The sequence below is a fragment of the Eleutherodactylus coqui genome, chromosome 7 (genome assembly GCF_035609145.1).
Source record: "Eleutherodactylus coqui strain aEleCoq1 chromosome 7, aEleCoq1.hap1, whole genome shotgun sequence".
Lineage (NCBI taxonomy): Eukaryota > Metazoa > Chordata > Amphibia > Anura > Eleutherodactylidae > Eleutherodactylus > Eleutherodactylus coqui.
The window spans coordinates 50,660,985-50,805,163 of record NC_089843.1 but is presented as its reverse complement, the minus strand read 5'-3'; the positions used below and the strand labels follow the sequence as shown (position 1 = coordinate 50,805,163).

General features: G+C 44.5%; 1 protein-coding gene and 1 long non-coding RNA gene across 2 annotated transcripts; one reads left to right on the top strand and one right to left on the bottom strand.

The window, feature by feature from the left end:
* The first annotated feature begins 64,743 nt into the window (after positions 1–64,743).
* Positions 64,744–109,866, top strand: ATOH8 (atonal bHLH transcription factor 8). Its single transcript, XM_066572996.1, has 3 exons — positions 64,744–65,525; positions 85,360–85,551; positions 109,247–109,866. Exons 1-3 carry the CDS (start codon positions 64,983–64,985, stop codon positions 109,250–109,252), a joined length of 741 nt encoding a protein of 246 aa, XP_066429093.1. The 5' UTR covers positions 64,744–64,982; the 3' UTR covers positions 109,253–109,866.
* A 28,236-nt stretch (positions 109,867–138,102) lies between these two features.
* On the bottom strand, positions 138,103–140,790 carry LOC136573317 (uncharacterized). The gene is made up of 2 exons (XR_010785867.1): positions 140,613–140,790; positions 138,103–138,241 (listed from the first exon to the last, which is right to left on the bottom strand). It is a non-coding gene; the product is annotated as an uncharacterized lncRNA (long non-coding RNA).
* Positions 140,791–144,179: the final 3,389 nt, after the last annotated feature.

Sequence of the window (144,179 nt, the reverse complement as noted above, 5' to 3'; positions counted from 1 at the left end):
AGGAGTAGGTGCTCTTCTCTCCCCGAAGTGTACCTTCCAGGTCATCCCCCCTGTACCCTTACTCACTTTTCCATCATTGGAGGTACATATGCTACGGCTTTTCCGTCCGCTGTCCATGCGAGTAGCAGTTATCTACCGCCCCCCCCCAGGCGCTCCTCGCCTGTTTTTGGACCACTTTGCTGCCTGGCTCCCCCACTTCCTATCCTGCGAGATACATTTCTCAGACATAACCCAGACATTAACCCATTCAGTGCTGCAGAGATGCAATACACATCACAGATGCACACACATAGAAGACACTGACAATACAAATGCGCAAGACAAACACTTAACATTATAGAGGGGCCTCATTAACTCTGGGCAACTACAGCCCCCTCTACTTAAAACATGCTGACCCCAGTGCCTCTTCAAAACAGAGTAAATATCCTGAGTTGGTTAGTCTCAGTGTTCTACCCATAAATAATTTTGGAGAACCATCTGCGCAGTCTTGGAGGGTGCAAGGCAAAACCTTAACATTTACTCACTCTCTGTTTAGTACTCAGAGCTTACCCATCCTGGTATACTCAGACTACCTAAGACATCACTTTCTTTGAAAAGACTTAATACATGATAGCATGTATGAAAAGTGGTATGGCCATAATCTTTGGAAAATACTGTTAGGCTGGATGGAATCCAGTATTCACTAACATTGCTATGGGGCACTTACATAATTCTTCTCCCCAAAGACTACAGAAGACAAAAAGAGAAATACATCACTGTAGCTAGATGAAATAATAGAAGAGGGTGACTAGCAGGTTTAAAGAACAAGGAGTAAGTGGAATGACCATCACTTCCCCTGAAAAAATTATGTGAAGGGTGGTAGCTAAAAGTCAATACCCCCAACCAAGTTGACTAGTGAAAAATAATAGTGAGGCTGTATCTTCTGAGATAGACAAAATAACAGACCAACACTGGCACACTTTAAGTGGATTAGTAGGGTGTAGCATACAAACCTCCTAACTTCTTTACACATTTATCACACAAACTTACACACAGTCAGTAGAAATGCAAACTTTTATTTTAAATTCCTGCCACACTCCTGCACAATACCTTAAACACTTAAAAATGTTGCATTGAACATTTGGTAAGGCAATTATGCAATAAACATTAGGAAAACAATATACAGTATAAAGCTATGCAATGGGGGTATAATAACTTTTTTAGCCCTTGTGGGCATAACAGGGGAAACAGTCTCTGAAAAAGAGTCCAAAAAGAAACACGGAAGTCTCTCAACAACACGTCACTTTGGTATAGTGAACAGTGGACTCCTCAGCTTCAGATCCATTACTGAATCCTGTGGGGGTAGGGTTAGGGCTCCATGTCTCTATGCCGTAGGATGAGAGCACAGGGAAGGACTTTTGCACAGGAAGGCTCTAACCTCCAAGTCCCCTGGGGTACTGTCCTCTGGGTCTGCCGCTGGCTCAGTACAGTTAGGTTCTCGACTGCCGCCATGATGCAAATAAGTCCTCCAGACTAGCATACCTCTCACTGTCACTTTAGGGCATTCTAGAGTCCAACCCCGGGGTATCCCAGCCTGGACAAAGTAGGTCCCTCCGTTCGTCAACAAAAACAAAATTAAAGTTGGAATCCCTATGCTCCCGGATGAAGGGTAGGAGGTGTGCGGGCAATCTGAAGGATTCTTTTAGACGATCCTCTGGAGGAGGTAAAACAGTTGAAGGTGGGGATACCAATTCCATTAATTCAGGCTCATCGCCCCAGTAGAAATGGGATCTGGGTGGACGGTATCCTGCTGGAACTCCCATAAGAACTTTTGACGCTATTTCACCTGGAGGGATGCTCATGATGGTCTGTTGAGAAAGATTTAGAGGCTCATTTACCAGCAGTGGCAACTCCTCCCCTGGACGGTCCTCTGCACTCTGCTGTTGTTCCCCTGAAGGGGCAACCCTCCTACTTTTTCCTTAGCCACGGCAGGAAACTGGCGGCGGGAGGTTTTTGCGGGCTCCAAAGTACAGGAAGATGAAGAAGCTTGGGCGCCATTTTGTGTAATATATAATGAAAAAGTTAGCTCACCTTTCCTCTTCTTGTAACATTCAATTAGTCTCAACAAAGTCTCTCTCCATCCCAACTTAACTGCCCAGTCCCGGCGACATTTGTATATAAAACATCTACAAAGAAGAAAAGCTGGTCGATCGTGAAAAATTCTTTGCCATTATTAAAGCTAGTGCCAATACATCAAGATAAAATTTGAACGCGTTTCGATCCTCTACGGGATCTTGATCAAGATCCCGTGGGGGATTGAAACGGATTTGAATTTTATCCTGATGTATTGGCACTAACTTTAATAATGGCAAAGAATTTTTCACAATCAACCAGCTTTTCTTCTCTATGGCCATTTTGTGTGTCCATATTATCTTCTTCACTTACAGACATAAATCACCACATCCGTGCCTCAGGATATAGCGCATCCTGGACACATATGAATGAGATTCAGATGAAGAGTCATTATTTTCTCGCTGCATTTTTTTTCTGCAGGTAGCTCAGCCTTGTCTTTCTGGTGACTTTTTCAGAGAGCTCAGAGGACTGGAAGACCAGAAAACTGCTTGGTAATCCATAGAAACCCAGACGCGGGTACACAACTTTTTCTCTGGGTCTGAAAAGATGGAGGAGGCACTTCTTCATATTTTAGAAGCAGGCGCAGAGGAATTATCCTGTTCATGATGCCATAAGCTCCGCCCTGCAGTGTCCAAGGAGAGGGCCCGCAGCTGAGAAGATAGCAGGGTAGATAAGGCCTTGTCAAGGGGCTCTACCATCTCCTCCCCTAAGGTTAGCACAGGACCCGACCAAGTTACTGCTGGGGCAGTTTCACAGGGAAAACCCAATTCGCGGTTTACCTTTAAGTCCTTGTCACTTGTGACGCCACCGTTCCGTCCTCTGTGGTGAATCCAGTAGTTGAAAGAAAATAGTCCACACACAGGGATAACTTTCTGAGCAAAACTGTGAACGGTCGGTAAAGCTCGTTTACATGAATAAAGTATATTACAACAGTCCATAACGTTACATCCGCTAGTGTAACACAGGTGCCAACACAGGGTAGTGGTGTGACAGGGATTCATGGGATGACAGAAGAAGCCACAGTCTCAGATATCTGTGGGGTTCCGCTCCCGGCAACTCTCTTTCTCTCTATCTCTCTACCGGTCAACACTCACATTTATAAATAGCACTCAGCGCTGCCTGGCAGTTCCCCGCCCTCTCTATCTCTCACTCCTCCATATTAACAACAAGGAGGCCTTTGTGAATTGGACTCAGGGCACACATCAGACCATCGCTCAACCTCTTCCATCCTGGGGCACAACAGGGTACTAGAGCCTCCATGCCAACAGTATCACATCTTGTATCCAAGCTAGAGGCAGTACTACAGGGTACTAGAGCCTCCATGCCTGCCTGTATCACATCTCGTATCCAAGCTAGAGGTGGTACACTAGGGTACTAGAGCCTTCAGGCCCACCCATATCACACCTTGTATCCAAGCTAGTGGCTGCACAACAGGATACTAGAGCCTGCATGCCCGCCCATATTGCTTCTTGCATCCAAGCTAGAGGCGGTACAACAGGATACTAGAGCCTGCATGCCCGCCCATATCACATCTTGCATCCAAGCTAGAGGCAGCTCAACAGGGTACTAGAGCCTCCATGCCCACCCGTATTACATTGTGTATCCAAGCTAGAGTCCGTACAGCAGGATACTGGAGCATGCATGCCCGCCCATATCGCATCTTGTATCCAAGCTAAAGGCGGCTCATCAGGGTACTAGAGCCTCCATGCCTGCCCGTATCACATCTTGTATCCAAGCTAGAAGCGGTACAACAGAGTACAAGAGCCTCCATGCCCCCCCCCCCTATCACATCTTGTATCCAAGCTGAAGGCGGTACAACAGGGTACTAGAGCCTGCATGCCCTGCTATATCACATCTTGTATCCAATCTAGAGGTGGTACAACAGGGCACTAGAGCCTTCATGCTTGCCCATATCACATCTTGTATCCAAGCTAGAAGCGGTACAACAGAGTACAAGAGCCTCCATGCCCCCTTCCCCCTCGTATCACATCTTGTATCCAAGCTAGAAGCGGTACAACAGAGTACAAGAGCCTCCATCCCCCCTCCCCCCGTATCACATCTTGTATCCAAGCAAGAGGTGGTACAACAGGGTACTGGAGCCTCCATGCCCGCCCGTATCACATTTTGCTTCCAAGCTAGAGGCACCAAGGTACTAGAGGCTGCATGCCCCAATATATCACATCTTTCATCCAATCTAGAGGTGGTGCAACAGAGTACTAGAGCCTCCATGCTCGCCCGTATCACATCTTGTATTCAAGCTAGAAGCGGTACAACAGAGTACAAGAGCCTCCATGCCCCCCCCCCCCCCCCCCCCCCATATCACATCTTGTATCCAAGCTAGAGGCGGTACAACAGGCTACTAGAGCCTGTATGCCCTGATATATCACATCTTGTATCCAATCTAGAGGTGGTACCACAGCCTCCATGCCCGCCGGTATCACATCTTGTATCCAAGCTAGAGGTGGTACAACGGGGTACTAGAGCCTCCCTACAAGGGATTAGTTTTCCACAATAAATCTCCTTTTTCTCTGATATTGTAATTACTCACTTATTTCCACGTTACAATCACACAGAGAAAGTTTAATTCCACTCTGACAACTTCTAGGGGAAAGATTGCTGTGACAATGAGTGTATAATGAATTGGAAAACTTTTAAAAAATTTAACCTGGGTGTTTTAATGGAGGGTCGCTTTTACAGCATTCATGTTGCAATAGGAACCATTATAATGACACTGTGTCTGGAAGGTGGGGTGCTGGTGAAGGTCTTGGTGCAGCAGCTCCTGGATGATGTGGGCCTTCCAGGAAGCTTTCCCCCTGTGTTCCAAATCGGACATCCAGCACTCCACAGCAGTGATACTACTGGAGGAGCAGAGCCCCATGTCACCAGATCTGCAGTGTAGTAGCTCCCTTGTCACTTTCCCGTCAACACACCTCCCCGCCCAGCTGCCCCCCCCCCCCCCCCACCGAGAATGAACGAGTCCCAGCGTCAGTTCAGATGATCCTACCTTCAGACTAGAGGCAGGAGGCTTCAGAGTTTCCTAACTTTCCATGAGATTCATAATGTTAAAGGGAACCCATCCAAATCTGATGCAACTACTGAGCGGCACTTGGGCACATCATCTCACCCTGTTCTGGGCAGACTCGACTGACTCTTCTGCACATGTATAGGGATAGACAGGGTAAAGGCTGAGGCAGGCCGCTGTCTACCTTAGGGGTTGGGGCCAATTCGGTCGATGGTAAAATATGTACATCTGTCTGAGACTGGGACCATAATGGGAGTCATGGTGCTCTTGTCCAAGTTACATTGACGACAACGCCATGCTTAGTCGAGACAACACTAGGAGTGATGGCTCCTGGGCATAGCTACCCACTGTAGTCGTCAAGGGAAACTCATAGGATGACGTTGTGATGCTTGCATAACTCTATTAATCATAACTTTATTAAACATTGCAAATATACCGATCGGTTTCTTTTAAACTCCTATATATTGGGAAAGTGGAGTTCTTTTAAAGAGTATGTCTTTCAGTCCCTGTCATTGGGTATTAAAAAGCAAATAGGTAGGTCTTTGAGGCATTTCAAATCAAGTCCACAAACCAAGACATAATTAAACAGAGAGGTCTACTGGTTCAATACACAAGTGAGGCAGGATGGCCCAGGGTAACAGCAGGCTTCTACTGTGCATCAGTAAAGCAAGACGGGATTTCACTTAATAACCAAATAAGAAACCCACAACAATCCCCCCTTAGACCGCATGCAGATGGAGAATAAATTGGTTTGGGTGCAATCTACAGTCTGAACACTAGATGTCAGTAAAAGTCAGGACATCATTTTGCATGGAAGATGAGGGGGGTGAGGGGGCTCTTAGGGGTTTCTGACTTTACGACACACTAAAAATCTCATCAGTCTCATCCAATGGCTGAGATTCCAACCAATCCAAAAAAATAAGGGTGCAGGTCCCCTTCTCAGTAGAAAGGTGCCCATCCATGTACTGACTCTACTGAAATCAATGGGAGTTACAGAAAATGACGCAAATAAATCAGGCTGTGTAGAGCCAAATAATTTACCATAATTAGCCAGGGACGTTAATAGGTTTATGTTAACATCCCTGGGGTCTACGGCAGAGAAGTAATTTATGTTTGCAACCCTGGTGTTTTAGAGCAATGAATGAAGGTAATATCTGCTACCCTCCAGATCTGAGGCAGAAAAAGGGATATTGTCAGCAGATGAAAGTGTTCATACCAGTGTCCCTGCTGGCCTAGGGCAGATAAATGGCAACTGTCGGTATCTCTGGTAGTCAGGGGTAGTGATGAGGTTAATGTCTGCAACCCTGCAGGTCCAGGGCAGAGAATGGGGTTAATGTTAAAGCATCCCCAGTGGTTTAGGCTAGTGAAAAGAGTTAATGTCAATGTCTCTGGAGGCCTAGGGCAGAAAGGGTTAATATCATTATCCCTGCTAGTCTAGAGCAATGATGGGGATAATGTCTGCATCCCTGGTGGTCTGGGGCAGAGAAAGGGTTAATGTCTGATTCCTAGGTGGTCTAGGGCAGCAGAAGGGGTCTCTAGTGGTCCAAAGTAGAGAAAGGGTTCATGTAAACATCCTTGGTTACTTTGGACAGAGAAGGGGTTAAAGGGGTTGTCCAGCTATAAAAGATTGGTAATCAATAGCTAGTCAGCAGTGGTCCACAGCCCAGATCCCTGTCAATCAACTGTTCGCCAGACCGCTGTTTTAGTATGCAGAGCAGAAGCAGATAGATCTGTACACTTTGCAGTGGCCCCATATGGTATTGCCAGGACAGCTCCCATTCAAATTAATAGGTCATGCATGATAAAGAGAAAGAGATAACACATACACATAACATCAGTGCGTGTTTCTGCAGATTTAGGAGATCGTACAAGGGCTGCATCATGAGGGAAAACAGCACAGAAATGAGAGCTGTTGAAGACAGCAGCATCCTAGACGGAGCACAGCTGGGAAAGGGAGAGGGGTTGGTGGGGCATGCGCCCTGGGCACACTACTATACTGTAGCAGACATGATCACAGCACAGGAGAGCCCCATGGCTGCACGGCTTATTCTCCCTCCCAAACATTAAACAGCTGATCGCCGACTCAGTGATAAGTGATATCCAGAAGGGGTCCCAGAGAGAGCAGCCAGCCCTGAGGGTCTCCCTAGGTAAAGCACAATGTAGTGCAGGATATGCCATGGTGTTACCACTGAAGAATATAGCTTATTGCCTGCAGCTCAGTACTCCTAACAAGCAGCCTGATCCACAGAGCCGAACAATTAGGCCTTCCTCACACAGGCACTTTTTACCGCAATTAGCGTGGCATTCTGAGTGATGCGCTAATCATGGTATAATGCTCCCATTGTTCTCAATGGAGGCTAGCAGACATGATGAGGTGTGCTAACCCCGCTGTTACTAGTGCATCTTGTCTCAGAGTTATGGGTGGAGACATGGGTTGGCTAGAAGGAATGTTCACAGCTCATGACTGCCTGCCGGATACACACCTGCACTAAGCTGAGCGGCGGAGATTCAGAAGGCACTTTTCTCTTCCCCGCTCTTCTAACCTGTGACAAGTATGTTCCTTCTTCTCCTCCTGCTCCGCTCGACTGCGCTGTCGGACAAAAACGAAAATAAAATCGTGGCAAAGCTCAGTGATTAAAATCGTGGCTCTTTGCAGAACTTCTGTGTAAAAGAGGCCTTAGGTCTGAGAAACCCCATTAAAAACAATTGTAGTGATTGACAGCGTTTAGCGTTGCACTGAAAACGCAGAAAAAACGCCTGTGTGAGAGTGGCGTAAGGGCGCATCAGTCACTGAAGTAAACTGCTATTTTCTTTATTATAAGAACAATCAAAGATAATGATATTCAAGTTCCCTAGTAGGGCAAAAATTAAAAATGTTAAAAAGTGTAAAAAAAATTGTAGAAAATATTGAATCATAAACTGGTAGAGTTGGAAGGGACCTCCAGGGTCATCAGGTCCAACCCGCTGCTCAGTGCAGGATCACTAAATCATCCCAGACAGATGTCTGTCCAGCCTTTGTTTGAAGACTTCCATTGAAGGAGAACTCGCCACCTCCTGCGGTAACCTGTTCCACTCATTGATCACCCTCACTGTCTAATATCTAATCTGTGTCTCCTCCCTTTCAGTTTCATCCCATTGCTTCTAGTCTTTCCTTGCACAAATGAGAACAGGGCTGATCCCTCAGCACTGGGACAGCCCTTCAGATATTTGTAGACAGCTATTAAGTCTCTTCTCAGCCTTCTTTTTTGCAAGCTAAACATTCCCAGATCCTTTAACGGTTCCTCATAGAACATGATTTTTTAAAGTGGGGTGCCCAGAACTGCACACAGTATTCCAGATGAGGTCTGACTAAGGAAGAGTAGAGGGGGATAATGACCTCACGTGATCTAGACTCTATGCTTCTCTTAATACATCCCAGAATTGTGTTTGCCTTTTTGGCTGCTGCATCACATTGTTGACTCATGCTCAGTCTATTATCTATTAGTATACCCAAAACTTTTTTACATGTGCTGCTGCTTAGCCCAAATTCCCCAATTCTGTATGTTCTTTGCCCAGATGTAGGACTTTGCATTCCTCCTTGCTAAATTCTATTCTGTTAGACGCCACCCACTGTTCAAGCTTTTCTAGATCTTTTTGAAACCTCTCCCTTTCGTCCCTAGTGTTAGCTACCCCTCCCCGCTTTGTGTCATCGGCAAATTTGATCAGTTTCCCATCAATTTCCTCCTCCAGATCATTTATAAAAATGTTGAACTACACTGGGCCTAGGACAGAGCCTTGTGGTATCCCACTTGATGTACAGCCGTTTATGACCACTCTGAGTACAGTCGCTCAGCCAATTGATTTTATATAGAAAATAAAAGTAAAAACATCAAAACTCCACCATTCGTATTTTAAAGAAAAATCACGAAAAAATCATCAGTTAGAACAGTTAAGCAACAGTTAGAAGATTATTTTAAAAAAAATATTGAAAAAAAATACAAAAATAGGTATTTCTGCATATCTTTGCAAAAACTGAATAGAACATGATCAAAAATGTATGTAGACCATCAAATTGTACCATTAAAACGGATGTGTTCTGCCAAGAAAACCCCTCATACAGCACTGTTGACGTTAAAAAAAAAATGGTCCTTGAATATGGTGATAGAAAAAAATGCATGAAAAAAAAGTGGCAAGAAAGAAAAACTATATACATTTTGCATCAACATAATTATACTGACCTGCAGAATTAATTTAGATATTATTTATATTTTATTTATATCCCCCAGTGAACTTAAAAAAAAAATGACATAATTGCAGATTTTTCTAATATTGCAAAAAAAAACCTGTTCCACTCATTGATCACCCTCACTGTCAGAAAGTTTTTTCTAAATCTAATTTGTGTCTCCTCCTTTTCAGTTTCATCCCATTACTTTTAATCTTTCTTTGTGTAAATGAGAATAGAGCAGATCTATTTCTATTACTAGTGATTAGCACTAGATGGCAGCATACTACTATGAATCTCAGTGATTGCTCAGGGAAATGAACCTTTGATTTGCTGGACTAAAGCTGACCGTACATGTAGAGCAGGTTCACATAGAATTCTCGCAGCGGGACCCGACCCAAGCCCCTGCAGGGACCAGCACGGCACTCACCTCTCCAGCGGCTCTGCACAGAAATAGAGCATGCGCGATTTGTTTTCTGCGCGTGATTTCGCTCGGACAAATCGTGGCCGTCTGCATAGCCTATGACAGCTTCCATGGGCGGAAATTCTGCGTGAAATCCTGCTGCGGAATTTCCACCCGTGTGCAGGGGGCCTATGACAGAATTACAGATTTCTGTTCCGTCCTAAGAACAGAAAAATGGGGGGGGAAATGATCCAGTAAAATCTCCATTGATTTCAGTTGGACTGAGGGCCCTTTTGCACGGCACAACCTGTCAAGCACAGATATCCGACAGGTCGCCCTAGTGACAATCATTCCTGGGCTTTTACACAGGAGCCATCGTCACCTAGTAAATGCAGGTGGCGCAGTGATCATTTCAGCCCACCGACCTCCATTCACAGTAAACAGGCAGTCATTCATAAGTGATAACTGCCTGTTCACATTGGCCAATCCATGTAGAAAACTGAACGAGAAACGAAAACCAAATGAATTCTCGTTCGCCGTTCAGTCGGCGCATGCATTTAGACTGGTCAATAATCACTCAGACCCTCGCTGGATGCCAGAATCTGAATAATTTACTATATTAGGGCTTCTTCACACTTCAGTATTTTTCATGCGTATTTTGTGAGCCAAAACCAGCAGTGGGTCCAAATACGGAGGAATTGCTAATACAACCATTATACTTTCTCTCTGTGCGTTCCACTCCGGGTTTTGGCTTACAAAATACTGACGAAAAATACTAACATGTGAATAAGCCCTAAGGGCGGCTTCACACGGGCGTATTTATGTGCAGTGTTTTGCACACAGTATGCAAAGTATCGAACCCATTGATGTCACACTTCTGTATTTTGCACAGGAATTTCACACACACAAAGCATAGCGCAGTATGCTCTGCTTTTGTGCACATTTGCGTACCAAAGTAAAGTCTATGGGGGGTCCGCATATGCACACGCAATACGGAAGAGGATGCGTGAAACACTGCGCAATTCCACAAGAAAAGGAACATATCTGGAACTTATTAGACTAAATAACCACTAAAATCTGCGAATAAATGAACATGTCCCGCAGGCGCAAAAAGTGCAGTAAAATATGCGAATATGCGTGCAAAAAAGCCTCGTTCACAGCGCAAATATGCTGCACTGAGGCATGTACAATTGTGCATACGCACATGTGTAGCCGTCCGTAAAGAGCCCTAAGGGCTTAAACAGATGGGCGCATACGCTAATACGCTTGGCAATATGGAAGCATACTGTAATGTGAAGCCCTTGGACACCAAAGTAAAATCAGTAATAGCGCACCTATCACATGTCATTTACATTACTGGTCTCCTCATATGGGGCACTGTGACCTTTTGTGCCCCTAGACTGCAGGGTTCAGGTGCAGCAGCAACCTATGTACCCTGTTACTGTTTAATAGAACTTGACACCAACAAAGTAGAGCCTTTTTGTTATTTCAGCCAACATAATACTGCCATATAGTGCCTCTATAATGCCCCCTTATTGTACTAAGATAATACTGCCATATAGTGCCAGAATGATACCACCAAATAGTACCAAAATAATGCTGCCATGTAGTGCCAATATAATACTGCCGTATAGTGCCTCTATAATACCCCCATGTAGTATTAAGATAATACTGCCATATAGTGCTAGAATGATACCACCAAATAGTACCAAAATAATGCTGCCATGTAGTGCCAATATAATACTGCCGTATAGTGCCTCTATAATACCCCCATGTAGTATTAAGATAATACTGCCATATAGTGCCAGAATGATACCACCAAATAGTATCAAAATAATGCTGCCATGTAGTGAAAATGCAATACTGCCATATAGTGTTAAAGTAATGCTGCAATAATATGCCAATATACCATTGTAAAGTGCAAAAATAATATTGCCAAATAGTTCTAAAATAATGCTGCCATATAGCACTAAATTAATACCACCATAGGATGCCAAAATAATACTGCCATACAGTGCTAAAGTAATACTGTTAAATATAGTGCCAAAATAATGCCACTGTATAGTGCCAAATATCGCCATATAGTTCTTAAATAATACTGCCATATGGTGCCAAATTAATACTGCCCTATACTGGCAAACTCATATTGCAATAAAATGCTAAAATAATACTGTCATAGACAGCCCACATTATATTCCCATATGGAGCCCAAATAATATGTAGTATGCAAACAATACTCCTTTACGGTATGTTCATAAAGGGGGGAAATTGCACAAATTTTTCAGATTTCCATAACGTGTGAAATTTGTGGCGAATCAGCATCAAATTCTGCAGATTTTGCTGCTGTGGACTCAGTGCAGATTTTTCTCTGCATAACATCTGCAGTGATTATGGCCCATGTGACCCATAAAGAGTTTCTATAATAATGCAGTACGTTACTTCGCACACTATACCGCCATACACTGCTGAACTATATTGAGTGGCTTTAGTTGTCTCCTGAGGTTACAATCCCCAGTAAAGGATGCTCTGGGTAATTAATAATAATAATAATAATCTTTATTTGTATAGCGCCAACATATTCCGCAGCGCTTACATAGACAGGGGGAATACAGAAAGACAAAATACAAACATTACAGAACCACGGTTACATATAGTAATCAGTTGATGGAAACAATACGGGTGAGGGTCCTGCTCCAACGAGCTTACATACTACAAGTAATGGGGTGATACAGAGGGTAAAGGGGCTGGAGATATGCACTGTATGGCGGGGTGGAGAGTGAGCGATGCTATACACATAGACAATGGTCAGACATTTAGCCGTGTGACGGCAGAAACGGTGTGACTGCAGGAGCGGTTTATGATGGCTAGCAGGGATTGCAGTCAGTAGGTCAGGGAGCATGTTATCAGGGGGGGGTACAGAGAGGTTTGTTTAGGGAATGCGGTATGCCTCCCTGAAGAGGTGCGTTTTTAGAGCACGCCTGAAGTTCTGCGAGTCCTGGATTGCTCTGGTAGCTTTTGGTAGTGCGTTCCAGAGGACCGGTGCTGCTCTGGAGAAGTCTTGGAGGCGGGAATGAGAAGTTCGAATTAAAGGGGCGCTCAGTCTGGTTTCATTAGCAGAGCGGAGAGCCCGGGCTGGTTGATGGATTGAGATGAGGGAGGCGATATAGGGTGGCGCTGTACTGTGGAGGGCTTTGTGGATGAAGGTAGCGAGTTTGAATTGAATTCTGTATTTAACGGGCAGCAGTGCAGTGACCGGCACAGGGCAGAGGCATCCGAATAGCGGCTGGTCAGGAAGATGAGCCTGGCTGCCGCATTCAGGATGGACTGGAGAGGGTAGAGTCTGGTGCAGGGGAGGCCGATCAGCAACGAGTTGCAATAATCGAGCCGGGAGTGGATGAGGGCGACAATAAGCGTTTTTAACGTCTCCACAGTGAGAAAAGAGCGGATTCTTGCGATGTTCTTGAGGTGCAGCTGACATGTTCGGGCCAAAGATTGGATGTAGGGGGCAAAAGAGAGATCAGAGTCAAATATGACCCCAAGGCAGCGGGCATGTTGTCTAGGAGTTATGGTGGCGCCACACACTGAGATGGAGATGTCAGGATGAGGTCGGTTAGTGGAGGGTGGAAACACCAGTAAGTCAGTTTTAGAGAGGTTTAGTTTTAGGTAGAGAGAGGACATGGTGTTAGAGACAGCGGACAGACAGTCGGTGATGTTTTGGAGGAAGGGTGCAGAGATGTCACGGGCAGAGGTGTATAGCTGGGTGTCATCAGCGTACAGGTGGTATTTGAGGCCAAAACTCCTGATGGTTTGTCCAATAGGGGCTAATTATCGAGTTTCATACTCCCTCCAGCTACTGTGGTACTACAAGTCTCAGCAGAGGCCTGATGGCAGACAAGCTGCATTATGTATTAGGTTAATTGCTGTAATTCCATTCCTCGTGTCGTTCTTGTGGTCGGGGAGAAGGCGTTTCCCCAAGGTTACAAGGCTTTGGCATTGCCACATACACAGATCCAAGGTTAATGACACGACCGCAAGTTTACTTTCAGTAATCTCTGTCTGCGAGTAATTTGTTTATAGAATTGAAGATTCTGCTGTTGGCCCCCGAGCAGCTGATGTCACCACAAAGCCCTCCGAGCCGCCATAACACCGCACTTGGCTCCAGGGACTGCGGCACTAAATGCGAATGTTAAATAAATAAGAGCGAGCACATTGTGTCACAGCGCAGACGTCGCCTCCATTATCATCTCATTTATTTAAAGATGTTCTGGGAAAGAGTTTGCAAATGTGATGTCAGGAATGTGTCGCATGCTGCGCAGCCCGGGCACCTCTCTCACATGGCAGAGAGACTCTGTCCCCCGGGTTATGTCATGTAGGAGCTATGCTGAACGTCTGCCAGGGGGTCATTACAGAGCCCCTCACAGCTGCTCGTCTCTACATATCACCCAGGTGCAGCCCTCACACTGCCTCTAGAATACAGTTGGTAGAGAAGATGATAGATAGATAGATAGATAGATAGATAGATAGATAGATAGATAGATAGATAGATAGATAGATAGATAGATAGATAGATAGATAGATAGATAGATAGATAGATAGATATGAGATAGATAGATATGAGATAGATAGATAGATATGAGATAGATAGATAGATAGATAGATATGAGATAGATAGATATGAGATAGATAGATAGATATGAGATAGATAGATATGATAGATAGATAGATAGATAGATAGATAGATAGATAGATAGATAGATAGATAGATAGATAGATAGATAGATAGATATGATAGAGATATATAGATAGATATGGATAGATAGATAGATGATAGATAGATTGATAGATAGATATGAGATAGATAGATGGATATGAGATAGATAGATAGATAGATAGATAGATAGATAGATAGATAGATAGATAGATAGATAGATAGATAGATAGATAGATAGATAGATATAGATAGATAGATAGATATGATAGAGATATATAGATAGATATGGATAGATAGATAGATAGATATGAGATAGATAGATATGATAGAGATATATAGATAGATATGAAGATAGATAGATAGATAGATATAGATAGATATGAGATAGATAGATATGATAGAGATATATAGATAGATATGGATAAATAGATATGATAGAGATATACAGATAGATATGGATAGATAGATAGATAGATAGATAGATAGATAGATAGATAGATATAGATAGATATGAGATAGATAGATATGATAGAGATATATAGATAGATATGGATAGATAGATAGATAGATAGATATGAGATAGATAGATATGAGATAGATAGATATGAGATAGATAGATAGATAGATATGAGATAGATAGATAGATAGATAGATAGATAGAATAGAGTGGAAATAAAAAGAAAGGAAGAAAGAAAAAAAGAAAGGTAGGAAAAAAAGAAATGAAGGAGAGAAAAGAAATAAAGAAAGAAAAGTAAAAAGTTTTTTTTTCTGCTAGAAAAGCTCTTTAATGAGCCCGAGTCAAGATGCTATGAAAAATTAGCTGTAAGGGTTGTCCATGATGAAAAAAAAACTGTTTTTTTTTTTTACTTAAAAGACAATTTTTAAGCCATAAAACCCATCTCCAGCTCCAAATGATTATACAGGGTTATTAAAAAAGAAGGGGCAGATTTGGGGACTTATTTACGAACAAACTACAAAAGACAGCTACACAATCCTCACTGAGAAGAGGAAGGTTCAAAGTTTTTTATGACACCAGTAAGCTCAATTTTCTGCCACATCGCAGCGCTGGATGTCTCGCTTACATTTTTATGGTCCCTGAGGTGTGTGGGATTGTAGTTAGAGATGAGCGAGCACGCTCGGTAAAGGCAGACACTCGAGCGAGCATCGCTCTTCTCGAGTATTTGCCCACTCGTCCGAGCAAATGCGGGGGGGGGGGGGGATAAGCAGGGGTAAGCAGAGATGAGCAGGGGGGAGAGAGAGATCTCTCTCACTCCCCCCCCCCCCCCCCCGCTCTCCCCAACCGCTCCCTGCATTTGCTCGGACGAGTAGGCAGATACTCGAGAAGAGCGGTGCTCGCTCGCGTATCTGCCTTTACCGAGCGAGCGAGCTCATCTCTAATTGTAGTCATTAAAAATGGGCACTTGTAAACTTGACGAGGTGGCTGTTTTTGGAATCTATGCCGGAATTCATGTTGTACTTGATCAATGGATTCTAACTCAGCAAACTCAACCACACAAAACAATTTTTCCTGTGCTGTGACCATTTTCTTATAAACTGTAAACAAAAAAAGGTGCTGCGATGGGGCAAAAAATGGAACTTACTGATATGTCATAAAAAACATTGAACCTTCCTCTTTTCAGTGATGTGAGGATTGTGTACTTGTTTTTTGTAGTTTTAATTAAATCCCCAAATCTGCTCCAACTTTTTGAATATCCCTTTATATATGAAGCCGTAGTGGCAGCACACCCACAGTGAGGTCACTATGCTTTATTTCTAGGGTTTTCATTTTCTATGTGCTAATTTCCCTAATTATTCAATCCGCTGGTTGGATCCATCATCCAAGCAATCCTGGATTTGGTATCAGTGATGGATCAGAGTTTGGTACACGGTACAGAATCAGTGGTCGGGGCAGTAGTCTGGTAATCCAGTAATCCAGAGTTCGGTAATGGGGATGTAGTTGATTCAAGTATGTGGTGTACAGAAGTATCCATGAGAACAGTTAAGGACAGATCCAGTCACAGAAATAAGGTTCAAGGTCAGGGTCAGGGAAATAGTACAGATGCAGCAAACCTTAGGCTGAATGCACACGGCTGGGTCAGATTCCGACTGCGAGATCTTGCAGCGGAATCAGACCCTGTGCCCCGGCAGTGACCCCGCGTACCTGTCATGTTATCTTCTCTCTGCTCTGCGGATATGTCGGCTGTCGCGCTGCTGTACATGCGCAGTGCAGAGAATGAGACGCTGTCGATGATGCAGACCCGCGGCGACTCACCACGGGATGGACGGCTTCCATTGACTGCAATGCAAGCTGTCTGTGCCAGACTCGCAGTAGAATAGGACATGCTGCAATTTTTTCCCCCGCAAGCGGAAAATCGCAGTTGATTTCTGCTCATGGGCACGGAAAAACATTTTGCAAAGCATGTCTATGGGCCATATTTGCTGCGGGATCCGGAGGTGAACGCTCGCTCTGGATCCCGCAGTGCAAATACGCCCGTGTGCATTGGGCCTGAAGTTTGACAATTCATTGAGAAAAGGTTCTGTGCTGCAGTTTATTTGCTGTTTTAATATTCAATGTTTGTTGTGTTATGATAAGATCATGTGCTGCAGCAAGTTAGCACAGTAAAGTTAAACTTTTGCTACATCTCTAGAACCAGTTTAGGGGGAAACAAACACCTAAAGCGTCAGTGTGGCCGGCCTGCTGGCATAAAGGAAATCTCTTACTGATATTTTACTCTAAACACTAATTCCAACCATAGGTGGATGACATTATGTCTACAAGTATTAACCCCTTCTCAGTGAGCGCCGTATATGACTTTGACAACTAAGACTCACCCGCAAAACTCAGATCGTGGCTATTAACCCTTTAAATGCTGCAGCAATATTTTAAGGTAGTGATTGGGATTGTGATGTCCCAAACAGCCCCACTCCGATTGCATGCTGCTGCCTGGGTCTCATGGTAGCCTGAGGCCGTCTGAAGGCCAACAAGACTGCCATGAATGATTGCCTAGTGGCACGTCCTAATAGGATACCTGTCAGAATATAGTGCAATGTAATACTGTAGTATTACATTATACCGAATGAGCGATCAAATGATTCCAACTTCAAGTTCCCCATGGGGACTAAAAAAAGAAGTAAAAGATATTTAAATTGTTACAAAAAAATTATTACAAAGTGAACCCCCCCCCCCCTCCTTTCCCCAGTCATTGCATCCAAAAAACAAATTTAAAAAATGTAAACTTGGTATTGCTGTATCCATAGAATCCAATTCATTAAAATGTCACTTTATTAATCCAACTCAACGAACATCACCCCTGCAAAAAATAAAAATAGAACACAGTGACTGAATTGTGCTTTTTTTTAGGCATCTTGTCTCCAAGAAAAATGAATAAAAACGATCCAAAAAGTCTAATGTTTGGTACCAGTAAAAACTAAAAGTCACCATGCAAAAAACAAGCCCTCACACAGGTGTATCGGCTGAAAAATAAAACAGTTAAGCAGGTCGAAGAACGGTGACAGAAAGTAATTTTTTTTTAAAGTAGTACTACATTAAAAAAAACTCTATAAATTTGGTATTGCTGTAATCATACTGACCCACAAAATAAAGAGAACATTTCATTTTTACTGTATGATGTACACTGTTACAACAAAACTTCCCCCAAAACTAGTGCAAAAGCATTTCCTTCTATTCTGCCCCATTTAAAAACTTTTAAAAGTTTTACAATACATTATATGAAACATTGAATAGTTCCACTGAAAAATACAACTCGTCCCTCAAAAAACAAGCCCTCATGTAGCTGTGTCAGCAGAAATATTAACCCTTTCCAATCCACTGTCTGACCTCTGAAGACATTATGATTTAAGGCTGTACAGCTCTGATGCTGGAAGACATCCGTCGGGGTTCTCTTACTGTATATTGCCAGCCTCTCTGCTGTCAGAGCCTATTCAACGTGTCACCTCATGCAGTACTGGCTTTAGCCACCATATAGCGCTGTTGTATAACGACAGAAAAAGAGTAAGCCCCCTAGGGAAACCAGGATACAAATTGGATTGGAAAGGGTTAAAAAGTTATGACTTTTTGAAAATGAATACAATATAGTACAAGCAGAATGAACCTCTACTATTCAAAACGACTTCACATTATAAATTCAATAAAACATAAATTTTAATAAATATCTGTTAAAAAACAAGATTCATATGTATTACTCACAAGAGGATTGCAGCAATACGCATATAAACCCACAGCTAGATGAATCCAAAAATCTCATGGACAATTTGCAGGGCCAATAAACAAGGGAAATGGAAATGTCTTAACACAATGTGGTCATGGTTACCATGTGTTCCTTAAGAGGGGTTGGCATCGAAATAGTCTCATCACATAGAGAAATCCACTTCCTATTCCATGAATTCATCACAGCACAAAGGGAATATATAGGAAATGCCAATGCAACTATACTAACCCTATTGATCCCTAGCATCTACATTGCCCTGAGATGTAATAGAGACAACACCTTAAAAAGGGCAACCCCATCTAGGATCTGTGCCTAACATCCAGACCCTAACGGACCCTATATGTAAAGAAATACCTGTCCATACCTATGTGTTTCTCGAAAAAAACTTGGCTCATCAAAGAAATAGATTTGACCACTATAGGGATATATCTCAGCTGGGGTCGCCCCTTTCGAGGCAGGGTCTCCATTAAATCTCAGGGCCGTATAGATGGTAAGGATCAATTGGGTTAGTATAGTTGCATTGGCATTTCCTATATAGTCCCTTTGTGCTGTGGTAAATTTACGGAACAGAAAGTGGATTTCTCCATGTATTACTACCAGCGAGATAAGAGGACACTTTTACTGTGGGAGGGGTACTAAGAGCAGCACGTGCTGTATGGGGCCTTCAGGGGCAATAAAAAGAGGGATACTATTATTGTTTGGAGGACTATGGATTGCATTATTCCTATCAGGGGTAATATGGATGGGAAGTTTGTGTAGAGGTGTGGAAAACGTAGGGAGGAAGGTGTAAAAGTAATGAACCAAATATGTCTGCATGTCAAATTCTGCATTGAAAAGTTGTGGCCAGGAGAAGTCATCATTCTTGGGTGGACTGGACAAAAAAGATGGGAAAAGTGAATAACTCTAGTCAAAGCGGACGTGACCTGTGATCACTGGATATAACGGTACTGTAATCACTTACATGGTCTGCCAAATGGGTATAGTCAGTATCTACCACTATATGATCAATGTTTATGCTGTTTTATTATATTAGTTGTCTTATAGACCTACCAACTCTAATGTTTTTTTTTTTCAGAGGGGGAGAGCCTACGCCCCTATATGTTAAAGTACCTGGCAAATGACCCTGGCTCACTTTAGAAACACATCAACGTGACTGAAAGATACTAAATGGCCATGGCCACAAACTGTGAATTGAAGTTGAGTGAAGGTGGGTGGCCTAAGCCAAACTTTTGCACCAGGGCTTGTGAGTCTTTAGCTATGCTCCTGCTGCTGCTCTACTCATTTCAATGGGATTGCCAGAGACAGCCCAATGCTTGAACCCATTAAAAATCCTATTGAAATGAATGGTACACATGTGTAAACACCACTGTCCTGGGAATGGGGAGTGGGTCTTTGAGTGGGGACTGCGGGGAAGCTGTAACTGCCCTATGGGCATGGACTTTGTTGGGCTAAGTTTCCGAGACTGCTGCCTCCTCATTCTCCTATGGTCCATGACTGTAAATCTAAATGAGACGTTTTTTTCCCCGGAAACCAGGTAAGGACTCTACTTGGTCATGGTAGTGACTTTGGAAATGCACAATGACAATATAGATTCACTGGATTTGTTCAGTTACACCAACATTTATACAACCCAGGAACGGGTTTAGACAATTAATAAAAGTTATCAATGCAAGCCTACATATTGGCTCCAGGCTTTGTTCAATGGCCACTAATATGGCCTATTTCCAACTCTCTCCTGAACCGGTATGGTCTAGAACCAGCACATGAGTCTTTGCTAGTACCTCTGCCCACGTATGAGGACAGGAGCACTATGGTGGTCCTAATGGAGTTGGCCTCGGTACTGCCTCTCGTGGAGCCTGGCCTGCCAGGTACCCACCACTCTGACTTCCACACCATTCTGTCTCCCCCGCCCACCTCCTCTAACTGACTTCTATCATGGCACAACCCCTTCAATTGGAGGTCCAGTCAAAATAATCTAATAGGTCATCTATGTGATATTGGGCCTCCAAGGATGGTCATATATCAATACGCATTAAATACATTATTACATTTCTCACCAAAACTGGCCAAGTCTTAAAGGAGCGGTACCACAGTTTTTCATAAAAGCCGTTCTGGTAACATTTTCCAGTTCTGCTACTTTAGAGACAAAATTGCAAAGTTTCAGCAAAAATCGGCAGTAATAGACAGAGCACACTGGGAGTTGTAGTTCCACAACAGTGGAGTCATCGTTGCAGATCCCTGGTATAAAGGACTCTACAGATGCTTTCGTTGGTTGTATGCAGCACATACACAGCCCTTTGTATGCCTCTATTAATCATGAATTATTTCCATCTATCAGCTGCAGCCTCGGAGGCACCACATGCAGGAAAAAAAGTGAAAACAAATGACATAGTGAAAACTTATTTTAAAAAACAGCTATGAATCGGCTCTTTAGACAAAAAATCCAAGCCTTGGTGCCAATTGGAAATGTTTGCTTTGGGGGTGAGTTATAAGGTTGGCGTCAGACAGGGCAAAAGGCATGCAAGCGGAATGCAATGTTGGGAGGAAGCGTCAGGTCACTCAATCACTGGCACGCTGCCCAGAAGCAACTGGATGCCTTCATTTTTTTCAAGGTAAACAGATCCCTCGCAGTTTAAAGAAATCTGAAAAAAAATGCAGAATAGGTTTTTCTGGACTCATTCAGCTTCCCACACAATGCTCTGTGTGGTCTTCTGTACCCTCCTCAGCACATAGGGGAGAAGATTCGCCTATCCCCTTTTCTATCCCACTATCTCTCTAGGGCTTTGCAAAACCATACACATAAAAGGTTGAAAAAATAAATGAAGGCATATGGATATCATAGAGGGAGGTCAGGGCCCCCTTTATGAGTCAGAGTGGCCCCCTATGTAGAAATAGGGTAAACATAGGAGAGTTAGATTAAGGATATGGTAGAGCTTCTAATGAGATGTTTTTTTAGGGTACACTTAAAACGGTGGGAGTTGAGATCAACCTGATTGTCCAGGGTAGCTCATTCCAAAGAACTGGTGCATCTCTGGAAAAGTCTTGGAAACGGGAGTGGGGGTTCAGATTATAGAGGGACTTAATGTAAGGTCATTTGCAGAATGAAGAGCACTGGCAGGGTGGTAGATAGTAATGAGGGAGGAGATATAAGTTAGTGCAGCACTGTGGAGAGCGTTATGGATGAGAGTGATGAGTATACATTGTATTCTGTAGTGGACGGGCAACCAGTGCAGTGACTGGTACAGTGTGGAGTAATCAGTATAGTGATTGTCACAGGGTGGAGGCATCAGTATAATGATCGGCACAGGGTAGAGGCATCATTGCAGTGACTGGCACAGAGTGGATGCATCTGTGCAGTGACTGGCACAAGGTGAAGGAATCAGTGCAGTGAGTGGCACAGGGTGAAGGAATCAGTACAGTGACTGGCACAGGGTGGAGGCATTGGTGCAGTGACTGGCACAGGGTGGAGGAATCAGTGTAGTGACTGGCACAGGGTGGAGGTATCAGTGCAGTGACTAGCACAGTGTGGAGGAATCAATGTAGTGACTGGCACAGGGTGGAGGTATCAGTGCAGTGACTGGCACAGTGTGGAGGAATCAGTGTAGTGACTGGCACAGGGTGGAGGTATCAATACAGTGACTGGCACAGTTTAGAGGCATCAGTGTTGCCATTGGATAGAAAGATGAACCTGGTGGCTTCGTTAAGAATGGATTGGAAAGGGGAGAGTTGTTTAGTGATTGGAAGAACCGTCAGTAGGGAGTTACAATAGTCAAGATAGAAATGGATCAAGACAACAATAAGAGTTTTGCTGTCTTCCACTATAAAGAAACAGTAGATTCTGAAGATGTTTTTGAGGTGCAGATGACATGAGTGTGCAGGAGATTGAGTATAGGGAGTAAAGGAAAGATTGGAGGCAAATATGACCCGAAGACAGCAGGTGTGCTGCCGAGAAGTTCTGGTACTTCCACAGACTGAGATGGAAATATCAGGTTTTGGTAAATTAGTAGCTGGCAGGAATAAAAGAAGTTCAGTTTTTGATATACTCAATTTCAGGTAGAGAGAGTTTAATAAAAGCTAGTTTGTTAGTGTAAGTGTAAATTTATATGAATATGACTGATGTACTTTATTTCTGTTCCTGCCAGGATCTTCTAAGAGAGTTCACATGACTTCATTCATTTTTGTTGCTATGGACTGATGAGCCCTGAGCTGCACACAGATTGGCTGAACGTCTGGATATAAAAGAGACGTCCTGTTCCCGGGCTCTGTGTGACTCAGCAGTTTCTGAGAGTGCAGGAAAGAGGAAGACTCAGTCAGTGAGAGCTGCAGCAGAGCTGACCTAACACTGGACCTGTGCAGACCGATGTGGGAGAGCCTCAGCACGAATGACTCATCATCTACAAACGGGAGAGATGTGAGCTGGTAAAAGCAGTTGGTGCTGTCAACAGGTACCCTGTGAGAAACATGCCTTAGCATTCAAGTCTTAGAATCCAAGACCTGTCCAAGACCTACAGTTGAGAGACCTAAGCTTTCAAAAGCAAATTTTAGGGATGTACTCCTTGAGTAACATTGTGCCTCAACACCCCCAACTTCTCACCCAGAGGGTGATATTGAAAGACAGTCTTCAGCCAAAGATACTGTGATTTCCCACCACACTGACTATATGTCAGTTAAATGTGTATCGGAGCTTATGGGTGGCCAGGGTGGACTACATAATGGCTTCTGATTATCATAGAGTGTACACCTCCAGCATTGCCCTTAGCGAGTACCTCCCCGCTCGGAAGAAAAGGTTCTGCTGCTGGCGCAGGTGAGAGGTGAGTTGCGGCAGTGAGCAGGGGGGAGCGGGGGGAGAGAGAGGGAGAGAGAGATCTCCCCTCCGTTCCTCCCCGCTCTCCCCCGCCGCTCCCCGCCAGCAGCTGAATCTTTGCTCCCGAACGGGCAGGTACTCGCTAAGGGCAATGCTCGATCGAGCAATTGCCCTTAGCGAGTATGCTTGCTCATCTCTACCTGGTCACCCATTTCAATAGAGACAGCGGGCAGACAATCACTGGTGTTTTGTAGTAGCAAGAGTGTGATTTAATGGGAAGAGGTGTATAATTGGGTGCCATCAGTGAAGATGGTACTGAAAGTCAGATCTGCTGATAGTTTGTCCAATAGGGGCTGTGTAGATGGAAAGGAAGAGAGGATTGAAGACCGAACCCTGAGGAACTCCAACAGCAAAACGAAAAGGGAGAAGAAGAGCCGACAAATGATACACTGAACAAGCAGGAGGAAAACCAGGCGAGATCAGTAGCCTGAAGGTCAATAAAATATGGATGGAACAAATCATTCTGACTCATAGAAGTGTATCCTGAATGAGCCTTAATATGACATATGGACATGGGTTAATATATCCGTATGGGCCACGTTCAGACATGGTAGAGTCGCTGCAGATTAGTGGTGCGGATTCCTCCTTAGACATTTTCATTACAGCCCATACAGATGGGATTTTCTAAACCCTTTCCACATGTAGCAGAAAAATCTTGCTGCAGAAATCAGAGCATGCTGTGGGGTTTTCACATTTGCAGAATGCTTAAAATTTGTGGAAATGTTACAAATTTTCACAGCAGGTTTCACCTGTTGCAAGGCATGGAGCTGAAAGTGCAGCAAAGAGAGGAGAGAAGAAGGGTGCGTTAGTATATCCTTCATTGGAAGAGGCCGGACGTAAACCTGATAGGGTAGAAGATCTCCAAAAATGTGAATGTAGACTTATTCAGAATAAGGTAAAAGTGACTCAGCAGCTGAAAATCCATGAAGGTCGGCCCCTCTCAGCATCACAGGAGGTGGATGTGATGGTACAGATGTCCGTCAGCACTCAACAAGAGATTAACGCAATGAATGATGAGGGCAGGGTCAGACGTGCAGTCATCACTAACTGTAGACCATGGAGTACTGTCTTGGTTCTAATCCAGTTGTAGGTAAATGTCGTCTCCTGCGTCATCACTGGGCTTCTGTCTTCACGTACAAGTATATCATTGTGCTCAAAAACAGACTACAAAGGATAATCACTGAGATCAATGGCTCTTGAAAGGACTTCAGTGATTGGTAAGGACAAGCCGAAGAACTAGAAGACACTCTGAAGAGTAGCTGGTCCACTGGTATATAGAATCATAGAATGGTAGAGTTGGAAGGGACCTCCAGGGTCATCGGGTCCAACCCCCTGCTCACTGCAGGCGCACTAAATCATCCCAGACAGCCTTTGCTTGAACACTTCCATTATAGAATCATATGTAGTTCTTAATTGGGGGGGGGGGGGGGGGGGGAAATCAAGCAGTACTTTAGAAGGGACAAAAGTTGCAGTTGCTCATAGACCCAGGTGCCTGATGGGGCCTTAAGGGTTCTCTATCACATCAAATATGAATAGATTATATACTGGATGTGGGCATTTTTGCAATGACAATTATACCTCAAAGCAAGGTCCTTCTTTAAGAACACAGATGAGGGACTTCCTGCGAGGCTGTCCATGGTGACTGCTTCACCTGCATTACTCGCTTTTCCTGGGTACTAAGGGCACCTTCTCACATAGCGAGGTTGCTGTGGGCATTTCACACCTAAATGTTTGGATTTGACCATGGTTTTACTTGCAGAAAAGTAATGAGATTCAACCCTTACATTTCAAGGGTTTAATTCCACAGCGCGATTCCACGGCATAAATGGACATAATAATAATAATAATCTTTATTTGTATAGCGCCAACTTATTCCGCAGCGCTTTCAGGCATGGATAAATGCAAAACAATACAACAATTACAATGTGAGGTACATTGGGTTAGACACAAATGGGCTGGGGTGGTACAGGAGGTGCAGGGGTTGGGGAACACAGGCAGTAGGAAATTTTATGTACAGATCATTTATCAGAAGGCAAACAGGGTGGAGCACCATAGGGAGGGGCGAGGGACTAGGTCAGGAGATTTGGTATGCTTCCCTGAAGAGGTGCGGTTTTAAGGCACGTCTGAAATTTCGTGCATCGGGAATTGTCCGGATGCCTTGGGGTAGAGCGTTCCAGAGGATGGGTGCTGCTCTAGTGAAGTCCTGTAGGCGAGCATGTGAGGTTCGTATTACAGGGGTGTTTAGTCTGAGGGTGTTAGCCGATCGGAGTGAGCGGGCTGGGTGGTATACTGACAGTAGGGAGGCGATGTATGGTGGGGCAGCGCCATGCAGAGCTTTGTGAGTGAGGTAGAGGAGCTTAAATTTAGTTCTGCAGTGGATGGGCAGCCAATGCAGCGACTGGCATAATGCAGAGGCGTCTGAATAACGACTGGATAGAAAAATGAGCCTAGCTGCTGCATTTAGTATGGATTGGAGTGGAGCGAGTCTAGTGTGGGGGAGGCCAATGAGTAGCGAGTTGCAGTAGTCAAGCCGGGAGTGGATGAGTGCAACCACGAGCGTCTTTAGCGTGTCTGTGGTTAGGAACGGACGTATTTTAGCAATATTTCTGAGGTGCATGTGGCATGTTTGTGCCAGAGATTGGATATGGGGGGCAAAGGAGAGGTCAGAGTCCAGTGTGACCCCAAGGCATCGGGCATGCCGTCTGGGGGTTATGATGGTGCCAGACACTGGAATGGAGATGTTGAGGGGAGGTCGGTTAGAAGGTGGAAAGACAAGGAGGTCAGTTTTAGAGAGGTTTAGTTTGAGAAAAAGGGAGGACATAGTGTTAGAGACAGCGGACAGACAGTCGGTGATATTTTGGAGGAATGTTCCAGAGATCTCACGAGAGGAGGTGTATAGTTGGGTGTCGTCATGTTGCAGAATCAGAACCAAAAATGCTGCGGATTCGTTGCGAAAAATATCTGCACCATGTAGGAGGAATTTTTAAAATCACCTCCACGTGGCTTGTACCAACAGAAATCCTGCCTGTGTGAAGGCAGCCTAACAGGGTCTCCCAGTATTCAGACACCTCCACTACTTACAGTAGTGCAGAATAGCATAACAACATCGTAAGAAATACAACTATGAAGCATGTATCGACACTGAAAAACCAAATGCAACTAGGGACTTACTATTAGATGACAGGGATAGAGGGTTAGGGTAACTGGATGGTGATGAACATGAAGAAACTAGCAGTGGAGACTGAAACAGATGGTATGAAACCAAAATAACAACCAGAGAAATGCTTACCCTAACACAAACTCTCCCTAATCTCTCCATGACACTGTCCCTAAGCAGCCCTAAGTTGTACCTATGGATGACCATGTCAGAAACACTTTCCCTGAGAAAAGGAGGGTAATAGGCTAAAGAAGCCAATGCCGGAATGACCCCATTAGCAGTGTCAACAGTCTGCCTCCATTATCAGTACCTGCCCGAGGTCAGAGTATTGCTACTATATCCCGCAGAATTTCCACCCTTGCCCGCTGCCATAGGATTGCATGCATGCACGCAATCCTATGCACACAGCCGTGATTTGTCCGTGTAAAAACACACGCAGAAAACAAATCGCATCATATTCTATTTCTGTGCGGGTCTCGCAGAGGCCCACACCGAAATGTCAGTAGAGATCCGTCGGCTCCACTCTGTGCATGCGCCCACTGGGCAGCAGCCGGCACATCACAGAGAAGAGGACACGCCGGGATCCGACCCGGCCGTCTGCAGGCGGTCTATCTCAATACCAGTATTGTTACATTGTTAACATGGAGAATACTGGAATATATTTTTGCTGCTAGGGTTGGTGAGATCTTTGTCTCCAATAGACTTAATCACGTTTAAAAAAAAAATTGTCTGACTCTTGGTGACCTACAGGTTTGTATGGTTATGGATATCAATTCAAATGTCCGTTTAATCAAGATTAAGATAAGTTGGCAGAAATAACAAAATGGAGTACAAGAAATGGAGGAGGGTGATGTCTCATACTAGCTATAGAGGTCTATAGACAGAAGAGGGGAAGGAGAAAAAGCATCAGGATGGAGAGAGACTCACATAGATGATGCTGCACCTAACTGACAATTATACATACAGTCTTCAGATGGGAAAACTAGTGAAAAATATAAATCCTATAATGGCCAGAAATAATGTTATTCCTCATCTACACAGATGGCAGCTTATTCTGAAAAGTCATCTGAAAGTGCAGATACACTTTAAGTAATAAACCCAAAGCTGCTGGCATCTGCAGAGCAGGAGCAGTTTGTGTCACGGTGGCTTTTTACTCTGACTCCCACCCGGCTGAACTACAGTGGAAAATAGTGATAGGGGAACTTGGTGTTAAGTGCTGGTCTCTGCTCCTGGACGGTGGTGTAGCAGTGTAGCGTAATGCAGGTTCCCCCTCGTGGGAAGAAGAATCAGGAGTTAGGGAAAGGGTTAAACAGAAAAACTCACTTCTTATGGAAGCTTCAGGCAAACAAGGTGGTATTCCATACAGTTATTTCCATACATCTGGATACAGAGTTGGGTGACTGCAGATACTGCTTTTCTAAAAAAAAATTGTCATACTGCTCATCCAGATTTTTCACTAGGGCGCTGGCATCTCTCCTCTTCCTCAGACTCAGGGATGAAGCTGTATACTGCTGTCCTTTAACCCGCTGTCCATTCTTCTCGCTGGACCTGGTGTGCTTCCTTCACTGACAACTAACCCCAGCTGAACTTACTAGAATTGAACAGTTACTTTCATTGACTTTTGGGTCTTTCCAGCAGAATAAAGCTGAGGGCCTAGACAGGTGCTGAATAATGCGGAATCACTAATTTGTCCCCCTGCTCTAAACTCCTTGGTTCTCCAATCACCAACTGCATTTTAGACATTAATTTCACCAATTAAACAGAATCCTCACAGTAATAAATAGTTTAACACTACTTTCCCAGAATGGCATTAACATTTTAGTAGTGACAAGTTTGTATCCCTACACAACCATCACTAGGGGAGCTTACTGCATACTGTTTGTACATTGAGCTCTATAATAAACCTGTATACAATTAAGCTCCCCCTACTGGTGGATGAAGGTAGGCAGAAGTTTTGCACTGAACTCCATGTCTATATAGAGGATTTGGTGCTCCGTATTAATAAAACTCAAGTTACAGTTATGAGGAAATTAGTCACCACAGATTTTTGGACCTTAACGAGATGGCATTAAAAAGGTGGAGATTCATTTTAATAATTGAATAATGGAAAGTTTTGCAAATTTCTAATAAACCTTGTGCTGCAATCACAATTCTGTTTTCTTCTTTGAAAAATATGGAAAATAAAAAGAAAGAAGAAAAAGAATAAAAAAAGGAAAAAGAAGGAAAAGTAACATCTTGCCTTCTTTTTCCTTCTTTTTTTTCTTCTGTTCTTCTTTATTTTTTTTTCTTTATTTGTTTCTTCTTTTTCTTCATTAAAGGGATTGTACCAAGTTACAAGTTATCCCATTTCTACAGTTTAGGGAATAACTTGCTGATCGTGGGGGTCTCAGCAGCCCCTGCTGTGAGGAGAAGACTGAATGGAGTACTGGTCATGCAAGCGCACTGATGCTGCATCTACTTCCAGTCAGACGGCGTTTTAATGTGCACATGTTACTTGCCTTTGCGATCCGTATCTATTAAGAACCAATGCTTTTCAATGGCAGTGGTCATATACCCGATATTTACCTGCGCACAAAAATGCGCAGCGGTAGATAGAGGGCAGCAGATTTTAAAACGCAACAAACTGTGGCATCCGTCTTTATTGGATGTGAACCCCTGCATGCTGTCCCATGCAGGGGTTTCACCTTGTGCTCAATGGGGCCAGTGGCAGCAGCATTGACCCATTAAGAACATACAGTGAAGATCACAATCCTCTGGCACAGCTGTGGCACAGAAGTGCGATGTTCTCCCATTGAATTCAATGTAGCCGGCACTACAGCCAGCTCCATTGAAAGCAATGGGCTGCCGGCAAGACTTGCAGTGATTTTCGGGGAAGGGCTTTAAATATAAGCCCTTCCCTGGAAATAATCCCTAAAATGTGAAAAAAAAAATTAAAAAAATATATACCTCTCTGCAGCTTCCAGGGCTGCACCCAGCTGAGTCTTCTATTGAATGACAGCTGAGAGCTGCCTCTGATTGGTCACAGTGCTCAGCCAAGCAGAGGCAGCCCTTTCAGCAGGTGGGGATTTTAAATCCCCGGCTGCTGAAAGCACTTCAGAGCAGTGCTGGGAGAAGACCCGGCTGGATGTGCCTGAGCCCCGGCAGCTGCGGAGAGGTGAGTATATATATATTTTTTTCATTTTTTATTCATTCTAGGGATGATTTTCAGGGAAAGGCTTATATTTAAAGCTCTTCCTCAAAAAATCACGGCAGGGCTTGCCGGCAACCCATTACTTTCAGGGGAGCCGGCTGAAACGCCGGCTCCATTGAATTTAATAGGATAGCATTGCGGTCCTGTGCCGCAGCTGTCACAGCTGTGCCAGACGATTGTGATCTTCACTGTATGTTCTCAATGGGTCAACGCTGCTGCCGCCGGCCCCATTGAGGATCGCGATCTTCTCTGTATACCAGTGGGGTTGCCACTTGTGCCGCCGGCCCCATTGACCAAAGGTGAAACCCCTGGATGTGACAGCATCCAGGGGTTTCACATCCAAGGAATCCCCTGCTGCAGCTGTCACAGTCGCAGCAGGGAATAGTGGACAGTGCACTGTATGTGCGCTTAAACGCAGTCAAGTGCGTTTTTTTTCAGCGTGACGCCCACATCGGTCACGCAAATTTTTTGAAGCATGTGTTTTTGCGCACATAAATTCGCACATAAAAACACCTGCCTGACTGAGCCCTCAGTGGGACTCAGCCAATAGTTGAGAGGCAAGTGCTCAGGTATTTCTATCAGCCCCATTGAAATGCATGGAGCACCCGCCGCACATGCATAGCTAGTAGAGATGAGCGAACATACTCGGTTCGGGTGTTTTTGGACTCGAGCACCTCTATTTCCGAGTAACTGACTACTCGGACGAAAAGATTCAGGGGGCGCTGGGGATACGCGGGGGGTTGCAGAGGGGAGTGGAGGGGGGGGAGAGCTCCCCCCTGTTCCCCACTGCTACCCCCCGCTCCACCACGCCACCCCACGCCCCCCGAATCTTTTCGTCCGAGTAGTCAGTTACTCGGAAATAGCAGTGCTCGAGTGCAAAAACACCCGAACCGAGTACGTTCGCTCATCTCTAATAGCTAGCACTACAATCATTCTGACGTCACTGCCGGTTGGGAAGCGACCCCTGCAGTGACAGGTAAAGGGTGACACTGGACCCTAGTTCTCAAGATAAGCAGAAGATCCCCATACCGATCAGCAACTTATTCCCCATCCTGTGGATAGGGAATAACTTTTAATCTTGGTACAACCCCTTTAACTTTGCCTTAAAACAGCTCCAAAGTACTGAGATACACTCCTAGATCACCTACGAGTATTATACAGGGCTTTTAGGGCTCTTTGACAGTGTTTTACACCACGTTTAGGCGTATTGGTGAAGTTCTGGATTGGTTCAAACTAATTCAGACCGAACCAAACTTTTTGCCCATATCTGGCAAACTGCCTACAGGACTTTTGAAAAGTTTGCTCCTCACTATTTACCAGCATTGATACATTGTAGCAAACCATGAAGACAGGAGAGAGATTTGTGCCGCTGATGTATTTATCTCACAGTGGATTGTCTACACTGGATACAATTGTGGCCAAGGCTTTGCTGTGAGAAATATTAGATCTTCACAGGTTTTCAGTCTCTAGACAAAAAGAACAATGTTCCCATTCACTTGAGATATTTGAACTAGTGAGGAATGTTCAAAATTGCTTAAAAACTGCCTTGCAGAGGCAGCGTTTTACTCATATCAGACTTGTATTCTAGTTTTGGGCACCCATGTACTAAAAAATACGAGATGGGATTTGCTGTGAATGACCCAGTTTATTTATGTAATGTTAGATAATACATCTAACGGTGCTGGCGGGCTGGACAGACGGCCGCCGCGTCTCTCCCCGCGCTCAGGAAGGAAGAGAGATGAGAGTACACTTGAGCAAGTGAGGAAAGCAAGAGATGCCTTTATTTTGTCAGCTGTTGAGTCACATGGTGTATATCCTGCACCTGTGCGACTGTAAACCGTGGCGGCTATTAACAGCCACTAACACAGATATGATGTCATGTATCTGACCTCTCAGCCGCTCAACACTAAACCGGAGCCAGGGGCATTCCTTAAAATCTCCAAATGCCTCACCTGATGCAATATATCACATGTGCTTGGCTGCACCGGCTATTTCAGGGCTACTGGGAAACACGGAGAGACTATGTAACTTGTTCAATCAACTAAGTATTGAGAATCTATCATTAAAAATCAACTTTTGTAGTGTTTTCCATATCAACTTTTCTCTTAAGGCCCATTTAGACCCGATTCTTGCTCAAAATTCGTTCAAAGCCATCTTTTGAGCAATAACTGTTGCATCTAAATGCACGGACATTGTGCAGTTTTTGTGCACGAGTCGTCTGGCTCAATTCTAGTTTTCTAGAATTAATCGATGAACTCTTATCAGTGGTGCAGGCTGTTATCACAGTCGGCAGCGCTGATAAGATTCTTACAGCCCGTGTCCCGCTGGTAGTTCACAGCGGGACGCGAGCTGTAAGCGCGGAGAACAATGCAGCTGTTTGCTTATGCAAAACAGCTGTATTGTTCGCCCAGTGATAGCAGTGGTGTCTTGCTCCGCCTGCCTAGCTGTTTAGTAGCTAATTAGCTACTATAGACTATGCAAAGATGATCGCTCAAAACTGCCACTTAAACTGTCGTTTTTTGACCAATTACCTTTCAGTGTAAATGGGGTCTTAAACATATCGACAAATATGCCACACAACAGGCTTGCATGTTCTGTCCCTTTTTAGCTTGTGCTGTGTATACTGAGGCAGGGTCAGCAGTTATCTTATTATTAAAGGGCAGATTTGTGCTATTGACAATAGGTAATGGGGACACATCAGATCCTCCTCCCTCCTCCCTCTCCCTGCACAGTAAACACTGTATCGGATGAAGAGCATGCTCACTACATTCTTATAGAAGTTAAAGGGAGCAATTACACCTACTGAGGCTTGAGAAAAGCTCCAGATCGGAGCTAAAACATTGCCATTGCCAATTTGTGATTATCTTTGTCTATGGAGGAATAAACATTTCTTGCTTGATTGCTGTGCTGCCGGACATCCTTCTATTTTATCCTCAGGATAGGTCATCAGTAGTTGATCGGCTGGGGTCCACTGCTTGGAGTCCTCAGTGATCGGCTGATCCTCGACTCTGCTGTCAGTGTGAACAGTATTGGAAGAAGAAAGTGACGTCAATATGGCAGACGCCCAGGGTGGTACTGCAGGCACAGCACCCATTGAATTCAGTGGGAGCTGTGCCTACAGTACCAACAGAGCCATAAAGTGGAAAGTGTTAACTGCTCCCAGATAACCATACCGATAGTAGCCTGAGGATCAGCTGAATCCTGAGTGCTGGACACCAGCCAAACAACTATTCATGACCTATCCTGAAGATAGATCAATAGTAAAAGTCCCAGAGAATATCTTTAGGCCCAATGTCCACGGGCGGATTGGATTTGCGGAACCCATGCTGGAGTTTCGCAAATCAAGCCGCCCATAGGGATCCATTAGCATCCACAAAATAATTAAAAGCATGTGGATGTTATTTTTTTACTGGCATGGGGATTGCATGCACTGGAAAACATCGCAACATGCTCAATTTTTCTGCGGATCCCGCACTGACGGCTTCCATTGAAGTCAATGGAAGCAGTCCGATCCGCGGCACACCTGCAGCTGATACGGTGGACATGCCGCAGATCTGCGGGAAAGCAGGAGTTAAAAAAAAGTACTGCTCATGCTCGTGGCTTGCCGGCCGGCGCACTGAGCCTATCTGCAGTGGAGAACAAAGAAGATCCGTCTGAGGACGGGGAAGACCCGCACCGGTTCTGGACAAGTAAGCCTCATGGCTGCAGGCAGGGGTGGAAGCCGCTGCAGAATTCCACACTTGGAAACCGCGTGTGCCCGTGGACATGAGGCCTTGAAGTGTAACCGTCATTTACATTTTTTTATTAATATATTTTGAGCTGAAAAGACATATGTCCATTCGGTTCAGCCTATCAATGTACAAAATAGGCGATTCTAAGCATTTTTGCGATATGTTTTATTAGCCTATTCTGTAGAATGTTCCTTTAAAGCCCCTCTTCTGCTATGTAGCTAAGAGAAGATGTTAGGAAGTTGCTAAGGAAATCTGTATTCACCTCACATAGCAGTAGAGGGCGCTCCAGCTGTGCCTGCACTGTTCTCTATAGTGCAGCTGCAGACAGCTCTTCCTATTATAACACTTTATGAATAAAGGCTGCTTTAGACATTTACCATGTGCTGTCCGATGCAAGTTGTGCCTGACAATATTGGGCACAAGTCACACACGCATGTATGAATCCAGCCTAAAGGTGGCTTCACACAGGCGCATGCGCAGCTTTTTGCGCAGTGAAGGTCACACTATTGTGCGCATTTTACTGTACTTTTTGCGCTGCCGGGGACTGTTCACATCAGAGCGGGACACATTCTCACCGTGATTTTAAAGGCTGGGCAACCAAATTAGTCACCAGTGTTTTCGATTTCCCTAAAAAATTGTGTAGTTCATTGCGCAATTGCATGAGCATAGGGTGCACATTTGCACCCCCCCACACACTCCCATGGTGCCTTTGGTGTGTGCAAAGGCACACCAAAATAGAGCTTGTCACGATTTTTTTTTCACGTGTGAAACGTGCATAAAAGCAAATGAGAGGGTGAGCCCATTGAAAACAATAGGTTCTATTCTCTGCACAATGTGCGCACATATTTTGCACACACACGCACACTATACATGCCCCTGTGAAGTCGCCCATTAGTAGCGGGAAAAGTTACAGCCTGACACACATGGATTTCAGATCCACATGTAGAAAAAGAATTGCGCTGCATAGACCTCAAATCTGTGTAAAAAACACGCTATCTCAACCCTAACTTGTGGCCCTTCAAATGAAGGAGGCCAGGTGGGCTAGAGTGGGAGTAATTCTTTGACGGCTCCTTCCAAGCAAGGGACACTCTTTGTGAAGTCCAAATACCCTAATAATATGCCCTAGTGCCCCATTAGGGGATAATAAATGGGTTGCATTCATGAATCAAAGTTTATATTTAGGTAATAGCCAACATACGCGCCATTCCAGTTTTAATAAGAGTTATTATTCCAGCTTTATTAGACACCTAAATAGTAAATGTGCCTAGATATGCAGTGATATGGAAGCAGGAGATATATTACAATAAAAAGGCACGTCATTAAAGCAGTGGCATAGCTATAGGGGTCGCAGTGGTTGTAATTGCAAACGGGCCCATAAGCCTAGGGATTCCACAGGCCCGCTTGCCACACTCCACTATCGCTATAGTATGTATCATTGATTTGATCCCCTCATTGCGCAGTGAGGTATTGGTGCACAGCAGTGTGCAGGCTGTATCCTCTTCCCCTCTTTCCTCAAGTCTGGTGCTCTTCATGTCAGAGATGAGGAGACGGGGAAGAGGATATAGCTTGCACACTTTTTTGTGCCCTATGCTGTACTGTGCAATGAGGGAATACAATGAAGAGGCATGAGGTACACCGGGGATGATGGGAAAGAGGGGCCCCTATTATTTCTGGCAGGGTTGGGGAAAAGATGCACAGAGGGGCAGCACCTGGGTCCAGCTCTCTGGGGGTACCTGAGAAAGGCATTCTGGGATGCAGATGTGTGGTAGGTATTTGAGGAGTATCTATGCTGGCAAGGCTCCTGTGGTCAGTTCTCTGGGTGCACTCAAAAAAGGCATTCTGTGGCAGTCTTCATGGGGGCATTTCTGTGGCAAGCAATCTTAAGACATTTGCGGTCTTGCAGGCACTTATGGTGCACTTGTGTGCAGGTTGGCTCACACAAACTGTTGAGGAAGCCTTAGTGTTTTTATTCTGGAACTTAGAAACTAAAAAAAGGCCTAAGAGAAAAACTGTGCACTAAACTATGCCCTACATAAATCTTGCCATGGCACGCATATCATGGCTCATTACTTTTGCACTGTAATAGGGGATGCAGAGGTTGCAGTCTCACCATGACCTGGGGGGGGGGGGGGGGGGTATCTGTGGCTGTGCCTGATACTGCCCACATTCACTTTATTTTACTAATCAGGTGGGATCCCAGGAGACAGACCCACACAGACTTGGACTGCCCCACAGGTAAACAGGTGAATGCCTCGGAAGACCTTGAGCCAGGAGTTGGCCCATCACCCCCCTCATGAGCAGCACATGGCACAGTACACTCACTGCAGTACATACAGATAGGCAGCATATCAGCCAGCCTATATGTCCAAATAATAAATTGGCTAGTTTTGTATGAAGACACATAGGCTGGCTGAGATGACATCTAGGTGAATCGGAAGGCTGGCGACTATCTTCTCTTCCTGGGTGCTACCTTCCTTCCTTACAGAATGAATTTTACTGCTGGGCCGTAGGTAACTCAGTCCAACACTGGACCCACACCCTAGTGCATATCTACAGCTACAGTCCAACCTAGAGCAGGAGGGGGATCCAAATCTATAAGAAGACGGCAGTATTATAAATGGCATGTGGTAGCTGGGGACCGAGTTACGGATTTTGTATTGGACTCAGGAGAGCGTGGGGGTGTTGGGGTGGGATCAGGAAATTCCCCTCTTGCAAACATCTGTGTTGTAAATCACTCCTCTCATGTTTTTTTATGTTTTTGTTGACAACAAGTCCGGGTATTTCATCTCAGTTGTGCTCAAATATCAGAAAGCCGACATTCCAGTAATAACAGAGGAATCATGTAGAAGACTGTGTTTGGATTGATGGGAACGGGACAATCTGGCCGAGTTCTAGGAAGTAAACAACCCAGATTATAATTAGAAATTCCCAGATTAAAAAAAGAAACTAATACTGTTTGGACAGGAAGAAAATATGTGAAATGTTTATTTCCATCCAAATTTATTCTTCTCAGGAAGTCGTTAGGAAAAGAGAATTTTTCCAACTAGAACAGTTCATGTAAAGGAGAAGTCCAACTATAGTTCTAGAAATTGGAGGAAAGTTGCCAAAATTACACCTAGCATTTGTCAATCATCACATTACTTTCCATGGAGGAGAATGCCATAGAAAACAATACAGATCAACATGCAGGTTTGTAATGTGAGAAAAGTGACCGGGAGACCCGGCTGCTGCTACGATATTACATCAGACACATATTCTATTATTGAATCAACACACATTTATAGCCTAGAGTAGTGGTAAGTATATAACAACCGGCTCCTTGGTGCTCATGGTCTGCCTTCATCCATACTTCCCAACTGTCCTGGATTTGGCAGGACAGTCTCAAATTTTGGGTGGTGTCCCACCATCCCAGGGGGGCCTGCATCATGTCTTTATGGCACCGGCATACTGCTGGCAATGGATGGAGATTTGGGAGAAAGGGCTGGGCACTAGGGCCACAATTAGTAAATGTAGGCACAGATGGGGCTACGAGGGGGGCATTATACCTAAGCGGGGTCACAGCAGGGCATTATAATTTAATATGACTTGTATTTTACCCATTGACATATCTGTTCATTGTGTCCAGTGGGCAGTCCTGTCAGTGATTGTATATAACTATGTATGCAGAAATAGCTGTTAATTAGAGATGAGCGAGCATACTCGCTAAGGACAATTACTCGAGCGAGCATTGTCCTTAGCGAGTACCTGCCTGCTCTGAAGAAAAGATTTGGGTGCTGGCGGGGGGCGGGGAGCGGCGGTAGAGAGCAAGGGGGAATGAAGGGAAGATCTCTCTCTCCCTCTCTCCCCCCTGCTCACTCCCGCAACTCACTGTTCACCCGCACCGGCACCCGAATCTTTTCTTCCGAGCGGGCAGGTACTCGCTAAGGACAATGCTCGCTCGAGTAATTGTCCTTAGCGAGTCTGCTCGCTCATCTCTACTGTTAATCACTAACAGGACCGCCCACTGGACTTCTAAGGTCACAATGAACAAATATGTAAATGGATAAAATACAAATCATACTGAATCTTTTCCAACCAAGCCATATACCAATGCAGGAGACCATAAGAAATAAGAGGTTATTATTGTAAGGGGTTTACCCAACTAGTATGCCTGCTTCTACATGGTTAAAGGGAACCAACCACCAAAGAACGGCACCACTAACTAACTTATAGTGTTGTTCGAGGAGGTAATGGAGTGCTGGGGCATGTGTATTTTATACTCACCCTCTTCCCAATGCCCGTGGTGTCTGTTGGTGAAGTCCTCACTCAGTCTGAAAATCTGACTCTTTTCAAACTATAGGAGAGCACGCACAGTGGTATGAAAAGAGTCCGATTTTCACACTGCTTGTATATTTCACCAGCCGACGCCTCGGCTCCCCATCAAGGTCTGCGCAACACCAAAAATTAGTTTATGGTGCCGTTCGGAGGTGGCAGGTTTCCTTTAAAATGTATGCATGCACATGCAGGACCTTCCAGGGAGGTCACATGATTTAATTGAGCTCTGCTCGGATGCAGTGAGCTGTCTTGACTGCAAGCTCTCTGCTGATTGAGAGACTGAACTTTAAAAGGGAGTCTTCAGAACTTCCCAGGCTGCGAAACAGCAGGCAGCTTACTCTTTATTCACATAAACCCCCTTACGGTATGTTTACACGTAGAAAGAATGCTGCGGCTAAATCTGCAGCATGTATGCAAAACACAGAGTCAAAATTGGCACCATCTGTGCGGATTTCGAGTCGAAATCAGCTGTGCTTCCGCAGCTAATTTCAGAAGATACCACTCCCCCTCCACCCTCACCTCCGCAGTCTTTGTGCTCTTCGCGCTTCCCTTATTAGGCACCTGCCAGCCTCTAGTGAGTGCAACGCTGGCCACTTCCGCATTACTTGGCCACCTGAGCAGCGGCGCTGCGCTCACTAGAAGTCGTTGGGTGCACTGAAGGAAGTCCAAAGACTCCGGAGGTGAGAGGGAGCGTGGTATGCTCTGAAATCGGCTATGGAGGCGCAGCTGATTTAGAGTCAAATTCCGCACTGACAGTGTGGATTTTGACTCTGTATGTTTTGCGGAAATGCTGCAGATTTTGCAGCGGAATTTTCCAGTTTAAATAATCTTCAGCATTTCCGCTATGTGTAAACATTCCCTAAAAGAGCCTGACCCTACTCAAGAGTGAGACTGGAGACTGTGCATCGAACATACTGTAGGCAGTCAGCCCTGTCTAATGCACTTGGAAAAGTGGCGGTATGACCCACAGTGACCGGTTACCTTCCATCTATCATCTATAAAGTGTGAGATACAGTGCCGAATGAACCCCATTGACAATAATGGGGTCCATTTGGTTTCTGCTCAGCTGCCCGGCATTTCACCGGAAGAAAAAGCGCTGCATGCAGTATTTTGTGCTGGATCTGCGAATTTACTACAGGATTTTCCAACACAGATGTGAAGTCCGCCTAGTGAACACATGGCACGGCACTGTACTGCGCCCATCTGCTTTCTACTTTTTTAAAGAATTTCTGCTAATAAGAATTATCGGTCAGATTACTGGAGCCACATTTTCAAAGGTTGTTCGTGGTTAACAAAGCCAAGGCTTATAGCAAGCAGATGTACATACAGTCATTCAGATACAATGATACATGCATAGTACAATGTGTCAAAGAATGATCACTGAACTGAAGGATTTGGAGCGAGGATGCTGGGTAATATCACAAGGTATCAAGCTGTAGAATAACCCCCAAACAAGGGCTTATAACATATATCAGAGACAGACATGAAGGGGCCTAGAAAGAAGGAAGGACCCCTCTCAGTGTGATTGGAGTCTTCTACTGTGACATCACAATGTGCAATATTCTTGTGCGTTGACATCACTGTGTGCATTATCCCTGTATTGGGACATCACTGTATTATTCTTGTACAGTGACATCTCTGTATATATTATCCCTGTACTGTGACATGGCGGTGCTAATTATCCCTGTATTGTGACATCACTGTATTATTCCTGTACAGTGACATCACTGCATACATTATCCCTGTACTGTGACATCACTGTGTTTATTATCCCTGTATTGTGACATCACTGTATTATTCTTGTACAGTGACATCTCTGTATATATTATCCCTGTACTGTGACATGGCGGTGCTAATTATCCCTGTATTGTGACATTCCTGTATATATTATCCTTGTATTGTGACATAACTGTATATATTATCCCTGTATTGTGACATCACAGTATTATTCCTGTACTGTGACATCACTGTGTGTATTAATCCTGTACAATGACATCACTTTGTGCATTATCTCTGTACTATGACACTACTTTGTATATTATTACTATACTATGACATAATAGTATGCATTATCTCTCATTATTAAGACATCACTAGATACATTATCCCTGCATTGTGACATCCCTGTAGCATCTCTGTACTGTGACATCACAGTGTGCATTATCCATGTACTGCAGCACCACTGCGTGTATTATGTACAGGTACAGCACTTTTTAAATTAAATTTTGCAGCGTGCTGCATCTTCAACGTAGCACACCTATGCTTTTTACATAGCCTGATTCATTAAAGGGGTTGTCCCGCGCCGAAACGGGTTTTTTTTTTTTTTAACCCCCCCCCCCCCGTTCGGCGCGAGACAACCCCGATGCAGGGGTTAAAAAAACAAACCGGAGAGTGTTTACCTGAATCCCGGCGGTCCGGCGTCTTCATACTTACCTGCTGAAGATGGCCGCCGGGGTCTGCTCCCTCCGTGGACCGCAGCTCTTCTGTGCGGTCTATTGCCGATTCCAGCCTCCTGATTGGCTGGAATTGGCACGTGACGGGGCGGAGCTACACGGAGCCGGCATTCTGCACGAGCGGCCCCATTGAAGACAGCAGAAGACCCGGACTGCGCAAGCGCGGCTAATTTGGCCATCGGAGGCCGAAAATTAGTCGGCACCATGGAGACGAGGACGCCAGCAACGGAGCAGGTAAGTATAAAACTTTTGATAACTTCTGTATGGCTCATAATTAATGCACAATGTACATTACAAAGTGCATTAATATGGCCATACAGAAGTGTATAGACCCACTTGCTGCCGCGGGACAACCCCTAATGGCCGCACAAATAGTATAACGCTTTGAAGTATTGTTTGGCGTGTTAAATAAACAGATGTGATACACAAAACATTAGTTTGACACATGCTATATCTGTATATGCTGTGACATCACTGTGTACATTACCCCTGTACTGTGACATCGGGATAATGTACTCAGTGATGTCACAGTACATGGATACTGTGACATCACTGATGGTTTATCCCTGTACTATGACAGTGTGTGTATTCTTTCTGTGCTCTGACATCACTGTGTGCATTACCTAGTACTCTGACATCATTCTGCATTTTATCCCTGTAACGTCAGTAAGTTATAATGAAAACAACAATAAAATGTGATTGTTCTCAGTGAGAGAAACCAAGTAATATAGTAGATATGATAGCTTTTAATGGCTAACAAAAATACATGATGTTATAGCAAGCTTCCGAACCAAGGCAGGGTTCTTCTTCAGGCTTAAATGAAATGCATGTCTCTTCGGATCTATTTCATTTAAGCCTGAAGAAGAACCCTGCGTTGGTTCGGAAGCTCGCTATAACATCCTGTATTTTTGTTAGCCATTAAAAGGTATCATTTCTACAAGATTACATGGCTTCTCTTGCTGGGAACAGTCAATAAGTTAGTTATCCCTTTACTGTGACATTGCTTTGTGTATTATTTCTTTGCTGTGACATCACTGTGCACATCATTCCTGTACTTTATTGAAAGACACATAATATACACATTGATGTAAAGCTGTAAAAATGGTTTCACCGCTTTCGCACAATTTTTTTTTTTAAGTGCGCCTGGCTGAGTTTTAGGGGGCATGGTCTGTCAGACTCTCTACATTTTGCACCAAGACATGAATATACCCGGGTATGTTTTAAAGTATAACTAAAACCTATGCCAGCTCGTAGTGGGTGTAGATTTTATTTTTGGAGCAGAGGTGACCCTAAAATGCACCCAATGTATTAAGAGGCTTGTACCTTGTAATACATTTGGTGCACTTCACTTCAGTGCAGTCCTTACTTATGTGTAAAGGACACCAGTCTAAGTAAATCTGCCCCAGAGAATGGATCATATAGAAACTAAAGTAGTTCTTTCCTCTCCATTTCCTTCTGTTTCCTTCTTCTCTTTCTTCCATCTCTCTCCTTCTTCTCCATCATTGTTCGTTCTCTTTCTTCTGTTTCCTTCTCGTTCTTCTCTCCTCTTTCCCTTTTCTCATCTCTCTCTTCTCTTTCCTTATTTTCTCCTTCTCTTTCCTTCTACTTTCTCCTCTTTCTTTCTTCTCTCCTTCTCTTTCCTTCTTCTCTCCTTCTCTTTTCTTCACTCTTTCTCTTCTTTCCTTCTCTCTTTTATTCTTTTTTCCCCACTTTCCTTCCTCTTTTCTCTTCTTCACTTTCCTTTTTCCCTTTCCTCCTTCTCTTTTCTTCTCCATCTTTCTTCTTTTTTCTTCTCTTTCCTTCTCCTCCTTCATTTCTTTCCTTATCTTTCCTTCTCCATTCTTTTTTTCTTTCCTTCTTCTCTCTCATTCTTTTTTCCTTTTCTTTCTTCCTTTTTTATTCTTCTTTTTTCCTCCTTCTCCTTTCTTCTATTCTTTCCTTCTTCTTTCCTACTCCTTTACCCTTCTCTTTCTTTGCCATGTGGCTCTTGATGAATAGACATTTACAGCATAACATTTCTATAGGAAATTGAGTTATATACACATGGCATTTATAATAGCGCACCAAATAGACGTTTATGATGGCTTGAACCTGTTATGGTGGCAGAAGATTAGCAGACCCACTACTGACCGGACTATGCAATTACATCTAGGAATACATGTGGCTTTCAACTTTTTTATGATTCATGAAGTCCCACATGAAGACTACTTGCCAAATGCTAAAATTTCCGGTGCTTGGAAAAATAAAATATTCTCCAAAGACTTGTCCACAAGAAATGGTGCCACCACCCCTTGGGTTGCATCACATGAAGGGACATGAGCATACATGTGTTTTCTCTGGTCCTATGGAGGCCTTCATCGACCTTGGGACCCATTTAATAATTAGCATTTCATCAAGAACGCAGCTGTTCTTCTGCTTGGCCAGCGGTAATGTGGAATAACATGTTATATTATTTAAGGGTAATTAGGTGCAATTTATTTTGGGTGTGTAGTTCCTTCTCAGATGTGTTACTGTACTGTAATAGGATTTTGGGCCAAAGGTCCATGTGCCAGCAGCTCTACTGTGATTCATCATGACTTCCTTGCATTGAAATATTTTCTTGCTTCTAGTAATATCACGTAATCAGCATTTTACTGCTACATCCATAATATCCACTTTAAGGCGTATAAGATGGTTCATAGCAGACATCTTTCCACACTGCATATTCCATAATCTCAAGGCAGAGGGTGGATCTGCACTGAGACCTGTGGTGGCCTCTTGTGCGATCAGTGACATCATGTGTGACATCACTTAAGCCATTGGCTGCCCATTCCCTATGCTCTAGTAGCATTCCTGCACACTTTATGCTTCCCTCTCTATCACACGGGGGAAATGGGTGAGTGCTATCTGGGCCGGTCCGCCTGTTTAGACCCTGTGGCTTGCTCCTAAACCTTCGGCTTATGTTTGCCAACCACCTAGTCCCAGCTCCCAGCCATGACTACCAATAAGATAGATAGATAGATAGTAGAGATGAGAGAGTATACTCACTAAGGCACTACTCGCTCGAGTAATGTGCCTTAGCCGAGTATCTCCCGGCTCGTCCCTAAAGATTCGGGGGCCGCCGTGGCTGACAAGTGAGTTGCGGCGGGGAGCAGGGTGGAAGCGGGGGGGGAAAGAGGGAGAGAGAGATCTGCCCTCCATTCCTCCCTGCTCTCCCCCGCCGCTCCCCGCCCCCTGCCGGTCCCCGAATCTTTAGGGACGAGCGGGTAGATACTCGGCTAAGGCACATTACTCGAGCGAGTAGTGCCTTAGCGAGTGTACTGCGCATCCCATTGAATGCGCATTTACGCACTCCACATAGGCTTCTATTAGGACTTTAGGTGTACAAATGCGCACAAAAGTAGAGCATGCAGTGCTTTTTTACAGGCAAAAAGGGAAATGTAAATGAGCCCATTCACATCAATGAGGTCTAGTCTCTGCATATTTTGCGCACTCAAATACGCCTGTGTGAAGGAGCCCCAAGAGAATAGAGGTGCATGGCTGGGGTTGTAATGAAAAGTTTTGATCGGTGGGGTCAGGATGCTGAGACCCTCACTGACCCCTACAGTGAAACAGTAGAAGTGCTTAGCCGATTGCTGTCTCTGCCCTCCAGCTGAAAACGGGCTCATAGACTTCCTATTGGGCCTGTCTTCAGCTAGTGAGCAGTGATCGCGCACGGATGAGCACTTCAGCTGCTTTGTTCCATCATTTGCTGAGGGTCTCAGCACCTGGATTTATGACACCAATGATTTTCAATTATTTCCCTCCCATTAGCGATGTTTTCACTGATGTGATGTTGCCAGATCGCAGCATACTCTTTCTTTCTGCGATGTGTGATTTTTCATTTCCCATGGTTTCCTATGGAGCCTGTATTTTATGGCATTACAACACACAAACCTGCGTTGCGATGCAATTTTAACATTAGAAAGTCCTATTGACTTTTGCAATAAAAAATTGCACAATGTTATCACCAGTAACAGCGATGTGATGCAAGATTATTTTTTTTTTAAAAAGCACAGTTGACGCTCAAAGGTCACAGGAACAATGACGTGATTTTGCTGCAATTTTCATGCGGCAAAATCGCGATTGCCCGTGTGGAACTACCCTCATGGAGATGCCGCCATCTAGCCAGCATGTAAGAGTGCCATCTAATGGAAAGTTCCATCTTGAGTTTAGTTCAAGATAATATGAGCAGCAGGGGAACTCTTTGAATATGGAGGTCCCAGGACCTGCGAGGGGGGGGGGGGGGGGCAGTGTATTATGTGGAGTCGATCTCTGCTGTTCCGCAGGTTCTGGGCCCTGTTTTTATTTGTCTAAGATGGCTTTTGTGATCTTTAGATTACCTAATTACCCATACTGCATTGGTAGCATTGGACTATACCTACTCTCTGATTGGCAAACATATAGCAAATATCGTGCAAAGTGTGTTTGACAGTTTTCTGGCGCAATTTGCCTCAGAGTTAGGCAGGTAGAAAAAGGCAACAGCCATCCTCGTCACCCAAAAATGGGACCGTAAACTGGCAGAACAGAGAAGATCAACTAATATATCCTCGAACCTGTAGGACCGCTTTAACAGAGATATACAAGTGCAGTCGACTCATGATGAATCCTGATAACAAACTATTTTCATTTGTGCTTTTAAAAACTCTTCTTGCTGTCAGGGAACGGAAATATTCTTGTTAACACCAGAGGCTGAAAGCCCATAGAGACCTACTACTTCTCCCAGCCGAAGGAGACAATCGCAGTGCAGTCAATCCTCTGTGGTCTAAGCAAACCGAAACATGTCATCGGCTCTGATACATTGTTGTGAGATGTGCTGAGAAGACTCTCTAGGCTGGATACAATTGTAACAAACTCTCAGCTGTGATATGAACTAGATCTGTGCAAGTTTTCAACCTACAGTATATTTTCCCATAAGGGGAACAGTTATGGAAAAGAGCAAAAGCCAACCCTAGTAGTGTCTTCTCCAACAATCCATATGTTGTAGAATGAGCAGAGAGCAACTTTAAGAAACTGCTGACAGCTACCAGGTATGAACAACTGCCACGGCCGCTCCATACTCAGCTTGCAGATCAATGACGTACATTATCGGTTGTTAAGGGGTTAATACCAGATGTAATCAATAGACAAAAGTGGTGTTTCTGGGAAAAAAATGTCATTTTTTTCTAAATCTGGACTATCCCTTTAAAACGATCATCGGGTTCTGGACAAATAAAGATGGCCGCACCAGTTCTCTGACTACTCCATTGGTAGTCTAAGACACTGGATGTTGCTCTGACTGGCCGGCACTGCTCATGGGGACAGCACAAACCAATCAAACCAGGTGTAGTGTCTTAGGGCTCCTTCAAGCTTCAGCACAATGCATTTGCACCATGAACGAGGCGCTTTTCTGTGCGTGTCTGCACATTGTAATATGCTTTTTACGCATACAGGGCATGTTCATGTGGGCACGGCAGACGAACACACCCAAATGAAATGGCTATTTATCTTAATGAGGCCCAGATGTGTTCTCTTTCCAGTGGGATTGCGCACGCATTGATTGCGCATTGGCGCACCTGCCATAGACGTTTATGGGGAGCTTTGCTGTGGAGGAAAACACAGCATGTCCTTTTATTTATTTGATTGTTCTTCAGTAAGAGAAACCAAGAAATCTTCTCTTTCTCACATTTTGTTCTACTGGCTAACATGGTACAAGAATTTTTCCTATTTTTTTTGTGCGTGAAAAATCGTGAAGAAGGAACAAATCCGTTGCAATCAATGAGTTCTATTCTCTGTGTATTGTGCATGCAAATATGCTCATGTGAAGGAGTCCTTGGACTATCGATGCATACCCATACACAGTGTGCATCAGGTAAGCATAGAAATGGTTCGGCCATCTTTATTTGTCCAGGATTGGAGGGTCACTTTAAAGAGGACCTATCACATAGAAAGGGGTTCTTTACTGTAAGAGCAGTGAGACTGTGGAACTCTCTGCCGGAGTGTGATAGACATGTTGATTATTTTGGTATAAAATGTCTATCGATTTATATAACCCAAATGTATTTTGCTGTTGTAATGACTTTTAACTCTGGAGTTTGATCGACACACAATCTAATCATAGTATTTGCTCTAAGTACATAGAAGTTGCTCAACCAGTTGCTAAGAGTTAAAGGGCTATAGTGTTATGTGTATATCCTGTGTTTAATACTGAGTGTTTACCTAGCCCCTTCCTCTCTTCATACAAGCTAGTTGAACAATAGGTTGCCACATACACAGAAACTGCTTAAGGCTGTCTGCATGCTAAAGAGGACGAAGTTCAACCTACATCCTGGCTAGTAGGAGGTGGGCAGAGAGGTGGGGGATTCTATATGATCCGACAAATGAGAATCCTATATGTTACTGATGTAACCTGTTGCACGCCCATTGTGTGTCTGTACAATAAAAGGCCCTGTCTGGCTGTTTCTGGGCAGAGAGCCATTTTGGATATGAGATTGACCAGCTCGTGTCTCAATCTGCGCGACGATGTGTGCACACAATACTCAATTTGGAAGCGACAAAATACCCCAAAAGCCTGCTGGAGAAACCGTAATCCAGCACAATTGGCGTCACTGGGTGGGCCGAGTTAAGAGATTTTGATTTCTTTCATTCTGGAAAAATACAGAGATCGGCAGACGGCACGCAGAACTCAGGGGCCCGAAAATCTACAGAACACGGTAAGATTGCTTTATGTAAATCTACCGATGTGATCTGGGTTCTGACTGCTTTTCTGCCTGTTCCTGATCCAGAGTGATAAATCAATGAAAGGCAGGTAATATAGTTCTTTCTTACTCGGAAAAAAGACCACCGTTTTAACCTGCTCAATGGGTATTTTGTATGCTGTGTATATTATGTCTGAGACGGTTAAAAATTGTGTATGCAAGACCAAGAGACAAATTCTGTGAGGGTTAATGTGTCGGGAGGGCGGACTCGGCTGTTTAAGTCTGAGGGAACACGCCAGTGACACGTGCTCCTAGGTAAAACTAGTGTGAGGTTAGGAAGATTTATGATACGTATACTTACATTTATGATTGAGCGTGTTATGTTCTCATATGTGGAAAGGTATATACTGTGAAGTATAGCCGTGCTTTGTGACGGCTGATTTCTCCAGAATATTGTTGAAGTTTTGGTCATTGAAAATAATCGTCAGTCTCTGTGTATAGCTAAATGTCCTGTCTAGATCGTGTACAAGGAGTGCTCTTGGGGATTACTAGACGGTGGGTTGTTAAAAAAGGTAGATGAGATATATACCTTGGGTTGATATAAAGGTGGATATATATATATATACCTTGAGCCGTTGTGGGTATTCTCCAGTAATCCCGTCTGTCTGCTATTATAGAAAGAATGTGCAGTGTTGATTATTGGGGGAGGGGTGCTGGTAAGAGAGTGAACTGAAAGCTTTTTCAATTAACCCTTTCTGTTTCCTTTGTCTTTTCTGAGTGGGAAAGAGGGGTTATATTGGAAGAATTTGAAGAAAGCAGATTTTACAAGAGAAACACTACTGTGTCTTCGAATAGAATAGAATAAGCAGGTAGCATAGAGTTGAGCAAAGTGAGCAAGGACAAAGGTCATAGAGCTTGTGATTTGGTTGCTGATGGGAAAGGATCAGGAAAAGTTGCAGAAAGAAATGTTAGGTCATGGACAGGTAAGATAGGTTGTAGAAAGTTTTCAGAAGATGAGTAGGAAGCCCAGCAGAAAGAAAGGTGTTTTTAGATTGCTAGGAGGAGGTATAATGTACTTAAGAGATTGAAGAGGGGAAAGCATGTAGGGGGGTATGTGTATTGCTAATGAACAATGTAATGCCTTTGTGTAGACTACAGCCCCTCCCTGTAATGGCGGCCGTGCTTGCAATGTTTACAGTCCAACATAGTGTGACTCTGCAGAAAATGTAGTGAGGCCTGCCCCCCCCCCTGAAGTTACTTCCCCCCCCCATGTGCTCACTTTCAGGGTGTGTGATGTTACTTCCGGTCCCTCCCCATCCGGGACAGGACCTGGCCCCGCCCCTTTCTCCTCCAGCGGCCATCTTGCCTCACCTGGGAGTGCTGCTGCCCCTGGCCCCGCCCGGTCCTCCGGCAGCCATTTTGCCTCACCTGGGAGTGCTGCTGCCCCTGGCCCCATCCCTTCTTCCGGCAGCCATTTTGCCTCACCTGGGAGATTTGTAGCCCCGCCTCCTTCTGCCTCTGGCGGCCATTTTGCTGCATTTGGGAGGCCTATATTTCCCAGTGCCACTGTATCCAGTGCTAACATCATGATTGTCTGAAGAAAGGTTTTGTTTGACCAGACTTTGTTACGCTCCAAGATGTGGCCACTTTGGATGTGTGATAAGTTCAGGGAAACAAACCTTTGTGGAGATACAGCTTGGGACATAGTAGATGACTAAGCTGGTTTATAGTGTATGGAAGATTGGAGTTGATGCATGGGGGGCAGAGACCGGGAATACATGACAGGGGACGCTCTCTCATGTTCCCAGGGGCTCTGTTTTCCACTGCCCGCTTCTCCAATGGATACTCAGACAGATGATGTTACGGAAGGCTCCTACAGATGAAATAATTTCCCTATAGTCACCCAGCAAACTTTTTCATGCAATTTGGTGAAGTAATTTAACTTTTTATGTGAAGAAAGAGGGATTGAATTGCCCAGAGTAGGATGTTAATTCATCCGTATTCTTTAGTTTTTCTTTAAGTCTTTTGTATATTCTAGTGTCAGTTTACACTGAAGCTATAATTATATTCCGACAGGAGAGTAAAAGCTAAACGCTGGCCATACCCTGAAATACTATTACACTGGGTGACGTAAAATTTGAATTGTGTGGCGCCCCCTTGTGTTAAAAAATACTAACTGCGACCTGAAAGGGAAAAAAAAGAAAAAATTTTTTTTAAGGAGATTTTCGCTCAGACTTCGCTGCATACAATGTCACCTTGACCTACAAAGTGCTTGTTTTTGTGCCTCTTGGTTTACTAGTTTGAACGCAATGACTCTTTTTCCATTGAGTATTGCGGTTCAAAAGGGGGGAGGCATAGGTGATCTGGGTCATAGATGATCTAGGTGTTGTAGATCAGCTATTGGGTTTAAAAATAAATAAATAAATGGAATAAGATAACAAGATTCTGAGCCATGTGAAATAGAACATCAGCACGATTATTTAGTACTAATTCGGTAAGAAACTGCAGGTATGCAAACAGTTATCAGAACCTCTGTTGATAATGCATATGTTGAGCTTTTTGCAGATGGTACCAGGGTGAGGATTGATGACTCCACATCGGATATGCAGTGGTCACACAACAAGATGTCCTAGAAGCAGAAGCTCTGCCTCCGCATGTCACAGTACAAGAAGCGGAATTGAAGGCCATCACTGAGGCATGTAGAGTGGCGAGAGGTAAGACCGGCAATCCTTTACACTGACTCCTGGTATGCATTTGGCATAGCTCATGATTACGGCCCAATATGGAAGGCCAGACAGTTTTTACCTTAGCAGGACAACCAATTGAGAATGGTGCAGCGGTACGGAGTCGCATGGAGGCCCTGCTTCTACCTGACAAAGTTGAGAGTTCGCACCGATTCCTACACCGGAGAGGCGAGAGACGACACCCTCGCTGACAGCGCAGCAAAGGCAGCGGCCCTCAAGCCGTGGAAGAAAGAAGAAAGATACTGACAGCATGAGTCAGTGGCAAAAAACTTTGGACATTGACAAAAATTTGGACTTTGATATGCTAAAGACTTTTACAGTTACCAGCCAGCAAGGAAGAAAAGAATAAATGGACTAATATGGGAGCAGCAGAAACAGGACAGCGTGTGGTGAACGGTCAACAGCACTTGCCCACCACAGTTCCTGTATCCCATGATGGCCCAGCTGATGGACGGAAAGACCCACCTAGTAAAGCAGTAATGACGACGACGCTTGAAAGAGGTTGGGCGACTTCTAGGTTCTCTGTAGCTGCTGCATCATTTGTCCGGTTTAGCATGATCTATGCCATGGGTAAGTCAGGGCAGAAGTAAATTTGCCACACCACACTTGCCGGGACCACTCTACCCATTTCAGGGATTGCAAATTGACTACGTTCAGCTCCCACTTGTTGGGAAGTATGACTACATGCTTGTTGTTGTTGATGTCTTTGCAGGTTGGAGGCCGACCCTGTTACCAAGGCAAACAAATAGGTAACCGCAAAGAAGCTCATGAACGAGGTAAACTGTGAATATGGGGTACCAGAGGTGATTCAGAGTCAGACAGAGGTATAAACTTCGCAGGTGAATGTAACATGTCATGTCTGCTCTGGTGTATCCCAAGCCTTTTACATACTGTACCACCTTTAGAGTAGTGGAAAGGTGGAGAGACGTAGTGGCACGCTAAAAAGTAAGATACTTAAAAATGACGCCACTTTGGAAAGACTGTCATCCAATAGCCTTATACAGTGTTAGATATGAACCCAGGGGGGATTATACATTATCTCCCTACGAGATTGTTTGGGCTAGCCCCAAGGCTAGGTCGTTACTATCCTCAGTGGTTACAATTACAATCTGATGTGTTGACTAAGTATGTGATTTCCGTTGTTAAAGAACTAACCAAAGCCTATGCACAGGTGTTCTCTTCCAGACTCAGAGGCAGACACTGGGACACATATCTTGCAGCCTGGGGATTGGGTGTGCGTCAAGAAGTTCCCCAGGAAGCACCCTCCTGAGCCCCGATTTGATGGCCCCTACCAGGTGCTTCTGACTACTGCCACAGCTGTGAAACTAGCCGAAAGACTTACATGGATCCATGCTTCATACTGTAAGAAAGCTTCAGATCCGGGAGACCAGTCTTAGTTGTGCCAAAGACATTACTCTGGTTAGGGCTAGTGAGAGAGGAGGGTGGCAACTGGAATCCTTAGTCGGAAGAATATGAGGGTATGGTTACCTTCTAGTATAACTCGTCCAATGCTCAAGTAGCCGCATACTCCTTCGACTATTGTACTGTGGTCCCGTGTCTAGGCGCAAGATCCCACCGCAGGCCAGATTTAGCTCAGTCCAGCTGGTTATATGACTTATATACCCGGGGAATACAATATGTTTGCGCCACTGATAAAGTCTGGGGAGAAGACTGCCGTTATTGGGGATTAGTGGGATGTAACACAGGAATAGACTGGTCCTATAAACCGCGAAGTGCCTTAAATAAGAAAGATAAGAGCGGGAAATCCCTAATTAGTCGTATAACCCTCCTTGAGAATAATAAGGACAGCAGGTATTGGAAGGCTGAACTTAGTATGTTGCTTGGTTTTAATGCGGTTTTTACATTAACCATGGGAGATCCAAGCCCGGGGGACGGGGAGACTTATAGTCTGGGGACATACTGGTACGGGAGGACAGATCCCTTAGGGAAGTTTAAAATAAGGGGTATGGTAGATGCAGCCGAATGGAAGCCTTCACTTAGTCCCGTGCCCATAATTAACCCCCTCCGCCGTAAGATAAAGACCTTGACGAACATGATGATCATAGCCGACCCTACCTTTGAGGACACCTTGACAGTAGCGACTGGCTACTCTGACCAGAATCTCTGGTTGGAGTTGATGAGGTACAATGCTAACAGGAGCAACAAGTCTAACTGTTGCATGTGCGGTAGTGCCCGACCACACTCGGGGATGGTCCCCCTAAATCTCCCTGTAGATGCTGAAGAGTGGTTTATTAGTCTCTTCACGAACATTTCCGCTAATTACACTGTCCGTGAGAAATGGAAGAAGGAATACTCTATAACTACTTAAGTGTTTTGCACCGGAGAGAGTATTACTGACTACCCTGGAAACTACACCTGCCAGGCAATTAGGCAGGGTGGAGGGAGATTTTTGGGGAACTCACCAACGGGTATTGCTCCTCCTACAGTATGATAGGAGGGGAATAGATGCAGAATCAGGTCCAGTCCTTAGGAGACGTTTACTGGCTTTTTGGAGACATGAGGTAGAGGACCCGCCTGGAGGGTAATTGGACAGGGGAGTGTGCCTTAGTAAAGCCCTTATGCTCCTCCACATCCTGTCAGACACCAACGTTTCCCTTGTTTGAAAAAGATGAAGAGCCAGTTCCGATAATGCCAACCACATACGCTACCAAAGAAAGGGAGAAATGTACTAGTACTGTGCCTGCCCCGATCTCCTAAGATGGATTGTCAGTGGAATTCCCATTTGCCTAGGGATAGTGCAGAAGACCTTAGGTTCCGGCGAGGGCACACCCTGTGGGGTGTTAACTTGTACAGATAGAGGGTATGGATGCCCGGAAATGAGCCCAGGGAATCCATGGCCTCCCTCTGAGGTGAGGTAGGGATCCCCCCCCCCTCCTAGGAGTAGGGACTTACGGGCAGTGGGAAAACCCTGACGCAAGGGTGAGGCGACTTGGACATGTTCACCATTAGGACTATCTCCAGGAGGGACATTGGTGTGGGTGAAGATTAGGGAGTCACACGCCGTGCGTACCTGTGCACGCTACTAGTATTGTAACATTATGCTAGAGCGAGAAGAGAGACCCCTGGTGGTAGTTTTGATCTACACGTATACATTGACGTCATAGGATAGCCAAGGGGGGGTACCTGACAAGTTTTTTTTAAAATTAGAGACCAAGTTAAAACTAGATTCGAGTCCATTTTCCTGATCATTATGGTAAATAAATGTTGACTGGATTAATTATGTTTTATTATAATTAACAGTGGTTTATAAATTATACTAGAGACGCCTTATAGGGACTAGTCGACCAATAGGACCTACCTCGACTATGACTTTTCAAAATAGAATGACCTTAGATATGACTTTAGCTAAAAAGGGGAGTGTCTGTAAGATGATAGGGGAGATTTGTTGTACCTACATCCTAGACGACACGTGACCCGCGGGTAAAGACGCACTTGTCATTAAGAAGCTGACCGCACTAACTAAAAAGAGCTAACTTTTGGGACCAGCACTCGCCATGGATGAGCGGGTGGTAAAGGATCCTGGCACAGACGGGCGTCGCTGTTGTATGTGAACTGATGGTTACCTTTTCTGTTCTAGTCTGCTGTGTTATTCCCTGTGTCAGAGAGACCTGTGAAACTGATGCTGGAAAAGCCGCTCCCACCATGAGTTTGCTGGATGCATCCCCAGAAGGAGTGGACAAGTCCTACACCCCCTTGAAGACCCTAAAACGAACCTTCAACGCGCTCCAGTTATAGGCTCATGCGCAGAGAACTGTGAAAATTAGAGGATAGACATTTTAAGGGGGGATTGTGATAGACATGTTGATTATTTTGGTATAAAATGTCTATCGATTTATATAACCCAAATGTATTTTGCTGTTGTAATGACTTTTAACTCTGGAGTTTGATCGACACACAATCTAATCATAGTATTTGCTCTAAGTACATAGAAGTTGCTCAACCAGTTGCTAAGAGTTAAAGGGCTATAGTGTTATGTGTATATCCTGTGTTTAATACTGAGTGTTTACCTAGCCCCTTCCTCTCTTCATACAAGCTAGTTGAACAATAGGTTGCCACATACACAGAAACTGCTTAAGGCTGTCTGCATGCTAAAGAGGACGAAGTTCAACCTACATCCTGGCTAGTAGGAGGTGGGCAGAGAGGTGGGGGATTCTATATGATCCGACAAATGAGAATCCTATATGTTACTGATGTAACCTGTTGCACGCCCATTGTGTGTCTGTACAATAAAAGGCCCTGTCTGGCTGTTTCTGGGCAGAGAGCCATTTTGGATATGAGATTGATCAGCTCGTGTCTCAATCTGCGCGACGATGTGTGCACACAATACTCAATTTGGAAGCGACAAAATACCCCAAAAGCCTGCTGGAGAAACCGTAATCCAGCACAGGAGGAAGTGGTGATGGCAAAATCCATAGAGGAGTTTAAAAGGGGACTTGATGTCTTTCTGGAGAGGAAGGATATTATAGGTTATAAATCTTAGGTTAATTGTCAATCCGGGTATACAGGCAGGTAGGAACTATTAGGGGTTGATCCAGGGAACAGTCTGATTGCCATTAGGGAGTCGGGAAGGAATTTTTTCCCCAAAAGGGCTAATTGGCTTCTGGCCCTGGGGTTTTTTGCCTTCCTCTGGATCAACACAGGAGGATAGACAGGCTGGACTAGATGGACATTGTCTTCATTCGGCCTAACGAACTATCTTACTATGTTACATCTTCTGACCAAAGACACTATGGCTACACAAATTTACAGCCAGCTTCTCTGTGATTCTAGTGCTCAGTGTATCCCCATTCGTCACAATCACTCCCATTACTTTTGGCGCTGGCTTATGTGGGCAGTCTCCTCCACCTGGTTTTAGGGGCCAAGGTGAAGACAGATAGACAGTGATTAAGCACTCACATGACAAATGACTAGTATTGGGCTCCAAACTGTCACGTCCGTGCGGCACACAAGTACCACGCTCAGCAAAGATGCAGGGTGATGTTCACAACCACCGCAGTTGAACATACCGTGCACTGTAGAACAGTGCACACCACATTATGCTAAATAGTAGCTCCACTCCAGGGAGAAGGAAGCCTGGCCCTAACCTAGCAGGGGGGTGAAGGGTCCCTGCCTAGAAGCGGAGTAATCGCCTCGATAGAGGAAGCCCCATGGTCTTCTTCCTGGGCCCTAACTGTCCATAGAAAGACCCCTAGAGAGACAAACCGAACAACAAAGCAAAACAGAAAAAAAAACAGAAATACAACTAAAAAGAAAGCAGCATCAACTTATCTGGACATAGCAATACACCCAGCACAGAGGAACTCCAAACTCCAATACTCCTCTATGAGCTGAATAAGCAGCACTGAGCAAAGGAAGAGGTGAGAATATAAAGCTACTCCACGCCTGAGCACTAGCAAAGCAATTGGGGAAACCCACATCCAACCTTCTCCCAGGAATGACTAATCCAGCATGCATCCATGCAGCAAAGAGAGACAGCACCAGCAGTCTCTGCACATGGTGCATTAACCCTTGTCCTGCATAACAAGGCAACAGTTCTTGGCCTGCGTTGAGGCCACCATGCCACGATGCTGTCGCAACCGACAAACCGCGACACAAACCTAATAAGAGTGGTAAAAGTGCCATAAAGACTTTGGACACCTTTGAGGGTAATTTTTTTATATTAATACATGTATTTCAGGCTGACAATCATTCTTACAGTAGAGTTTAGTTTAAAATGTTGCATCATTTGTCTTCTGCAGATTCTACATATCACTATATATAGAAACTGCAGTCTAAGACTCAACAGGATATCCGGCAGTAAGGCTAGGCTGGCAGCTTAGTTTTCAGTCCTTAGGTTTTCTCTCCTGCACTTTTTAGCATCTGATTAATAACCACGACAGAGATAAACCTTTTGTGGACATGAATGAGCTCATATGAAGGTGCAGGAGAGGAGAGAGCAGAGGGAAGCTAAGGCCCCTTTTCCACGGCCAATCAATTGTTTAGATACCCTCACCCAGCCGACTGTATGCCAAATGAGAATTTGTTTGCTTTTCATTTGTAGTTTAGTTTCCGCAGGCAAATCTGAATAATGGATTGGCCCGTGTAAACAGACCTTCATACATCTATGAATGACGCCCTGTTTACTGTGAATGGAGGTGGATGGGCTGGAACGATCCCCACCCAGATTCACCTCCATTCACTGAGTGATGCTCCTTACTGTGTAAAAGCACAGAAACAATTATTGCTGGGACGACCTGTCAGGCATCTGCACCCAACAGGTCGTTCTGTGTAAAAGGTCCAACCTCACTGATGGATCTCCTATTGAGACTTAGACTGCAGTTTCTATATACAGTGATACGTAAAAACTGCAGATGGCCAACGGTGCAAAATTTATAATTAAATCCTATTGCAAAAATGGTTGTCAGCCCAAAATACATGGATTTAAATGAAGAAATTGTCCTTGAAAAGATGTCAACAGCCTTTAAGTGTTGTAGCCAGACTGTCTTCTACAGACTTGTTGCTTAACAACATATTAATAGACTGTGGTTGTTACGCAGTGTAGGCAGGCGTGGGAAAAGCTCTTCCTGGCACACAGGGCAGAGGTTTTAGAATGTTCACCCCTACACCCTCGGTCCCTAAAGTTCACCCTGATAGCTGCTGGATGGGGAATTATTTACTTGTACCATTTACCCCCCCCCCCCCACACACACACACACACACACAAATACCTAGCGTACTTACGATACTTACTCCTCATTTCCTCAACTTATTTTCTTTTTTGAGCTTATTGGTTACTGCGGGCACCTGTTACCCAGCAAAGTCTGTTCCTGTATGACAGGCAGCAGTTCCTTATCTAAAGTGGCATTTATAGTTCAACCATAACTTGCACCCCCAATGGAGCCTACTCCACCTACCCCTCATCCCAGGCCTCAGTTGTTTAGCAACAGGGGCAGATATAGAGGAGACTGCCATTGCAAAGACAAACTACAGCCCCCTCATGCTGATGGTTCACGTCACCATTGTATCATCATAACGTAGCAACATGGGGCTTGTTAATCCTCTTGTGGCTCTTGAGCCCCTTTTCCATTCCCCTATTTGCTAATAGTGAGATCCTTATGGAGGGAGGTTCACACTACCCAGTAAGAAGTATGGGGTAAGCAGATTAGGCCCCCTTTCTTCATGTGCCCCATAGGCCTCTCTTAGCTATGTGTGACCTGTCTGGTTGCACAGGATGCCAACCACCAGGTTGTAGTGTGGGCACCAGGCAGACATAGGATTGCCCCTTCAGGTTTATCCGGCCAGTTGATCTCCTTCACAGAGTCTTGAATCATTCTGCTCTTGGCTCCGTTTCCTCTCCTCCTGATGTTCTGAGGTGCCACTGTCAGCCCATTGGGGTCCTTGCAACACAATAGTTTGGTTCTCTTGCTGTATTTATGTACTGAGCTTGGTTCTGGGCCTGTATTTATGTTATCAACTTGCTCTTGTATGGTACCTATGTACTGAGGTTGGCTCTGGTGCTGTATTTATGTTACAAGCTTGGTTCTTGGACTTTATCTATGTACTGAGATTGATTCTGATGCTGTATTTGTGCACTAAGCTTGGTTCTACTGCTGTTTTTATGTTATGAACTTGGTTCTGGTGCTGTATTTATGTTATGAGCTTGGTTCTGGTACTTTATCTTAAAAGCTTGGTTCTGTTTTTTTTTTTTTTGATTATGATGGGGGTGGGGGCAACAAAAAAAATTCTGCATCTAAACTAAGGCTGGCACTGCTCATGCCATCTCAGATGGCCACAAACCACAGACTTTCTGAGTTATGGAAGTGATTTATGTCCAAGACAGATGTTTTGCTCATTTACACGCAGTGTAATAATCTGCATACATTCTGGGGTGATCATACGTAATCGTCGCTCTTGTTGTACGCTGTCCTCCCTCTGCTGCCCTCTAGTGGCCACTGTTGGAATCAGAGGATGTATAGTTGCCAGTTGCTATCATTCACCACCTTCCAATCAAATGCAGCAGCACACCCTCTCATTCAGGCTTTTCGGAGCTCTATTTCTCGGGGCAGCAGCTGAACGCAGACATCAGACGTATCACCGGCGCAGCCAACGCTTTCATGAATCTTCATTTTCTTCCTGCCAAGGCGTGCGATCCCCATTATCTCCGGCCTTGAACTTTTATATACATGTTGTTATTTTTCCTGTCTTATCCATTCAAAAAATACTGGCACATGTGTTAGGGAACTTTTATACGTCCCGACTATCGTCTGAAAAAGCGATTCTAAGTAAAAGTTGTAAACGCGGGACCGGACAAGGTACTGAGCGAGGAATCCCTCATTAGTCGCTTCATTCCAGCTCAGTGAAACGAAGCAACTAATTAGCGATTTCTCAGTGTAAACAACTGCCTGTTCACGATGAGTGGGGGTGGGCAGTTGGAACATATTTTTGGCGCGGCCACCATTCCCTGAACGACTATCGCTCCTGTTTGGAAGCAGCGGAGCCGCAGCCATCCATATAAAAGTCCGCTTATTTTCTGTCCGTGTGCTCTCGTGCTCTTCGTGTTTCTTACTAGCTGATGCGAACAGCATACGGACCCATTAAAGTAGACCGGTGTATTCAAACGTCCGTTTTTATGCAAACCAATGTTGCGCTGTAAAAAAAAAAAAAAATCGCAGCATGTCCCATTCTGGTCCGTATTCACAGAGCAAAATCGCACATGAAAGTCTATGAGAGCGTTAGAAAAAAAGCAGCGAAATCAGATGTTACAAGCGTGTGCACTGCGACTTTTATGTATGTTGCAGTTGTTGGAGACACATATTTTCATCCGAAGAAGCCCTAATTCGCACCAAAATAGGACCTGTTTCATTTTCTTACGCGTCCAAAAAGTACGCAGTAGTGACAGAATCCATTGAAATCAACGGCATCTACTTACTGCGTATTACGCGCATAAATAATACGCGGCGTATTTAAGCCCGTGTGAATGAGCCTTTAGGGTCAGCAATAGTTAACCTACAATTTCATGCATGGCAAATGCTCGCAGTAAAGTCTCGGCTGCGGTTGTCATGACAACAGCTTTTTACTGCGTTCTAAGTTCCGGAACTCCCAGAACCATGAAATGATGAGCATATTATAGCGCTACGTGGTTATTATCGGCCGCAGCAGTGGGAGAAGCAGAATGTGATGCTCCTAGATGTGACATCTATAATAGGGCCCCTGGTTATAGCACTCCTGGGAGGTGATAACGGGTCCCTCAGACAACGGGACCCAAGTGCAACTGAAACCTCTCCATGCTCTATAGCTCCACCACGACTATATGGCATTATATAGTACTACAAAATGGGGGTATTGGTTTCTACTATACAGCATGATGTGGTACTTAATCAATGTGGTGGAGGGAGTATTGCTCCCTTAGGCACATGTGAGGGTCAGTCGCTGGGGCCTGGACAGTGTAGACTATCACTATAATCACTTTCATATTTTACTGCTTTGTGCTTAATTATGTCAGCAAATCCCCAATATGACCTGTCATGGACGGTGATACTCCATGTTATTTGAGATTGACATCTTTACTGTACAGCATGGCCGGCCTCAGATATGTGGTGCCACATGGTGCTGCTGCCAGCTTGTATGGGGGCAACAGGCGGATGCCGACTGGAGGTAATCGTCCAGCTTAGGTCTGCTTGACCAGATGATCTTCCACTGTATGGCAGTGTTTTGTGGAGCTACATGAATCATCCTTCGGTCTGGTGCTGTATTTATGTACTGAGTTTCGTTTTGTTGCTGTATCAAGAGCTGAGCTCAGTTCTGTTGCTATATTTATGTTCTGAGCTCAGTTCTGTTGCTATATTTATGTTATGAGCTCGGTTCTATGGCTGTATTTATGTTATGAGCTTGATTCAAGGGCTGCATTTCTGTTATGAGCTTGGTACTTGTGCTGTATTTATGTTATAAGCTTGGTTCTGGTACAGTATTTATTCACCCAGTTGTTCTGGTGTGGGTATGCTGTTACCTTCCTGCTTTCTGTACAAGCAGAATACAGACAGACTGTCACTGCAATATATGTTGTTTTTTTCTGACAGTTGAGTTGCGGCGGGTAGCAGGGGAGAGCGGGCGGGAGAGAGGGAGAGAGAGATCTCCCCTCCGTTACTCCCCGCTCTCTCCCGCAGCTCCCCGCCCCGCGGCGGCCCCCGAATCTTTAAGGACGAGCAGGGAGATACTCGTCTAAGGCACATTACTCGAACGAGTAGTGCCTTAGCGAGTATACTAGCTCATCCTTAATAGCTATCTATCTTCAATCTTTCTCATATCTATCTATCTTATCTTTTTATCTATCTATCTCACATCTATCTATCTATCTATCCCATATCTATCTATCTATCCATCTATCTCATATCTATCTATCTCACATCTATCTATCTATCTATCCATCCATCTATCTCATATCTATTTATCTTTCTATCTATCTATCTCATATCTATCTATCTCATATCTATCTATCTCATATATATTTATCTTATATCTATTTATCTATCCATCTGATATATATTTATCTTTCTATCTATCTCATATATCTATCTATCTATCTATGTCAAATCTATCTATCTCCTATCTATCTATCTATCTCACATCTATCTATCTATCTATCTTCTATCTATCAATCTCATATCTATTTATCTTTCTATCAATCTCATATCTATCTATCTATCTATCTATCTATCTCATATCTATCTATCTATCTATCTCATATCTATCTATCTCATATCTATCTATCTCCTATCTATCTATCTATCTATCTATCTATCTATCTATCTATCTATCTATCTATCTATCTATCTCATATCTATCTTCTATCTATCTATCTCATATCTATGTATCTATCTCATATCTATCTATCTATCTATCTCATATCTATCTATCTATCTATCTATCTATCTATCTCTCTATCTATCTCATATCTATCTCCTATCTATCTATCTATCTATCTATCTATCTATCTCATATCTATCTATCTATCTATCTATCTATCTATCTATGTGTCTATCTCACATCTATCTATCTCATATCTATTTATATTTCTATCTATCTATCCATGCATCCATAAAACAACCCCAACCTCCTCAAGTGAAGATTTACAAAGATAATGCATAACAATTATCCCCTCCAGCAGGCATTAACCTTTGTGTGCCACAAAATCTTGTCAGCTCTTTTGGCTGTTACTCTTCTGTATATTTAATATGTTATACAAAAATCTGTGACTTTGTAGGTGTTAAAACTTCAGCTGAAGTAATAGGTTGTGGTAGGGACACTGTGCCTGCACTACAATAAGTCCTGGCAGGGAAGAGGCGCTCTGTGCCTGCACTTTAATAAGTCTTGGCAGTTAGTGGGTGCACTGTGCCTGCACTATAATAAGTCCTGGCAGGGAAGGGGTGCACTACAATAAATCCTGGCAGGGAAGAGGTGCGCTGTGCCTGACCTATAATAAGTCCTGGCAGTGAAGGGGTGCTCTGTGCTTGCACTATAATAAGCCCTGGCAGGGAAGGGGTGCACTATAATAAGTCCTGGCAGTGAAGGGGTGTACTATAATAAGTCCTTGAAGGGAAGGGGTGCACTATAATAAGTCCTGACAGGGAAGGAGTGCACTATAATAAGTCCTGGCAATAAAGGGTTGTTCTGTGCCTGACCTATAATAAGTCCTGGCAGTGAAGGGGTGTTCTGTGCTTGCACTATAATAAGCCCTGTCAGGGAAGGGGTGCACTATAATAAGTCCTGGCAGGGAAGTGGTGCACTATAATAAGTCCTGGCGAGGAATAGGTGCACTATAAGTCCTGGCAGGGAAGGCGTGCACTATAATAAGTACTGGTAAGGAAGGGGTGCACTGTGCTTGCACTATAATAAGTCCTGGCAGTGAAGGGGTGCACTATAAGTCCTGGCAGTGAAGGGGTGCTCTGTGCTTGCACTATAATAAGTCCTGGCAGGCAAGGGGTGCACTATAATAAGTCCTGGCAGTGAAGGGATGCACTATAATAAGTTTTGGCAGGGAAGGGGTGTTCTGTGTCTGCATTATAATAAATCCTGGCAGTGAAAGGGTGTATTATAATAAGTCCTGGTAGAGAAGGGGTGCACTATGAGTACTGGCAGTGAAGGGGTGTACTATAATAAGTCCTGGCAGTAAAGGGATGTTCTGTGCCTGCACTATAATAAGTCCTGGCAGGGAAGGGGTGCTCTGTGCTTGCACTACAATAAGTCCTGGCAGTGAAGGGGTGTACTATAATAAGTCCTGGCAGGGAAGGGGTGCACTATAATAAGTTCTGGGAGTGAATGGTGTGCACTATAATAAGTCCTGGCAGGGAAGGGGTGCACTATAATCAGTACTGACAGGGAAGGGGTGCACTATAATAAGTCCTAGCAGTGAGTGGGGTGCACTATAATAAGTCCTAGCAGTGAATGGGGTGCACTATAATAAGTTCTGGGAGTGAATGGTGTGCACTATAATAAGTCCTGGCAGGGAAGGGGTGCACTATAATCAGTACTGACAGGGAAGGAGTGCACTATAATAAGTCCTGGCAGGGAAGGGGTGCATTATAATAAGTCCTAGCAGTGAAGGGGTGCACTATGATAAGTCCTGACAAGGAAGGGGTGCACTATAATAATTCCTAGCAGTGAAGGGGTGCACTATGATAAGTCCTGACGAGGAAGTGGTGCACTATAATAATTCCTAGCAGTGAAGGGGTGCACTATAATAAGTCCTGGCAGTGAAGGGGTGTGCTATAATAAGTCCTAGTAGTGAAGGGGTGTACTATAATAAGTCCTGGCAGTGAAGGGGTGCAGTATAATAAGTCCTGGCATGGAAGGGGTGCAGTATAATAAGTCCTGGCATGGAAGGGGTGCACTATAATAAGTCCTGGCATGGAAGGGGTGCACTATAATAAGTCCTGGCAGGCAAGGGGTGCACTATAATAAGTCCTGGCAGTGAAGGGATGCACTATAATAAGTTTTGGCAGGGAAGGGGTGTTCTGTGTCTGCATTATAATAAATCCTGGCAGTGAAAGGGTGTATTATAATAAGTCCTGGTAGAGAAGGGGTGCACTATGAGTACTGGCAGTGAAGGGGTGTACTATAATAAGTCCTGGCAGTAAAGGGATGTTCTGTGCCTGCACTATAATAAGTCCTGGCAGGGAAGGGGTGCTCTGTGCTTGCACTACAATAAGTCCTGGCAGTGAAGGGGTGTACTATAATAAGTCCTGGCAGGGAAGGGGTGCACTATAATAAGTTCTGGGAGTGAATGGTGTGCACTATAATAAGTCCTGGCAGGGAAGGGGTGCACTATAATCAGTACTGACAGGGAAGGGGTGCACTATAATAAGTCCTAGCAGTGAGTGGGGTGCACTATAATAAGTCCTAGCAGTGAATGGGGTGCACTATAATAAGTTCTGGGAGTGAATGGTGTGCACTATAATAAGTCCTGGCAGGGAAGGGGTGCACTATAATCAGTACTGACAGGGAAGGAGTGCACTATAATAAGTCCTGGCAGGGAAGGGGTGCATTATAATAAGTCCTGGCAGTGAAGGGGTGCACTATGATAAGTCCTGACAAGGAAGGGGTGCACTATAATAATTCCTAGCAGTGAAGGGGTGCACTATGATAAGTCCTGACGAGGAAGTGGTGCACTATAATAATTCCTAGCAGTGAAGGGGTGCACTATAATAAGTCCTGGCAGTGAAGGGGTGTGCTATAATAAGTCCTAGTAGTGAAGGGGTGTACTATAATAAGTCCTGGCAGTGAAGGGGTGCAGTATAATAAGTCCTGGCATGGAAGGGGTGCAGTATAATAAGTCCTGGCATGGAAGGGGTGCACTATAATAAGTCCTGGCAGGGAAGGGGTGCACTATAATAAGTCCTGGCAGTGAAGGGGTGCAGTATAATAAGTCCTGGCATGGAAGGGGTGCACTATAATAAGTCCTGGCAGGGAAGAGGGGGGGCACTATAATAAGTCCCAGCAGTGAAGGGGTGTACTATAACAAGTCCTGGCAGTGAAGGGGTGCACTATAATAAGTCCTGGCAGGGAAGGGGTGCAGTATAAGTCCCAGCAGTGAAGGGGTGTACTATAACAAGTCCTGGCAGGGAAGGGGTGCACTATAATAAGTCCCAGCAGTGAAGGGGTGTACTATAATAAGTCCTGGCAGTGAAGGGGTGCACTATAATAAGTCCCAGCAGTGAAGGGGTGTACTATAACAAGTCCTGGCAGTGAAGGGGTGTACTATAATAAGTCCTGGCAGGGAAGGGGTGCACTATAATAAGTCCCAGCAGTGAAGGGGTGTACTATAACAAGTCCTGGCAGTGAAGGGGTGTACTATAATAAGTCCTGGCAGGGAAGGGGTGCACTATAATAAGTCCTGGCAGTGAAGGGGTGTACTATAACAAGTCCTGGCAGTGAAGGGGTGTACTATAACAAGTCCTGGCAGTGAAGGGGTGCACTATAATAAGTCCTGGCAGGGAAGGGGTGCACTATAATAAGTCCTGGCAAGGAAGGGGTGCACTATAATAAGTCCTGGCAGGGAAGGGGTGCACTATAATAAGTCCCAGCAGTGAAGGGGTGCACTATAATAAGTCCTGGCAGGGAAGGGGTGCACTATAATAAGTCCCGGCAGGGAAGGGGTGCACTATAATAAGTCCCAGCAGTGAAGGGGTGCACTATAATAAGTCCCAGCAGTGAAGGGGTGCACTATAATAAGTCCTGGCAGGGAAGGGGTGCACTCTAATAAGTCCTGGCAGGGAAGGGGTGCACTATAATAATCTCATGTATCATTTTCCTGGGATTCCTAAAGGAAGCAGCTTATTCCCAGAACAAAGAGGGGATTGGCAGCCCAGCTGTTCTACAGGGGGAGAGGGGAGAAAAGGCTTCCTGCCCCTTTAAAGAGCAGCTCATCTGTGTGGCTTGCAGGCTGGAAAGTCTTCCTGGCTGTGTGCAGCAGGCGGCATGCTGACTGATCTCACTAACAGGGGCTTCTGTGTAAGCTGAGGCTAAACAAACACAGATGGGGAGCTCAGTGTGCACTCACCAAATATGCTGCCAATGCAGCAGGGACATCAAATGACACTGTGACTGGCCAGCACACAGCACAGGAGCCCTCCTCATCCTCATCATCACTGCTCCCCAACTATGAGGAACCTCCAGATCCTGCAAGACCCCCAGTGGAAGAGTCACTGCCTCAAGGATATCAAGAGGCTCAAGAGGAAGAACAGGGAGCTCCTCAAGCAGGTCAATGGCTACCAAACTTTTCAAGTAGACTTGGGTGGTCACCATCATGTGAAGGGGGACTCTGCAGCAAGGCAGGAGAAGTCTACTCCTTCTATGATGGACAGCAGGGTGGAGGAGGAGGAGGATGCCTTGGACTTGAGTGGGGTGCTTGCAGGGAAAAAGGGGTTAATGCCTTCTGCCACTGCTGCTCCTTCTTCTCCTGTAGAGGTTGGAGAGCAAAGGGTGCAGTCCAGGGTGGTGGTGTGTCACAGACCCCCAGAGACCTCCTACTTGTCAGTGACTTACAACAATGACAGTCCAGAGCCCTGTGCATCCCCTAGGAAGAGGCTGGGGGAGACCGCAGAGATCAAAGCCATCCAGCAGACCAGGAGGCTGCTGGCCAATGCCAGGGAGAGGACCAGGGTGCACACCATCAGCGCCGCCTTCGAGGCGCTCAGGAAGCAGGTATGGACCCCCCCTAATGAGACCCCCTTGTCATATGTGTGAAGCCATGTACGGTGAGCAATCCGCCTGTACTGTCATGTATTCTGCATTCTTACTATCGCAATGACCTCATCATGTGTCTCTTTGGCCACAGAGCTTGCAATCTATTGCGCACTTAAGTGCATAAAGCCGCGTTGCTGGAGTCCACGCTATACCGCGTTTGCACGTCAAGTTTACTATAGTGCTGCAATACTTTTACTAGTCCGCAGAGCTTACACTCTAAGGTATATTCACATGCGAATTCTGTCCGTAAAATTCTGTCTGACTTTGCTTGTGATTTTTGTGAGCTTTTGTGTTTTTTCCGCACAATTTTCATTTTTTTTTGCGCGTTTTTACGCACGTTTAAAAAAAATATAAAAAACCGCTTCCTAATTCCCTTTTTAAAAAAAATTTATGATCGCCATTGTTACGTGCTTTTAAAACGGATCGCACTCGCATCATGCCAGCGCAATCCGTTTTTCTTTTTTAACTCACATATAGACTTGAATAGGCTATTTTCGTACAAAAATCACGCCAAAATAACACATGCTGCGACTTTTTTTTTTTAAATCTAACTGTTCGCCCAATGAGAGTAGCCCATGTGACTACAGCCATTCATGGGGACCGTTCAATGTCAATGCGATTTTTGGGCCAAAAATGAGATGAAAAAACGGATTGCGTTAATCTACCGTAAAAGTAAATTCACACGAACAATTTTTCTGTCCGATTTTTTTTTTTTTTTTTTAAAGGACTGAAACAAAAGCCGCCAGTGTGAGTGCGACTAGCCCGCAGAGCTTACAATCCACCCCCGAGTAGGGCTAATGAATGGTGGCTGACACCTGGTATAGACACAAGGATTTAACCCTTAAGATCTTGGACTGTCACTCCCTACGTGTAGACAACACTACGGAGATCGGATACAGTCACACAGCCCGAGAGGTCAGCTGTCAAAATGTGACCAATGGTCGCTGGGAAACAAAAAAAAGTGGCACCGACTCTGAAAGTTTGTTTCCTGCCTGTCTGAACTTGACTGACTTAGCCGGCGACACCAGATGTCCGTGTCACCGCTTCCCCCAGCAGAAGGTAAAGGCATTCACACTGCGACTGCCATCCCATGTTGTATCTCCTTAGGGCTGACCCACACAGCGGATGCCCCCCACGTATCAGAGCTTCTCCCAATGTACGGTTTTGCATGTGTAAAATATTCGCACGCCATACGAAGAGAATAGAACCCATTTAGTTTCTTTCACTGGTACAATTTTTTGCGTACATCTCATTCACGTGCAAAAAAATAATAAAACCTTCTCTATTTTTCTGCGTATTTGCTCAGCTAAGATCCCCTGGAAGTCTATGGGAGGTGCGCAAATGCGCAATTCTGTGAAAACTCGTTCACATCTGGACCCAGGCTAACAAGCTTTTTATATCAGGGCAGGGGGTCGCCGCACCCATATGAATAGGCCCTGCGAGCGCAAAAACGTACAATACTTTGTACAGACAAGCACGCGAATCAACCTCAATAAATCGCGCTGATGCAAGCGTGTTTGTGCGTCCGCTTGTTTGAAGCTGCCCTTACTTGTGCGTCTTTCATTCGTAGTGCTAAAAACCCGTTTATTTCTATTGGGCCACTCCCACCTGCGGATTACATGCGTGAAAAAAACGCAGTCCTATTTTAGTGCGTATTACGCATCAGTATAGTCAGTAGGGGCGTAGAGTACACGCGTAACAGGCAGGACACGTACGCCCGTGTGAGTGCGCCCTCAGAGCACCTGGAAGGTGCGCGCAGACTTATCCCTACGGCGGTGGCGCTGTAAAGACATTGTTCCGTCTTCCCAAGACAAGGCTAAGGGCGGCTTCCCACGAGCAGGTGCGCAAAACTTGCGTGCAAAGTTTTTGCGCTGTCAACATTGCGATATCGCACGGTTATCTGCCCATTTTGCTGTACTTTTCACGCTGACCGGACACGCAATGTTTTTTTCAGCCAGTGTCTACGCGTAGCGTGTGCTGCTCTATTGAATATTATGGGCGAGCCGTGTGTCGTCCGTTAGCTATTTTTTCACGCCCAATACACGGACAAAAAAACCGCTAGTGTGTCGCAGGCTTTAGGGGTCATGTGCCCTGCGTGTTACATGCGTAATACGCGATGCTAAAAGCCCATTTATTTCTATTGGGCACTCACATCTGCTCTTTTTTTTCATGCGCGTATTACATAATCTGACGGAACTCGCAGTGAAATCCGCTCGTGTACGTACGGCCTCGTGTCTGCGTATTGATCCGGCAGGCCTGCGCGCCACTCCTGGACTTTCAGGACAAGCCCACACTGGTTGGTGAGTGGATGTCGTATGGGGTGACCGGTAATAACACGTACTAGTAAATAATCGCACAGCGGCAAGGAGGGGGTGCAGGTCACCGCTTATCTGTCACTGCGGCGCTGGCTTGGTCCTGGCGCTGTACGTATGGAGCAGACGCTGACAGCCTGATGGTGAGCAGATGGTGCGTAGCGATGACTGCGGCCGCTGACAGCCAGAATATGCCATGATTTCTAGTTCCAGCAGGCGACTCGCCGATTAATTACCTTTGCCGAGTCGCGAATCCGTTCCGCTCGTGCCGCTGACCCTCCCTGCGCTACAGGTGATCCATTGATAGGAATGAGTTTCTAGTGTTTTCAGTGGAAGTCTCCATCTCTAGTAATCCATATAAAAGATTCGCCGTTCTGATTCGCTCTTCTAAACCGTAAAGCATTAATTACCTGTGGTTTACAGCGTCCGCTTTTCTCGCACTCAGGAATTGCGCGTGCCCATGAGAAGCAATGGGTTCTATTCATTGTGTTTGGGTTTAATTTTTCATGCACGCAGAAATGTGCGCAAACATGTTCGTCTGTTTAAGAACTGCAGGAGTTTCTTGTGCGTGCGTGCGCAAATACTGTGCGCATTTGTGCAGGCAGCGCTCGGTGACAGGGGCCGGAGTATCACCCCCACCCTGATTTAAATGGCTATTGAGGCTTAAACAGACGGGCGCATGCGCTAGTACGCTCGCCTTGATGGAACATAAACTATTTTGGAGGTTTTTTTGACTATTCAAATTCCACACTTTTGCGCGGTTTGAAAAAAAGAAAAGCGTGAAGATAAATCCTTCCTCATCTTTCCCACGTGTAGTGATAATGCGCGAGAATCCCGCTAGTGAAATCGAAACCATTGAAATCAAAGGAAGCCATGATTTTCACGGACGCAAAATGGGACAAAATCACGGTCATCTGAAGAAGCCCTAAGCCAAATTAGGTGGCAGTGTTTGTGGGTATGCGCAGCATTTTGCACATACTCGCACGTACATTTGCGCTACTCAGACTCCTACGGGGGGTGCGCGAATGTGCACAAAAATACAGCATGTCGTGTTTTTTTTTTTTTTTGCGCAAGCTAAATGCGCACGCCAAAGAGAATACCTGTCTGAAGCCGCCCTCTGGCCCACAGCACACTAGTGTATTGGGCGCCGTTTGCTGCCCGAGGCCCTGTTATTGGGCTAGGAGAATGCGCGCACTGATGTTTTTTCACGCAAGCCGGAGCTCTGCGTGAAAACACTCATTGCATGTCCTGTCCTTGTCACGCATGATGAACAGGACATACCAATACATGTCAGGACTTATTCAGATAACCGTATGCGCGAATACACTCGCCGCAGCGCAACCTATTTGTGCATGAAGAAGATTGGATGAGGTAGATTTGCGCGCACATAATACTTTTTGCGCAAGCAGGGGCAGTTCGCACACGACACGCCGCTCCATTGATTAAAAGACTAGCAAAATGTGTTCTTTTTACAGTTTTGCGCAGTATTTCGAGCATCCGCTTGTGTATTCGCGCACCTCCCATAGTCTTCTATGGGGCTCTTGGTGCGAAAATACACAGGAAAGTGGAGCAGGTCCTCCTTCTTCCTGTGTGCATAAAATGCTTGCGCAAAACACGCTCATAAGAACGAGCCCATTCAAACCAATGAGGTTTTTTTTCTCTGTGTTTTGCATTCGCAAATCTTGCGCATGAAAATAATGGCGCAAAATCGGTGTGAAGAAGCCCTTAATGCGTGAGTGTCACTGAAGTGCAATCCGTTTTTAATGCACATAGAAATAACAACTGATGTTCTTTAAAACTCCCCTAGAAGTCAATGCCACACAAGCATCCCGTTTTTTTTTGTAACGCACCTCTTGGCTTCAAAAGCCGATTCTGCTCTGAGAATCGTACCAGAATAGGACATACTGTGATTATTTCACTCGGACCACTGAACACACACATTGACTTTTATGGGTCCGGGGTCTGTCAATTTCAGACTCAGACAGAACTTACATGCTAAAATCGCCTGTGTGAATGCGCCCTACAGGGGGATTGTGGGGAGGGGGATGGGAGTGGGGGATTAGCGGCTGCACTACATTTTCCTATAGGGTCTACCTGATGGCAAATGCCCCTTTAAGACCCCAAAACACTTCATTCAGAAGTTGTCAAGGATGTTCCAACTCAGTAGTTGCTGCTGTGCCTCGGCCCGCTGGCACACGGGGAGCTGCCAGGTTGTGTTTTGATGAAGTATTGGTACAATTTGTTCTCAGAACGCCGTGTGCTTCAATATTTACTTTTTAGGTAGAATGTGAAAACAATTTCATGTGCTGAGAAGTCATCAGAAGTCATCACTATATTAGGTATCACCATATGATTGATGTATCACTATACGACATATGACGGATCACTATATGACGGATCACTATATGACGGATCACTATACGACGGATCACTATACGACATATCACTATACGACATATCACTATACGACATATCACTATACGGCGGATCACTATACGGCGGATCACTATACGGCGGATCACTATACGGCGGATCACTATACGGCGGATCACTATACGGCGGATCACTATACGGCGGATCACTATACGACGGATCACTATACGACGGATCACTATATTACATATCACTATACGACGGATCACTATACGACGGATCACTATATGACGGATCACTATATGACGGATCCATTGTATAGTGATACGTAATATAGTGGCACATCATATATAGTGATACGTAATATACCACATGGCTACAATGTTCCACTTATATTATGACAGATATCCTTCCTCTCTTCTTAGGGCTCATTCACATCAGTGTTTATGCAATCAGGATAGAAGAAAAATACTTCAGCGCTCCGTTAAGCTGTGTCAATAAAATATCAGGATCTTACTTGTTTGGGGGTGCCCGACCTCCTGGCACCCCTCACATCCAGAAAGGCAGAAATCCAGTAGAGAAAAGCGTGTTCTTTTGTAGGTCAAAATTTAATATTTAAAACAAGTTTACAATGCGACGCGTTTCGGCTTGTGCTAAGCCTTCCTCAAGCTTCCTCAAGCTTGGCTTAGCACAAGCCGAAACGCGTCGCATTGTAAACTTGTTTTAAATATTAAATTTTGACCTACAAAAGAACACGCTTTTCTCTACTGGATTTTTGCCTTTCTGGATGTGAGGGGAGCCAGGAGGTCGGGCACCCCCAAACAAGTAAGATCCTGATATTTTATTGACACAGCTTAACGGAGCGCTGAAGTATTTTTCTTCTATCCGGATTGCATATTCCTTTTCTCCTTAAACGTACATATTTGGAGTTATCTTCTGCTGCTCTCCCTTTGGGATGTCTCAAAACCGTTGACCTGTCAGCAACCAGAGGCTTACGTGGAATAACGAACTGACCGGTGCCTAAACCTTAGGACCGGTTCAGTTGCGGTGAGTCCCCTTACGTTCCAGTCCTTTCTTCTTTTCTATATACTCCACTGGAGCGCCGCTTCTGACCCATATTGTTTTATCACATTAGTGTTTGTGAGTTCCACCCTCCTGCTCCGTTCAGGGAGATGAAGAACGGCACCCCCTGACTGACCGCTCCGTCTTTGAAAGAACCAAATGGTGATTAACGGACCCCCATTGACTACGAGGGGTTCTGTTCGATTTCCATCCAGCAGCCTGGCTGTTACATCTGTGTGGCACACAAGCACCACGCTCAGCACGGACACAGGGTGAAATTCACAACCACTGCAGTTGACAATACCATGCACTGTAGAACAGTGCGCACCACGCTATGCTGAACAGTAGCACCACTCCAAGGAGAAGGAAGCCTGGGCCTAACCTAGCAGGGGAGTGAAGGGTCCCTGCCTAGAAGTGGAGTAATTGCCTCGATAGAGGCGGCCCCATGGTGTTCTTCCTGGGCCCTGATTGTCCCTATAGAGGCCCCTGAAACGACGAACCGAACAGCAAAGCAAAACAGAAATACGACTAAAAAGTAAACAGCAGCAACTTATCTGGACGTAGCAGTACACCCAACACAGAGGAACTCCAATCTCCACTACTCCTCTGTGGAGCTGAATAAGCAGCACTGAGAAAGGGAGGGGTGAGAATATAAAGCTACTGCACACCTGAGGACTGGCAGAACAATAAGAGAACCCCACCTGCAATCTTCTCCCAGGCATGACTAATCCAACATATATTCATGCAGCAAAGAGAGACAGCCCCCAGCAGTCTCTGCACATAGAGCATTATCCCTTGTCCTGCAGAACAAGGCGACAGGTCTTGGCCTGCATTGAGGCCACCATGCCACGATGCTGTCTGGGCCGACAAGCCATGACACTGGCATTGTGCCAGAATTTAGAAGACAAAATCAAGCAGCCTGCTGAGCTATTATATCGTTTTGTAGCAGAAATCAGTAACAGAGACTCTAAATGGAACCTCCAACGCTGATGTGAATGGGACCTTAGGCTAGAGTCACAAACAAATATGTGTCCTTCAACTTTTAGTTTGCCTATTACAGTCCTATATTAGGGCTGTCAACACTAAAGTGGTTTTTCTGTCACATATTATTGGTGACCTATTTTGAAGATAAGTCATCAATAGTTGATTGGCCAGGGCCGCCGCTCATTGTCTAACCCAAAGGATTGAAAGACACATTACATTCCAAAAAGCACGACAAAAACAATTAATGTACACAATTAATTTAATGCCTCATCCCACTTCTACCTATTATCAAGATATAGCATCAAAAGCTGGTCTGCACTGAAGTGAATAGGACTCAGTCTGTAGTACCAACCCAGGTCATTTGGCAATGTGAAGAGCTGCCTGGTTCCAGCAGCAAAACAGTTCGGGTACATTAAGGGCCCTTTTACACAGGACAACTGTAGGGAGCAGATGTGCCTGACGATGAGCATTGGATACCAAAGGTGCCTGCCATTTTGACAGCAGTACTAGTAATGCATGCTATGCTATTGCTGCAGCAGAACTGCTGTTGGAGGCTCCAGCGCAATTTTGAACAGAGCCATAATCCTCCAAGCCTCACAAATGGGTAGATGGAACAATGCCTCTGTGGCACCACCTATTAGAAGGCTCTGTAAATGTATTGTTCCATCTACTCATTTGCATACATTTCCCAGAGGAGCATGCATGGCCTTCTAAGTCTCTTCACACCTTTTCGATGCTCTCCCTAAGGAGAAACGATACCCTTCCTGACCCTCAAAGCTTTGTAACCTGTAGTCTGTATAGGCCAGAAAACTCAGGAGCCAGGCAACCGAGGCATCTGGAAATTTGTGCTGGGGTCTTACATTTTTTTATTGATCTCTATGGAAATTCTTAATGCCTGGAAAAAATGGAATTGGCTCCTGAAATGTGTAAGCGACCCACAAGGTCTACAACAGATTGTCCACTGCTTGTTCAAGCAGCAGTAAAACATAGATATTTGTAGACCGACAAGAAAATGCTTGCCCGTTATCAGGCAGGAATTATAATGGTTGGGATGAGCCTTTTGCCAGCGGTGTGCCATGGCACCCACATTACGCATATGTACGGGGCTTGGCTGCCTTGTCTGTCACCCATTACTAGCGGTTGTCAGTTCCTGGATTCATTCATTCTGTTTCTCGTATCATGATACATCATATAGTGATCCATTTCTGCGTCACAATGTTATCCCTATGGAGCTTGAATTCTTTCTTTAAAACCGCAAGATTAAATTCCGCAGCAGAATTACGGACGTCTTGCGGAATTATTGTTGCAGATTTCTAACATACAGGAGATATAATTCCACAATTAAAGTCTGCAAAATAGTTATAGTTAAAAACGCAACAAAATCTGCACTGATTGACCAAATCCGCATCTGCGCTGCGTCCCCCGTCCCGCGTAAAAGGTCCCCCCATCCTAATCAATAGCAGAGACAAAAAAATTATGTTCCTGAATGTTTTTGAATAGCAGATTTGTCATTCTCTGGGAACGTTGCTCTGCAGAGTCGCTTGGCGTTTAGGCCCATTGTTCTGTCTGTTAGCACAGGAACTCATTTTGGGATAAATAGAAGATTAGACTAAACAATGAGCTGATTTGTCATCTGGAACCTGTTACTGACCCCGCAGCTCCCCATCCCTTATTATTTATTATAGGCCTATACGGTATCTCAATTCAATATAGGTCCTATATCGGTATATGGGAATTTTATGGGTGTCGCTTACCTCCAAGACATGAATATTCCAGGTATAGGACGCCTAGGTGACACATTCTCATTAAAGGACTTACACAAGTTTGACCAAACCCTTATCATATGTCCTTTTAGGCCACATTGCCCTAATGGAGGGTTGGGTGGAAAAGGTGTCTCTACTTGAAGAGTGGCTAACCCGAAGCTTGTGTCTAGATATGGTAGATTTACTCTACATGGGACAACTATCGTAGGGGATGTGAGGTTCTTTGGCGGGCGTGTATATTTAAAATTTTGACCCCTCCCCACTGCATGCTCATTGGTTGCCGAGTCTACTGAATGCATATAAATACATGTGAGCGGTCTTCGAGTGAACACTCGTTGCTGCCGTCTCTCACTGCGTTGACTGAACAGATGTGCTGCAGCCTTTCGTTCTACTTGCCTGCAAGGACTTTGGTCTTTTTTTTGTTTGAACCTATTTATACATGTGTCCTTTTTCACAAACCTCTGAAAACAGATGAACCAAGACATATCCTTGTGGGCGAAAACAATGAGAGGCCAAGTTAAACTTTTACACCCAGGCCCATGAGTCTTTAGCTACGCCCTTGATCCTTATGATAGATCAATGAGTTTGGTCACCCATGACCCCCGCTGATTAGCTGTTTGTCAAAGCCAACAAGCTCATGCACTGTGCCGACTTCTGCAGGAAGCAGATAGCTCCACTCTTACTGTAGTGGTCAGACTTGGTATTGCAGATCAAGCTCCTATTGAAATTAATGGAAACTTGGCCTGCAGTTCCAAGTCTGGCTACTACAGCAAGAATGGAGCTGTACACTTCTTGAAGAAATCAACTTAGTGCACTATCCTGTCAAATGGATCATTGATAGGGCTGCTGAGCATCTAACCCCCACTGACCTACTATTGATGACCTGTCCTTAGGATAGGCCATCAATAGTTTATACCTTAATTTACCGAGCTTAATTTCTCATCCATTCAAACAGGTGTATCGGTGGAAAAATACGCTGCAGCTGTGGCAATCCTTCGGTCGGCAGAAATCCTCAGTATGACTTCTAATGCTTAAATAGAGGCAGCTTTCTTCTTTCCCGAGCGCCTGATGCAGCTAAACTCCCTCCCCCTCCCTTAGGAGTCTATGGGAGCTTCCACCGTTTTTCTGCAAAAGATAGGTCAAGACCTATCTTTTCACACAGTGTGCATCTCTAACAATGTTCTAGATTTGACGGCATGATTTTTTTACTCGTCCGAAAATCGCTAATGAATGCATTGGAATCCAATTCTTCACATGGGCACGATTTTCGGCCAGCGTATTTACGCAGCTAAATAGCTGCTTAAAAACGCTCATGTGAATGAGGCTTAAGTTCCAGCTTATGGTTATTTGATAGCATTGAAAGTCTGGCAGTGTGGCTGTTTAATGCTGGAACAAAGTATAAACTCCAGAGAATAAGAGAACAACATTAAAGGGGTCATGTGAGAGGCGAACAGCAGCAGCAGGAGGTAGTCACTTATTTCAGATCTTACATACCTAAGCTCATTTCCAAGATCCAGCGCAATACTGAAATCCCATCTCAGGCCGTTCTGCGGAGCGCTGGCTGCACATTCTGTTTGGATGGGGAATCTATTCTGCATCCAAGAAGGTTTTCTCTTTGTTTTGTTTCAGCGAACTTCTCCCAAAGTGATTCCAGACTGGTAGCCAAAATGTATTCCTGGTAAAGTTTCTATATTCATTGTTCATTTTCCAAATGCTTCAGCAAGTTCGGATCTTAGAGGGATAAATCTGTTTCTGAGGGTAACTTTGAGCTCAAGGTGCCCATATAACTTCAATAGTTTCTGGCCGAAAGCTCATTTGGCCTCCGGCTATTTTTTTTTTCCAACTCTCCCGTACACGTGCATGCTCACCTCCGCCACCAGACACCTCTGATGATGGCTTATCTGAACATGCCTGACCCTTCTTTCCTCCAATATCATCTGCTGCGGAAAAGTTGTGACACTTTCATAAACTTTTGGATGGTTGACTGGTCCCTTTGAAATTGGTGGATCTGCTTCATTCGGCAACCAACTGGGCGCACGAGCGCATTGGACCTAAGAGTAGCAGATCAGCGGGGTTCCCCAGTAATGAACGCTTGCCGGTCTACTATTGATAACTGATCATGAGGATAGGCCATTTTACAATTGGACAACCCTTTAAGGCCAATTCACATGGGCCATTTTACCCCCCGATACTACTAGGAGATCACGTTCAGGATATTAGAAATAGCTTTGTATTTAAGCAATCATCAGCCAAAAATCCATTAAAGGGAATCTAACACTAGAATATCAAAAACTAGCAGGCGCCATGCCATGGGTCCATGGCACGCAGCATAAACATACCTGTGTAAAAAGGAAAAGCTCCATAATAACTTAAAGAACTTATTTTTATGCCTTGGCGCCCTGTATACAAAATGTCCCACCTTGGGTCACAGAGACGACCGCCTGAGCCCCAATTGATAGGGTCCTGCCTATGAGCTAGGCTGAAAGTAGGTGACCCATGGAGTTCGAAGATGTAAGTTTTACACTTACCTTTTCCATCGTTCCCCCCGATGTGAGCTGTGAAAGCCGCTGCTGAATGCATTGAGCAGCGCTTCTAAGTAGTCTGCCCATTCTAATTTTACAATGGACGGACTACTTGGCAACGTCACTCAATGCATTCAGTGGCAACGCTCACACCAAGGGAACGACGGGGGAGGTAAGTATTAAACTTACATCCTCGAACTCCACGGGTCACCTACAGTCAGCGCAGAAGCTTAGCTCATAGGGATAAAAGTAGGTGCCAGACTCCCTTTAATGGTGCCATTAACAAGACTCTTCCTATTGGGCAGATCGTTCTGATATTCGGACCCTGTAAAATCAACTGACCCCCAACAGAAGAGAACAGTCAACTGCAGCAACATCAAACACAATATCTGTGTGTAATAAACCCCTGAAACCTCCAGCAGACCCCGGCGGCGCTCATGTAGAACAGGGTTAAAAAAAACACAACTTGTGAAAAGGTGAATAAGTTATGGGATTTAACAAGTATGAATGCTGCTCCCGAGGGGATAATGGGGCCTTCTCTCTAACAGAGGAGGGTGGGGGAATAAAGAAAAGACATGCTCCTATTTATAATAAAGAAAAAATACTTTTGAGAAGCCAATGACGTAATGAAGCCAGAAGTGGACATTTATATGAACCTTCTGGAAGACGTTTTTGGCGTCTTACGCGGCAGAAACAGAGACAGTTCAGTTACACAGAACGTTCCAATAGACTCATCTAGAGCGGGCCAGCTACCTCCCCGGTGGGACTTTAAAATACTTCAACTCCCAGAATAAAAATAAACTGAATGAATTAGAAGATATGGGAGTTCAGCAGCTTATTATGGAACAAAGTTGACTCAGCTCTATGCAAGATATCCCCTGGCCCGCCTTATAAAAAAGCCGCGTTGTTGCCGTCTGCTTAGAAAAAAACAGATGTAGTTTTATTCTTCTTGCTTTTTGCAAAAAAGAAAAAAGAAATTCCACACAATCAATGTTATTTTTTTTGCATCACTTAGGACAACCGCAGAAAAGTAAAAGTTCCAGCGGAATCTACCAAAAAGATATTTATTCTAAAAGCTAGTATGTAAAGGGGGTATTCCTACAACAAAACACAGATGGAGGGGGTCTGAGAGTCCAGAATTAAAGGGGTTGTACTAAAGATGACTGTTATTGCCTGTCCACAGGATCGGTTAAAAAAAAGTCTGATCAGTGCAGGTCTTACCACTGAGACCCACACCTCACAGTGACTGAATGGAGCAGTCAAGCATGCATGATGATCTTCCATGCATCTTCAATGGGACTGCCGGTGATAGCCGAGCGCTTGTACTCTGCTATTTCCATCACCCCAATGAAAGGAATATAGCTCAGGCATGGCTCCATTCAATCTCCACAAGTGCAGCCCCTATTCTCAGATCACTGGCTGTCTCAGATCCCCATCGATCAGACTTTCATCACTTGTCCAATGGATGGTTGATAAACGTAGATTTTTGGAATAACCCTTTTTAAGATGCATTGATTTAAATGGAGAGATAACTGCAATCAAGAGCAGTTGTAAGTATCTTAAGCCCCCGGGCAGGGTTAGACTGGCCCACCAGAGGATCTGATAGGTCCGGGTTCTGGTACAGCATTAGGCTCCGAAGCTCCAGTGAGCAACAAAAGACATGACCATACACACACAGCCACATACCTCTCAACCGTGCTGTTTCTGTAGGACAGTCCCACAAACCAGACCACAAAGGAGTCGGGACTAATGCAAATTATGCATCCCAGTTAAGTTTTGTGGACGTTCCTGGATGGATCAGGGCTTGAAAGTGCAAATCTGCAAATGCTGAGAGGTATCTTTCACTGAGGGTCGTGGGTCTCCGACCTCCACCTGCTAACTCTGACGTTGTGCAGGTGAACCCTCTCGGTGCTACAGACTAATTGGGGGGCATCATCTGCATGTAGGTTACACTATCTAACACATCCTTTCCACCTATCAGAACTACGGGGGTCATTTTGCTTGTTGCTGTTGGGAACAGTCATCAAACTAGTTGACAGACACTGACAGACACTAACAGCCTAGCCGAGGTCCTATAATATACTTGGGGCTTGGTTCTGGTGCTGTATTTATGTTATATTTGGTTCTGATGCTGTATCTATGTACTGAGCTTGGTTCTGGTGTAGTAGTACTATGAGCTTGGTTCTGGAATTGTATCTATGTACAGAGCTTGGTTATGGTACAGTATTTGTTATGAGTTTGGCTTTGATGCTGTATCTTTGTACTGAGCTTGGTTCTCGTGCAGTATTGGTTATGAGTTTGGTGCTGTAATTACGTTATAAGCTTGGTTCTGGTGCAGTATTTGTGAGTTTGTTTCTGGTGTTGTGTGTGTATATATGTTATGAGTTTGGATCTGATGCTGTATCTATTTACTGAGCATGGTTCTGGTGTAGTATTTTTATGAGCTTGGTTGTCATGCTGTATTTTTTGAGTTTGCTTCAAATGCTGTATTTATGTTATGAGTTTGGCTTTGATGCTGTATCTATTTGCTGAGCTTGGTTCTGGTGCTGTATTTATGATATGAGCTTGGTACTGGTACATTTATTTACTGAGCTGTTCTGATGTGGATATGCTGTTATCTTGTTACTTTCTTACAGAATACAGGCAGACCGCCTATCATACAATATATAGTATTTTTCTTATGACATGTGGAGCGCTCGCAAAAAATTCCGCACAGGATGCCATCTCACCTAAAGCTAAAACTGCAAGCCGGCTTTGAATGTTTGCGGCCTCCACTGCATCCATCACCTCCTCCGAGCCTAAAATATAGAGGACACGGCACACAGGACACCCAGCCCCCTCACTGATCTAACATATAGCCCCTATTGTTAGGCAGGTGGTACAGGTCTAGGGCACTACTGTATAAGGGGGTCTGTCTATGATGGTGGTACAATGCAAATCTGTCTTATCTTCTGTGGCATGTAGGGTACCAATTTTGGTCTTGCAAATGCTGGCAGATGGACATTTCCATTATTCCCCCCATCTATGAGCATTGCAGTATGTCTTACTTGATTACCTTAGGAATATTCTTCCTTCTCTACCTCTGCTGAACTGTGATTAAGAGTTGTTAGTGGTGATAATGGAGATGTAATTTGCTGTGGCGCCAAAGAGAACTTCCTCCGGTAATGTTACACCTATCATTTGTTAACGACTGTCTGTTCCGAGTGATGGGATACTTTGTATGTTTGGAGGCATCTAGGTAATAAGGGTCCTAAAATGAGAGAGGAAAGAGGTTGTTGTCATGGCGTGATAACAGCCCCTCTCCGTATTGAGGGTCTTCTTTTGAATGGAGGACCATCATGGGTAATATAATGCTATTACACCTCTTCTGTCTTTCTACCCAACTTGGTCCTGTTCGTAAAATGATTGATCCAGGTAGCAGGAATATACAAGGGAATTCCTCTAGATGTGAAAAAAGCTTGAATGTAACAAGCGTTCCTTCATGTGTGCCAAGTACAAGGTCATTAAAGTGTTACATGGAAGTCAACTTTTATTTAATGCATAAAAAGAACAATATAAAGAAGTGTTGGTGTTGGCCTAGACATGAAGCGCTTATTTCCATCCAGTCGTTAGTTTTATAGTTTATTACAACATGGAAGACGGATAATTGCACCCAATATCAGACCAGACAAAGCCGCCACTTGTATCCACTTTTTTGACTGCAAAAAAAAAAGTAGTCTGTATTCAGGGTACATCTGAAAGTCTCCTCATACACATTAGATTGCTGTTGATGGATCTCAATAATGATCTAACATGTAGGAACGCAGGGGTATAACTTTAGTGAGTGGCAAGGTAGCATTTGCACCTGGATGCTGGAGCCCAAAGACCCCTATTCCACCATTATTGTACGCTGACCGATCGATGCATTAGGAACACCTGCTCAATAACAGGGGGATTGTGTACATTTTTGGGTGATCACAACTTTCAGACATCGGGGAACAGATTCCACAAGGTGGCCAACATCCTCCATACTCAACTTGACCCATGCCAATGGCAGCAGCTCCGTCAGTCGGTGCACATTTTGCGGATAAGTGGGAGTAAATTTCACAGTCCTTTCCAGCATATCCCACACATGTTCAATAGGGTTACAGTCCAGTGAGTTTGGGGACCAAGGCAGGGTGAAGAATTCATTGTCGTGTTTCTCCAACTACTAGCTAGAGATCCAAGCTCGATGACACAGAGCATTTTCCTGTTGGAAGATGACATTGTGGTCGTGCTTAACTACCTACTCAAGCCAGAAGGGCTCAACTTCCCATCTGTAGTAAAAGAGAAGAGCAGTTTGACAGTTGGGCCATTGTGCCCCTGTTTGCTTATGGGATTTGAAGCTCTTGCTATCCTTGCCTGCTTGACTTTGCCCATGGTGAATGCAGGTGGCCAGCCTGAGCTGATTCTCTGCCCCTCTATGTTGCACATACCATTGGTATAGACGTTTTCTAGTTTTTGACGAAGACGGATAAACCTCTAACATTGGTGGCAGTGAAGAGACTCATTGTATATTTAAAAAAAAAAAATCACCTCCCGCCGTGTGCTGTTTCCCCGCCGCCACTCACCGCTGCTCTGGCCTTCTTTTTACCCATGCAGGCAATAGGAGGCTGGGCAGGGACATCATCATTGACATCCCGTAAACCTTGCTTGGGGCTTCTACATTATGTGTTGTCGCTTGTCAGATGCTTTGGCAGCGGACTGTTGAAGCAGTGGTCCGATGCCACGGTGAGTATATTGATTTCATATAGTTTTTGGCACAGGGGATCCTATAACTATATAAAATCAATAAATCAAAAAAATCCCTTAAAGTTCTTGTTTCTTTAAAAAGGAATGGGCTTTCCGGGACGCGTGTTGTGGGGCAGGAAGCTGGTGCCATCTTCGGGGGATGAGGAAGCTGTTGTAGCTGGTAGCCAGCCATGCTTCTCCACTGCTCTTAAGTGGTATTGTTGGGAGTCCAGATGATGCCGAATTGTTAAGGACATTCTGGTGGCTAATTGAACAAGCTTCGCACCAGGTGGAGTACACAGATCGAAGAACCTGTAAACTTGAATTGAGATCTGCTGGCTTTCTGTTTGCTAAGCGTTCCTGGGTGAGTTCACCCCTCGCTCTCTTATTATGTTTTAGAGACTGTAGAAACGCCATCAGAGACTCCTAAAACTGCTCACAGTTTTTATACTAATTTTTGTTTTATTGTAATATTCTGTTAAAAATGCTACAGTATCATGGTGAACGGAACTGGTAAAATCTAAATAAATCTTCCTTGATGAAAGCAAATAATGTGGTCTTAGTGTCATAAGAAAAGAGTCGTAAGAGCAAGAAGCATGCCTATGCAAGCTAGCACCGAGGTCTGGACCCTGCTGGGTCACAACATATTATTATAACCTATCTACCCTCTCCTCCAACTAACCCATCATTGCCTACTGCGTGGCATTCACAGACCAGCATGCACACCCAACCTTCTTGACACAAGCCTACCCCAGCCCTTCATGGGTAATCTAAGGCACCTTCCCCTACTAAAAGGTGCCGGAGCAATATATTCCTAGTGTTCCAGTGAAGATGCTTCTTTATGTTGCTTATTTCCCTGTTTGACCCTTTGCCTGGATGCCCAGCTTTCCTGACCACTGCCTATCCTGGCCTCAACTGTTTACCCTATTACACGACCTCTACCTGTCCTCACATCTGAATGTTATCTGGCTCCATCTTAGCCTGATCCCTCAGTATCACTCTCCGTTACCTTTTCGACCCACTTGTATCAGTTGTCACTTTACTACTCCTTAGGTAACATCCAAGATGTTCCCTGGATGGGCAACCAGATCCCTGTAAAAAAGAGTTAAAGAGTGAAGACTATTGACCTCCTGTAGCTGTCCTCGAGATTAGCCCAAAGCAAAATCAGTCAGTGACAGAGGGTCCGCGCCCACGGTTTTAGCTTACCACGCGTTTCTGCAAAATATAACACTAATGAGTGCCGAACAATCCCAAGTTTCTTAATGGTGAAAGATTTCCTCAAGTAGTGAAATATTGTTACATCTCAAAGCGGGCGGTTTGATAAATAAGCAGAGCCGTCTCTTCTTTCAAGTACTAATCAGTAAATCAAGTCAAATATGTCTGCCTGCTGTTTTGTCTCTTTTTCTAGACAGTGGTGGTCTTAATTACAATAACACCCCCAACCCACCAGATGAGCTACAATATGATTGATCTATATACATCCTACAAGTGTGCACTGTTTATCTTCTTCTTTCATTCCCAAAGTGCATGTAATTTCATCAGGCTGCCATAAGTAGGAAGCCGTAGATCAGCCCAAGTGTTGAGAAGAAGCCGTTTCTCCTTACAGCAGACCCCAAGTGTTAGAAATTCCTGTGGCTGGATACAAGATAATGAGTGGGAAGAGTTTTTCAGCTGATGGAAATGTGTCTTGATAAATGGAGCAGATGGAGCCAGGCTGGAGATACGTAGAGCGCTTGATCTATAGACTCTGTGTGTTACTAATAAGTAAGTGCTGTGGTGTGACCTGACACTTATGTCCATTTAAAGTTGTCAGCATATATCGGGTGGCAGCTGAACTGAAGAGCTGTATGAAATGTGTGTAAAGACATTTCCATGAAGTTCAAAAAATTTTCCTGATGTCTCAGATGTGTTACAACCTACTCTATAATTTATCCTTGATAATACATAAAATATATTCGGTGCACATTGTGAATTGTTTTCCCTATGGCCTGCTTCATTGGCAACCTGGAGAGATGGCTTAGCGTTTTGGCAACCTGACTTGGTGTCCTAGGTCATTGGTGACCAGAATTGTTCTCCTAGAGCTTTAGCTATGTGAATTGGTGCCTTCCATCATTGATACATGGAGTTGGTGGCCTAGCTCATTGGAAACATAGACAGATGGCTTTTATCTTTGGCAAAGTAAATTGTTGGTGTAGGTTATTGACAATCCGAATTGATGACCAATAGCTTTGGCAATCTGAATTGGTGACCTACATTGTCGATAGACAAACTTGGTGGCCTCGATCATTATAGACCTAGACAGATGACGTTGATCTTAGGCAAACTCAATTGTTTGCATAGGTCTTTGGTGACCAAGACTTTTAGCCATCTGAATTTGTGGACTTGAAGGTGGCTCTCAAGGCTCACCCGACTCAAAGTATCTCTTTTAGGACAGCATTAACACAGTGAGAGTGCCTCAGGTTGAGAACCTAGGCACTAGATGATTGGCGACCTAGGTTGATCTTTAAATAGAGGACTAGATCATTGATGAAAATTTGTGTCTGTAGCGCTGACCTGAATAGTGTTTTCTTGATTATTGGATATTTTTAGTTAATACTCACTTGGGTAATAGAAATCTTCTAATTCCATGTCCTTCGACTGTTTAAACTCTGGTACATTATGGCACTGATCCAACTTTGCATTTGTTCTTCATTGGGTATTTTAGAAGTCTTATATGGTACTCTACCATGTAAGGGTGCATTCAGATTTACATCGGATTTTCTGTGTAGACTCTTCGCATGAAAAATCAGCAGCATTTACCTCTGCAGCAAAGTGGCTGAGATCTTAAACATTTCATGCCTATGCTGCAGAAAAAATCCACTCCAGAAATTGACCTGCGGAGCAGATTTTAAAGTGGATTTTGGGCTGCGGATCTGCTGCAAAGTATGTGCTGCAGATACTCCTCAGCAAATTCCGCCCCTTGTGGACATACCCTAAGGGTTACCAATTTATCATGTGTCCATAGTCATGTGGAGGGCTTAGCTATGCAAATTAGATGGTTAAAATTATAAATTTTACTCCATGTATTTCACAAAACGGTTCAACCTACATTGGACTTTAACTTATTTTGAACCCTGAGGCCGGCATCACACGAATGTATATAAGCTTCCAATATCGGCAATACGCCGAGAATAGAATCCATTGATTTCAATGCATTCGTTCACATGTGTGTATTTTTCCTGCATGCAGAGAAAAGAACAACATGCTCTATTTTCCTGCGCACCAAACCTTCCATAGAAGTCAATGTGGGGTGCGCAAAATTGGTACGCAGTACGCTAGGAGACGTGTGATACGCTGCGTAATACCGCTGGAAAAAGAACACTTCTGGAACTCGTATACTAATTAGCCATTTAATTTGGGTCTCTTTGTTTGCCGCACGCAAATCAACATGCCTTGCGGGCACAAAACGTACTGTAAAATACGCCGATGCGCGCACAAAAAAGTCTCGTTCATACCAGAAAAGCACTACGCTCATGTGTGTACAAATACACATGCACATGTGTGAAGGGGGCCTAAGAAATACCAAGGTCCACACCATTAGGACAGACCCAGTGGTGGGCTGTATGGGTTCCATACAATGTGGAGTCAGCACCTCATCTGGTCTACATCCCCCTTCTCCATGGGATTGTATGCATGAGCAAGGCAAACCGAGGGGGTAAGATATCTGAAGGTCACAGTAGGCATGAGACTGGATGCAGGGCAAACAAGCGCCAAGCCCTTCTGTCCTGGCATGATGGGTCGGTATATCTTTCTGCAGGATTCCCTCAGCCTGCATGCTACCACAGACAGAATGGTTTGTTGCACGATGAGAAACCGCAGAACAGGACATAATTAAAGTCAATAAACTTTCCCAGCCACAATGTTTGTCAACCTGTTAAGCCACTTGAGTGTATTAAGTAAATTTACAATAAAACGGCCTGTACTGTAAATTATTTACTGCTACTAATACGCATTATATTATGTCTGATGTGTCTCTCTTCCATTGTAGGTGCCATGTTATTCATACGGACAGAAGCTTTCTAAATTGGCCATTTTGAGAATAGCTTGTAACTATATCCTCTCTCTGGCGAAACTGGCTGACCTTGACTACAGTGCTGATCATAGTAACTTGAGTTTTTCTGAGTGTGTAGACCAATGTACTAGGACTTTACAGTCAGAAGGAAGGTCAAAAAAGAGGAAGGTAAGGAAAAAGGTTTCTTGAAATCCTCCGGGATTTTCCAATAACTGCTTATTTATTTTCATCCACGATAAGAAAAAAGTATTAAAATACCTCTGGGATAAAGTTTTAATCATGTATAATCATGAAGTACTGAATGATAAGACAAAAAGCACATATACTCAACAACTCAGCATGCTGTACAGATAAAAGGCAGTTCAACTAAAAAATCTAAATAACCATTGCTGGGGTGGTAGAGGTGGGAACCGCTCTGGGTGCTACACAATGCCACTCAGTATTGCTTTCAAATCCCTTTTAATAATCACATTTGTGACTTACCTCTCCCAATATAAAGGTTAAAGGGAAGAGAACTCTGCTAGAACACATGTAAACCCCTGAACCATCAAGACCTTGCTTTGTCTAATTGCAACATTGACCAAAATGGTGACCCATTGCGGTACCATAAAAAAAGGAACATTGACAGGGACACAGAAACCGCATGATCACTGTGGAATTGTTATGTACCAACTAGATATGGCATTATGGAAACATAAACCTACTAATGTTACCTACTTAAAAAAACAGGCCACTTTAGCGCCGTTGAACATACATTTAAAATCGCTGTCACATCACAGGCAACCCGTTAAAGGTGCTATCTAGAGATGAGCGAGCATACTCGCTAAGGACAATTACTCGAGCGAGCATTGTCCTTAGCAAGAACCTGCCCGCTCGGTGGAAAAGATTTGGGTGCCGGCGCGGGTGAGCGGTGAGTTGCGGGAGTGAGCAGGGGGGAGCGGGGGGAGAGAGGGAAAGAGAGATCTCCCCTCTGTTCCCCCGCCGCTCCCCCAGCCCGGCGGCACCCGAACCTGTTCTTCCAAGCGGGCAGGTACTCGCTAAGGACAATGCTCGCTCGAGTGATTATCCTTAGCGAGTATGCTCGCTCATCTCTAGGGCTATCCCAAAATGGGCTTTTATCATATGATAAGTGATAACAGTCTGATCCGTGGTGGTCTCGCCACTATGTCACCCTCTCCTCTTCACTGCGAGCTTACTGCACCCCCCACCCCCCTTCTACTGTACAGGCTTTCAAGGCTGCTTTAGGCCTCTTCATCAGATTAAGCCTGATGAAGAGGCTTTACGTAGCCTCAGAAGCCTGTATATAAGATTTTTATTGCTTAGCCAAAAAAGATGTCACCTCCATAATACTTTTGTCTTTTTTATAGAAGAGTATTTAACGTTAAATATACTTTTTAAGGCAAAATAATCCTCCATAGATCAACTTAAACACCTTTTTACCTAATTTTGTGAACATTTTAGTTTATCGCATCCAGTAAAACCCCATGAATCATATCTTCTGCTCGCTTCTTGGATCCAGTCATTTTCTTTAAATTACATTCCCACAAGTAGCAGCTAATTGCAGGTTTATCTAAAGACACGTAGCCAAGAGCTGGGTATCTAAAGGAAACAGCGCAGAGTCTAATTACTGAATCGCATTCCTTCAGGTTACTTAACACTGAACCAATTACATGAAATCATCATCAAACCGTGTTAGAGAGGAAGCCAACTGTTCAGCCAGTTTTCCTTTCGGAAAATAACATGGATGAATAAGAAGAGAGTGATTGATGTTTTTTGCTCGCAGTTCTATTACAAAAGGAGGCTTGTAAACTTCACTTGAACCTCCGAGTGGATTCTGGAATGTTTTCTTCGGACCATTAATAGGCTGGTCAGTGTCAGCGAACGGGGGGTGGAGAGGGTTACTCTACCATCTTTATTGTCCCTTGTGTCACCATGGGGAATAGATATGAATATCTTGTACCAGACTGTTGGACATGTCGGGCAGTAAGTAGCAGTTTTTAAAGCAGTGTCAAGCAGTTGGGCCTTCGAGTCGCCCTTGATGGGCCTGGTAGCTGAATCCCATTGTCTATGTACTTTAGCATCAGAGTGGCTTTACACAAGACGACGAATAGTGACTCCATGGGGTGAATGTTTTGTGTAAACTTGGCCACCAGCCGGGTGAAAAGGGAGAATTCATTCACCAGTCGCTTCATTTCAGCTCACCTAAAAATAGTCACTGGTTGATTAATGGGGTTGTACCAGAAACAACTATTATCACCTATCCCTAAGTTTGATTGGTGCCGATCCTGGAAACGGGAGTCCTGTTTGCCCACTCCTCCTTAATGTGGGCTTACTTACTGAGGAGATTGAATGGAGTGTGGTGCCGGTCCATTCGTATTCAATGGGACTGCTGAAGATATCTGAGTACAAGGTTATTTCCATCAGCCTCGCTGATATAAATGGAGCATGTATGGCCACCACTCTATTCAATCTGACGTCACTGTCAGTGGAAGAAGTGATGAGATTAGTGGGACATGGTTTGCAAGATCAGTGGGGATGTCTTTGAGTTGAGACCCCCACCGATCAAACTTTTATCACCTATCTTATGGAAAGGGAAAAAAAGTTGATTCTGGTCCGACCCTTTATTTATCGTCCGGTGTTAAAGGGCAATCGCTTGTCTTTCAATGACTAGCCAATGACTTTGCAGGGAAGTGTGGGCTTCAGCGACAAGGAAAACGGACAACCGAACAACAATCGCTCTGAGTAAAAACACACAAACAGTCGTTCATACGCTAGCAACTCACATTAGGGACTATTTTGAGTGGCTGTTTGGACAATACTGTAGTTTTCTTGTGTAAAGGTACCTGAATCCAAGGAGGGGTTGGATACTATCGGTGCTTTTGTTTTTTTTTTTATTCATCATAGCTAAAATAGGCAAATATTCTTAAAGGGGTCATCCAAAAATCAAAAGTTATCCCCTATCCACAGGAAAGAGGATAACTTTATGATCAGTGAGGGTCTCACCGCTAAGACCCCTACTGATCCTGATAATGTCCCCCTCTCTTCTCCCACCCACAGTGACTTCACATAGAGTGGCAGCAGAGCTCTATTCAATTCAATTCGGTAGGGCTTATGGAAATTGCTGAGCTCTTGTAGTTGGCTATCTCTAGCAGTTCCATTGAAAGTGAATGAAGCAGCACCGTAAATATGCAACTGCCACTCCTCACTGCAGAGAATGCAGTAAGCCCGCATTGAGGAGAGGGACTCAGTCAAGGGTGTAGCTAAAGGCTCATGGGCCCGGGTGCAAAGGTTTATCTTGGGGGCCCCCCAGCTTGGGGCTTATACCCACCTGGTCCGCGGCGTCCCGATGCCTCACAATAGTTTCCGGCAGCGCTGCGGCAAGCTGCAGCGTCCTCTGTGCTGCTGGAGACCATTGCAAGGCATCGGGACACCGCGGACCAGGTGACTGTTGATTTTTTTTTTTTTTTATGCAGTTTAGCTAGGGCTTATTTTCAGAGGAGGGCTTATATTTCAAGCCTTACCCCAAAAATGGGGTAGGGCTTATTATCAAGGAAGCACGGTAGTACTTTGCTCCTTATATGGAGAAGAGAGGGCTTATGGACCCCCAAGGCTCCTGGGCCCGGGTGCAACTGCATCCCCTATAGTTACGCCAGTGAGACCCCTACAAATCATAACTTTTGATTTTGGGATAACCTCTTTAAATATATTCTTTAATAAAGAATATTGACTTTGTAATTTTCTGGCCACTAGGGGCACTGTTCCATTTAACAATTGCTACATAACTTTCCATATGGCTTCAAAATGGCAACTTTACCTCATCACGTAATTTTGACATTTTCAGAGCTATATAGCTCTTTATATACATTACTATCTACCAGCCTCTTCTGCTGACTGTCAAGAGGTAGATACATACTATATATCAGTGGAGTATTCTATTCCTTTAAATATTGAGCCTATGAGAATAATATACGGCTATCAGGCAATGACCCAGACATCGGGGCTTAAATCATGCTCTCACATTTCACAGGCTACTGCTTGAAGGCTACACTAAGTATGTAACCAGCTGGACCGCGACTCTGCTGTAATACTTGTTTTTAATGATTTTTTATACTATAGACCACATGTGAAAAGGCAAAATCGCCTTCCAAAAATTGATAAAAACAATTTTCAGCAATTCTGCTGCCAGAGGACATAACAGGAAAGGGCTCCGATTTATTTTATCTTTTAAGTTATGGAACAGCTGGTTGAACAGCAAAATCTTGGTCAGTTTTCAAACCTTGAAGTGGACCAGTCAACCATATGGCGACAAGACAAAATAACTCGATCGGGGGTCGCAATGCTCTATCATCGGGGCTCGTTGATGTCAGCAAGTGATAGACGTATGCTCCCCTTTTTTGGTTGTATATGTAGACAGAACTCTATTATAAGCTCTCATGATGATATCCGTCTGCATTGCCACAAAGGCTTAGTAAATCAGGCAATCAGTTTTTGTTATTTTTTGGGGTTTTTTTCAGTTTAGCCAATCTCATATTGGAGTGAGAGCAGAGACTTCAGAAGAGAGCGCTGACATCAGCTGGTCACCAGTACTCTAAATAGGATAAGATATGCTGACAATTCTGTTAATAGAAAACCCCAAGAGTCCCTGTCTTGTCCAAGCTGGACCTAAAATACCTTGTCCGGTTTGGACGTAATTTGTTGTCCTAAAGAAGATGGATATCCACACAATATATTAATGCAGAGAGCGAAAATATGAATAATGAAACCAAAAAGTGGGGAAACAGGAAGTCTGATGCAAACCTACTTATGTAATGAGACCCTACCTTAGAACGGAGCACACACCCTGATGAGGGCAACCCTACATAAGGAATATGGGGCAACCGTGACTTTCCCTAGTTGGAAAATAGTGATGATGTTTGCTTTAGACAGAGACCAAGGATATGATATAGATGGAAACAAGCATGCAATGACTGGGTGGAATACTATAGAAACTATAATCAGGAGCAAGATGTCAGAACACCCTGGAAGATAGAAATTGCTAAATGAACTTTTATGAAAATAGGGCAAGACGGAAACCCTTACAGACTAGATGTGTATCCGGTGTCCTCCATGAGGAGGAGCCTGAATAAATGTGTACAGGAAGATGTTGATTGGCTGGCTGGGAAACACGCCTCCTAGCTGACCAATCATCTACACACCTGCAGAGAAGTGATTATGTCGGCACCGAAATGACACTGAGTATGCACCGGCATGTGGGTCACGTGGGCTGGGGCTGACACTGTGATGCCACCCTGGTGCCAATCTGACACAGCAGGTGGTCTATGACACTTTCTCTGCATCCAGATCTTGCCCATTGACAGGGCAAATTCTGCATGCGGATCTGCACCAAAAATTATGGCATAAAGCTGCAGATTTTGACACAGATTTGTGAGGCAAAAATCATGCGGAAAGCAAATATACTGCTCAATGCATAAAATATTGTGCTCTCACCCTCCTACGTCCAAATACTGAAACCTCATCAATCTCCTGAAGTTTTTTTTCTGAACATAAACCTTGACTAATCGTATAGTCATCTGACAAATTTGCAGTATTTTGCACCTTTTTGGGTATTTGAAAAAGTTTTTTAAAGCACTTTCCTAGTTTAGAACACCCATAGTCATATACCCCATTAGGGAGTCAATAGACTTGGGTTTCCTGTACAGAGAGTGCGAATGGGCTACAAAGAGAGTCTCTTTCTCTGATGGACCAGTGCTGTCTCCTGGATGATAATCACCCATTCAAGTCAGTGGGGGCACACAAAAAAAATGGAGTGCAAATGGAGGACATCTGTATGCGTTCTGTTTGTCACTGATCATTGCTAAGCAAAGCTAGAAAAAGAAATTGGCTTCCTTCTGTTTTTCTTTTTTGTGCGTAATAAATAAAATGGGTGACACATGAATGACCCAGACCTAAAATAACGGGGGGTACACAACAGATACGGATGTTACACACAAAAACACACGCATTAAAACTGGTCTGTTTTTTTACATACTGAATTGAACAAGTTCTTGAGAATATGGCCTTAACACAGACAATGCACTGATATGAATCGATACTGTGTAATACTGCAACTCCCCTGCGGAGGCACTGCAGGGAAACTGAACACTTAAAGCCCGTCCACACTGGCACTTTCATATACGTTTCACGTACACAAGAAACATGGCAAAACAGGTAAAACCGCATGCATGAGGAAGTATATATTTACATTTTTAAATCGTATATGTTTTAATATGCTTTGGTTTCGTAAAACCAACGATGACCCTACGACAGTATGGACGGGCCCTGTTTCCTATAGACTACAGTTGATTGTCGGAGGTCTCAGCACGGGGAACACTTTGTGATCAGCTTTTTGCCTTAGTAACTAATAGGCAGAACCCCTTTAAAAACTCAACAGGCCCCCGTAACAATTTCCCGTCACAGCATCCTGTATAAACTGTCTACATTATATATAATATCTCGCTGCACCCCATGTAAACCATTGACATTAAGGACTAAGTGTCCGCATATGAACGTGTGAACTTTCCCCATAACCCCAGATCCCGGACACGGGCGTATATGTATTTTTTGTTGGAGCGCAGCTGTTAAATAAGCTTGCAAGGTCCCATTCTTCTACTTTTTCATGTGTTCTCCCAGGCAGTATGTTGTTAAGAGCACAGGCTGAAGCTGAAGCAGGCTTTTTTCTTTTTTCTCCCCCCCTTCCACCGCCACCCCCCTCGTCCCTCTGGCAGTCTCAGACTCCAGATGTTCAGAGTGCTAGTTGGGAAGTCCTACTGGCGCCACTCAGGGCAGAGGGCAGAGGAAAGGCACGCGAGCTGGAACCCAAAGCACTCAGTCTCTGCTGGATTTGGCACATTCCCCAGCATTTTGCTGGCATGCTCTACAGCTCTCTCCTGGCCATCTGTTCCAAAAAAACACTTTCAGGACCTCATCATCACTCAGGATACTACAGTGAGAGCAGCTGTTTCAGAGGCACAAGGAAAAACCGTGCTAAAGGTCTCTTTATGAGAGAGGAAACCAGATTATGAAGAACAGCAGAACAGTTGGGGCTTCATAAAACTTGTAGGCTGCGGTTTTGGAATTCGTTCACCGCGTGTGTCATATTGATATTTCTATGGGTTTTATCACGGCAAAAACTAGATCTGGAGAAGAGAGGCGAGGATAGAGAAAAAAAAAGTTACATAAATAAGGCTAAGATGTTTCCAGACGGAAAAGATTTATGTATTAATGACAAAAGGTAATAGCCGAGGTGTGACATCTGCCAAATCAGGATGTGCGACGGAAAAGACGTTTGTGTGGTGTTGAGAAGATTTTGTTTTTAGAGCAAAGAAATGACATGGAACAAACTGTTCTCTAAGGATGTATGGATGAAAGATAGGCAGATAGATGGATAGATAGATATGAGATAGATAGATATGAAATAGATCGATAGATAGAGACAAAGAAATAAAGAGAATGTAGATATATATATATCAGACAGATGGATAGATATGAGATAGATAGATAGATATGAGATAGATGGATCGATATTAGATGGATGGATGGATGGATAGATATGATATGGATGCATAGATAGAGATCATATATGTATGAAATAGACTGATTATGTAAATATAGATATAGACATAGAGAGAAAGTAAGAATGTAGATAAATAGATATCAGACAGATGGATGATAGATGGATGGATAGATAGATATGAAATAGATTGATTATGTAGAGATAGATATAGACATAGAAAGAAAGAAAGAAAGAAAGGGAATGTGCATAGACAGATATGAAATAGATTGATTATGTAGAGATAGATAGATACATAGAAAGAAAGATAATGTGGATGGATCTATCTGTCTATCTATCTCTGTCATATCTATCTATCTATCTAGATATGAGATAGATATGGGAGAGAGAGATAGACAGATAGATATGAGAGAGAGAGATAGATACGGGATAGATAGATATAAGAGATATCTGTCTATGCACATTCCCTTTTTTTCATTCTTGCCTTCTATCCTATCTATCTATCTCACATCTATGTATCTATCTATCTATCTCACATCTATCTATCTCATATCTATCTATCTATCTCACATCTTTCTATCTATCTCACATCTATGTATCTATCTATCTATCTCACATCTATCTATCTATCTCATATCTATCTATCTCACATCTATCTATCTCATATCTATCTATCTATCTATCTATCTCACATCTATCTATCTCATATCTATCTATCTATCTCACATCTATGTATCTATCTATCTCTCTATCTCATATCTATCTATCTCTCTATCTCATATCTATCTTTCTCTCTATCTCATATATATCTATCTCACATCTATGTATCTATCTATCTCTCTATCTCATATCTATCTATCTCTCTCATATCTATCTATCTATCTCACATCTATGTATCTATCTCACATCTATGTATCTATCTATCTATATCATATCTATCTATCTCACATCTTTCTATCTATCTCACATCTATGTATCCATCTATCTATCTCATATCTATCTATCTATCTATCTCACATCTATGCATCTATCTATCTATCTCACATCTATGTATCTATCTATCTATCTCATATCTATCTATCTATCTATCTATCTCATATCTACCTATCTATCTATCTCATATCTATCTCACATCTATCTATCTATCTATCTATCTATCTATCTATCTATCTATCTATCTATCTATCTCATATCTACCTATCTATCTATCTCATATCTATCTCACATCTATCTATCTATCTATCTCATATCTATCTATCTATCTATCTATCTATCTATCTATCTATCTATCTATCTATCTCATATCTATCTCACATCTATCTATCTATCTATCTATCTCACATCTATCTATCTCACATCTATCTATCTCACATCTATCTCATATCTATCTATCTCACATCTATCTATCTCACATCTATCTCATATCTATCTATCTATCTATCTATCTCACATCTATCTCATATCTATCTATCTATCTATCTCATATCTATCTCATATCTATCTCATATCTATCTTTCTATCTATCTCACATCTATGTATCTATCTATCCATCTATCTCTCACATCTATCTCTCACATCTATCTATCTATGTATCTCACATCTATGTATCTCACATCTATCTATCTCACATCTATCTATCTCACATCTATCTATCTCACATCTATCTATCTATCTCATCTATCCATCTATCTCATATCTATCTATCTTTCTATCTATCTCACATCTATCTATCTATCTATCTGAGACAAATGGATGATAAATATTAGATGGATTGATAGATGAAAGAAAGGGAATGTGCATAAAAACATATGAGAAAGAAAGAACGTCCATAGCTAGATAGATATGAAATAGATGGATTATGTAGAGATAGATACACCGAAAGCAAGAGAATGTAGATAGATGGTGTTTGTGACTGCTCTGCTACGTGGCTACATGTGCTGCTCTCTGGGTCAGTATCATGCTAGGAGGCAGAACACAATCATTTCCCTTCACATGACTTTTTGAAGAATTCTTATTGTTTTCAGAATCTTGCAGGAAACTGACCTTGATGCTTCTTGCAGAGTATTGGTGGGGCGTCATGAAGAAATAATAGTCATGTATGTAAAAAATGTGGAATATTTGTTGTTAGCACCGTCTGACTCTCCTTTGCATCAGAGTAAGACCGTTTTTACACGAACACTTTACAGGCGCACTTATGCGCCCATATTACCCGGCCCGACCGTGGGTGCACTGATCCAAAATCACAGCCTATGATACTGTGAGTTCAGGTTAGTAGACCTGCGGTCGGACCAGGATACTCATCCGTAATATGGTTGTGTGAACATGACCTTAAATACATGGATATAGCAGCATGTGCAGAGGGTGTAGTGCTGTACTGTAATACAAGTAGAGATGTACCATAACAATATAGTGATAGTGTACAGTATATAGCAATGCCCATACGCTATACAGTACCCTGCAATATACAGTGGTGCCCACACAGTAGACACTGCCATGCCAAGAGTCCTGGGATAGCGGTATGTAAATTGATTATGAGGTGGCGTTACCTCAGGTGACGCTTGGGAACGTCCACATCTGTGTGACTTATGAGGTCTTATCTCGTGATTGAGGTTGAACACCGGCCAGCCTGCTCATGGCAAGGTGATATGAAATATCGGAGTTCGAACGAGGCGTGATACTGGGCGCCAGATGGAAAGGACATTACATTTGTGAAGTTGTGCGGGAATTTAGAATTCCTTGATCCACAGTGTCACATGTACCAAAATACATCTTAGAAGGCATTACCACCCACAGTGGACAACGCAGTGGCCTTCCACAGATGCTTAATGATCACGACTGACTGCATCTGGCTAGACACTTCCGTGCGAACAGACAAGTGGCTCTGCCAAAAATCACATCCACGTTCAGTGCAGGAGACACTTATATCCCACAGGTCCATGCAGCACTGTGTAGCTTCCATGGGATAGAAGAAGACCCACCAGAAAGCCTCTGTTCCCACCACGACACCAAACACGGCGCCTCACCTGGGCTCCTGAGGATGCTAACTTGACCCTAGAGGACTGGCAACATGTGGGTGGTCCGATGAGTCACGATAACCAATTGTTTCTGGCTGATGGTAGCGTTTGTATGTTTCGCAGACCCCATGACGTCATGGACCCTAGTTGACAACAAGGCATTGTTACGGCTGGTAGTTGTTCCATAATGGTGTGGTTGTGTTCTCTTGACATTGGTTGGGTCCACCTAAACACATCATTGACCAGAGCCTATGTTTCATTGCTCGGTGACCATTTGCAGGTCTTCATAAACTTCATGTACCCCCATAATGATGGAATATTCCAGTAGGATAATGCACCATGCAATCAGGTTCAAATTGTCCAGAACTGGTTAGAGGAGCATTCTGGAGAGTTCCTACGAATGGTGTGGCCTACACATTCACCCAACCTGAGCCTAGTCGAGCACTTACCGGATGTGATGGAAAGATCTATTTGCACCCAATATCTTGCACCTACAAATATCATGCAGATGTGGGATGCTATCCAGATAGCACAGCTCAACATCCCTCCAGACGCCTTCTGGCCACTTGTGGAGTCAATGCCACGTCGAGTTGCTACATTTCACTGGGCTAGAGGGGTCCTACACAATATTAGTTCCTGTCTTGTGACTTTTGGCTTGTAGGGGTACAGCAGTACCCTTACAATATACAGCAGTGCCTGTACAATATATAGCAGTGCTCACACACTATAATGTCTCTACAATACATATTAATGCACATCCTATATAAAGGATGCATCATTGGTCACACCATTTATAAACCCATCCACCTTCGTCTCACTGCCAATCATCTGTACTAATCACTGGTTAGGGGACCATGTAATGTTTTGGTTACTTTACCCTATACAGGGGGCCCTGAGAACAATGCCAGGGCTCCCAAGGAGTGGAAGTAGTCCGCCTGTTCTAATTTTATAATAGGCGGACTGCTTTGCAATGCCACTTAAAGCACTGAGTGGCGGCTTCCGGTGCTCACATCGGGGGAACGATGGAGAAGGTAAGTATAAAACTTACCTTCTTGGGCTCTGTGGGTCCCCTGCTTGCAGCCCATAAGCTTTATTTACATGACTAACAGTAGGTGATAGAGTCTCTTTAAGGCCATTACTAAGCTGACAGCGGATTTATGTCTCCCACTACATCATCCTGCTCCTCGCTATGATAAACACTTTCATCATTTTTATTGAATGCTGTCATTGGCTTGTCCTGTTCTCCGTGTGCTGATGTGATAGCGGCAAAACACTTTTACATTCCCGAGACAGTCAGGAGGCCAGCACCCCGCTCCTATAGGTCATCACACAATGCTATACGCCGATCAGACGTAACATTGCAACCACAGACAAGTGAAGCAAATAATATTGTTATCCAGTGACAATGGTGCCTGTCAATAGCTGCGATCTATTAGGTAGTCAGCTGTGAAAGTGATGTGTTGGAAGCAGGAAAAATGGGCAAGCCCAAGGATCTTTACATCATGTGGACGGCAGGGTGCATAGTAGTTATATTCTTGTACATGGGGGCAGTATTATAGTAGTTATATTCTTGTACATAGGGGGCAGTATTATAGTAGTTATATTCTTGTACATAGGGGGCAGTATTATAGTAGTTATATTCTTGTACATAGGGGGCAGTATTATAGTAGTTATATTCTTGTACATAGGGGCAGTATTATAGTAGTTATACTCTTGTACATAGGGGCAGTATTATAGTAGTTATACTCTTGTACATGGGGGCAGTATTATAGTAGTTATATTCTTGTACATAGGGGACAGTATTATAGTAGTTATATTCTTGTACATAGGGGGCAGTATTATAGTAGTTATATTCTTGTACAGGGGACAGTATTATAGTAGTTATATTCTTGTACATAGGAGCAGTATTATAGTATTTATATTCTTGTACATAGGGGCAGTATTATAGTAGTTATATTCTTGAACATGAGAGGCAGTATTATAGTAGTTATATTCTTGTACATAGGAGCAGTATTATAGTAGTTATATTCTTGTACATAGGAGGCAGTATTATAGTAGTTATATTCTTGAACATGAGAGGCAGTATTATAGTAGTTATATTCTTGTACATAAGTGCAGTATTATAGTAGTTATATTCTTGTACATAGGGGGCATTATTATAGTAGTTATATTCTTGTACATAGGTGCAGTATTACAGTAGTTATATTCTTGTACATAGGAGGCAGTATTATAGTAGTTATATTCTTGTACATAGGTGGCAGTATTATAGTAGTTATATTCTTGTACATAGGGTACAGTATTATAGTAGTTATATTCTTGTACAGGGGACAGTATTATAGTAGTTATATTCTTGTACATAGGAGCAGTATTATAGTATTTATATTCTTGTACATAGGGGGCAGTATTATAGTAGTTATATTCTTGTACATAGGGGGCAGTATTATAGTATTTATATTCTTGTACATAGGGGCAGTATCATAGTAGTTATATTCTTGTACATAGTAGGCAGTATTATAGTAGTTATATTCTTGTACATAGTAGGCAGTATTATAGTAGTTATATTCTTGTACATAGGAGGCAGTATTATAGTAGTTATATTCGTGTACATAGGGGACAGTATTATAGTAGTTATATTCTTGTACATAGGGGGCAGTATTATAGTAGTTATATTCTTGTACATACGAGGCAGTATTATAGAAGTTATATTCTTGTACATAGAGGCAGTATTATAGTAGTTATATTCTTGTACATAGGAGGCAGTATTATAGTAGTTATATTTTTGTACATAGGGAGCAGTATTATAGTAGTTATATTCTTGTACATAGGGAGCAGTATAATAGTAGTTATATTCTTGGACATATGGGGCAGTAATATAGTAGTTATATTCTTGTACATAGGAGCAGTATTATAGTAGTTATATTCTTGTACATAGGGGATAGTATTATAGTAGTTATATTCTTGTACATAGATGGCAGTATTATTGTAGTTATATACTTGTACATAGGGGGCAGTATTATAGTAGTTATATTCTTGTATATAGGGGGCAGTATTATAGTAGTTATATTCTTGTACATAGGGGGCAGTATCATAGTAGTTATATTCTTGTACATGGGAACAGTATTATAGTAGTTATAGTCTTGTACATAGGAGGCAGTATTGTAGCAGTTATATTCTTGTACATAAGAGGCAGTAATATAGTAGCTATATTCTTCTACATAGGAGGCAGTACTACAGTAATTATATTCTTGTACAGAGGGGCAGCATTATAGCAGTTATATTCTTGTACATATGGGGCAGTATTATAGTAGTTATATTCTTGTACATAGAGGGCAGTATTATAGTAGTTATATTCTTGTACATAGCGGGCAGTATTATAGTAGTTATATTCCTGTACATAGGGGGCAGTATTATAGTAGTTATATTCTTGCACATAGGGGCAGTATTATAGTAGTTATATTCTTGTACATAGGGAGCAGTATTATAGTAGTTATATTCTTGTACATAGGGGGAAGCATTACAGTAATTATATTCTTGTACATAAGGGGCAGTATTATAGTAGATATATTCTTGTGCATAGTAGGCAGTATTATAGTAGTTATATTCTTGTACATAGGGGGCAGTATTACAGTAGTTATATTCTTGTATATAGGAGGCAGTATTATAGTAGTTATATTCTTGTATATAGGGGGCAGTATTATAGTAGTTCTATTCTTGTACATAGGGGGCAGTATCATAGTAGTTATATTCTTGTACATGGGAACAGTATTATAGTAGTTATAATCTTGTACATAGGAGGCAGTATTATAGCAGTTATATTCTTGTACATAAGAGGCAGTAATATAGTAGCTATATTCTTCTACATAGGAGGCAGTACTACAGTAATTATATTCTTGTACAGAGGGGCAGCATTATAGCAGTTATATTCTTGTACATAGGGGACAGTATTATAGTAGTTATATTCTTGTACATATGGGGCAGTATTATAGTAGTTATATTCTTGTACATAGAGGGCAGTATTATAGTAGTTATATTCTTGTACATAGCGGGCAGTATTATAGTAGTTATATTCCTGTACATAGGGGGCAGTATTATAGTAGTTATATTCTTGCACATAGGGGCAGTATTATAGTAGTTATATTCTTGTACATAGAGGCAGTATTATAGTAGTTATATTCTTGTACATAGTGGACAGTATTATAGTAGTTATATTCTTGTACATAGGGGGCAGTATTATAGTAGTTATATTCTTGTACATAGGGGGAAGCATTACAGTAATTATATTCTTGTACATAGGGGGCAGTATTATAGTAGTTATATCCTTGTGCATAGTAGGCAGTATTATAGTAGTTATATTCTTGTACATAGGGGGCAGTATTACAGTAGTTATATTCTTGTATATAGGAGGCAGTATTATAGTAGTTATATTCTTGTACATAGGGGACAGTATTATAGTAGTTATATTCTTGTACATGGGGGCAGTATTATAGTAGTTATATTCTTGTACATAGGGGGCAGTATTATAGTAGTTATATTCTTGTACATAGTAGGCAGTATTATAGTGGTTATATTCTTGTACATAGTAGGCAGTATTATAGTGGTTATATTCTTGTACATAGGGGGCAGTATTATAGTAGTTATATTCTTGTACATGGGAGCAGTATTATAGTAGTTATATTCTTGTACATAGGGGACAGTATTATAGTAGTTATATTCTTGTACATAGTAGGCAGTATTATAGTGGTTATATTCTTGTACATAGTAGGCAGTATTATAGTAGTTATATGTTTGTACATAGGGAGCAGTATTACAGTGGTTATATTCTTGTATATAGGGACCAGTATTATAGTAGTTATATTCTTGTACATAGGGGACAGTATTATAGTAGTTATATTCTTGTACATTGGGGACAGTATTATAGTAGTTATATTCTTGTACATGGGGGCAGTATTATAGTAGTTATATTCTTGTACATAGGGGGCAGTATTATAGTAGTTATATGTTTGTACATAGGGAGCAGTATTACAGTGGTTATATTCTTGTATATAGGGACCAGTATTATAGTAGGTATATTCTTGTACATAGGGAGCAGTATTATAATAGTTATATTCTTGTACATAGGAGGCAGTATTATAGTAGTTATATTCTTGTACATAGGGGGCAGTATTATAGTAGTTATATTCTTGTACATAGGGGACAGTATTATAGTAGTTATATTCTTGTACATGGGGGCAGTATTATAGTAGTTATATTCTTGTACATAGGGGGCAGTATTATAGTAGTTATATTCTTGTACATAGTAGGCAGTATTATAGTGGTTATATTCTTGTACATAGTAGGCAGTATTATAGTGGTTATATTCTTGTACATAGGAGCTGTATTCGGTATATTCTTTAACATGGTGAGCAATGGTATAGTAGTTAGTATTAGATGCTGAATAACCATTTCCATCAGTGCAGATTTAACAACAAGTAGGTCATCAATAGTCAGTCAGTCAATGGGTCCAGAAGAAGAGGACGCCATGATGTTTGGTGATCCAAAAAGTGACCGAAAGTCGGCAACGACTGAACAGATAAATCATCATCTCATCAATAATCAAAAAAAATCAGATTAATATTAGAATATTTGTCAGATTGGGGGCCAAATTAGCCAAATATATAGCCAGCTTTAGTACGTAATAATCATAGACGGTGTCTTTTGAAGACATAATGCCTCCTGTAGCGTTCCTGATAAATATTTAGTTGTACGCCCCGAAGGATCAGTAGAGTAGTCATTTTTCGATGTCTCCAAAGGCATAACATGGTAAGCTCTTAATCCTCCTGCTTTTCAGAAAAAACAACCAATGAAGTTACAACAAATCTTAGGGGATTTATAAGACACTTGATCAAAGAAAAAGTTATGTTTAACAGCTGTTGGAGCTGACAAGCAAAGGGAGCAGTTAATTAAAGGTACAGAGCGCAGTAGAGTACAATAGTTTAGAAGGCAATAGGAAGACGAGGCATCATGGAGGCTCAATGATTACCACATCTGCCCTACTACAATCAGGACCGATGTACATTGAGTCTGTATGTTGTCCTTTACTTAGTCCAAGACTCTATGAAATAGGCAGGGGAAATCTCCTATAATCACATAGTCCGTGATCTGAGATTACTATGGGAGATTTCAGTGTACATGCTTGTGCACGGCCTAAGGACACGCCATGTGAATGATAACTTGATGGATCGGTGGACCAGATTTCAGGATGGAGGGTGTATTGAAACTTGAATTATAATATTGAGATTGATTGTTTAATGTCATCTAACTGTCCCTTTAAGGCCTCATGCCCACGGACGGGTCAGTTTCTGACTGCGAAATCTCACAGCAGAATGAGACCCAGCAACCCCCAGAGACCCTATTTTCACCTGCATGCGCAGTGCAGGGCATGACCTGCTGGGCTATGACCTGGATTCCCACGATACTGCGCAGAGCCCACTGTGCGGAATATCGCCGGACAGACGGTTTCCATTAACTGCAATGGAGATTAATCTAGTTGTCTCTGCTCCCAGCCTACATCCACCTTGAATTCAGATACCAATCGCTTACCCCTTAGGTTCACCCGACCAGATGACCTTCTTCCTCTGTGCGGCAGAATCTTGTGGCACTACTTGAATCATCCTCCTCCTGGTTCTTTCTTCTCTCTTCTTATGGTCTCACATGCCACTGTTAGCCTATTGGTGCCCTTGAAACACAGTCACTTAGTTCTGCTATTAAATTTCGTTATGAGCTTGGTTCTGTGGCTGTATTTGTTATGAGTTTGGTTCCGGTATTTAATCTATGTACTGAGGTTGGTTTGTGTTGTATTTACCTTATGAACTTGATTCTGTTGTTGTTTTATGTTATGAGTTTGGTTCCGGTATTGTATCTGTGTACTGAGGTTGGTTCATGCTGTATGATTTTGGTCCTGGTGCTGTATTTATGTTATGAGTTTGGTTCTGGTACATTACTTATTCACTAAGCTGTTGTGGTGTGGGCTTGCCTCTATCTTGCTGTTTCTTCATCAGAATACAGGCACATTGCCTATTAGTGCAATATATGTATACTGTGTTGGGGGGGGAGGGGGGGGAAAGGAAAAAAATTCCATACAGGGAGCCATCTAACCTAAGACCAGCATTGGTTCACAGGCTCTTGGTAGCTGAGTACAGGGTTCCTCATTGTCTGGGGATGAGAATAGCTGAACTCAGAGCTCCTCAGTTTATGAGTTATGGGGTCTTCTATAATGAACTCAGGGGTCCTTGGCTGATGAGCTCAATAGTCTTCGGGAACCAAGTTCATGAGTCCTCAGTACATGAGTTCAGAGATCCACACTAGCTGGAGTCAACAGTAATTGAGATTAGGGGTCCACAGTTTGAAGGTTCACAGTTGCAGAGCTCTGGGAAATAAAATATTAATTTCAGGGGATCGATGTCCTTTTCACTAAACAGATATAGTGGGGCAAACAAATTGAAGTAGAGCCCAGAAATATTTGCTACACTGTAGTCTCACGTAAAAACTGACAGGCATCAGGTCTGAGTGTCATAGTGTAGCTGCATGGGCTGAACATTGGCTTAGTGGACACACCAGGCTTTGACTTGGCCAAATGGACCAGCAAGGCAACATGTCCCCAGCAACCAGAATGTTAGGGTTCCTGCTGGGTTCTGTTGCACTATATGGGTATTCAGCAGCATAGCTTCACAGGTGGTGTTGATTGAGCAGGCTGGGTGTGGATTGCTCTGGCCAGACAATCCTCCAGGTCTGTTGCTCATATATACCAGTTCCATGTGTTCAGTGTCATGCTTCTGCGTGTCTACGTGGCTCTCGGTGCGTGTAGTGTGAACTGTGTCTTGCTGTGGGCTCTTTATCATCTAGAACGAGATAGGTCCCAAGGTTCCAGTGTGGGGTCAACCCTATTGGGACGATCACCCCACATTGCAGGCAGGTTTCCTGGGGTTAGTTGTCTTGTAGTGTAGGGACCCATGAGACAATGAGGACCATGAAGTGGGCTCGCGGGATTAACTATCTTGGTCAAAATACGAAATAATACCTCATATCGTATCTATTCCATCTGTTTATACATGCGGGTATGCTTGGTGTGTGTTTTGAGCGTTTATCAGCCATTGATTTGTGTCTGTCCGCAAGTATGGAGTCTCTTTCGCAGTTCTGCTTTTCGGTCTGGTTTTGCCAGTTCGTGAGTGTGAATGGCGTAACGTTTATGTCTGTTTCTCAGTCCTGTCCGTGAGTTTTGTGTCTAGTTCGCAGTTCGGCAGTTCACGTACCGGTAAGACTCTGCGGAGTGTTCATGCCCCAGAATGACGTTACAGAATACACTGATAAGGAGATATTTGTTCATGTCCGTGTTTGCCACTTTACACAGATCTTGTAAGGGGCAAGACAGCATTTCTTAAAGCTGATTCACACGGGTCACCGTGAGGGTTTCATGGCGATGCGCATGATTATTCTGATTGCCACATTGTAATCAGAAAGGAATTTTTTTGCCTTAATGGGGAAAATTGGCTTCTACCTCATTGGCGTTTTTTTTTTTTTTTGCCTTCCTCTGGCTCAACATTTTGGAGTAATAGGCTGAACTGGATGGACAGATGCCTTTTTTTCAGCCTTTCCTACTGTGTTACGATGCTTCTGTGGAATAGTGATCCTCACACTCCTGTTCCATGCCCGTGATGGGATGGGAAGTGTTTCCCATTGACATCTATGGGAAGCATCACACTTGCACGCACACGGCATGCGAATGCTATGCAATGGCTTTTAAGGTCCAGTTCCAAAGACAGAACATGCTGCGCTCATGTGAATGACTCGATTCAAAAGAATGGATTCCACTTTCGTGCAAATTTTGTGTGCATCGCACAAAACTCGTGCGAGAAGACCACCGGTGTGAATAAGCCCTTACTGACACATTAATCAGATAAAATAGGTGGAGAAAGCTTTTAAAGGTCATTTAATATGTAAAATTATGACATTTTTCCCAGACCGCAAGACGCTAAAGTCCAGATGCCAAAGGCCTCCTCAGATCTTTCCACTGGATGGACGCTGGGACAGATTTCGAGAGTCCAAGCAATCTTTTCCTAAACAGTAGTAAAGTGTAGAATGTACAGCCCGGGGCAGAGGTGGCCAACCTGCAGCTCTCCGGCAGCTGGAAAGCCGCTCGCTTGTGACTCTTTACCCCAGCACTCAGCTGCCTGAACACAAAACAGATGCAGCTGTCCACAAATTGGCACCATTGAGACGAGCTGTCACTCCGATTGTGGCGGTGGTTGACAATCCAAATATTGTATATACCTCCCTGAAGACCAAGCTGTCGCTCCGACGCACAGTGCCAAATGAGAGAGGCAGGCGTGTGGGACGCAGAACTGATGATAGGAGCAAAAACATGGCAGGAGCGGCAGAGATATAGCGTTGATGCACTTCCTAGAGAAGAAGCCATGAAATAAAAAAAAAGGCCTTTCATGATTTTACAGGGTTAGAAAAACTTCTTCCAAAAACAGCGCCACACCTGTTCATGGTTTTTGTCAGGTACTGCAGCTCAGCTGTAGTGAATAAGGAAGGGTTGCAATACCAACCACATACAACCTATGGACAGGAGTGGCGCTGTTTTTGGAAAGTAGACACATTTTTCTAATTCCAACGACTGCGCCAGAATTTTCCAAGTATGAGCGATCTCTAAAACTGTCATAGAACTGAATGGAAAAGAAGAGCGATAGCATGTATTTGCGCACGTTTTTAAAATATACGCATGACATGCACAAAGAATAAAAGCCATTGATGTCAATGGGTTCTTCCATATTCACAATGTTTTTGTGCACATTTTGGTTGCACATAAATCTGTTTTCCTGCGTATTAGAAGAATACGTCAAGTGGAAGCGTGAAACACTGCGCAAAACTGCGGGAGAAAGTAAGACATCTGGACCTCATTAGGCTAAATAGCCTTTTAAACCAGGAGTGTGGGGTCTATGAACATGCCCTGCGTGCGCAAAAACGTACAGTACTATGCGCAGACGTGCACAAATCAGCCTAGTTCACTGCACAAACAAATTGTGCTGAAATGTGCGTATTTGCGCATACGCTGATCAGAAACCGCCCTAAGAGATCAGTGGTTCGAGGTCTGCATATCAAAGGCTAACTTCCCAAGAGGGTGTTTTCATTGCAAGTTTTTAACCCTTTCAGAGTCATTGAGGGCCCTTACTAAAGCTAGAAACAGTAAGATTTACCCATAAATGAAATGTAACTGATGGAGATGAGCTGTAGTAGACAGCGCCACCTGCAGGTAACAGCTGGTAACACACTCCTTTTCTTTTATTTACTGCACGATATTTTGCAATAAAGAATGACTCTGTGCAATGTTTAGCACCACTTTATCCCTAAAGAGTGCAACTTTGTGGCAAATTATATATATATTATTATTAATTTTTTTTTTGCAAAACAGAGTATTATTGTCATTAATAATGCGATTTTTAATGGTATCATTTAACGTTCCATATGATGCACTGAAAAACATTTAAAAATCTAGGTGATATGAAAAGAAAAATGCAATTGCCACATTTTTGGGAGGGTTTAGTTTTTACAGCAATTACAGTGCAGTAAAAATGAGACCTGAACTTTATTCTCCGGGTCGGTACGACTACGACACTACCTTATTTATATGGTTTTTCATGTTTTACCACTGTTTAAAAGGAAAGAAACTTTTTTTTTAAATTGCTTTCCGTCACCATAATCTGAGATGGAACTCAGATAGGAACTGGCAAATTGGAAGGGCGGTAGAGAAGAATACTGCAAATAATTTATACCCAACACCCCTTATACCAAAACATGAAGCTTGCATTAAATAACCTGAGAAGGGCTGGGATAGGCTGGGGACCGGAAAGCTGGGTGCATGCACTGGCACTCTGAGAGCCGGGCTGAACACGCCTGCACACCCTACAGCGGAGGCAGCTGCCAGAGAAAGGTGTGGCATCTGCGAGACACAAGACAGAGGGCAGGAGGATGCCGACGGCTGTGCCCAGTGGGAGAGGGAGGTGAGAGGAGGCTGTAATCAGCGGCCATAACTGAAGGTATACATATGGGTGCATTTTATGGTGGCGCACATTGTTTAGCCCAAGGCTCTCTATAAAATTGAACCAGCTCTGGTGACATCCACATACAGGAGAGAATGTGAAAGCGAATGTCCTGGCTATTTGAGTTTGGTCTTATTATTTTTTGCATTTTAATTGTCCCGAATGTCGTATTGAGACTGTACATAGCCGCTGGTTGCGCCTGTGTTAAAATTGAGTTTTTTGATGGAGTTGCCCTTTAATTCATAAAAAAACAGCCATTTCACTTGGCCTTGAGGTCAAAGGTACATTTTGGGGTTTTATTTTAGCTGTAATTTCCTTACGTGGCCTTTCCATCTATTTAAAGCTTAGTGTTTGTTCCTGTGGCTTCTCTCGGCATCACCTCACAGCAGGAGATGGATGATGAGCCCATGTCCCTGAAGGACATGCTGCGATCAGACAAGACCAGCAGGCCTTCAGATTACGTTTCAGATGTCTTGCTTTCTCTGCACAATCTTGGCTATCGTTATCAGCTGCTCAGAGTTCTCTCTGCAAAACTCTAGGATCTTCATAAGGAGAACGATGTATCATCTAAAAACTCGTATCTATGCAGAAAACGTATATTATCCTACTGTGTACAGACAGCCAAAAGTAAGGCCAAAGAGTAGAGTTCCCGTATTGAACACCTGTCCACCTGTAAGCTGCATAATGTCAGGGAATGGAGGAGAGGTAGTCACAGCCCCGCCCCTATTATCACAGATCACCAAAATGTTACCAATTTGGGATAAACTCCAGGGGGCAAATAATGGTGGAGATGGATGAAAGTTTGCCACTGTCCAGCCTCTCTGACAAGCCTGCCTCTGAACCTACACCACGTGGTGCGGAATGTGAAGAGGGTTTTATCACGCATTTCTGTGCAGAATTCACCCCCTCATTGTGAAAAGGTGAATTCTGCAGCGGAAACACCAATACAATTGTCACACTGCAGAACTGAATTCTGCACCGCTTGTCAATTTCCACACAGGTTTTGGGCTGATTATTTCTGCAGTTTGTGAATGAGATTTTCAGAAATTTAATCCACTTTGCTGGGACTGTAAATACTGTGGAATTTCAAAGTGGAGGGTCTAGATTACCCCTTAAAGGGACTGTCCATTTTGGACATTTCAGAGATGATACGTTTGTCACTGTGCTCTGCAAAGGTTTCAATATAATGACAGACTGCATAAATTAAAATATACATTACCCCCGGAGCTGGACATACTTGTGTGTTGCGTGTGAAGACTCAGGGTCCTACACCTCCAGTGCCCTAACCATCAAATCATTAGTTGTGGTATTGAGTAGGTCCCTGTTATTTGTTTGTCTGTGTTGATAATTGGCCCTAAAACCTTTTTAACAATACCAATAAAATTTATATTTTAATTTATGTAGTCTATACGGTGAAGGGCTTCAAAAAGTTTTGGCTTACAGACCTTTGTTCTGCCTCAGTGAAAAGTCAATATAATGATAGATAGATAGATAGATATGGGATGGATGCATAGATAGGCATGGAATAGATGGATGGATAGATATGAGCTAGATAGATAGAGAGATAGATAGATAGATATGAGGTGGATAGATATGGAATAGATAGGTAGATATAGAATAGATGGATGCATAGATAGATATGGAATAGATAGATATGAGATGGATGGATATGGAATAGATGGATGGATAGATAGATATGAGATAGATAGAAAGGTGAATAGATAGATAGATATGAGATAGATGTATATAGACGTAAATATATAGATAGATATGAGGTAGATAGATATGGGATGGATGGATAGAAATGGAATGGATGGATGGATGGATAGATATGAGATAGATAGATATGAGATAAATAGATAGATATGAGATAGATAGATATGGAATAGATGGATAGATATAGATATGAGATGGATGGATGGATAGATATGAGATAGATAGATATAAGATGGATATAGACGTAAATATATAGATAGATATGAGGTAGATAGATAGATAGATATGAGGTAGATAGATATGGGATGGATAGAGATAGATAGATAGAGAGATATAGATAGATGGATATAGACGTAAATTTATAGATAGATATGAGGTAGATAGATGTGGGATGGATGGATGGATAGATAGATAGATAGATATGAGACATTTTACTCTTATTGTCAGCATTTCTCCGGAGTGGTCGGCACATATTTAACCCTACGACTTTCTGTTCTCTCTCCTAGGAGTGATATGCGGTAACATTTGGCCCCTTCCAGCGAAGGCTCCCTGTCTCTTCTCTGGCAAGTGTTGGATGGTAAATCCTGAAGACAGCTCCTGGCTGAGACTCCACAAAAAGACATCTGGATCTCAAGCTTCTAACACAAAGACGGCAAACAAAAACTGCCATTCAGCTTTTTAGCCTGTGCAATTTATCTAGCCATAACCTCCCGCATTCGCCTGGGATATTTTCCTGTCACTTCATCGCACAGCCAGATTGATTATTTTTTTTGCTCTCGTGCCAAAGATTTCGTGAAGCTTTGTGTCATTTTATTGTCTCAATCCATCCTTTTTTTCGGGGCTTTTTTCAAAGAAGCTGAGATTTCCCATCGGGCTGCTGCACAGAGTATCATATTTATGGCCTTGTATAATGGAGTTCCCCTTTAAGGGTCCTGATGCTTGACTACCAGGGGCTTCCACCAGACTTTCGCTTTATTGACTGCGTATTTTTGTCACATATTGATCCGGATTTAATAATGTGTAATGTCCTGACCGGATGAGGACTTGCATGGGACTTCATGGATCATAGTGGAAATAATAATATGATGCTGTTTGCCTATTAAATACACTATAAATTGCTATTGTACACTGATTTCGCACTGTTTATTCACACACTCGAAAACCAAATGGTCAGATGCTCGAAAATATAGACGAGCTGTAACCAAATAATACTTGACAGAATTGCTGATTGTGTTGGAAATAAAGGTAAATACATTTTGTAAAACATTCAAAGCATGTTATATATATGTTTTTAAAACGTTCCTCCAACGACCCTGACCACCATCCTACCGCCCAGTCATCAAGGCACCTTCTGCTGTCCACTATGGACAAAGACCTAAACATATCTGGAACACTGCTTAGCAAAATGTGAGAACTGTACAATTTAGACTACAGATGCCCAAATAACTTCTGACTCTCATTATATGGCCGCCTTTCACATGTGGAATCCCCCAGCAGAATCCAACCCTGTGCCCGGCCGGTGACCCCCTTGAGGGCAGAGTGTAGTCTTTGAGTAAAAATTGCCAGCATGCTAACTGATCAGTGGAATCTACCATGAGGGAGCAGAAGTCAGGGGAAATCCAAATCTGGTTCATTTTTATAAACGTCAGGCGCTGCGCATTGTCTGTGGACAGGCGATGCATCTGGCAGTTATCACACCCCCAGCTGTGCTGATCACCTTTTCTAATAACACACTGGTAGCGGGGCAAGCAAACCCCTCTAAAGCATGCTGTGCAAGCTCTGACCACTTATCCACCTTAGTCATGCAGAAGTCAAAGGGGCCAACGCCACTTCTGAGTACATCCATGCAGGAGCTGACATAATCTTGGACCATCATGGATAAGTTCTGGCTGTGACTATCAGTCCTACCTTGTGCTTTTGCTACAGGCTGCAACGGGCTGAAAAAACTATGTAACAACTCTGTTACACTTCCCATGCTACTGGTGTGGGTGCAGCTGCTTAATGGTCTGTCCTGATGATGCTACATTTTTTTGGTCCCTCTACACCGCCGAAATGAGAGACTGAGATTTGGCTTTATGACATAGTAGTGGGGATAAGGAGAGTAGCTACCTAGTAATGATCTGATGTTTTGGAGTGGGCTATCTGATGGTCCTTCTGCAAGCACTGCAGCATAAAAGCACTCATATGCCTCAAAGTGTCTAAAGGTGATGGCCCACATTCCTCAATGCCACGTGTTAAGGCCCATTTAGACAGGACGAATGTTGGGCAAATGATGCCCAACACTTGTCCCCGCACATACTAGCTCCCGTGCAGCTGCTATTTACACTGAATGCTCCTCGTCCATTGTTTATGCTGCATAAACGATGGATGATGAGCTGATCGCTCAATGTTAATAGCAGCTGTTCAGTATTGAATGGCCACTATGTTAAGTCAATGAAGAGGGGTGGAGGAGAGCAAGGAGAGAAATCTCCTGCAGCCTCCTCGCCCCCCTGCTGGCCGCTCTGTGAGTGAGTCAGCGATACTAGCTCCCGTGCATGCGGGGATGAGTGTCGGGCATCGTTTGCCTGACATTCATCCAGTCTAAATGTGCCTTAAGGGTGTCCTTTGGCTGGTCCCACAATCTACATAGAATAGCTGGGGTTAGTGATGGATGTAAGGAATGTTGCGTGGCCCCCTGCCCTGCCTCTGATCTTATATCAGTGATGGCGAACCTTTTAGAGCCCGAGTGCCCAAACTGCAACCTAAAACCCACTTATTCATCGCAAAGTGCCAACACGTCAGGGGGCGGGGCTTATCACGACATATGATTTTACCCCCGTTGTTCTAAAAAGTACTGGGCCGCTTCAAAATAGACAGGGTGCGGATTTTGACTGCTTTTTGGATGCGGAAATGCTGCAGAACGTCCTCAGCGGAAATTTCTGTGGAAAATTCTGCAGCATTTCCGCATCCAAAAAGTAGTCAAAATCTGCACCCTGTCTATTTTGAAACAGCCCTGCCCATTTCCGCCACCTGTAAACATACCCCAGCGGTAATAGTGACACCCCCCCCCCCCAGCAGCCCCAGCGGTAATAGCGACCCCCACATCACAGCGGCCCCAGCGGTAATAGTGACCCCCCACAGCGATAATAGTGACCCCCACCACACAGCAGCCCCAGCGGTAATAGTGACCCCCAGCGGTAATAGTGACATCCCCCCAGCAGCCCCAACGATAATAGTGACCCCCACCCAGCAGTAATAGTGACCCCCAGCGATAATAGTGACCCCCACATCACAGCAGCCCCAGCGGTAATAGTGACCCCCACAGCGACCCCAGCGGTGATAGTGACCCCCACCCCACAGTGGGCCCAGCGGTGATAGTGACCCCCACCCCACAGCGGCCCCAGCAGTAATAGTGACCCCCACAGCGGCCCCAGCGGTAATAGTGACCCCCACCCCACAGCGGCCCCAGAGGTAATAGTGACCCCCACCCCACAGCGGCCCCAGAGATAATAGTGACCCCCCACCCCACAGCGGCCCCCAGTGCATTAGGGACACCCCACAGCGGCCCCAGTGGTAATAGTGACCCCCACCCCACAGCGGCCCCAGCGGTAATAGTGACCCCCCTCATCACAGCGGCCCCAGCGGTAATAGTGACCCCCACCCCACAGCGGCCCCAGCGGTAATAATGACCCCCACCCCACAGCGGTAATAGTGACCCCCACCACACAGCAGCCCCAGCGGTAATAGTGACCCCCACCCCCCAGTGGTAATAGTGACATCCCCCCAGCAGCTCCAGCGATAATGGTGACCCCCACCCAGCAGTAATAGTGGCCCCCAGCGATAATAGTGACCCCCACATCACAGCGGCCACAGCGGTAATAGTGACCCCCACATCACAGCGGCCATAGCGGTGATAGTGACCCCCACCCCACAGCGGCCCCAGCAGTAATAGTGACCCCCACCCCACAGCGGCCCCCAGTGCATTAGGGACACCCCGCAGCGGCCCCAGCGGTAATAGTGACCCCCACCCCACAGCGGCCCCAGAGATAATAGTGACCCCATCCCACCCCACAGCGGCCCCCAGTGCATTAGGGACACCCTACAGCGGCCCCAGCGGTAATAGTGACCCCCACCCCACAGTGGCCCCAGCGGTTATAGTGACCCCCCCCCCTACCCCACAGCGGCCCCCAGGGCAGTAGTGACACCCCCCAGCGGCCCCCAGTGCAGTAGTGACACCCCCCAGCGGCCCCCAGTGCAGTAGTGACACCCCCCCAGCAGCCCAAATTAATGGCAGACTGACCAGACAGTTGGGAAATTGGTATGCCTTCCACCTACTCCTGTGACAACAACATATCATTGTCCCTGAGGCCCAGTAGCGTGTGTTCCAGCAGGCTGACATCAAGGATGGTCATCCCAACTGACCATTTTGGGTGCTTCCTGAAAGCAGGCTAAAACGGCACACGTCTTTGATTTGAAGTCACTCCACAGGGGTCAAATGGCCAGCTTTCGTATACCATCTACTAGTGGTATACACTATCTGGTACTCCGTGATTACTCTCTGCTGCTGGCTTAGCTTCTGCAACATATGTGGTATTCCACCATGTTTGGCACATCACAGATGAGACAGTTGGGTGGTAGCCCGAACTGTCGCAGCTCCACCAGAAGAGAGGAGGCTGAATGGGAACACTGAAAGTGTGAGTTTAGCTTCCTGGCCTTTTCCAGCACTGGATGTAAACCTGGGTAATTGTGTAGGAAGTGCAGCACTGCCAGGCTCAGCACATGGGCCAGGCAAGTTACGTCTATGAGATTGCCAAGGTGAAGGGCTGCCTTGCCTGGCTTCAGATTGTGCAGGGTCAGCCATGTGTCAGCTTGGGCATGCAGAGCCATCAACAGCTCTTTGGCCATGTGGTTGCACTTCCCTGAGTTTTAGAACAGAATTTTGGCTTTTACCAAGTGCACCACTGTATGGAAGTTGTATTTTGTCACATGCGGATATTTGCTGATGTGGAGGGTGTTGAAAGGTGGTATGAAAAGATGGAACTAGAGAAGGAAGAGTGGGGTGAGGAGTGGACAGACAATGATGCATGTCCCACAACTCTTGGGGGGACAAGGAAACGTGGACCACCACTATCTGCTTTATGCCCCACCTGCAGGACATTGACCCAGTGTGCTGTTGAGGATATGTGATTTCCCTGGCCAAGCTTGGTGGATAACATGTCCATGGTGAGGTGCATCCTGCTACTGACAGCGTTTGTCAACGTCAGGGGCAGCTGGGCATCAGGTACTGTGGGTTAGCACAGAACATCACATTGTGGAAGGCGTGTGTGTCCACTAGCCTGAAGGGAAGCCTTTCAGTTGTAAGCAGCTGTGGAATGCTTGCATTCAGGCTCTGTGACTTGTGGATGGCATGGGTGTTTTTTTTCTACATTCCCATAGCTGGGGTATGGAGGGCTGGCTGCTGACCTGGGACACCCTGGAATATGGGGTAGATGTCGATGAAGGTGGTGGTGATGGTGGCAGTTCTATTTCTTTTCTCCACTTCCCACTCCTGGCTCTGAAACCTGCAGCCTGATTGTCAATTGTGGAGGAGAGGCCTGAAGTAGGCATGTTACTGCCCCTACACAAAACTGCCCCTCTGTACTCAGAGGCTACTGCAGAAACAGGGAGTGAGGTGGAGGAAGAGGTAGTTACAGCACCGGAAGAGGGAGCAGGATGAGGCTGACTCTTCGCCCTCTGGTCCAGGTGGGCTATCCAAGGCAGCCGGTGGTGGGAGTTCATGTGGCTGGTCATACACGTTGTGTTGAGGTTGTTTACGTTCTTGACGCATTTTAAGCGCTTACCGCAGATCTTACAGGTGATCGCTCTTATGTCATCATGCGCAGTTTCAAAGAATGCCCAGGCTTCATAAGTCCTGTGAGCTGACCTAGCTGTGGGCCTGATGTTACTGCTGCTGCAACTAATAGTATCTGAGGGTGGTGGCACTGCCCTTTTGTTTTTCTGCAACACCCTACTTGCTGCCTTGGCAAGGTGCTGCTCCACAATGTCTACCTCTTCCTCCTCCCCCTGCGAACTGGTATGATAACTCTCCCTGCCTCTCCGTGTTAGATTGAGTACTTCATCCTCTTCCACCTTTTCTTCTCCTGAGTGGACTCTGTCACAGTGAGCAATGGGAGTTGACACCTCCATTCCCACATCCCCCTGAATACACATTGCCTGTGGAGGGCTGACCGCGCACACTGTTCCCACCTTCAGCTTCCTCTTCGGAAGAAAACATGGTTGGGCATCCATGCATTCAATGTTTTGGTCTTCTCCCTTTGGTTGTTTGGACTGCCCAATTGACATCCATGACTCTGAATGATCAAACAGCTCCTCTACTGATCTGTGTGGCCTGCGTTAGAGAGTGCAGGGGATTTGGCAAAGGGTGATGTAGAGGGAGGATACTCATGGCCAACTGGTGCAGACTGACTGCTGTGTGCCTGGGAGGAAGAGGAGGTGCTGGTACTTGAGGACCGCTGTGTCATCCACTCTACAAACTATTCTGTTTACTGTGGATGTAACGCACAGGCAGAACTACTTCAAAGGAATGGTGGTGGTCTCGCCTCACTTCCTGCACAGGTGACTATTACCGGGATGTTGTGTGTGCAGGTGGGGGGCGTAAATGGTGTCTGAAAACAACCAGAAGTGGGATAACACCTTAGAGTAAAGTATACTGAGTAAGGCCTGGTGATTTACAGTGCCAAACACTACAGAGAGATCTAGAAGAATCAAGAGAGAATAATCAACACTAGATTTAGCCATCAGGGGAACATTTGAGACTAGTTTCTATAGAGTGTGGAAACCAGATTGTAAGGGGGCCAGAAGAGTTCTAGCAGAGATGTCTGTAGCCAATAATATTTCTGAATAGCCCGTTTAAAGGGATTGTTTAGTTTTGAAAACCCATTTTCAGATTGCTCTACCACCATCCTGATTCAGCTGACCATGAAGGTCGTATTGCTGGTGAAATGAAGAAATACAAAGCTCTAATTGACATCAATGCTGCAATCTTCCCACCGTCATCATCCCCGACCTATGACTACTGCTCCAGAGCAAGGACAATCCAGAGCTAGTTCCCAGTATGGGTAAATGTCTTAAAGGTACACTCCCAGGAGGTAGAGGTTGGGCTTAAAGGAACACTGTCACCACCAAACAGACTTCTATGGAAGAGCGCGCACACAGCCGTCTGAAAAGAGTCAAATTTTAAGACTATGCAAAGACTTTACAGGAAAACAACATGGGAGCCGAGGAGTGTGTGTATATAAAAAAAAATACAAGCCCCGGCTCCCCGTTACTTTCCAACACAGCACCATAACTTAAGTTATAGAAATGTATTAAAACTGAAGAACTTCAGTTTCAATTTGTTTCTGTATTTTTCATCTTCATTCTGTTTCTTCACACTGGAACAATGGCGCATCCTGATGTGTTTTTTGTTTCCAGTTTCAAAAATGGATCTGCTTTTTTATTGCATTGTAGTTCATGGGAGATGGATGAAGACGGAAAGCAATCTGTTTGTCATTTCCAGTTCTTGAGCATGCACACCATATGAGGTTTTTGTCCTCCCTTTAGGACATGTGGTGGTGCCTCTTCAATCAATGTGGCTCAGTGATTAGTACTATTGCCTTACAATGCTGATTTTGAAAAACTCTGTACAGATGTTGTCCTTTATCAAATTTGAACTTGGAACTCCAGAACTTCAAGTCAACAGTGCTACGGAACAACTGAAGCACCATGCTAGTTTGTCTTTCTCTAGAGGTGGAGAAGAACAAAAAGAAGGAATACAGGGGGCATGGCTAGCCGCTGATGAAGTAGGACGTGTTTGTCTGCTGCTCCCGACCGTCCCGCCGCAACAGGGACAGTTCCACCGCTGTGGACCTGAGCAGAAAGTGACATGGGACGGAAGAAAAACTTTGAGGGCAGCATCAGCAGCCGAGAAACCCCGCACCCAGAATGGTACGCTTCCTCTGCTCCCCTGGGAGACCGAAGCTCCTGGATAGACTAAGTGGCCCTCATTCACACCATGGGGTGGGCAATTAATTTTCCCATGGGGCCACATGAGAAATTGGAATGGTTTTAGAGGGCCAGACCAACATACGAAGGCTCCATGCACATTGCCTTAATGGGGCCGTATTCCAGCCGCCCGATTTGCGGCCAGAATACGGCCGCCATTGAAAATGAATGGCGCTGTAATATCTAGCAAATCTTCAGATACCCGTGCCCGCTCTGCCTCCGTCAAGTTCTTGTATTTCTCTCCGTGTTTAGTCTCATAATGGCGATGCAAATTGTAATCTTTAAATACAGCTATCTGCTCTCCACAAACTAAACACACAGCTTTACCTTTGGTTTCAGTAAATAGATATTTAGAAGTCCATTCTTTGTTAAAAACTCGGCATTCTGCATCAATTTTTCTTTTTTTAATGTTAGCCGCCATATTTAAGGGTTAACAGCTAACCTCGGAAAATAGATTTTTTTAATACACAGTAGTATGCTCCTAGGAGAGGGCACAGAGAGCTGCCCCAAGAAGAGAGATTAAAAAGTGAATATTATTAGTATTATTATTCTAATTACAATGCAAAGGGAAAAGTCCTGACACTTACCAATGACGAGCGTGGAACGATTGTCCTGGCACTCCCCAAGGTCCGCAACGAGCATCCTGGCACTCAGAAGTTACAGTGGCATCACTTACTCAGCATCGGGAAGCAGTGAAACTACAAACTCCGAAGCCTTGTCCATTTTGTTAACTTATGTGCTGTTTAATAAAGTTATTCAAGCCTACGTCATTGGTAGAGGTGCTTGAATAAGTAAGGCCTGAATAACTATTAGCACAGCACAGAAGTGAACAAAATGGACAAGGCTTCGGAGTGCATAGTTTCGCTGCTTCCCGTTGCTGACACCGGACTCATTGGTGAGTCACCAGGACACTCTTTGCGGGCCGGTCCGAGCTATTCAGCGGGCCGGATGTGGCCCGCGGGCCGTGCTTTGCCCAGGTCTGCTCTAGAGGAACATGCGCAAGTGCTGGAAACGCAAGCCCACCAGATTGCTGAACTGACTAACCACATCGATGATATCGAAAATCATCAGTGAAACAACCTCCGAATAAGAGGACTTTCAGAGGAAGTGGGTAACGGTCAATTATTGGACTGGGTCACTGAATTTTTCAATCACCTCCTGGGCAGATCTCCTGAAAGTGCCCTTAAACTAGACAGAGTGCACCGCGCATTAGGTCCAAAACCATCTGATCCATCTAAAGCCAGGGATGTCCTGTGTCGTGTTCATTTCTATAAAGAGAAAGAACAAATCTTGCAAAAGACACGTGCAGCTGGGGATCTAGTCTTCCGGGGACGTATGGTGTCGGTGTTTTTCTAGATCTCTCCGAGCGCATGCTCCAGCTCTGCCAGGGCTTGAAACCTGTGCTAAATGTTCTGCGGGAAAGAGATAGAAACCTAGGGGATCTACCAAAGTTCCTGGGGACCCTAGAATTGCCGCAAATCATGATCCCGGATTGGCCCAAAATCGGGGGTCTGCCTATACCCCTGCCCAGAATGGAGTGGCAGGTGGTGGAAAAAGGTGGCCGAGGACAGAAGAATAATTCCTTGAGAGATCGAGACAACGGCTGATCTCGGGAACCCAGCATATTCGGAGTTCACGAGTGCCATGGACATGTGATGTTCCGGAGCTAAATCCAAGTCTTTTTACATCCGGGATTCCTCAATCTTCATATGTTTCTCATGTTGCTGTTTTGTTTTTTTCCCCCCATGGTGGGCAGTCTTGTCGGTCCTGCGGTGGACTTGAATTTGGTCTTCAGATGCAAAAATTAATTTCCTTTTTTTTAAATTTTTCTTTTTTCATTTTTTTCATTATGTCTTTCCCTTCTCTTTCCCTGCTCCTTTATATGTATATATATATATATATAATTTTTTATTATTATTTTTTTTTCTCTTTACTTTTCTCTCCCCTCTTTGTTTTTTTTTCTATTTGTTTGTTTTTGTTTTGTCCTCTCTTTCTTGTAAGATTTGTAGCGGTGGCAATGTCAGGGGCAGACCTCTGTTTTTGGTCTCCTCTTTCCCCACGTAGGGTAGGCAGCCTTGATTTGCACCAAAAGATAATGTTAGACAGACAACCAAGTTTTACCCGTCTAGGTTTTTTTTTTAAAGTTTGAATATGTTTATGTTCCTTTTTACCCTCTCCTTGTCCTCTTTCCGCTCACTCTGCCCTTCCCCCTCACCCATCCAACTGAGACCCTTGCTCAGAGACATAGTATGGCCTATCTCGGTTTCCTATAATGTCTAATCTGACGGTTTGCACTTACAATGCCAAGGGGCTGAACAACCCATTTAAATAGGTCAAATACTCTATCATCTGCAAAAGAAAGGGATGAAGGTGCTCCTCTTTCAAGAGACGCATTTCAAGGCTGGTGAGATACCTAAGTGTTCCACAAAAATTTTCCCCACATGGTTTCATAGTCCAGACCCTGCCCGAAAGGCGGGAGGTGTGTCCATTGCTTTTCACAGATCCTTACAGATTCAACCCCTTGGCGTGTCATGTGACCTGGAGGGACAATTCTTATTTATTAAGGTGGAAATGTTGGGTAAAGTGATTACGTTTGCTAACCTCTATTTTCCGAACCAGGGACAGACCTTTTCTGGAATCTCTACGCTAAGGGAACTGGCGAAGTTCACGGATGGCGCAGCCATTATACTGCGGGGCGATTTCAACCTGGCGGTCGATCCGGAGCATGACAGCTCCTCTGGTAAATCCTCTGTCTCGTGGGTGGCAACGCGCTCCCTTCTAAGGGAATTAGGGAAATTGCAGTTGGTGGATTTGTGGCGCATGCTGCATCCGGGCGCTAGGGATTATACTTTCCACTCATCAGCGCACAATAGCTGTGGCAGATTAGACTACCTTTGGGTCTTCCATAGGCTTCTTGACTCTCAGCTGGCCAGTTCAATAAGACCCTTCATTTGGTCAGATCACGCTCCATTTTATGCGGAATTTGCTGGTTTCCAGACCAACACCCACACAAAAAAATGATAACCTATTGATAACCCCCTCTGCGTCCAAAATATAAAAGATACCATAGCCATTTTTTTAAAAGATCACCAAAAAGACAAAATGCAGGCCCTGCTCAAATGGGAGGCTTTAAAATGTGTTCTTAGAGAAACCCTCATCTCCCACAGAGTTTGACTGAAAAAAGAACGATCAAAAGAATTGGGGAAACTACTGTCATCCCTGCATTATCAGAAGGTGGCAAACAAGAGGGCCCCGAGCAATGTCTTACGGGTGGATATCTCATCCCTTCGCCAACAGATAGTCTCCATCTTAGACCAGAAGACGTTGGCATATAGGGACAGGATCCGTAGGGAGGTTTATGAGACGGGTGATAAGTGCGGCCGCTGGTTGGCCCGGGCTCTTCATCCTAAGGCGACACAGACATTTGTCCCAAAAATTCACAAAGCTGGGGGGGGGGAATCTGCCTTTTATTACAAGTTATACAACATAGAGAGGGATCCCATGGCAGGAGAAGCTAGCAAAGAGGAAGAGGAGGTGTACATAAAGGAATTTGGTCCCAGTCCCTTGGACCTGGGGCTTTGGATCTTGATTTTGCCCATGAAGAGATGCTAGAGTGCATTAAAGGGTTAAAGTTAGGTAAAATCCCGGGTCCTGATGGGTTCTCGGCGTGATTTTACAAACTTTTTAAAGAAGAACTCTCTCGGCTCCTAACGCAACTTTTCAATGAAGTATCTCGGGGAAGTCCCTTCTCGCCCCAGGCCCTCCAGGCACATATTGTAGTTATCCTGAAGCCAGGGAAAGACCTTTCTTCCTGTGCAAACTATAGACCGATTTTCCTGATTAACATAGACATAAAGATGTTCGCTAAGCTCATTGTAAATAGACTCTGCAAGCTTATCCCAAATTTGATTCACAGTGAGCAGGTGGGTTTTGTCCCGGAAGAGAAGCCAGCGACAACACCATTAAATCTCTCTGATCTCTAGAGCTAGAGCGGGAAATGAGCCACTCTGTCTGCTCGTAATTGATGCGGAAAAGGCGTTTGACAGGGTCAGGTGGAGGTTCTTGGAGGGGACCCTTCAGCAAATGGGACTGGGGTGGAGGATAAGAGAATGGATCATGGCATTGTATAATTGCTCCTCGGCTAGACTTAGGGTGAATGGTGCCCTTTCAAACACCATAATAATCCATAATGGCAGGGTTGCCTCTGCTCTACGTCTTATCTTTAGAATCACTAACCAACGCTATTAGAAAAAAGGCCTCGGTTAAGGGCTTAATAGAAGGTTCCTCCGAACACAAATTGGCTATGTTTGCTGACGACCTCCTCCTGTACCTGCAGTGGGCTGCCAGTCGTGATAAAAGAATTTGCAAGACATGGGCGGATGAGTAACTTCAAGGTCAACCTCCAGAAATCCGAAATTTTAAACATGACCCTCCCCCAGATTGAAGCTCAAGAGCTCTCAGAATTGTTCCCCTTTAAATGGAGACCCACATCTATTAGATACCTAGGGGTACAACTACCCACAGACCCCTCTCAGATCTTTGAATTAAATTTCCGACCTTTTTTGTCTAACCTTAAGGTAGACTTGGAAAGGTGGAGCCCTTTTTATGTGTCATGGATGGGCAGAGTCAACACAGTTAAAATGGACTCCTTACCGAAGTCCTGTACTTATGTCAGATTTTGCCCGTCCATCTCAACCAACGCTACTTGCTGAGTATCAGATCCCTGATCAGTAATTTTGTTGGAGGGGGCGTAGACTTCGCCTCAGCTTCACATTACTCACGCGTCCTAAGGGGGGATTGGAGCTTCCAGCTTTCTCTCTGTACTATAAGGCAAGCCTTACATTGCTCCAGGGCAGGGAAGCCAAGTTGTGGGTAGAAATCGAACATGGGTCGCAGTCTGCAACGGTCCAGGGGGCCCCTTGGATCCCGAGGCAGCACTTGAGGGAAATCCCAACCTTCTCACTGTTGCTGATGAGGGTCTTTGGGTTCTGGGGTGTATACACCCCGAAAATGGGCTTGATGTCTATACCAGGCCCATTGACGCCGTTGGTGGCCAACCCTCAGTTTCTGACTTCTAAAAGTAGCACTATGGTCCTGTCCCTTCCTGGTACCTCAATCCCTCGAGTCAGAGATGTAGTCACTCAATCTGGGGTGAAGCCCTTGAGGGACTTCTATAGGGATTCCAAACCTCCCCCAGGGGCCTGGCTGAGCTATTTTCAGGTGAGGGCTTATGTGGAGTCCTTGTGCTTTGCCGCTGACGCAGTTTGAGGCCTTGTGCATGTCATCGTCCCCTGTTGAGCACGAAATATCGATAATATACAAACTGTTGTTGGCTCACGAGACAGAGGACAGTCTCCCTGGTTACACAGGGCAATGGGAACGGGAATTGGAGGATGGCTGCTTCGGATTGGAGTGGAGGAAGGCCTTCATTATGTGTCACAAACGTACTAAACTCTGAAGACTACAGGAACAGAATTTTAAAATTATATAGCGCTGGTATAGGACACCATCAAGACTGCATCAAATGGATGGCCAGACCTCTGTGGTGGGAATGCCCCGCAGTCAGAGATCTCCGGAGCGGTATGGAACTTCTCTATAACAATATGACGAGGTCATCGGTGTCCATAACAGCTAAAATGGCCCTTCTATTGATGCTACCTGGGTCTGTGGTCAAGATCAAATGAGAAATACTGTGACTGGTTATATTGGCTGTGAGGATGTCTGTCCCTGGTTTGTGGCGCTCTTCTCCCCCCCCCCCCAAGGATCATCTGGACAGAGAATCTTGATATGCTCATGAGGTATGAGGAGGGGGGGTTGCTGGACGTAGCAGAACAGGGCGGGTCTCACGAACTCTGGATACCGTGGATCTCTACGAGAGCTTTAGCTCCCTTTAAAAATTGGTTGGAAACGGGCAGAATAGACTCTTAGGGGCCTCCAGGCATCAGAATTAAGAGTGCAAGGTCTCCCCTTCCCCCCCCCCTCCCATCTTTTTCTTACCCTTCTTCTCCCGTTTCTCCTCTCCCCCCTCCCCTTTCCTTCCCTAGTTCTATTCTTATTGAAAATTAGTAAGTTTTTCTTTCAGTCCTAACGCTAACCTGCAGAATGGTGATGCTGCCAAGACTGGACTGAATATCATTTGCAGATTGATTTTCTGTATTCTTGATGTTGATTACCTGAAAATGCTCCATAAAAATGACTGCACATAAAAAGAAGGAATTCAAAGAGAATATGCAAACTTCATACAGATTACGTCCATGGTCAGATTTGAATCTAGAACTCCAGCATTTGCAAGGCAACAGTGCTAACGCGACTGTTATTTACACTTCCTTCTCCAGAGAAGAAGAATTAGAAACACAAAGAGAACATATAAACTCCATGTAGAAGGTGTCCTTGATCAGATGTGAACCTATGACCCAATCACTGCAAGGCAATAGTGCCAACCACTTAGGTACCATACTTATTCATCCTTCCTTTCTTCCTCCTTCTCCTGCTTCTTACTCTTGCTTCTTCTTTCTCCTCCTAGATGAGGAGGCGAAGAAGAAGTGAAAGAGGAGATGGAGAAGGAAGAGGAAGATCTTCTCCTCTAAAGAAGAAATAAGCAAAAGGAGGAAGAAAGAAAAGAACATTGCTTAGCAATGTTGCCTTGCAGCTCTAGGGTTCCAGTGTCAAATCTGATCAAGGACAATATATGCACGGAGTTTGTTTGTTCTCTTTCTGTCTTTTCTCCTTCTCTAGAAAAGAAAGAATAAGGATGGTGGCTTAGTCATTAGTACTGGTTCCTTGCAGTGCTGGAGTGCTAGGTTCAAATCTGACCAAGGGCAACATCTGTATGGAGTTATCACAGTGCTAATCACATTCATTCCGTTTTGCTTTTTTACTTCTTTAGTAAAACTGAATTGACACTTTAGTAAAGTTGAAAACCGCTAATGTGAACATAGCCGTATTGAGCACATTCAAAAGACATCCACAGTGCAGGGAGAAAAAGTAAGCTAACCTATTGATAACCTGAAGATATCCTTTAGCAGCAATCAGCTTCATGAAATTGTTCCTGTAACTGCACCTAGGATTTTCACAACATTGAGCTCATCAGCATTTCTGAGATGCCTTGCAAGGACAATCCTCTTCAAGTCATGCAACAGCATCTCAATACAGTCAAATGGCCACTCTAGCAAAAACTATTTTTCCTTGCCTGCACTTCTCACCTGATTGCCTGTCATGCTCAGGAGATCTGCTCTGTGTAATCCAGCCACATCAATGCTATGTAGCCCCCAGTCTGATGCTTATTAGACACCATCTTGAGAGTGAGATTTTTTTTACTTTCACTTTCAATCAATCCCATGATGCGTCAGCACAGCATTAGCTGAGCCTATATGATTTTTGCCTGCTTGGGGAAGGGAGGCAGTGTCATTATCATTACCGTCTAAAGTTACCTTAACAAGCTACAGACCATAAGTATACAGTCAGGGGGATGAGCTGTGATCTCCTCTATTATAACTGTGTGACAGGAACTGTGGATCATCATCAGTAACTGTGAAAGGAGATTAAGTGTTCCCTCTAGGCTGTTTCTGTGGTAGGTCCATGTACTAACAAGAATTTGACTAGAAAATGAATATACAACCCCAAGTAGATCTGAACTAGTCAGAATTGAGATCACATGACCATCTGAGGAAAAAGAGGCTGAGAGTTTCAAATTGAAAGAAATAACTAACCAAGGCAACACTAGTTCACTTATATATTTTGGGGGTGGGGGTAGCTACATAATGAAGAGATTTAAAAAAAAAAAACACTAGAGTTGACCTTTAAAATTAGAACTCTCACTTTGTAATTCTAGAACAACTTGCAACTGTATCTCTTGCATTAGGCATCCAAAATGTTGAGATTCCAGATCCTGGTTGATATTCCAAGGGCATACATACCATAAAGACAGACCTTGCAAGTGTTGCAAGTGCTATAAACTCTTGGAGAGAGGGAGCATAGCCCTAGTTGACCCTAACTCCTTTGCTTCAAAACTGCATGGTCAGCAAACAAGTGGTACCAAATTGTCCTAAAGGTTGTTGTTGAAATAGGGAGAGGGTGTGTTTTTTTTTTTTGGGGGGGGGGGGCAAACTCCACACTCTTCCGTCCTGGGTAGCAAAACGGGGCTCCAAATTTGTTAGCCCACATTGCTATGGGGCCCCTCTCTTCTTTGTACATCACTGTCTGTTTCAGTAAGTTTATAGATTCCCAGCGAGACACAAACACATGCATATGGATCAATTCATGCTCCATTTCTCTAGGAGTATGCTTAAAATTTCCAAAATCAGGACCGGAACATGCAATGAAAGTTTAGTCTCTGATACGCTTGACTTCATATAAATACACGGAAAGTCCAGATTCATAAGAAATCACTGAATTTCTCTGCTCATTAGATCTTGGCAGATGTAGATGAAACTTATACAACACATGTAACTGTCCGGCTCTCTTACTGATATGGCAGATTGAAACCACATGAGCCCAACCTAGAGCAAAACATATTTCCCAGGTGAGGGGTGATGGAGCCATAGACTAATGTTAGGCTTTGTCATGTCATAGGTGCACACTACTTAATAACTTCTGCCACTGAGGTGCCCAGTGAAGGAAAGATTTGCCAGTTGATTCTCAGTATGCGCCATATGTGCAACATTGTTGATTTAGCTGTCTTCGCAATAGAAGACAAGTATAGCATGGTTGTAGCAGTTCGCATTGATACACAAACAAAAATTGCAGTCAGATGCATCACAATGGCATACATAGAAGAGAGGGCCCCCATAATGGTGCTGGGTCCTGCCATCCAGGAGAGAAGGGCCTGGTGTTTGATATCCTTTCCATGACCCATGGGTCAATCCACAGTTCCTCTGTAAATTGTAGTCCTGCATAGGTCCTTACTAGTAGCAAAGGGGGTGAGACCAACCAGTGCCATACATTTGGTAGTGGGTGTGCCTGGAATTACAGCTTAGTCCCATTCACTCAGATTGGAATGAGCTGCAGAGCTCTGCTATACCAAATACAGTCACTACCAAAAATATGGTGCTGTGTCTGGTAAACAATGAACAGGATGCGGGGCTCATCGGAGGGCTGTGACTCCATCAGCCAGCTGATCGTTGAGGGTGCAGAGAGTTGGACCCCCACCATCCTGATATTAATGGCATATCCTAAGACTAGGCTATCAATATCAAAGTCCCAGAAAACCCCTTTAGTATTAATTAATATGATATATGTACCAAAAAGTACACCCTGAAGGATAAAATCATCTGCAGCTGGTGCACACTGATACTGTGCCGATGCAATCACCGATGTAAGTAAAACATTTTTTGAAAGATTACAACACGCCCTATAAGTATATACACTTACATTAGGTCAGCAATGAAAAATTGTGATATTCCCCTGCCCCACCCCCCCTACCCCTAGCTTTAGGAGGAGCTAGGTCAGATGATGCGGGGTCCGTCTGGATCTGTAGGTATATATGACATGGAATCATGGTACTCTGATCCCTAGTCTCTGAAGCAGCGACAGTGGGGTTGTACATTTGTAAACTATTGATGACCTATAGGCTATCAGCTGTTTGCTGGGCTGGCACACATTGAATGTTGAGCTGATTCCCGTGAGAAGTAGACAGCTCCGTTGCCACTGCAGTGGCCAGGTTTTGCATTACAGGCAAAGTTCCCACTGAAGTGAATGGAAACTTTAATTGTAATTCCGTATCTGGCCACTGCAGTGGGAACGGAGCTGTATGCTTGCTGCAGAAATCAGCTCGGTACACAAACACATCAAGCCAGTGAACAATTGATCAGAGAGGGCCCTGCTTGGCAGATACTTGCTGATCTACTATTGGTGACCTAACCTAAGGATAAGTCATCAATAGGACAACCCATTTAACCCTTCATGTCCTGGTTTGAGTTACAGAAGGTTCAGTGCTGGATGGTGTTTGGCTGCATTGAAGTGTCCCTGGGACTGTTGCGGACAACCCGTATATAGAGACATCGGTGCTTTTGTAATGCTCTAAACTTTCTTAATGATTCAAACTCGACTGGTTTGGCCGTAACAGATGTAGCAAATAAATTGCTTACTTCTGGGTGAGGTAAATCAGCAGGGTCATATCTGACCATTCTCAGTATCAGCCGAATCCCAGCTTTATAAGCTAAAATCAGCAAAGACGGCCTCTCAAGAGACGACCGCTGCAGCTCTCTCTTTAATGCAGGCTTGTCGGTGCTGCTTTCATATCGCCCTAAGGGCAGAACTCTAAGTGGCACCCTGTAGGTATCACTGTGCGTCACGCTCCTTACTACTCCAGCAGCCCACCAAGTCTGCTCCCCTTCTAGTTCCCGGTCAAGGATTGTAGAGCCGAGAGAGACAGAACGTTCACCTCCCAAAGTCCCCTCTGTCCAACAATTACAGCATCTAGCGCCTTAACGTGACAAATCCTATCAGCCATTGCCTACACCCCCGAGCACCCCTCTTACAGTATCACCAGACTGTACCCGACCTGTTCGTACATGCCCTTACAGACAACATCACATCTGTGTGTACCCTCACAGTCCCTCGAAGCCTCTGCTGGCCGCGTTCCTACATGTCTCCATTGATCATCTCCACCTCACACGATTTATTATCAGATTCGCAGCTCATCTGCAGCCAATACTGGGAGGACAAGAAACTTTTCTGACTTTCACTGAATCATTTCCCCTTGAATAAGTTACCAGGCGTTTTTTTTCTATTTTTTGGCCGCTGTGGTAACAAAAAATGCATCTATTGACGTTCTTGTTTCATTTGTCAGAAATCAAACAAAAAAACAGATGTGGGAGCATTTACGACGGCAGATAACTGGATCCATCGTAAGGACTATTTCGATCAAAGTTACTAAATAAGTTGTTTTAAATAAAAAAACAAGGAAAATACCGGGGATATCTGGCAAGCCGCTCGCACGGAAACAATGACTTCTCGAGGTCTTAAGAATATAAGAACTTGGAGAAAACAACCCGCTAGTCTGCAATAGACTTGGAAACATATGTTTAAAGGGCCATTAAACACTTCCTTGATTGATACATTAACCCCTTAAAGGGGTTGGCCCTACATATAAAGTTATCCCCTATACAACTGCTGGACTCCTCACTGATCCTGAGTACAGGGGTCATGATGATCCCCACATGAGTCGAGCGGAGGACGAGTATGCAAGCTTTCACTCCATTCTTTTCAATAACAGTGCTAGAGATTGCCAAGTACTCGGGTTTTTTCATCCTTGCCTTCCAGGAGCCATTCATCATTTATTGTTTTTCCATCAAAGTCGCCGTTTCTTTTCTGGAATGAGTTGTATCGTCTATAAGGGTCCGCAAAGATGGACAGAAATTGCAAAATTCTTGTAAATTTATTGAAGACTCCAGAAAGAGTAGACAAAGTTTCAGGCTTGAGGTCCTTTTTAAAGCCAAGAAGAAGTTGAGTGGGGCATGGTACACTCCATGTGGTCACCTTGGGTCCTGTTCTCTTCTTCTTCTCCATTTGCAAGAATGTAGCAATTTTATGAAGTGTGTGCTATTCTCTTTGTATGCTTCTGAATTCATAAATGGGTGAGTGCTGCCTCTGATTGGCTGAGCGCAGGGACCAATCAGAGGCAGCTCTCAGCTGTCATTCAATAGCTGAGAGCTGCCTCTGATTGGTCACAGTGCGCAGCCAATCAGAGGCAGCCATTCAGCAGGCGGGGATTTTAAATCCCCACCTGCTGAATACTACTGAGAGCAGTGCAGGGAGAAGAGCCAGGTAGACCCAGCTGAGCCCCGGCAGATGCAGAGAGGTGAGTATACATTTTTTAAATTATTTTTACACACTTTTAGGATGGTTTTCAGGGAGGAGCTTATATTTTAAGCCCTTTCCCGAAAATTACTACAGTGCTGGCCGGCAGCCCATTGCTTTCAATGGAGCCAGCTGTATTGCATTAAATACAATTGGAGAACAAAGCGCTCCTCTGTGACAGCTGTGGCACAGCTGTGGCAGAGTATAGCGGGCAGCGCTCTTTTTGAGCGTCAAAACGCCCGTGTGACCGTGCCCTTTTGTGCAGATAATTGCTGCTAGCAGTGTTTTTTCCGCCATTACGCCAGCTTCGGTCACGCGATTTTTTGAACGCATCAGTTATGCGCACAGAAAATCGTGCAACAAAACGTCCGTGTGACTGAGCCCTCAAGCTGCATATCGGGTTGTATGCCGCAGCCATCTAGGAAAATAGAAATGCAGGGAAACATCAGAAACGGAGAACAGGATAACAAGGTAATAGCTGCTCAAGTTATACCCATAATCAGCTGTGCATAAAAATGGCGCAAAAACACCTTCATATCTGGAATTTTTGAGGAGGTATTATGCCATCTGAACATGTATGGCCTTTTGAGTCTCCTCAATCACCGTCTAGGTGCTCTCTCTAAGGAGAAAAAAAAGCGTTTCTGACCCCTGTCCCAGGCCTCTGACTAGCAAAACCAGACTTCTACTGTACACTGATGAAGGGCAAATACCCTGAAGCAGCTGTCTGTGCATGGAGTCTGGATTTTCTTTTAATTCCCAGTCAAGGCTTGTATAAAGAGTCTAACTTTGGCTTGAAGGAATGCTGCCTTGCAGTAGGTGGCACTGTGGAGTTTTTATTCCATCTCCTTTGCATATTACCCAGAGAAGCATGAATGGCCTTTTGAGTCACCTCCCTCACTGTCTACGTGCTCTCCCTAAGGGTGGCTTCACACAAGCGTGTTTTTGTGCGTACATAAGTGCACAACCATGTACGTGCAAAAACACGCGTGAATGCAGGTCCGTGCATTGTTTTTAATGGAGCTGCAGCTGCTGCCGGTGGCTCCATTGAAAACAATGGTCTGCAGGCACCACTGCATTGTTTTTCAGGGAAGGGCTTTACATATAAGCTCTTCCCTAAAAAACAAAAAATTTTGTGTAAAAAAAAATAAATAAAAAAGTAAACTTACCTGTCCGCCGCTGCCGTGTCCCCCGTGGGGATGAAGTACACATCTGCCGCATGCGGCAGATGTTTCCTTCATCCCCGCTAGTAAAAAGAATTCCCTGCTGCTACATCTGCCACATCTGTCACAGATGCAGCAGAGCAATTCCTCAATTCTCTAGCGCAGCTGTCACACATGACAGCTGCGCTAGAGGATTCTGCTGCTGACACCCCCTCAATTGATTTCAGGGAAGGGCTTTAAATATAAGCCCTTCCCTGAAAATCCAGTAAAAGTGCTGTAAAAAAAAAAAGATACTCACCTTGTTTTAGCTGCCGGGGCTCAGCCGTGTCTTCTCCTGCTGTCCCCTGCTCTGTGGTGCTGATCTATCAGCAGGCGGGATTTAAAATCCCTGCCTGCTGAAAGAGCTGAATGTGATTGGCTGAGGTGCTCAGCCAATCACAGGCAGATCTTGCCCGTCATTCATTCAGGGACAGCGAGGAGAATACGCGGCTGAGCCCCAGCAGCTGAAGGGAGGTGAGTATCCTGCCACGCAACTACTTGGCAGTGGCAGGTGGAGGAGCTACTACTGGAGTCTGCCAGAAGCCCCTCACAGAGCCTGCACTGCCCTCTAGCGCCGGTTAACCCTCCCCCGGCAGTCCTGTCATGAGGGGACACACAGACCTGCAGCTTCCAGGACATGTGTGATGTCACCATCATGTGATACCCTGTGTGGGAGGAGTCAGGGATCACATGACCACGTGGGAGCTCAGTAAATGTAGGACTCTGCTGTGTTCTGTGTGTTGGAGCTGTGTGGGACAGGATGGATGGATGGATTGAGTGAGTGAGTGGAACTGTGGGGGTCAGGATGGATGGATGGAGCAGAGCTGTGTGTGATGTGTGGGGGTCAGGATGATGTAGTAGAGCTGTGTGTGTGATGTCTAGGGGTCAGGATGGATGTAGTGGAGCTGTGTGTATGATGTGTGGAGGTCAGGAGGGATGTAGTGGAGCTATGTGTGCAATGTCTGGGGTCAGAATGGATTTAGCAGAGCTATGTCTGTGATGTGTGGGGATCAGGATTGATGTTGCGGAGCTGTGTGTGATGTCTGGGGTCATGATGGATGTAGCAGAGATGTGTGTGATGTCTGGGATCAGGATGCATGTAACGGAGCTGTGTGTGTGATGTGTGGGGATCATAATGGATGGAATAGAGCTGTGTGTGATGTCTGGCAATCAGGATAGATGTAGCAGAGCTGTGTGTGTGATGTGTGGGGGTCAGGATGGATGTAGCGGAGCTGTGTGTGTGTGATGTCTGAGGATCAGGATGGATGTAGCGGAGCTGTGTGTGATGTCTGGGGATCAGGATGGATGTAGCGGAGTTGTGTGTGTGATGTCAGGGGATCAGGATGGATGCAGCGGAGTTGTGTGTGCAATGTGTGGGAAACAGGATGGATATAGTGGAGCTCTGTGTGTGATATCTGGGGATCAGAATGGATGTAGCGAAGCTGTGTGTGTGATGTCTGGGGATCAGGATGGATGTAGCGGAGCTGTGTCTGTGAGGTGTGGGGGATCAGGATGGATGTAGCGGAGCTGTGTGTGTGATGTATGGTGATCAGGATGGATGTAGTGGAGTTGTGTGTGCAATGTGTGGGGGTCAGAATGGATGGCCGGACGGCCCTGCAGTGACAGTGTTGGGACCCGAAGGATGAGAGAGGAGGAGCAGTAAATACGGTACAACGAGGTATGTACCATGTACTTCATGTAATCTTGTATGTTTAGGTGGCATACGTTATACCAGCTGTACATATAATTATGTACAGGACATTTCCAGGTTACATCACCATCACTATATACAGGGGATGTATATCTCCTGTATATATTAATATGGAGCATGCTGGTATAACCTGGGTATCTCTTGTATATAATTATATATGTACTACTGGTATAAGCTAAACATCCCTTGTATATACCGTAGTGATATGGAGCATACTGGTGTAACCTGGTATATCACTATATACAGCAGCTGTACATACATAATAATATACCAGAGATACCCAAGTTAGAGCTCTTTCACAAAGGCGAGCGTGATATGTGACATTTTTTAAATCCATCTTTTGGGGGGGGGGGGGGGGGGAGAGAATCACTAAAAAAAATTGATGGTTCAGGGAAGCCTTATAGAAGATGTATCATCTCTACTCTTTTCACAAAGGAAAACCAAATAGTGAAAAATATTCAATTTTTCTCTTTTTTTCTATTTTTATTTTCTCTTTATAGATTTTCTTTTTATTCTATTGTCTGTACACGACTACGGGGCGGCCATCTTGTCATTACTGCAGTTCACAGCATTTAGAGAGATGCTTTACTGCAGAACTTATGGGCCTTTTACACAGTGGATAGAGGCTGACCTAATAATTTCTACAGGAGTCTATTCCACCATGCACTGTGACCTGTGTAGGGAGGGGGAGGAGGTGAGCTGTGACTATCATTTTAGTCTTAAGATTCTTGTTTAAGTTATGTGTTTCAGTAGCATCGTGTGAGAGGAGTTTTCCAAAACTAAAATTAATCAAGAGCTCTCTTAGGTCCACTATGAGTCAGGCTCGGCTCTCTGGCTTAAGGCCCATTTACACGGAGCGATGATCGCTTAAACGTCAGTCAAAGTGACAGCTTTGAGTGATCATTTTGCATAAACTATTAAGTATCTACTCAGCTACTTAAGAGCAGATAGGTGTGCAAATGAAGCCTTAGCTGAAAGCAGTTAATAGCTGGAGGGCTCTTATCTGCATTCAGATCCTTTTGTTTTTTAGCGGGAAACAATGCTATTAGCACTCCCCATGGAGAACTGCTGATAAGGCTGAAGGACAATTTTTAGGTTGGACTGAATTTAACAATCAGCTAGCAGTGCACGAAAAGTAGACGCAATGATTATCACTAAAACGATCGCCTTTTAGCGATTTTTTTTAGCGATCATCGCTTCGTGTAAATGGGCCTTTAGCCATCTTGTCAATTGAAAACAAAGTAGCAAAAGGAATTGATTTTGATGATGCGATTTCAAAATTTTCAGAACAAAGCTAGGAGACAAAGGTTTTAAGTGTTTATGTCCACAATGTTAAGTAAATAAACCAGAAAATTACATTTGCAACTGTAGGTATCTTGTCTTACCTTCTTACTCAATTTCAAAATTGGAGCGGAGAGCGAGGGGTGTGACAAAAAACATTTCCGTCCTGGGTACCACCTGAAATTGCTACGCCACTGCTGACAAGTGCCCTATATAGTGGAAGGATAATGTTCTCGTCCTTCGCCCCTATACTTCTTTTAATTCACCCCAAGACTTTATTTGCCTTTGCAGCAGCTGACTGGCATTGGTTACTCCAGTTTAGTCTATTATCCACTAGTACCCCCAGGTCTTTTTCCATATCACTTTTCCCTAGCAGTACCCCATTTAGTGTATATTGGTGACATCTATTTCTCCTGCCCATGTGCATAACCTTACATTTATCAACATTGAACTTCATTTGCCATTTTTCTGCCCAAGCCCCCAGCTTATCCAGGTCCGTTTGTAGCCGCACATTGTCCTCCGTTGCATTGATTATATTGTATAATTTTGTGTCATCTGCAAATATTGATATTTTGCTGTGCAGCCCCTCTATCAGGTCATTGATAAATATATTGAACAGAATGGGGCCTAATACTGAACCCTGTGGCACCCCACTAGCGACGGCGGCCCATTTATTACTACCCTCTATTTTCTATCTCCGAGCCAGTTCTTAACCCAGATACATACTCCTAGACCGAGGTGTCTTATTTTACATATCAACCAATTATGCGTCACAGTGTCAAATGCTTTAGAAAAAACTGTTATGCCTGCATTTATAGCACTATTCCTGTGCACACATCAAGTTTTTTTACGAGGGCCCACCTCACTTACACATCTCAAATGTATCTAGTACCGTAGTGTAGGTGGTTTTGGACATTTGTTGGGGGCATCCCAATGCGCACAGCTGCAGGACAATGTCCACTCTCTGTAGCAGTCCCGCTAACTGCAGTCACTGTAGCTTTTGGTCTCTCAGTGATGTCAGTTCTGATGAGCAATGAGGCCACATTTTTCCATACAGTCTCCCTCCTTTCTCATGCCACTGTCCCTCTCTAGCAGGCACAGAATCTCCAGGACACATCTCACAGGGCTATCTCAGCCAACTCCCCACTCCTCTTGCAGCTCTTTCTGCAATTCCGTCTCTCACGTGAGTACCACTGGGATCGTTTTCCAGCTTGTCGCTCTAACCCAGTATCCATCTCCTACACTTCCAGTGCACTGAGCACATGTACCTCTTTATAATCCCCAGTTCTCCAGACATCCCACCTGATCTATATTCCATAGAAAAATATAGAAAATGCAGTAATGTATGACGGCCAGTAGAGGTCACCCTTATACCATCCAAGAAAACAGCAATATTGCTCTATTGATTAAGTCTTCTGCGCCTAACAAGCAGAATGACAAACGTAGTTGCTGGATGCTAAATTCCAATAAATAAGTCGCCCTTACAACTGCAATCAGTGCCCTGATCTGACCAGTAGGGGGCCCTGTCATGATATATGGATATTGTCCCAGACGTACTTTAGCTGCAGTAATGAATTACCCTGGAGACACCGCTCCGTCAGACAGTGTGTGGCCTGTTTTCAGTTGGCTCTGGTAGCGAGACCATGCAAACCGCACATTTCTGGAAGCAGTTCAACCTCTTACAATTCTTCAAATTGGATGTGGAGCCGTAGAGGAAATACTATGATTCCTTCATATACACAGCCCTGTCTGAGCGGGGTCAGTTCCCATGGATATATAACACATCACAAGTCTGCATTTCATCCCTGGACCAGGAGACACTTATAGAAGGACCCTGTTACATGGAGATATGAGATGTTACGAGATGTCGGGGGAAGGACGCCGATGAAATAACCTATTACAGGACTTTACTGTGTAGTCTGGGGCTGATGGCACGCCTGTACAACGGCCACATATAGCGGCGCATCCTATATTTTGTACATTAAGGCGGAAAAGTTCCTAATAAATATGAAACTTTGTAAAGAACTGACTTTAATTTTTTCTTCATGTTTTCATTAACATCTTCCTACATCAGGCCAAAAATGTATCACTAGCCATCACTAGCAGGAGTCCTTAACCCCTTAACTCTCCAAAACATACAGTTATGTCACGATGGTTTGAGGTTTGTATGGAGGGGGATCAATTCTAACAGCAGCATTTAAATGCTCCGATCGGAGTTAAGGGCTCACGAATGGTTCCCCCACAATTAGATTGCAGGATGCCGTTTAGTTGCCATGGCACTTTGGGCCTTCTGCCATTGTAGATTGCCTAGCAAGCAGTGGCGTGGCTTAATAGACTGCCAATCAGACCATGACATAATGTAATAGTATGTAGAGATGAGCGAGCACCAAAATGCTCGGGTGCTCGTTACTCGAGACGAAATTTTCTCGATGCTCGAGGGTTCGTTTCGAGTAACGAACCCCATTGAAGTCAATGGGCGACTCGAGCATTTTTGTATATCGCCGATGCTCGCTAAGGTTTCCATTTGTGAAAATCTGGGCAACTCAAGAAGGGTGATGGGAACGACACAGCAACGGATAGGGCAGGCGAGGGACTACGTGTTGGGCTGCATCTCAAGTTCCCAGGTCCCACTATTAAGCCACAATAGCGGCAAGAGTGGGCCCCCCCCTCCCAACAATTTTTACTTCTGAAAAACCCTCATTAGCAATGCATACCTTAGCTAAGCACCACACTACCTCCAACAAAGCACAATCACTGCCTGCATGACACTCCGCTGCCACTTCTCCTGGGTTACATGCTGACCAACCCCCCCCCCCCCCCGCCCCCCGCACGACCCAGTGTCCACAGCGCACACCAAACTGTCCCTGCGCAGCCTTCAGCTGCCCTCATAGCCACACCACCCTCATGTCTATCTATAAGCGCGTCTGCCATGAGGAGGAACCGCAGGCACACACTGAGAGGGTTGGCACGGCCAGGCAGCGACCCTCTTTAAAAGGAGTGGGGCGATAGCCCATAATGCTGTACAGAAGCAATGAGAAATCCAATCCTGTGCCACCTCTATCAGCAGCTGCACACGTGAACATAGCAATGGGGTACCCATGTGCCACACACTATTCATTCTGTCAAGGTGTCTGCATGCCCCAGTCAGACCGCAGTTTTTTATAAATAGTCACAGGCAGGTACAACTCCGCAATGGGAATTCCGTGTGCACCCACAGCATGGGTGGCTCCCTGGAACCCACCGGCTGTACATAAATAAATCCCATTGCATTGCCCATCACAGCTGAGGTAACGTCAGGTTTAATGCAGGTGGGCTTCGGCCCACACTGCATGCCCCAGTCAGACTGGGGTTCTTTAGAAGTGGACACATGCAGTTACAACTCCGTGTGGACCGACAGCATGGGTGGGTGCCAGGAAGCCACCGGCGGTACATAAATATATCCCATTGCATTGCCCATCACAGCTGAGGTAACGTCAGGTTTAATACAGGTGGGCTTCGGCCCACACTGCATACCCCAGTCAGACTGGGGTTCTTTAGAAGTGGACACATGCAGTTACAACTCCGTGTGGACCGACAGCATGGGTGGGTGCCAGGAACCCACCGACGGTACATAGATATATCCCATTGCAGTGCCCAGCACAGCTGAGGTAATGTCAGGTTTAATGCAGGTGGGCTAAAAATTACTAGGATTACAATGTAGGCGAGGGCCCAAAAAAATTGGTGTACCAACAGTACAAGTGTACTTCAGAAAAATTGCCCATGCCCAACCAAGAGGACAGGTGAAACCCATTAATCGCTTTGGTTAATGTGGCTTAATTTGTAACTAGGCCTGTAGGCGGCCCAGTTAAAATAAAAATTGGTTCAGGTGCAAGTTTCAATGCTTTATTGAATTGAGAATTGAAACGTATGAACATTGTTTACAAAAATTATATGACTGAGCCTTGTGGGCCTCAGAAAAATTGCCCGTTCGGCGTGATTACGTGAGGTTTCAGGAGGAGGAGCAGGAGGAGGAGGATGAATATTATACACAGATTGATGAAGCTAAAAGGTCCACGTTTTTGATGGTGATAGAGAACGATGCTTCCATCCGCGGGTGCAGCCTACGTATTGTTTAGGTATCGCTGCTGTCCGCTGGTGGAGAAGAGAAGTCTGGGGAAATCCAGGCTTTGTTCATCTTGATGAGTGTAAGCCTGTCGGCACTGTCGGTTGACAGGCAGGTACGCTTATCTGTGATGATTCCCCCAGCCGCACTAAACACCCTCTCTGACAAGACGCTAGCCGCAGGACAAGCAAGCACCTCCAGGGCATACAGCGCTAGTTCAAGCCACATGTCCAGCTTCGACACCCAGTAGTTGTAGGGGGCAGAGGCGTCACGGAGGACGGTCGTGCGATCGGCTACGTACTCCCTCACCATCCTTTTACAGTGCTCCCGCCGACTCAGCCTTGACTGGGGAGCGGTGACACAGTCTTGCTGGGGAGCCATAAAGCTGTCAAAGGCCTTGGACAGTGTTCCCCTGCCTGTGCTGTACATGCTGCCTGATCTCCGCGCCTCCCCTGCTACCTGGCCCTCGGAACTGCGTCTTCTGCCACTAGCGCTGAGTAGAAAAAAGAGGTTCCCAGCAGCACAGCATATATCCTCACATAGAGCCAGGCAAAACAGTGTGCAAAAGCCAGTCAGGAAGCCTAAACCAGAGAGGCTCCAAGGGTGCAGTCAGGAATAAGGAAATAGTGACTGGCAGCATTCAGCAATGTAGAAAAATACAAGATTTATTTCCCCATTACAAAAATTACGGCAACGTTTGGTCGTAATAGACCTTCCTCAAGCCAATACATATCATACAAAGTGCACCATATATATAGGAAATGTGAACACCATTAACCAATGACATACAAACATGCACAGGAGTGTCTCATCACTGATTACCTCTCTCCACACGTCTCAGCTGTTATCTGGCGCATCGTTGATGATGTCATATGAGCCTCGTGTGGTGCAGAGTGTAAGCTCTCGCCTACAACCTGGAGGTTGCAAGTTCGATTCCCACATGAATCAGGCTCAAGGCCGACTCAGCCCTCCATCCTATCACAGGGAGAATATATCTATCCAATATAATATAGATGACCTTTTATCATTACTGTGATGTTCTATATCTAATAAAAAAGGGGTATATCAACAACCTACTGGTATTATCAAGTAATGTCCCCATATTCATCTAGAAAGTCATCCCTTCCAGGTCTATTCACGTTGACAAAGGCTATCTTATCTAATAATATACATTCTCACCCATAGAGTATGAATAGTCCAATGTTGACCCATTGTATAAACCAATAAAAAAGAGCAGAACACCAACTGTTAACTGCCTAGTCAAATTGTGATTTTATTGATACTATACATCACTATGCATGAATCTATATTTTTTCTTCAAGATGATGAAATAATGGACCGTCATATCTCAGACGTGTGGCGAGGGAACCAGCGAGAGACCAACAACCTGTGTAAACAAAACAAAAAGAATACAATTACACATATACCCATAAAAAATTCATTAATAAAACATATGTACAATTCATATACTGATGTGTGTAACAAGATTTACAAGAACGGCTGAAAAATGTACTCCTGATTAAGCCCTTTTGGGTGCATGGTGTCCAACTCGTATATCCATTTTAACTCACGCTTTTTTAACACAAATTCTCTATCACCCCCCCGTGGAAGTACGGGGACATGATCAATGACCCTAAATTTGAACTGGCTGATGTTGTGTTTAGCCTCCAAAAAATGTCGCGATACAGGTAATTGTAGATTTTCCGTCCGAATTGTACTCTTGTGCTTCACCATACGTGATCTCACCTCCATAGTGGTTTCACCCACATACCCAAGGCCACATGGGCAGGTGATGAGGTAGATCACGTATGGTGAAGCACAAGTATATCTCCCCTGTATCTTGTACCTATTGCCCCTGAGAGGATGCCGAAATTCGTCACCCCTCACCAAATTGTTACAACAACTACAGGCAAGGCATGGGAAGTTCCCCTTTCTAGGGGGTTTAAAGAAACTCTGGACGGCTGATTTGTGTGAAGCAAAGTGTGAGTGGACCAGTTGGTCACCTATGTTTCTACCTCTTCTATATGCATTTATAGGCTTATTTTTAAATTCAGGTATTACAGCCCCATCTAATGTCAGCAGTGGCCAATGTTTTTTGATAATGTTACCAACGGTTCCACTAAGACTATTAAAGGTACTGACAAACGGAATCCTGTCCATTGTCTGTTTCTTTAATTTAGGTGTCAAAAGATCTTGTTGTGGTATTGCCCTAGCTCGTATGGCAGCTTTTGTGATGATTGGTGCAGGGTATCCCCTATCTAGGAACCTCCTACACATCTCATCCAATCTTAAATCAATGGTTTGATCGTGTGCTATTCTTCGCACTCGTAAAAGTTGACTCCATGGTAGTGAGTCCTTCATGGCAACCGGATGGTTGCTACTATAGAGCAATAAACTGTTCCGATCTGTCTTTTTTGTGTAAAGATCCGTTACCAATCCCATTCCTTGTCTTTTAATCAAAACGTCAAGGAATTGGATTTCCACAATGGAGTAAGACATAGTGAACTGAAGTTCTGGGTAAATAGCGTTTAAAAAGGTATGGAATTCCTGTAATGTTTGGAGCGAACCCTTCCATAAAGCAAACACGTCGTCGATGTACCGACCCCAGTACACCAACGACGCCGCATATATGGAGGTATAAATATACTTCTCCTCAAATTGGCGCACAAAAATGTTGGCGTATGTTGGCGCCACATTAGAGCCCATAGCAGTGCCCTGTCGCTGTCTGTAGTACACCCCCCCAAACAAAAAATAATTGTTGCGGAGGATGTACTCCAGCAGCGACAGGGCAAACTGCATGCACTCAGAGGACATATCCGATGCCATCAGAAATTGTCTGACGGCATCTATCCCTTTATCGTGACTGATAGAGGTGTATAGCGCAGTCACATCAAAGGTGACCAGAATAACATCTTCGGTCATATCAAACGATGCAATTTTTTTCAAAAAGTCAGATGTATCCCTGATGTGTGAATCCGCCTCATCTGCAAAACGCCTCAGGACCTTGTCTAAAAATCGTGCGATATTGCAGAAGAGTGAGTTTCTGCCTGAAACAATCGGTCTCCCAGGGGGATTCTGGGGATCCTTGTGGACCTTTGGGAGGGTGTATAAAGTGGGAACAATGGGGTGCTGGATATCAAGGAATTTCAACAGCTTTTTATCGATCAAACCTGCCCATAGTGCCTCATTCAACATTCCCCTTAATTGTAATTGAAACCGTATGGTAGGGTCCGATCGCAATTTTTCATAAACATTTTCATCATTTAATTGTCTGAACACTTCTGTTGTGTACATACTGGTATCCATCACGACTATTGCTCCACCCTTATCGGCTGGTTTAACCACAATCGCATCATCCTGCGCAAGAGAATTAAGGGCTTTCCTTTCCCTCATATTAAGGTTATTCTTAAGCCTCCTCTTGTTACCCAATGTTTTGGATCTCAGTTTTTCAATATCTTTTAATACTAATTTAGCAAATACTTCAATTTGAGGATTTGATGTAGGTGGTTGATACGTACTTTTGTTGCGAAGACCAGTTCCAACCAGGGAAAAAGACCCCGGTGTAGTGGTCTGTGCAACCGTACGTGATGGTTGTGAGGAAAATTGATTTTTAAGCCTTAAATTTCTGAATAAACGCTGTACATCAAGATTAAGATCAAACCAATTCATAGAAGTTACACAGCAAAATGATAGACCCTTGCCCAGTACAGTCGTCTCATCTGATGTCAATACCCTGGAAGAAATGTTGATTACAATACCGTCACTGGTAGGTTCACAAGCTCCAACATCCACTATTTCCTGAAGTCCATCAGCGGTGGTCGTTTCGTGGATCGGGTCATCACCCCGTCGGGATCTCTTGTATGCCCTGTGATGTTTTCGTCCGCCTCGGCGGCACCGGAAGGTCCCTCTTTTCTCTTCATCCTGTTTGGATTGCCACGGCCTAAAAAAGAAGAAGAGGATCTTGTTACACACATCAGTATATGAATTGTACATATGTTTTATTAATGAATTTTTTATGGGTATATGTGTAATTGTATTCTTTTTGTTTTGTTTGCACAGGTTGTTGGTCTCTCGCTGGTTCCCTCGCCACACGTCTGAGATATGACGGTCCATTATTTCATCATCTTGAAGAAAAAATATAGATTCATGCATAGTGATGTATAGTATCAATAAAATCACAATTTGACTAGGCAGTTAACAGTTGGTGTTCTGCTCTTTTTTATTGGTTTATACAATGGGTCAACATTGGACTATTCATACTCTATGGGTGAGAATGTATATTATTAGATAAGATAGCCTTTGTCAACGTGAATAGACCTGGAAGGGATGACTTTCTAGATGAATATGGGGACATTACTTGATAATACCAGTAGGTTGTTGATATACCCCTTTTTTATTAGATATAGAACATCACAGTAATGATAAAAGGTCATCTATATTATATTGGATAGATATATTCTCCCTGTGATAGGATGGAGGGCTGAGTCGGCCTTGAGCCTGATTCATGTGGGAATCGAACTTGCAACCTCCAGGTCGTAGGCGAGAGCTTACACTCTGCACCACACGAGGCTCATATGACATCATCAACGATGCGCCAGATAACAGCTGAGACGTGTGGAGAGAGGTAATCAGTGATGAGACACTCCTGTGCATGTTTGTATGTCATTGGTTAATGGTGTTCACATTTCCTATATATATGGTGCACTTTGTATGATATGTATTGGCTTGAGGAAGGTCTATTACGACCGAAACGTTGCCGTAATTTTTGTAATGGGGAAATAAATCTTGTATTTTTCTACATTGCTGAATTCTGCCACTAGCGCTGTCGGATGGGAATTTTACCATCAGTTTGTCCCCCAGGGTCCTGTGGTATAGCAACACTCTCGAACCCCTTTCCTCTTCGGGTATGAGAGTGGAAAGGTTCTCCTTATACCGTGGGTCGAGCAGTGTGTACACCCAGTAATCCGTAGTGGCCAGAATGCGTGTAACGCGAGGGTCACGAGAAAGGCATCCTAACATGAAGTCAGCCATGTGTGCCAGGGTACCTGTACGCAACACATGGCTGTCCTCACTAGGAAGATCACTTTCAGGATCCTCCTCCTCCTCCTCCTCCTCCTCAGGCCATACACGCTGAAAGGATGACAGACAAGCAGCACGGGTACCGTCAGCAGTGGGCCAAGCTGTCTCTTCCCCCTCCTCCTCATGCTCCACCACCTCCTCCTCCTCAACGCGCTGAGATATAGACAGGAGGGTGCTCTGACTATCCAGCGACATACTCTCTTCCCCCGGCTCTGTTTCCGAGCGCAAAGCGTCTGCCTTTATGCTTTGCAGGGAACTTCTCAAGAGGCATAGCAGAGGAATGGTGACGCTAATGATTTCAGCATCGCCGCTCACCATCTGGGTAGACTCCTCAAAGTTTCCAAGGACCTGGCAGATGTCTGCCAACCAGGCCCACTCTTCTGTAAAGAATTGAGGAGGCGGACTCCCACTATGCCGCCCATGTTGGAGTTGGTATTCCACTATAGCTCTACGCTGCTGATAGAGTCCGGCCAACATGTGGAGCGTAGAGTTCCACCGTGTGGGCACGTCACACAGCAGTCGGTGCACTGGCAGATTAAACCGATGTTGCAGGGTGCGCAGGGTGGCAGCATCCGTGTTGGACTTGCGGAAATGTGCGTTGAGCCGGTGCACCTTTCCGAGCAGGTCTGTCAAGCGTGGGTAGCTTTTCAGAAAGCGCTGAACCACCAAATTAAAGACGTGGGCCAGGCATGGCACGTGCGTGAGGCTGCCGAGCTGCAGAGCCGCCACCAGGTTACGGCCGTTGTCACACACGACCATGCCCGGTTGGAGGCTCAGCGGCGAAAGCCAGCGGTCGGTCTGCTCTGTCAGACCCTGCAGCAGTTCGTGGGCCGTGTGCCTCTTATCTCCTAAGCTGAGTAGTTTCAGCACGGCCTGCTGACGCTTGGCCACCGTTGTGCTGCCACGCCGCTCGACACCGACTGCTGGCGACGTGCTGCTGCTGCTGACACATCTTGATTGCGAGACAGAGGTTGCGTAGGAGGAGGAGGAGGGTGGTTTAGTGGAGGAAGCATACACAGCCTCAGATACCAGCACCAAGCTGGGGCCGGCAATTCTGGGGGTGGGTAGGACGTGAGCGGTCCCAGGCTCTGACTCGGTCCCAGCCTCCACTAAATTCACCCAATGTGCCGTCAGGGAGATATAGTGGCCCTGCCCGCCTGTGCTTGTTCATGTGTCCGTTGTTTAGTGGACCTTGGCAGTAACCGCGTTGGTGAGGGCGCGTACAATGTTGCGGGAGACGTGGTCGTGCAGGGCTGGGACGGCACATCGGGAAAAGTAGTGGCGACTGGGAACCGAATAGCGCGGGGCCGCCGCCGCCATCATGTTTTTGAAAGCCTCCATTTCCACAAGCCTATACGGCAGCATCTCCAGGCTGATCAATTTGGCTATGTGCACGTTTAACGCTTGAGCGCGCGGGTGCGTGGCAGCGCACTTGCGCTTGCGCTCCAACACTTGCGCTAGCGGCGGCTGGACAGTGCGCTGAGAGACATTGGTGGATGGGGTCGAGGACAGCGGAAGTGAGGGTGTGGGTGCAGGCCAGGAGACTGTCGTGCCTGTGTCCTGAGAGGGGGGTTGGATCTCAGTGTCAGGTTGGGGCACAGGGGGAGAGGCAGTGGTGCAAACCGGAGGCGGTGAACGGCCTTCGTCCCACCTTGTGGGGTGCTTGGCCATCATATGCCTGCGCATGCTGGTGGTGGTGAGGCTGGTGGTGGTGGCTCCCCGGCTGATCTTGGCGTGACAAAGGTTGCACACCCCTGTTCGTCGGTCGTCTGCACTCTCAGTGAAAAACTGACAGACCTTTGAGCACCTCGGCCTCTGCAGGGTGGCATGGCGCGAGGGGGCGCTTTGGGAAACATTTGGTGGATTATTCGGTCTGGCCCTGCCTTTACCCCTGGCCACAGCACTGCCTCTTCCAACCTGCCCTGCTGCTGCACTTGCCTCCCCCTCTGAAGATCTGTCCTCAGTAGGCTTAGCAAATCAGGTGGGGTCAGTCACCTCATCGTCCTGCTGCTCTTCCTCCGAATCCTCTGTGCGCTCCTCCCTCGGACTTACTCCAATTACTACTACCTGAGTGATAGACAACTGTGTCTCATCGTCGTCGTCCTCCTCACCCACTGAAAGCTCTTGAGACAGTTGCCGTAAGTCCCCAGCCTCATCCCCCGGACCCCGGGAACTTTCCAAAGGTTGGGCATCGGTCACGACAAACTCCTCCAGTGGGATAGGAACCATTGCTACACATTCTGGGC

Excerpts from the sequence above, each read along its gene's own strand:
- ATOH8 (XM_066572996.1), top strand. The coding sequence starts at position 64,983 with ATGAGGAACCTCCAGATCCTGCAAGACCCCCAGTGGAAGAGTCACTGC. Across the intron at positions 65,526-85,359 it reads TCGAGGCGCTCAGGAAGCAG|GTGCCATGTTATTCATACGG; the intron begins GTATGGACCCCC and ends CTTCCATTGTAG.